The 144,179-nt window shown below is 41.8% G+C and overlaps 1 protein-coding gene across 1 annotated transcript; it reads right to left on the bottom strand.

Annotated features, from left to right (window-relative positions):
- Nucleotides 1-40,881: 40,881 nt before the first annotated feature.
- On the bottom strand, nt 40,882-132,029 carry LOC122792388 (ADP-ribosylation factor-like protein 6-interacting protein 4). The gene is made up of 4 exons (XM_044060175.1): nt 131,916-132,029; nt 108,529-108,603; nt 87,042-87,188; nt 40,882-40,949 (listed from the first exon to the last, which is right to left on the bottom strand). The coding sequence occupies exons 1-4, from the start codon at nt 131,971-131,973 to the stop codon at nt 40,882-40,884; spliced, it is 348 nt and encodes a 115-aa protein (XP_043916110.1). The 5' UTR covers nt 131,974-132,029.
- Between the last annotated feature and the right edge of the window lie 12,150 nt (nt 132,030-144,179).

Raw genomic sequence — 144,179 nt, 5'->3', positions numbered from 1 at the left:
AGTGTGTTCTCCTAGTTCCCAAAAGGGACATTTCTCTCACACAGAGTTGCACACACACTAACCCCCCTCATCCAAACACACACACTGAGCATTTGCAGGATTCAAACCCCTACCTAACTATGTTATGACACTTGAGACAGACGCATTAGCAGAGCGCGCTATTCGCATTACTGGGAGGTTTTCCTTCTCCTGCTGTACTTATAGGGTGCTGACATCATCAGTGTTTAGAAAGGAGAATGGGCATCCTGTAGTGTGTTTTCCCAGTTGCCAAAAGGGACATTTCCCTCACACAGAATTGCACACATACCAACCCCGCTCACCCACACACACACACACTGAGCATTTGCAGGATTCAAACCCCTACCTAACTATATTATGACACTTGAGGGAGACGCATTAGCAGAGCGCACTATCCGAATTACTGGGCATCTGTTCTGCACCTGCAGTATTTATAGGGTGCTGACATCATTATTTCTACAGAGGTATGACATCTAGTCCTACCTGTCAAGTGGGGAATAGCATATATATGCATTTGCAGCCACCTACTTCAGGGTCAGATATGCACATCAGCACTGGCAGGTTATGTTCTATACCATGCTTCGTGACCACAGGACCTGTAACACACAACACAACCAGTTCGGACCACCCCTCCCACATCCAGGACACACACTTTGCTTCCCTGGGAACAGTGCCAAGATATGCAGGTGATCACATACACCATTCCAGTTGTTAACGTCAGGTACAGGTATATTGTGTGTGGGAACTACTCAGGCCTCTACAACATTACCCTACAGCCACTACAATCTGTGACTCCATGTGCTACGGCAGAACCACTCACCACAGCCACAAGGGGGAATACATATGCACCTGACTATCTGCAACATGGGTACTCACTGTTCCACACCAGAGGTAGACCACCATTGTTGATATCTGACCATACCCACCTTTCCCTGGACATCCATATCCCATCCCCACCCCCAGGCAAGGTTGTCACTGCAATCAAAGTGTATTTATCAAAAGCAGACTTTACACTTGTGAAGACTAGGGTGGAAGACTTCAAAGGACCCATGCTGGGGGAGTATACAGGCCACTCTGCATAATCCTTGACAATTGCATTCTACGAGCATGTGGAAGGTTTGCATTGATCATGCTATCCCAAATATACCCATGACTCCTCCACAACAGGACACCTGTCAGGTGTACACCAGCCATATATGAGCTGTCCAAAAGACAGAGTGAGCTAATACATTGCAGAGCAGTAGCCCACACAGGGAGGACATTTCTGAACAGTACTGGCACGACACTTCAATCCCTCATAATCATCACGACAAAGTGTTGACAGTGAAATTGTCCAGACAATGCAGATAAGGCTCCCCTCAGTCTGTTATTGACGCCCACTTACTGTTAGAGGTCCTCACCAACCCTCTTCCAGCACACACCAACAACATGGATGTGGCTTAGCAAATTCAACCCCTGGGATCTCCACTGTGTCCCTGCTTGACGGAGGCACAGCACACTAGCCTCACACTGTGCCTTATGTGACCTACTTTACAGTGGCACAGTAGCCTACTGTACTGGGGAGGCAGACGCCAAGCACACTCTGGCTAATCTGTCATTCCCTAGGGCAAACAGCCTAGTGTTGACCTCTACACCCATATGTTTAATTGTCAGATGCACAATATTTGTTGCTGATAGACTGTTTGCAGGTCTTTATTGCCATAGCATTCCCTGTTTCTATGAACAACTTGTGTATCTGTGGAAGATGTTTGAATATGAGAGGGATCCACTATATCACTTATGTCTCTGTAGTCATTTAACTGTGTGCACTGGGCAGATTGCTGTAATGTGGTTGGTTCCTGGAATAACACGTACAAATACCATATATGTGTGGCCAACTGCTAAACTAAGATTTGGCCTAAGTGTGCGAGCATGCCCAGTGTGAGCTTTCCATATGTTGAACTCTGCAGCCCACCACATTTGTGGATGAGTATGAACTTCAACAATATCTCATGTTTATGGTTGTGTGTTGTGTGTCATGTTGTGTACTTACTGTCCAACTGCTTTGTGTCTGAACACAACAGGGATTATACTGTGCCTGCAGGGTTTGCATGGGATACTTTGCATACAGTTGTCAACATCCTTTCATACTTACCTAACACTGTAGTACCGTATAGTGTACTGGTTCAGTACTTTCACTGTGGTGGACAGTATCCTGGGCTTTAGTCCTATCACTGCTTTACATTTTCATAGTGAGCACGACAGACTGGTTAGGGGCCAGTTGTGCACATCTGACCATGTTGCATTATGTTCAGATATGAACTACTTAAACCAGGCTTGTCCAACATTGGTAGTGTATTCCACACATAGGTGGACATTGGCAAACACTAGCGATGTGCCCTAGGCCATTACTAATGCTAGTCGGAGAGTGTGTTTGCCCTTCGACACACATTGTAAGTGGAGTTTGCCATGACATATGTCATGGTTAGTATACTGTGCCTCCGTCTACCTGTGACATAACAGTGATACTCAGGGTAAACCTACCATCTCCCATCCACTCATCAAGATTCCTCTTGAGGAGAGTCGATGAGTGACACTCTGGCTAACCTGTACTGGGAGTTTACTCAAGAGTGGGGGTGGCTTCTGTGTTATGGATCATTCAGTAAAGCTTGTCCTATGTATGTCAGTGCTGAGGTTCAGGTCTCTCATGTGCATAGCTCACTGCCATTCAGATTGTACAAGGTGCAGCATGTTCATTGATTCCAGCTTGGACATGGCTTTATACATCAGGCACAGCTTGCCTCTGGGTGGGCAGTATGGCAGTGTGTGGAGTTGCAGTTTGTTTAATCAGGCAACACATGGCATCTGTTCAAGCTCTATGATACTCCTGGTGAGGTACTTTTGGGGACTTTACAGTTGATGGAGGTGTCTGCTGAGGTACATCCCACAGGGGCTATTGTAGTCAATTGTAACGCTGATGAAGGATGACTGCAGAGCCACAATGACCTCCCCTTATTTAGATCTGACAACCTTCATGATTAGGTGGGTATATGGTGTGTTTCTGTAACCACTACAGCCACATGCTTGTCCAATGCAGGATATCTATCAACTTGTGTCCCCAGGTCTCTCATTACATGTTAAGTACTTAATGGGTTAACACCTATGTGGTAATTGGTGGGCACTTACTGTATATCCACAGGGGTTGACTATACACTTTTCTGCAATTAGCTTGCTAACATGGCTATGGCACCAGTTGTCTGTTTCTATGTGGCCCTTTTGTGGGATGCTTGTGTCAGCTGGAGGGTCAGATATGGTGGCCAGTTTGTAGTCCTCTGCAAACTTGTTCAGACACAGTCCTTCCATGTTGGCCTGTACCTATGGGACATATATACCAAACGAGGGAGGTCCCAGGACCAAGCCTTGTGGGATGCCAGTTATATCTGGTTTGTAGTCTGACATGGCTGCAGCATGTCTGACCATGTCAGTTCTGTCCTTGGTCTGGTTTGCAACCCTCTACTGACATAGGGGTTTATATTTAAGCTGGTGAGCTTATCTATAATGAACACGTGGGGTATTGTATGGAAGCCTTTGCAAGGTCCAGCTACGCTGTGTGGACCACATTGCCCTCATCAATGACCTTAATGACTGTTTCAAATGAGTCAAACATGTTTAGGGGCAGGATCTGCACTTAAGAAAGCCACACTGGGTAGGGTCCGGTGTCAGTAGGTCCCCAATATCTTTATGTCTGCGGTACATGCTGATCCTTTCCATAGCTGTGCAGACCAAGCTTGCCAGGATTCTGGGGTGGTAGTTTGCAGTATCCATTCAGGCAACACCTTTGTTGAGAAGGACCACTGTTGTTGTACAATGCTCTTTGGGTACATATCCTGTGGTAAGGCTGACATTGAGCAGTAGTGTTATTTGGCATTCCATTCTTCTTGGAGTCCATGTTGGACTCAGTCCAGGACACCATCTCATACCATTGATGCTGTGTGTTTTGCTTTGTAGATGCTGGCTGTTACCTCAGCATCTGCAATGTCAGGGGGCCAGCAGTCTGCTGGGATAGATATTTTGCATTTTGGGGGGGGGTTTGCACTGCACCTGTCAGGTTGGATGTTGGCAATGTGTGTGTGTGTTTGGTATGTTGTTTGTAATATTTGAGTGATTCAGAGCATATCTGTGAATTCCCAACAAGTTTCCTACCATCAGTTAAGAAAGCCTTGTGATTATCCTTAGTGTCATGTACAATTTGTATCTTCATAGGTTCATACTAGGCTATCCGCCCTAGGGCATTTATAAGCCTAGCCAGAGTGTGTGTGGCTTTCGCCACCCCTTGTTATGTGAATATTATGGCCATTTATGATTTACTTTACTGTGCCTCTGTCTGGACGTGACACAGTGAAGACCCCCAGTGTACATCTACGATCATCCATCCACTTGGCAAGATTCCTGTTGAAGAGTGTCAGTGAGGGGCTCTGCCTAACATGGTGTGGGATTCTGTTCCAGGGTGTAGGGAGCCTCTGGGTTATGTATCTGTCCCTCCAGCACATCCTAATTCATTATGTGTTGAGGTTGACATCTCTCACTCTCACAGCTCCGATGGCTTTGGGTTTTCTGGGGTGGAGCATGTCCATTACTCCTGTGTTGGACATGGCCTTGTACAACAGGCATACAACACCTCTGTGTAGGCAGTATGTGACTGCATTCAGCTGGGGTGTCTACAGCCAGGCAGCATATGACATATATTTGAGACCCTTTATCCTCTTGGTGAGGTACCTTTGAGGTCTTTCTAACTGCTGCAGGTGTCGGGTACAGTACATCCCAAATGAGGCATTGTACTAGATTATGGGTCTGATAAGAGAACAGTATAGGGGCACAATGACCTCTGTTGACGTAGATGTGAATCCTTTCATGATACAGTGTCCAATATAGACAGTCTTTCTAGCCACGTTGGCAATGTGAGCGTCACATAACAGGTTACTGTCCACTTGTGTCCCTAGGTCCCTGATTACTTCTTCCATAAATAATGGATTACCACCTATGTGGTAATTTGTGAGTACCTTGTTTGGTATTTGGTGAGACATTCATACTGTCCAGTATCTTCAGGACGGCTGGGTGGGGTTCCTGTGTGTGAGAGTGTGGTCTGTAGCATGCTACAGACTGTACAGCAGTTTTGCCTACGGTTAGTTGCACATGGGTGGTCTCCGATGCTTCGTGCATTGTCAGTTACCTGGACGTGTGGGTGTCTGTGCTGAATATGGATACTCCCCCTCCTTTTATGTTTTGGTCCAGGTTTTGGGGCCATAAAGCATGATATGAGGTATAACCTGGTAGTGCTGGTGTGCTGTCAGGAGCCTTGCTGCAGGTTTCTGTCACTGCACGGACATCAATGTTCTCTATACTGGGGAGGGCCTCGGGAGCATGCATACTGAGGTTTACACGTCTGGCATTGGTCAGCATTACCCTTATGTTTCTTTCCACTTATGTATTCTAGGGTGGTGGGTTAGTCTTTTCAGCCTTGCCTACAAAAGGCTCTATGGAGGTGGCAAAAGCCTTATCCAATATCCAGATGCCCAGGGGTAACAGGTGCAAGCCATCCCTGGAACAGCAGCGTGGCTTGTCAAGCATGACATCCCAAGCAGACAGACATTGGATCCCCTTAGAATGACACCAGTAATTGTGCCACTTGTTAAAGCTGATCATTCTGTGTTTGTACTGTGGCATCATTCTTGGTGAGGGTAGGATGCTGCAAACGGTCAGTGTCATACCGGCCTGGACTACATAATCAGAGAGCTCATCTATGTCTCTTTTCATGTAGTCCGGGGAGGTACATCTCAGGTCATTCACGCCAGCATGGACAATGACTGCATCATATTTCTACTTGCTTTGGGGTGACCTGCGTACTTGTGTTATGTGGCGTATTGTAGCAGCCTACAGGCAGCTTACTGTACCCTTTCCCTTGTTCAGTCTGGTGAGCAGGACAGCGGTGTGTCTGACTATGGAGTCACCTATTACAACTGTATCAGGCATGTTGTTTCTCCTTCTGGCCTGTGACTGTTTGGCACACCAGCTTTGTGTACTATGTGTTGCATGTGCTATGTTTGGAGGTTGTGGTTGCTTGGGTGTCTGCTTTGGAGGCCTCTGTTGATGTGGTGTGTTTGTAATTAGGGCCTCCGGGAATGTTTTTCTGTGTTTATGTCTTTGGTTTGCAGTTGTGATAGGTCTATGTGGGACTGGGTTTGTGGTGTGTGTGGTTACCTTCTCCTCCTGACTAGTTTTGACAGTACTGAGTTGAGGGAGCTCAGCCTCCGGTTTGGATAAATGGTTGCATCTCTCACATATATTTGTATTTCTTGGGGGGAGTTGAGGGCTGTCCGTGTACTTGGGGCAGGTGTAACATTCCCTCAAGATTCACAGATTCAACTTGTTGTAGCTGTCCTTAGTGGATTGTATGTGTGGACATATTTTATTGCCATACTACTGATCAGTGATTACTTCCCTTTTTATGTTTGCTCTATCATGTAGTAGCTTCCTCATTCTCTTGCATGGTTTGGTAATGGCTGGAGTCCACCATGCCAGATGCCTGCGTGTATGGCATTGTGTCTTGGTTTTATTTGGGATTGCATAATCCAAGCATTCCTGGCAATGTTCATGGAATGCCTGTATAACAGGTTCTGAGGTGTGGCCCATATTTTGCACCTGCACAGGGCCTTTAATGGATTCCACATCACAATCCAGATAAGCACTTTCGTCTATCCACATACAGACTTTATCAAATCTAACCAAAATTCATAGGTTGGTACTAGGCCCCTAAGGCCTATGCAAGCCCAGCCATAAAAATTCCCTGGAAATTTTTTCCCACAATATTTACTTCTCTGGGCCCCTTGTCTAGCAGGACGACTGACATGATCCCCGGGGTGAATTTCCTATCTCCCACTCAATCATCAAGGTTCCTTTTGAAGAGGGCCAATGAGGCGCTCTGCTTGACATGTATGGGCAGTCTATTCCAGAGTATGGGGAGTCTCTGGGTCAGGAACCTATCCCTCCAGCATGTTTTGTTCATTGTGATGATAAGGTTTAGATCCCTGGAACGTGTGGCTCTGAGGTATTGGGATTTCTTTAAGTGGAGCATGTCCAACAGCTCAGGGTTTGACATGGCCTTGTATGTTAAGCAGAGATCGCCTCTGAGTAGACGATATGCCACAATGTATAGCTGGAGTTTTTTTTAGACGGTCAGCATATGGCATCTGCTTTAGGCCTGTAATTCTTTTAGTGAGGTATTTCTGTGGCCTTTCCAGCTGTTGCAGATGTCTTGTGAGGTACATACCAAATGGGGCCATTAACCTCTATAATGGGTCTAATGAGGGATGAGTACAGTGGGACAATGACCTCCTTTTTTCTGGATGAAAAGCCCTTAGTGATGAGGTGTGCCACATAGAAGGACTGCTGTGGCGATGTGGTTATCGAAAGTGAGACCACTGTCCACTTGTGTCCCTAAGTCTCTCATCACAATTTTGATGTTTAGTGTCCTGCCACCTATGTGGTAGTTCATGGGTACATGTTTTTTTCCAAAGGGGATAACTATACATTTCTTGGCATTAAGCTTGAGCACATGGCTCTGGCAGCAGGCATCTGTTTCTGTAAGGCCCTTTTGTAGAATATCCACATAATTTGGGGTATCAATAATGGCTCCCAGTTTGCAGCCATCTGCAAACTTTGTTAGCCAGAGTCCCTTAGTGTTGGCCTGTACTTCAGAGAAGTAGATGCCAAATAAAAGTGGTCCCAGGACTGAACCCTGAGGTACTCCACTTGTCACTTGTCTGGAGCTGGATTTGGAGTCGGCTACTTTTACAGTCTGGGTTCTGTCAGTAAGTCAGTTGGCAACCCATCGAGTGATGTAGGGATTTATGCCCAGCTTAGTAAGTTTATCTATGATTCCAGAGTGGGGGATGGCGTTGAAGGCCTTGGCGAGGTCCAGATAGGCTGTGTGGACCGCCTTACCCTCACCCACAGCTCTGGAGACCGATTCAAAGAAGTCAATCAGATTCAGGAGACAAGATCGTCCCTTCACAAACCCAAACTGGGTGGGGTCCAGTGTTTGAAGGTTGCCAATGTCTTTGTTTATAAGTTCCATGATAATGCGTTCCATGCCCTTGCAGATCAGGCTTGTCAGACTGATGGGACGGTAGTTCCCGGGATCCAAGGCGGATCCTCCCTTGTGGAGCGGGATAACTGTAGCTGTGCGCCATTCAGTGGGCACGAAGCCTGAGGTGAGGCTATGATTAAACATGACACTTAGGTGGGGTGCCAGTTCATTTTGACTTAATAGCAGCAGCCTGCATTTAAAGTGGAACCTGTGTGTTGAGAGACAGCCTTACAAGACTATTTGCAAATATATAGAGCTGAGTACATTTTTTTGTATTATTCTGTATTATAGAGTTAAATTGTTGCTTAGATATCTGTTGTCTTACTGTTCTGCAAATATACAGAGATCAGTATATATTTTTTTGGTTTTATAATTTGCACTCTGATTCCTCACATCTCTGTTGAAACTGTCTTCCCCACCCCCACCCCCCTAATTTTGGTTTCTATAGCTTGTGTGTTGTTAACTCAAGGTTCCCTTAATTTGACTTAATAGCAGCAGCCTGCATTTAAAGTGGAACCTGTGTGTTGAGAGACAGCCTTATAAGACTATCTGCAAATATATAGAGCTGAGTATATTTTTCTGTATTATAGAGCTAAACTGTTGCTTAGATATCTGTTGTCTTACTGTTCTGCAAATATACAGAGATCAGTATATATTTTTTGGTTTTATAATTTGCACTCTGATTCCTCACATCTCTGTTGAAACCCCCCCCCCCCGTTATTGGTTGTAGTTTATATTTGGTGGCTTTTGCAGTGCCCGCCCCACTGTAGATTTGATCTAGGACACTCCCCCAGTCCCATCTCTTTACCGCATCCTACCTAATAAACCCTTTCTGCACTTGCTTTTAGTCCTTTTTTAATTTAATTACATTTTTTCAAACTGTGTGTGGACTAATATTGCTACATACTCAAGTATGACAGCTTGCACTGCATGTGAATTGTTTTTACTACTGTTTTTGCTACTTTTCTGAAAAAAAAAAATTGTAAGCCTGTTTCCTACCTTTCCTGTAATTAGTGTTCCAGATACAGATTTGCTGTATCCAGGACTATTTGTAAGCTTCTGAGCCCCCCAAGCCTTTCTGTGTTGGAGGGAAGCCTTCTAGTTTATCAGTGGGAGTGGTAAGCACTAGGTAACCTGTCTACCACATAAGGAGTGGTTCTGGCCCAGAATTTGTAGTTATTGGCCATTTGGGCGGTCTTCCATCTCTCTCAACTTTCTGATTTGAAGGCCTGCATTTGCACTTGTTTCTGTCCTGTAACTCCTGGGCCCATCTCATTTGCTCACTCAAAAAATTATCTGCTTTTACTGTATTTGCGTTTCTTCCTACTTTATTTTGCTTTTGCGTCATCTAACAAGTACTCAATTGTATTTATTACTGCTTGGTGTAACTCATTCTAAGCCTTTTAGTTTAAGCACTTGGGCTTCAGACCAGTTGTTCTACATTAAGAAGGTTTGTGGTCTGCACTGTAGTGGCAGAACAGGTAGCTTACATCCTTCTAAGTTGGGAACTGCTGATTGAGGGCTCAGTGTCTGTTATTCTAAAAGTGTATTAATTCTGGTTTAAGCACTTGGGCTTCAGGCCAGTTATTTTACATTAAAAGGGTTTGTGGTCTGCACTCTTGTGGGAGGAGAGGCTGGACTCTGCCCTTCTGAGCTGGGAATTTCTGGTTAAAGGCTTATAGTGCCTGCATATTTGAACTGTTTCTTACTGAAATTGGTACACCTTGTCTGCTGTAGCATAGACTAGATCCAGGCCTGCTGAATCTAGCTTTGTTTGTATGCTTGTTGTTTGTTTGCTTATTTCCCTGAAATGCTAATTCCACCTAAAACGCGGCTTTTCAGCGCTTCTGTGGATCTCTAGTGATATCTGCATTGCTTACTGTACTTATTTCCTTGTTTTACTTGAAAAGAAAGTTACTGTTTGTCATTTTTGCATTTAAGTTACCTGTAACACATTGCATTTAAGTTACCTGGCACTTGCTCACTAAAGCAATTATATAAGTCAGCACTAAAAAATTAAAAGCACTACACCCTCACAAACTCCCCTTGAGTACCTTGTCCCCCATTGGCCCTTTTTTTCAATTATAAAGGAATTCCCAATACTATTCTAGCATGTCCAAAGGTCAGTTGTCAATCTCCTCTCCGGTCCAGCTGGTGAATCTGGGAATCTTGAGGCAATGTTACAACTGCCTCATGTACACAGACAACCCTCTCCTCCTCCAAACAAATTCCAACACATGTGAGAGATGCAACCATATAGCCATACTGGAGGCTAAGCTCTCTCAACTCAGTACTGGCGAAACCAGTCAGGAGGAGAAGGAAACCACACTCACTACAATTCCAGTCTCACACAGACCTACCATGACAGCAAACCAAACACATTAACACACAAAAACATACTCGGAGGCTTTAAATAAAAATCTGCCTAAGCAGCAGAGACCTCCAAAGCAGACACTCAATCAACCGCTACCCCAAAACAAAACACGTGCAACACATAGCTCACAAAGCCAGTGTGCCGAACAGTCACAGCCCTTAAGGCTAAACAACACACCTGATACACTTGTAATTGGTGACTCTATCGTCAGGCACTCTGACGTCCCGCTCACCAGGATGAACAAGGAGAAGGTCACGGTGAGCTGCCTGTCAGGCACTAGGATCCGCCACATAACACAAGCACTCAGGTCACTCCAAGGTAAGTACAAATATGACTCAGTCATTGTCCATGCTGGTGTGAATGACCTGAGACGTACCTCCCTGGACTACATGAAGAGAGACAGAGGCGCTCTCTGAGCATGTAGCCCAGGCCGGTATGACCCTGACCTTGAGTAGCATCTTACCCTCACCAAGAATGATGCCACAATATGAAGACAAGATGATCAATTTCAACAATTGGCTTAAGTAATGGTGTCATTCAAAGGGGATCCAATGCCTGTCAGCCTGGGATGACATGCTCGACGAGTCACGATGCTTCGCTAGGGACGCCTTGCACCTGTCAACCCTGGGCTTTTGGATATTGGCAAAGGCTTTTGCTACCCCCATAGTGCCTTTTTTAGGCAAGGCTCAAAAGACAAACCCACCTCCATAGGTATCACAAGGGATAAGAAACTAAGAGTAATGCTACTCCGCTAGAAGTCTAAACCTCAAGATGCACGCACTCGAAACTCTCCTTAGCATGGAGAGCATCGATATCTGTGCAGTAACAGAAACCTGGTTCAAGGCTACCGAGAGCACCCCAGCACTACCAGGTTATACCTCATACCATGCTTTTCGGCCTCAAAACTTGGACCGAACCACAAAAGGAGGGGGAGTATCAATATTCGTCAAAGATACCCTCACTTCCAGGTTGGTGGCACAGCACGAAGCATCAGAGACTATCCATGTGCAACTAACAGTGGGTAAAACAGCCTTCCAGTTTATAGCCTGCTACAGACCACCCTCCCAAACCCAAGAACCCCACTCGGCCTTCCTGAGAACACTGGAAAATATGAAGGTCTCTCCAAACGCCATTATATTGGGCGACTTCAACTACCCAAACATAGACTGGGAGCATTACTCTAGCTCCAACACCCTAGCCCAAAGGTTCCTAGAATTTATAAACTCAAATGCTATGGAACAACTTGTTACCACTCCCACAAGAGGGGAAAACATACTGGACCTGATCATCACCAATATGGGGACTCTATGCTCCAGACCAGAAGTGTATCCCTCACTGGTAAGATCAGACCATAAACTAATCTCAATGGATATTCACATCCCGACTCCACCCACTGCCCTGAAAACCACAGTGAAAAACTTCTCTAAAGCAAATTTCACACTCCTCAAAACCGAGGTGGAATCCTTCAAAACCCCCGGGCCTGTGGAAAATACGGCCCAGACCGCAGAATCCTTTATAAACGCATTCTATGAACACCTTCAGGAATGCATGGATCATGCAATCCCAAATAAAACCAAGACCCAATCCTCCAAAGGCAGACGTCCTGTCTGGTGGACCCCAGCCATAAACAAACTATACAATAGAAGGAGGAAGCTACTACATGATAGAGCAAAATCCCAAAAGGAAGGCATCTCTGATCAGTATTAGCAAAAAACTACGGGCACTCATAAAATCGTCGAAGGCCAGCTTCGACAGAAAAATTGCACAGGACACTAAGGATAATCACAAGGCTTTCTTTAGTTATGTTAGGAACCTGGGTGGGAATTCCCAGATATGCTCAGAATTAGTCCAAAATGACAAAAAAATACACCGAACCCACAGACATTGCCAACATCCTAGCTGACAGGTTCAGCGCAAACTTCTCCCCACCAAAAGGGCAAATATCTATTCCAGCAGAGTGCTGCCCCACTGACATCTCAGATGCTCAGGTAAGAGCTGCCCTCTCCAAAGCAAAAAACACAGCATCAATGGGACCAGACGGTGTCCCGGGCTGCGTCCTACATGAACTCCAAGAAGAGCTAAACCCAAACATAAAACTACTGTTCAATCTCAGCCTTACGACAGGATATGTACCCAAAGAGTGGCGTATAGCAACAGTGGTCCCTCTCCACAAAGGTGGTGCCTCAACGGATCCTGGAAACTATCGCCCCATAAGCCTGACTAGCTTGGTCTGCAAAGCTATGGAAAGGATCATCATGGACCTCATAAATAAAGATATTGGGGACCTGCAGACACTGGATCCTACCCAGTTCGGCTTTTTTAAGGGCAGATCCTGCCTCTTAAACCTGGTTGATTTATTTGAAACAGTCACCAAGGCCATTGACGAGGGGAAGGTGGTCCACACAGCCTACCTGGACCTCGCAAAAGCCTTTGATACAATACCCCACTCGGGCATTATAGATAAGCTCACCAGCTTAAATATAAACCCCTATGTCACTAAATGGGTTGCAAACTGGCTCAAGGACAGAACCCACATAGTTAGAATTGCTGGAGCCATGTCAGACTCCAAACCAGTTACAAGTGGCGTCCCACAAGGCTCAGTCCTGGGACCTCTCTTGCTCTGTATATATATTTCTCGGAGGTACAGGCCAACACGGAAGGACTGTGGCTGACCAAGTTCGCAGATGACTGCAAACTGGGCGCCATAATCGACTCTCCAGCCGACACAAGCATCCTCCAAAAGGGCCTCATAGAAACAGACAACTGGTGCCAGAGCCATGACCTCAAGCTAAACGCCAAAAAGTGTATAGTCATCCCCTTTGGCAAAAACAAAGTGCCCACAAATTACCACATAGGTGGTAATCCATTAAGTACAGAAGAAGTAATTAGGGACCTGGGGACCCAAGTTGATAGCAATCTCTCATTTGACAACCATGTGGCCAAAGTGGTTAGAAAAACATTTTATATAGCCCACCTAATCATGAAGGGATTCACATCTAGATCAGGGGAGGTCATTGTGCCTCTTTACTCATCCCTCATCAGGCCCATAATTGAGTACAATGCCCCTTTCGGATGTACCTTACCAGAGACCTGCAGCAACTGAAAAGACCCCAAAAGTACCTCACCAAGAGGATCAAAGGGCTCAAACAGATGCCACATGCTGCCCGGTTAAAGAAACTCCAGCTCTACTCAGTGGCATACCGCCTGCTCAGAGGTGATCTGTGCCTGACGTATAAAGCCATGTCCAACCCAGAATTAATGGACATGCTGCACCTCAGAAAATCCAAATCCCATCGAGCTACACGCTCGAGAGACTTAAACCTCAGCACTGAAATAAACAGGACATGCTGGAGGGACAGATTCATAACCCAGAGGCTCCCTTCACTCTGGAATAAAATCCCAGTCCAGGTTAGGCAGAGTCCCTCATTGACTCTCTTCAAGAGGAATCTTGATGAGTGGATGGGAGATCGTAGGTTTACCCCGGGTATCACTTCTGTGTCACTGTTAGACAGAGGCACAGTATACTAACCTCGAAAAAGGGCATAGCAAAATTAATTTAAAATGGGTGGCGAAAGCCAAACACACTCTGGCTAGGCTTATAAATGCCCTAGGGCAGATAGCCTAGTATGAACCTATGAACCTATGTAGTACACAGCCTGGGATGTCATCTGGTCCCATGGATGCTGTATTCTTAGTTAGCTTTGGAGAGTGATCTTTCTACCTGTGTGGCTGTGATTATCGGAATTTGGCAATCGTTTGGTACTGAGATGGGCCCTTTAGGGGGTGAGAGGGGGGTGAAGTTGGCACTAAATTGATCTGCCAGGATATTGGCAATATCCTTGGGATCAGTATATTTAATGCCATTCTGTTGTAGCTCAGAGCAGATCTGAGCATTGCCATTTAGATTCTTGACATAACTATAGAATGCCTTGTGGTTGTCTTTGGAATCTTTGGCAATTTTATTTTCGTAACTAGCTTTTGAGGATTTTATGAGGGATCTCAGCTTCTTACTGAGGCTGGTGAGGGATTTTTTTGCATCCTGGGATTTTCCTCTTTTCTGCAACAGTTTCTTCCTTCTGTTGTATAGTTTGTTTATAGCAGGGGACCACCAGATTAGCTTCCTTTTTTTGGAGAAGAGCATCTTGGTTCTATTTGGGATGACACGATTCATGCACAAGTGGATGTGCTTGTACAGTGCCTTAGTGTAGGATTCTGTAGTCGAACTTCCAGATCCTGCCTGCGTGGGTGTTGTGAAGTTTGTCACTTCTGACTTCAGTAGCATGAAGTTGGCTTTGGAGAAGTTTTTTAAGGAGGTTTCCTTACTGGGGGGGGGGGTGGGATGTGGATGTCAAGGGTGATTTCCTTATGGTCAGACCTGACCAATGAGGGGGTGACCACTGGTGTGGAGCATCTATCTTCCATGTTGGTAATGACCAGGTCTAGGATATTGGAGCCCCTGGTGGGACAATGGATTAGTTGATCCAGGGCGTTGGAATTTATGAATTCCAAGAACAGTTGGGAAAAGGAGTTGGTACCCGAGTAGTTTTCCCAATTAATGGCAGGGTAGTTGAAATCACCCAGTATTAGGGTGTTTGGTTGTATCTTAATATTTTCCAGTATGTTTAGGAAGATGTAGTGAGAATCTTGGGGTATGGTGGGGGATCTGTAACAAGCTACAATTTGGATTGCAGTCTTACCTAGTGTTAGTTGCACCTGGAGAATTTCAGATGCATTGTGTTGGGCAACTAGCCTGGAGGTGTGAATATCCTTGGTGAATATGGACACTCCATCACCTTTAGTGTTTTGGTCTTGGTTTTGTGGCCAAAAAGTGTGGTAAGAGTTGTAGCCTGGTATTGCAGGGGTGCTCTCTGGAGCCTTGAACCAGGTCTCAGTCACCGCACAGATATCAATATTCTCCATTTTTAGGAGTGCCTCGAGAGCGTGCATTTTGAGGTTTAGACTTCTAGCATTGAGTAGCATTACTTTCAGATTTTGCATGCTTGTATCTGTTACGGTGGTGGTTTTATCCTTTGAACCTTGCCTAAAAAAGGCACTATAGGGATGGCAAGAGCTTTAGTCAGTAACCTGAATCCCAGGGGTGACAGGTGCAGACCATTTCTGGCAAAGCATCGTGGTTTGTCAATCATGTCTTCCCAGGCAGACAAATACTGGATCCCCTTTGAATGACACCAGAAGCTTAGCCAATTGTTGAAGTCAATCATTTTGTCCTTATACTGTGGTATAATTCTGGGCAAAGGCAGGATGCTACTCAGGGCTAGGGTCATACCTGCCTGGGTCACATGATCCAAGAGCTCTTCCATGTCTCTTTTCATGTAGTCCAGAGAGGTACGTCTCAAGTCATTCACTCCAGCATGGACAATGACAGTCATATTTGTACTTGTTGTGGAGTGACTTGACTGCATGCGTTATGTGGCAGATCCTGGCACCCGACAGGCAGCTGACTGTAATTTTCTCCTTGTTCAGCCTGGTGAGTGGGACATCAGTGTGCCTGACTATAGAGACACCTATGACTAAAGTGTTGGGTGGCACACTGGTGTTGTGAGCTGTGTGTCACTTTGGTTGTGACTGGTGTTTGTTTGTGTTTCGGCTTCGGAGGTCCTTGTTGCTTGGGCAGGTTAATGTTAAGGGCCTCTGCATATGTGGGTTTAGTGTTGCTATGTGTGGGTATTGATGGTGTGGGTTTTGAAGGGCTATGTGTTGCTAGAGGTGTAATGCAGGTGTTAGCCTTCTCCTCTTGACTGTCTAACACAGTCTTGACCGGAGAGAGCTTTGCTTCCAGTTTGGCTATGTAAGTGCATCTCTCGTAGATTGTAGTGTTGGGTGGTAGGAGGAGAGGATTGTCTGTGTACATGAGGCAGTTGCCGCATTGTCCCAGTATGCCCAGATTCACCAGGTGGACAGGAGAAATCACCGGAAGCTGACCCTTGGACATGCCTGTTTAGGTGCTTTTTTGTAAGGTTTAAGAGCCGTTTTCCCTTACCTTTGCAAGGTACTTTGCAATTGTAGGCTGTTTAGTGCCTATGATTAATTTCTCCTTATTGACAAGGAGAGCTGAGTGCTTGTATCAGTTTCAGGATTCCTAGAGCTTTCCAGCAGGTTCTAGAGCAAGTGCTAGTCACAGGGGTTCAGATTTTAGTGCTACTACTGAGAAACCTGCCAGTTTTAAGGGAAAATTTGAAGAGCACACTTTCTGGCACCTGGAAAAGTTTAACTGTAGCCTCGTAGTGCTGCACGATGTGAAAAATGTGCAAACACACGCGTTTTTAAGCCAGAAAGTTGAAAGGGATAGAAATCAGCCCAAAAAGGCTAATAAAATTACAATTTCAGAGCTGGAAACCACTCATCTAGCTTTAGCTAGGCAGTACAATGCTCACCAGTCCCACTGGTAGGCAGTAGGACTTCCCTCTACTACAGCAAGGTCTGGATAGCTCTGAACACAGAAAGTAAAAGCCTGGGATATGGACTGGCTAGAAAAGGTGGGAAACGAGCAAACAAGATAGTATATATATATATATATATATATATATATATATATATATATATATATATATATATATATATATATTTGTTGCTGAAACAGGCTAAACAATGCAATAATACAGTAAATAAACACAGAAAAGGCTAACACACTTGAGTGTGTAGTCCTAAAGAGTAAATGCAATTAAAATTCTACAAAATTAGCAACTTAAAACTTTTTAAATGAAGCAAGGCAAGTGCACAACTGAAAAACGATTTAAGTGGCAGTAATACAGCAGAATAAGTAGCTAGTCTACATATACAGAGAAGTCTATATATACAGAAAAGCAGCTAAAACACACAAACACTTCAGATGCAGTGCAACCTAGAGAACTTGAGTTGTAGCAATATTAAGGCAATTACAGTTATAATAAAAGCTCTAAAATATACTCTATATTTCCAAAATGTTTGAGAAGCACAGTCAGAACATAAGGAAATTCAGTCAAAAAAAAAAGTTTGTTTTTTTTTTTTGAAAGGGAAAAAGGAGTAACAGAAGGCCTTATCAAATGTTCTCTCTGTATTTCTGTATTAGGCAGAATGAGCTAATGACACAAGTCTGGGAGGAGTTATCCCAGATCAGATTTACAGTAGGGGCGGGCAACTGCAAAGCCAGCAAGTATAACACCAAGACACCAACAGGGAGGGTGAGTGGGGACACTAAAGCTATTAGCCTACAAAGCACTACAGAAAGCCACAAAATGAAAGTTTTTAAACAGATAAAGATTTGTAAAGATACAGAATGCTTTTAACTGCAAACAAATCAGTTACCCATGCAGATTACAATAAAAGTACTATATATAAATTGCTAGAAACAATAAACTGTATAAATAATTGAAAAAAAAAAACAGGATACTTATATATCTCAGCTAAGAGTTGGTGTCAACACCTCTCATCCACTCTGCTCAGTGTGTATAGACAGAAACTATTCTGTTACATTTTAAATAGTGCTATCAATTAAGCCAAGTGGTTCTTAAAAATACAGTACCCTATTAAAAAAACACAAAAGACACATATGCAAATACATTTAAAATGTTGTAAAAAGTTTTTTTGTGTGTGCGGTTACAAGTTGGCAGCTCTCGCAACCAAAATGGGTTTCAGAGACAAATGCTCTTTCAACCCAGGTGCTTGACATGAGTTTAAACGGAGCTGCCATTTCAACTCACTTTTGTCTACTAGATTCCCCCAGTTACCCCCTCTGAAATACTTGTTTGATGGTTTATCTACTCAAGATACTGGGTATTTAAGAAAGAAAAGGAATGTTAATCCCCCATTAGTTAACACTTTGAGAACTTTTCCTACTATTAGTGAGAATGATATGTACAGTTTACAGGTTAGTAAAAAAGTTGGGTATAGAGAACATTTGACTAAGGAAGAAACTATGGCTTTGAAACAGCTGGTTTCTTATGGAAACATAAATACTTGAGCTTTGGCCGGCTAAGATCTGCCTGAAATCAACTGAACGTATAAGCGAATTTAAGTACACTTTTATCTGCACTTTTTTCATATAGTACTGCTTTTATGTATTTTTGTTTCTTACTGAATATTAACTGAATTGAAAATTGTGGCTCTCTGTCTCTACAGAGATATTGTTAGAAGTGCAGCCATTGATAGCAGTGGGGGTAGTTTCACTTTGATATTCTGTGTTTCAACTGAGGGGCTGTCCTGTCTTATACAAGGGGTGCATTTTTTTTTTTTTTCTGTTAAATACTTGATCTTTGGCCGGCTAAGATCTGCCTGCAACCAACTGGACGTATAAGCAAATTTAAGTGCACTTTTATCTGCACTTTTTTCATATTAGTACTGCATTTTATGTATTTTTGTTTCTTACTGAATATTAATTGAACTGAAATTGTGGCTCTCTGTCTCTACAGTTAGTTCCCACCCCCCTTCCCTGTTCTTGTTTTGGTGTTAATCTTGGTGGCTTTGAAATTGCACTCCCCCTCTTGTAAATTTGTATTTGGATACTCCTTTTGAGCCCATCTCATTTGCTCACTCAACTTGAGTGCAGGGAGGTCATATTCTGATTTCAGGCACTCCTACTGTGTACAAAGAGCATTTCGGAAGAAAAAAAAATTGCTAAGTTTGTTTCCTGCCTTTCCTGTAAGTACTCTAGTCAACATACAGTTTGCTGTATCCAGGACTATTTTTGTAAGCTTATGAGCCCCCAAACCTTTCTGTGTTGGAGAGAAGCCTTCTAGCTCAATTTAGTTTCTTAGAACTAGCCAGTTTTTTTAGTTTCAGCACTCAAATTTGTTTCTTTGAGCTCAGCACTTGTTCAAAACTCGTAAGCACTAAATACGCTACAAATTACTACAGCACTCAACTATCCTCACTTGTCTAGAAGAAAGCAGTTTTAAGTACTTAATAAATAAGCACCTATCCAGGCATGTCTAAGGGTCAGCACCCGGTGTTTTCTCCTGTCTACTTAATGAATGTGGGCATCTTGGGGCAATGCAGCAATTGCCTCATGTACACAGACAACCCTCTCCTCCTACCACCCAACAAAAGAACCTGTGAGAGATCCACTTCTATAGCCAAACTGGAAGCAAAGCTCTCTTCACACAAGACTGGACTAGACAGTCAAGAGGAGAAGGTAAACACTTGCACCACATCACACTCAACACATAGTCCCTCAAAACCTACATCACCAACACACACACATAGAAACACAAAACACACACCTACATGCGCGGAGGTTCTCAATAAAAACCTGCCCAAGCAACAGGGACCTCCAAAGCAGAAACGCAAGCAAACTGCACCTCCCAACACAACCCAAATGACACATAGCCCACAATCTCAGTGTGCCACTCAACCACAGCCGATAAGGCATAACAATGTACCCAACACTCTAGTCATAGGTGACTATAGTCAGGCACACTGATGTTCCACTCACCATGCTAAACAAGGAGAAAGTTACTGTCAGCTGCCTGTCGGGTGCCAGGATCCGCCACAACGCACGCACTCAGGTCACTCCACAACAAGTACAAATATGACTATCATTATCCATGTTGGTGCGAATGACCTGAGACATACCTCCCTGGAATACATGAATAGAGAGGCATGGAGGAGCTCTCCGATCTTGTAGCCCAGGCAGGTATGACCCGAGCCCTGCGTAGCATCCTGCCATCACCCAGAATGATACCACAGTACAAGGACAAAATGATTGACTTCAACAATTGGCTAAGCTTCTGGTGTCATTCTAAGGGAATCCAGTATTTGTCTACCTGGGATGTCATGATCGACAGACCACGATGCTTTGCCAGAGATGGCCTGCACCTGTCGCCCTTGGGATTCCGGATACTGGCTAAGGCTCTTGCCACCCCTACAGTGCCTTTTTAGGCAAGGTTCAAATGACAAATTCACCACCATAACAGGTACAAGCAAGCAAAATCTGAGGATAATGCTACTTAATGCTAGAAGTCTAAACCTCAAAATGCACTCACTCGAGGCACTCCTTAAAATGGAGAACATCGACATCTGTGCAGTGACAGAGACCTGGTTCAAAGCTCCGGAGAGCACTCCTGCATTACCTGGCTATAATTCATACCACACCTTTCGGCCAGCTAACCCGGACAGAAGCACTAAAGGCGGAGGACTGTCCATATTCATCAAGGATATCCACACCTCCAGGCTAGTTGCACAGCATAATGCATCTGAGATTATCCAAGTACAACTAACTATGGGCAAGACCGCAATCCAAATTGTAGCTTGCTACAGACCCCCCACCATGCCCCAGGATTCCCTCTCCTCATTCCTTGATACACTGGAAAATATTAGGGTACAACCCAACACCCTAATAATGGGCGATTTCAACTACCCCACCATTAACTGAGAAAAACTACTCATATACCAACTATTTTGCTCAACGTTTTCTGGAATTCATAAATTCCAACGCCTTGGATCAACTTATTCACACCCCCACCATGGGCAGCAATATCTTAGACCTGGTCATTACCAACATGGGTGACTAGTGTTCCACACCAGAGGTCAATTCCTCATTGGTCAGATCAGACCACAAGCTAATCACCCTAGACATCCACATCCCGCCCCCACCCGCCATTAGGGAAACCACCATAAAAAACTTCTCCAAAGCCAACTTCACACTTAAGACAGAAGTGGCAAACTTCATGACACCCATACAGACTGACAAGAGGTACGACTGCTGAATCCTACACAAATGCACTTTATAAGATCTTCCATGAGTGCATGGATCGGCTCTCCCTAACAGAACCAAGATGCTATCCTCCAAAAAAGGAAGCCAATCTGGTGGTCCTCTGCCATACAAACTCTACAACAGAAGAAAGAAACTGTTGCAAAAAAAGAGTAAAATCCCATGACTGGAGGAGCTCCCTGGTCAGCCACAGTAAGAAGCAGAGATCCCTCATAAAATCCTTCAAAGCTAATTACGAAAACAAAATTGCCACTGACTCTAAAGACAACCACAAAGCATTCTACAGCTATGTCACGAATCTCAATGGCAACACTCAGATCTGCTCTAAGTTACAGCACAATGGCACTAAATATACAGAACCAACTGATATTGCCAGCATCCTGGCAGATAGGTTCAGTGCTAACTTTACCCCCCTCTCACTCCCCAGAGGGCCCATCTCTATACCAGAAGAATGCAAAGTTCCTGTAATCACGGCTGCACAGGTAAAAAACACACTCTCCAAAGCCAAGAACACAGCATCCATGGGACCTGACAATATCCCAGGCTGCATTCTACATGAACTACAAAATGAACTGGCACCCCACCCTACGTACCATATTCAATCATAGCCTCACCTCAGGCTCTGTGCCCACTGAATGGCGCACCCCGATTGTTATCCCACTCTACAAAGGGGGAGCCACGATGGACCCTGGGAACTACCGCCCCATTAGCTTGACGAGCCTGGTCTGCAAGGCCATGGAACGTATCATCATGGAACTCATAAACAAAGACATTGGTGATCTCCAAACTCTGGACTCCACCCAGTTCGGGTTTGTAAAAGGAAGATCATGTCTCCTAAACCTGATACACGTCTTTGAAGCAGTCACCAATGCCATAGATGAGGGTAAGGTGGTTCACACAACCTATCTAGATCTCGCCAAGGCTTTCAACACCATCCCCCACTCTGGAATTATAGATAAACTCACCAAACTAGGTATAAATCCCTATGTCACAAGATGGGTTGCCAATTGGCTCACGGACAGAACCCACACTGTGAAAGTAGCAGACTCCAAATCAGACTTCAGACCAGTGACAAGTGGAGTACTACAGGGTTCAGTCCTGGGTCCTCTCCTGTTCGGTATCTACTTCTCTGAAGTACAGGCTAACACAGAAGGTCTTTGGCTAACAAAGTTTGCAGATGACTGCAAACTGGGAGCCATAATCGAAACTCCTAACGATGTGGACAGCCTACAAAAGGGCCTCACTGAGACAGATGCCTGGTGTCAAAGCCATGACCTGAAGCTCAATGCCAAAATGTGCATTGTCATCCCCTTTGGTAAAAACTCTGCACCCATGAACTACCACATAGGTGGTAGTCTACTAAACACCGAAAGTGTGATAAGAGACCTTGGGACACAGGTGGACAGTAGTCTCTCCTTTGATAATCACATCACCACAGTGATCAGGAAATCTTTCTACATGGCACACCTCATCACAAAAGGTTTCTCATCCAGAAAAAATAGGTCATTGTTCCCCTCTACTCATCACTCATTAGGCCCATTATAGAGTACAGCGCCCCTTTTGGTATGTACCTCACAAGACATCTACAACAACTGGAAAGGCCACAGAAATACCTCACAACGAGGATTACTGGCCTCAAACAGATGCCCTACGCAGACCGTCTCAAAAAACTCCAGCTTTACTCCGTCGCATATCGCCTACTCAGAGGCGATCTCTGCCTAACATACAAAGCTATGTCAAACCCAGAGCTGTTGGACATGCTCCACTTAAAGAAATCCCAATCCTTCCAAGCTACAAGCTGTAGGGACCTAAACCTTGTCACCACAATAAACAGAACATGCTGGAGGACTAGATTCCTGTCCCAGAGACTTCCCATACTATGGAACAGACTACCTATCTATGTCAAAACAAAGCTCCTCATTAGCACTCTTCAAGAAAAATCTTAATGATCGGATGGGAAATAGGAAATTCACCCTGGGGATCACTTCTGTGGCTCTGCACTTCTGTAGCTCTGCTCGACAGAGGCACAGGAAAATAATTTTCTTGGATGGAGAAAGCCAGTGTACCTTTTTGGCTAGGCTTATATAGGCCCTAGGGCCAACAGCCTAGTACCTACCTATGAAAGCAGACAAGGTACAAGGACTTGTTATTATGAATAACAAGGATTATTATGGAAGTATTAAGGAGATATTGGCAGAAGGAGACAAATACCTTAAAGTGTCCAAGGATTTTGTTAGGAAAAAGTTCCAAGAATTAGATATTATTTTGCTGGATTTATTATACCAGCAATATATTTCGATAGACTTATTTGAGTTTTTGTGTGTTGAACAGCCTCAATTATGGATGCTATTTGGCATCCCTAAAATACACAAAAATGAAAAGCATCCTCCTTTCAGGTCTATCGTTTCTGCCCCTTCAGTAAAACTTCAAAAATGTCCATGTATTTAGATGGAATACTTAATCCTATTGTACAAATTAGTAAATGGTTCCTAAAAGATTCATGGATGTTTCTGGATGAGCTTCGACTTTTTAAGTTCCAAGGAGATTAAACATTTCTGTGTATATTGGATGTATGTTCATTGTATACTGTAATAGATCAAAATGAAGGAATACAGTTCATGAGACTTTATTTAGATAAAGAGAAGTTTAAACAGGGCATTTATGTCACTTGTCAGTTAACGGAAATAGTATTACATAACTTTTTTATGTTTGGTAAAGAAGTTTACCAACAAACAAGTGGCATAGCAATGGGGGCACACGTAGTGCCTGTTTTTGCCAATTTAGTTATGTGTCGGTGGGAAGTCACATTTTTTGAGAAGATGGATTTATTTAAGTATGTTAGATATTACAGGCGTTATACTGATGACCTGTTTTTTGTCTGGGCTGGTAGTGGTAAACAGCTAGATGAGTTTTTCCAGCAAATTAATCAGTTAGTATCTTGGCTCAAGTTTACTATAGGTAATAAAGGTACAGAAGTCCAATTTTTGCACATTGAAGGTAAAATGGATGTTGGTAACAAAGTATTTGGAAGCAATATTTATAGAAAGAAAACTTTTACTAACAATTACCTGCACTTTGACAGTTACTATGCCAAATATATGAAAACTAATGTATGCAAAGGGCAAGTGATTAGACTTAGTAGAATGGTCAGTGATGACCATCAATTTTCAATAGAACTGAACACACTTATACAGTTGTTTACTGACAGAGGATATCCCAGTGAAACCCTTGATGAAGTTATACAGTATGTTAAAAATAACAGGGAACATAGATTTTCACCCATTCTGAGAGCAGGATTTCAGAAGAAGAATTCTGATCAAAGTGTGGGTGAGAATGAGGGGTTAAAATATGCATTTCCGGTACCTATGAGGACTGATGGGCAAAATATTAAAAAGTTGATTCAGGAAAATTGGAAGATTATTTTGGGCAATGAGGAACTGACTAGAATTATTGGAACTAAACCAAATTTTATTAATAAAAAGACAAGAAATTTAAAAGAAATTTTGGAAGGGGGGCACAAGAATGAAGGTCATTACCCATCTAGGAACATTTCCTTGTACAAACTGTAGTGAGTGTAGATTTATGATGGGGGTGCAGAGCCATCATTTTAAACATCTGAAGCAGACTCCAAACCAGTTACAAGTGGCGTCCCACAAGGCTCAGTCCTGGGACCTCTCTTGTTCGGTATATATTTCTCGGAGGTACAGGCCAACACAGAAGGACTGTGGCTGACCAAGTTCGCAGATGACTGCAAACTGGGCGCCATAATCGACTCTCCAGCCGACACAAGCATCCTCCAAAAGGGCCTCATAGAAACAGACAACTGGTGCCAGAGCCATGGCCTCAAGCTAAATGCCAAAAAGTGTATAGTCATCCCTTTGGCAAAACAAAGTGCCACAAATTACCACATAGGTGGTAATCCATTAAGTACAGAAGAAGTAATTAGGGACCTGGGGACCCAAGTTGATAGCAATCGCTCATTTGACAACCACGTGGCCAAAGTGGTTAGAAAAACATTTTATATAGCCCACCTAATCATGAAGGGATTCACATCTAGATTAGGGGAGGTCATCGTGCCTCTTTACTCATCCCTCATCAGGCCCATAATTGAGTACAATGCCCCTTTTGGGATGTACCTTACCAAACACCTGCAGCAACTGGAAAGACCCCAAAAGTACCTCACCAAGAGGATCAAAGGGCTCAAACAGATGCCATATGCTGCCTGGTTAAAGAAACTCCATCTCTACTCAGTGGCATACCGCCTGCTCAGAGGCGACCTGTGCCTGACATATAAAGCCATGTCCAACCCAGAATTAAGGGACATGCTGCACCTCAAAAAATCCAAATCCCATCGAGCTACATGCTCGAGAGACTTGAACCTCAGCACTGAAATAAATAGGACATGCTGGAGGGACAGATTCATAACCCAGAGGCTCCCTTCACTCTGGAATAAAATCCCAGTCCAGGTTAGGCAGAGTCCCTCACTGACTCTCTTCAAGAGGAATCTTGATGAGTGGATGGGAGATCGTAGGTTTACCCCGGGTATCACTTCTGTGTCCTGTTAGACAGAGGCACAGTATACTAACCTCGAAAAAGGGCATAGCAAAATTAATTTAAAATGGATGGCGAAAGCCAAACATACTCTGGCTAGGCTTATAAATGCCCTAGGGCAGATAGCCTAGTATGAACCTATGAACCTATAATAGCTAAAGATAGGTATGACTGTCAAAGTGAAGGATTGGTATACCTTGCAGTGTGCTCAAATTGTGAAAATTTCTATATAGGTAAGACCATTAGAAAGTTAGAGAGCACAATGTTGGCTATAAAGAAAAAGGATATGAGTAACGCGTTAGCCAAACATTCTTTAAACTGAAAATTTCAGAAAGTTCACCTTTTTTGTAGTTGTAAAAGTGAATACAGATATTTGTGGGATCCTTTAATAGTTTTTTTTTTTAGAAAAAATATAACTTAAATGGCAATTTTTTTTAAGAGCTGATATAGCACTGGGTATTAATGACAAGATTTCTGTCAAAAGTTATTTAAACTATGTTAACTTTTGTCTAAGAAATAATACTGGCTAGTATTGTTCAAGTTTTTTTATAATATATTAATGGTTACATAACAGAAGATTCCTGTATAAGCTTTAGGGACTGTTTTATAGTTTATTATTATTGAAAAGTGTGATAAAGTGATGTTTTGAGTAATTGTATGTTAATTGTGTATGTCCATTTAAAGATTAGTAATGTAGGAAATGATGTCAGGGGAATAATGGTATAAAAGGCAATGATGTATGCAATGTATTTTATTGCTCTGAAGAAGTTCTGTAATAAACGGAACAAAAGCGCTCAATGTATTCTGGCTCCGGTGTGTGTTTTTTGTTTTAAAAATTGAAGTGAAGAATTTTGTGAGTTTTTAATTACAATTATGTATTAGCCAATCCTCTTCATCAGTACACTGTCCAAACAGGGGTCGGTACCAGAACCCATCCTATCTTTCACCTTTCTAAATGTCTACAGTCTCTCTCTCAAACTCTAATCTAATCAAATGCACCAATCAGATTTTGCTAAAATACTCCAGCAAATCTCTTACCATATTTGGAAAATAAACTTCCAGGATGACTTCACAGCTCTCTGCTACTACATAACACATAATAAAACTTACAACTAATTCCAGGAAAACAGCCCTAATACTTTTTGCAACCCCACAAAAACTGAAGGTCGCAAAACCTATCATACTAAAAGACTAAATGGATAAAGGAATTGACCAAGTGAAAGAACATAAGTACCTTGGACTAAACATAAAAAAAAAGATCAGTCAAGATAATTAGTACTTCACCAACTTCAGCTGACCTATTGAATTTATTTTCTTACTCTGAAAGTAAGACAATTATTGGCTAAAAATGCATTCCTACCTAAAGAGAAGTATGCCATGCCCATCACCACACAAAGCTCAACAGTTGATTTCAACATGCTTCAGATTGCAGTAAATCTGCATTTTTTACATAACTGACCCAATAATTCACCATGCCTCACTATTCCAGAGAGCAAAATGGTTACAGTAGCAGGGAAACAATTACTAAAAACATCTCCGTTTAATCAAATAAGCAATGCGTTTGCCCTTCCCTGGGGACAAAAGTGACTATGAATGACATCAAATGAACAAAGACACCAAAACAAATGTGCCATACCTTACCAACCTTTGGTACTTCTACAGAAGAAGAGACATTCCCATAACAAGTCCCAGCATGCTGCAACAGACTTCCAAGTAATTATTACGTTGAAAGACCATGTTAACAAGGAACACAAATGCAAATATGGTAGAGAAGCAAGCCAGATCCTTATAGTCTCTGAAGCACCAAATGTAGCCAACTGCATTTTTGCTTTTACATTAAAATAAAAAAAAAAAGCACAAAACATTATTTTTTCTACAATAAGTCAACATGCGACTTAATGCTACTGAATGTATAAACTAAATTATCTGTTACTCTGTTTTTTTGTTTGGCATTGCTCAGTGTAGTATTTCTAAGTATTGTGGTATGTACCATCTCTCTGTATTGTGTTTCTGACAATTAGTATTCACTGTATTGTTGCTTGCCTGCCCTGCGAGAATGAATTGTGGATAAAAAGGGCCTGTGGACCAAATTGACCACAAAGTTAACTAAAAAGTAAGCAAGCAAGTAAACAAAATAAATAAATAGTGCTGCCACTGCTAAAACTGCATTCAAAAGATCCAAGTAAATGAAGTCAACTAGTCAGGCACTAGAAGTTTTGAATTCTAATTAAATGTATCTACAGATAACACTGCAAAGAGTAGTAGTAGTAGTATGAAAAGTATGCCTCTCTGCAAATGGCAAAGACCTGCAAAATATGGGGTAAACACAAGAGACAAAAGGGCTGAAGAAATAGTTAAAAAAAAAAAAAAAAAAAAAAAAAAAACCCAGAGCGAAGTACAAAATAATACACTTGAAAAACAATAATACAAGTGCAGAGTATACAGTATAGGTGATATGATAACATTAATGGCTCTGGAAAAAAGGTTTAAACAGATCAAATTGACATCAATAAGAAATATGAGAAGTCTGCAAAAATGTCAGAAAATGTACTGGTGTACAGAAGGAAGAATTACAAGCAAAATGAAGGGAATAAATGTTTCCTTTATGCACTCAGTTGATGAAAGGTCAAAGGAGAATCCACGTCAAGATGTAGAGAGAAAGGACAGATGTAGCTGGCAACAAAAATGACATAAGGCCTACATCAAAAGAAATGCAAAGAAAAAATACTGATGCTTACTTAAGTTAAAGACAGTAAAGAACAGGACATGAAAAAGGAAAGAAAATGCTACAAAAAAAATTCATGTTTCAAAAGAATTTCACGTTACAGCATTTTCTGATTCCAAAAGTAAATCAGCCTTTATTTTAAGCCAGCAGAGAAAACAGCAACACACAGACGAAAGGTGCAGGGTTTGACTCTTACATGAGAAACTGGCTAGGCTTGACCCACAAAGAGCAATTAGCCTAGTATGAACCTATATGTCAGTCAGGCTCACCTACATGTGTCTTTTATCAAGATTTCATCCAATTTGACTAACCCATGCACTGCCTACTAAACACTTTTGTAACAAAATCATTAAGTATGTGCAGGCATAATACAAAAGACTGAAAGTAGGAAATGCTGGTCTATCAATTGGAAGAAGGTCAACAGTAAATGGTAAAGACTGGTCTAATCAAGCATCAGCTCTCCCCTGCCAATGTAGCAATGAGAAGAGGAGCCAGTGGCTGTAAGCTTGTGCAAACTGAAACTTATGGCATTGTCTGAGCTAACATAAATGAGCTAAGAGCAGTGACCAAATAATATGTGGGGTCCTGGATGACAGTAGCCTATCAAAATTTGATTACATGGGCTGACAGGACGGCTTAGCTGAACATATTCTGATGTAAATGAGCTGGGAGCTATGGTCCAATAGTAAGTCTTATCTCAAAGTGCTGATGTGGAATCTCCTCTGAGCTTGCAGCAATGCCAGAAAAAAAAAGAACTGAACTGAAAACTTCACACATTCCAAGATGGCAGCATCTTTCACAAATGTGTACAAATAAGACAGCAAATACAGAAGGTCCCATGTGGAAGAAGGGGAGGGGGGCTTTGGAGAAATAAATACTATTACCACACACCAGAATGGTCACATGGCAGTTTGTCCTGCTCAGGAAAAATGGTACTGAATTTCAAGTATGAAAGAGGAAAAGCATAAGGCAGACCTGCTGATGACAGGGGAAGGAATACATCCTGCTGCCCATACAGGAGTATCCCAGACCCCCTATCACTAATCCCTAGCAGCATCTACTCTCTCTTAATTTCTCCTTGAACTACTAAGATTTTCACTTTTACTTTCTACATTTCTTTTTCTCCTAGCTACAGCCACAACTACAAGCTGCCTCACTTACTCTGTTTGCATATCTGTACATTTCAATTACACTTTTGAAAACTGTAACTGCTGTTTTGCTTGTTTTATTATGTGTGTATACAGTAATGTGACTTAAAATACTTCTATGTTGCTATGCTCTGATACATGAAATTTATGTGTTATGTATTTGTGTACCTTGTATTCGTCTGCTTGGCCCAGGTTGTTGCTGAAAAGGGTCCTCAGGCCAATCTACTTACCTGGTTAACAAACATTAAAAAATAAAATAAACAAAAAAACAATTGCTATAAATATCACTGTATAAAAAACATAGGAAAACAGCCATCTTCATTCATCGAACATAGCTTCATAGTTGCATACTAGGCTAATGATTACCAGGGCCTTTACAAGCCTAGCCATGCAATCCAACCCAATTATATCCCTATGTACCATGGGCATTTACTGGGAGGGGGTATGTTAGGAAGTTTCTAGAAGCTATGTGGGGGGTATGTTAGTTTGGTCATTACCGTCTGGCTCTGTCTACACAGACATGGGGGCCAGCTCCGGGGTGAATTTTTGATTTCCCATCCACTGGTCAAAGTTATGCTTAAATAGGGTTAGGGATGGACTCCGCTTCACAAGGATGGGGAACCTGTTCCAGAGCATGGGGATCCTTAGACACATCTGTCTCACCAACGTCTCATTTATGTCACAAGCAAAATTTAAATCCTCAGATCTAGTGGTTGATGTGGTTTGTTTTGCAGATGTGCAAAAGGTCCATCAGAGCTGGGTCCAAGGATACCTTGTACACCAGACACAGGTTGCTTCTCAGTAACCTATAGAAAGAGTATAGATACAGGGCTTTAAGGTGCTCTGTATACAACAATGTGCTTATGTCCTGTATTCTCCTGGTAAGGAACCTTTGTTGGCATTCCAACTGCTGTATATATCTGGTCAGGTACATGCTGAAGTGGGCATTATACTCAATGATGGGTCTGATAAGGGCCGAATAAAGTGGCACTTTGACTTCCTTGGACCTGGATTCCATGCCCTTACTTATAAGTTAGGCGACACAGAATGATTTTCTTACTACTCTGGCCACATCTTGGTCAAAGGCCAGATTACAGTTTACATACGTTTCCAGATCCCTGACTACTGGGACAACTCTTAGGGGTATGTTATTGATGCAGTAATTAGCATGGGTGGCAGTTTTCTCAAAAGGCTCTACAATACATTTCTTGGCATTGAGTTTCAATCCATGACTTTGGCCCCAGTCATTTAACTGCATTAGACCCTCTTGTAAGTTTGTCTCATCGGAAGAATTTATGATGGCTTCCAGTTTGCAGTCATCTATGAATGTAGTCAGCCAAAGGCCCTAGACATTAATCTTTAACTCTGAGCCAATTACGAGTGGTCCCAGGATGGAGCCCTAATGTAATTCACCGGTGAATATTCTCTTAGTGGAGGTGGTATCACCAATTCTAACTTCCTGGGTCTTGTCTGTGAGCCAGCAGCAATCCAGTGAATTATGTAGTGGTTTATGCCCAGTTCAGTGAGTTTGTCAACTACTCTTGAATGGGATAGTTTAATGAACACCTTAGCCAGGCCCAGGTACATGGTATGCACTGTTTTCCCTTCATACATTGCCTTGGTGACCTTCTCAAAGAAGTCCACCATGTTTAGTAGGCATGACCTTCCCTTGACAAAGCTAAACAGGTTTGGGTCCCATGTCTGAGGGCTGTCTGTTTTTGTTGATTTCCATGACAATTCACTCCATGGATTTGCACATTAGAATAGTCAGACTAACAAGTCTGCAGTTTCAGGGGTCGGTTCATGGTCCACCCTTGTGAAATGGGATAACCACTCCCAGTCCTCCATTCTCTTGGGACAAAGCTTGTTTTGAAGCTATACATAAAAAGTGACTCAAGTGATCCTGACAGGTCATGTTTCAAGTTATTTAGGAGGCATCCTGAAATATTGTGGGGTCCCACTGAAGTTGTGTGTTTGGCCTTGGCATGTGCTGCCAGGACCTGCTCCTGTAAATAGTTGGGGGGGGGGGGGGTTGGTAAGTATTTCATGGGGTGATGACGTTTGAGATGAATTTGTCAACCAGCAAATTCACTATGTTGCTCTACTCAGTGAAGGTGGCACTACTAACCACCAGTTCGGCACACTGATGTATGCTGCCTTTGAGGTATCGGACTTAGCTGAAGGCCTTGTGTTTTTAGCCTCCGAAGCTATCTGGACTATAACTGGCCTTGTTAAACTTAGTCCTTTTAGTTTTCTGCTTAGTTTAATTAGAGAGCTCCTATCATTTTGGGAGTTGCTCTTCTTGACTTTTGCCATCACTTTTCCCTTTTGTTATATACCTTATTAAGGTTAGTATTCCACCAGTGTGGTTTGTTTTTAAAGTTTGCTTTGGGCTTTCTTCTAGTAGGTGTAGCAGTCTCTAGACAGCCATGTAAATGGTTGTACGGGGTCTCTGTGAACAAATCCGCATAGGCTGGAGTGAACTTGGGGTTGGGAGGTGCACCGAATTTTGACAACTATTGCGTAATAGAAATTATTCCAAAACAGAGTACATCCTAACTGTTACAGGGTTTACTGGAGTTACTGAGATAGAGACAGCTTTGTGGTCCGACATCACCAGTGAGGTTGTGACACAAAATGAGAGAGTGGGTGGGATGCAGTGCTCTCCCATACTGGTGAGCACCAGGACCAGTATGTTTGAACCTCTGGTGGATGAGCACACAATATGGTTAAGGGTACTTGTGTCAATAAAGTCCAGCACTCGAAATAGTTAAAAGAAGTGTAAAACAATAAAATAAATATCTTATCTGCCAAGGATGGAGCAGGATTAACTCAGGACCCCCTCAGAGAGTGTAGCGAGGGCACCATGTAGATGGGAGCTCTGGAAAAATGAGCAGGAGACAATTCGCTGTAAGGGAGGTTTATATAAGTGCAAAACTGGCTTGCAGGGCAGGACTTAGTATAATGAATGTATGGAAAACAATGGGTAGGAAAGTGTTTCAACAGGTTACATAACAGACAATAGTAGTGAAAGAAGAGGGAGGGACTTTGGAAGTCTGATCATCATACGGGGTGGAAGCCAGGGATGCAGCCCTTAAAAACCACAACAGAAGTGTGACATGAGAAGAGTGGGAGAGTGCAGAAAAAAGTTCAAACTGGAGCTCAAGTCCTATGCTTATAACCTCAGAAACTTTTAGCCTAATGTCTCAGTGGCGTGTGGAGCAGACTCAAAGAACAGTGGAAAAAAACAGTAGCACAATAAACAGAAAGGCACTGGAATGCAACTTTAAGCAGGTATACACAGCTATAAAAAGTAGTGAAGCATAAATCCTGCAGCATTCATAGTACTGCCACTAGTGCAATTTCACCACAGACTAAGGCACCAGACTACTGGAACACAACTTTAAGCATTTTAATTCCTATGCATAAGATAACTTAAATCAAACATGAATGTTAGGATATGAAGGATATTGGCCACGTTTAAATGCCATACAATTTTAATTCAAGCTAGCTATGCTCTTATACCAGAAAAGAAAGGCACACTCCTTTTGGAAATGAGCAATTGTACAGGAAGGAACAGAAAGATCAATTACAATAATTATATGACACCAGAATAAAAATGTATGCGGGGAGAGGATTCATAAAAATTACCTTGAGGTAACCTTTTTTGAATTCACAGCCCTATCACTGTGTTTCTGCAAGAAGATGGGCAACAACATGGTGAGCTATCTTTGCGGCCATGCGTGCTATATGCTAATGAGACAGACCGGTGGAGAGGCATATGCTTATTAGCCATGTGGTCCACTCACCCCCAGAACTACCTCCTGGAAGGCCATCCATGCACAAGGCGATTCAAAAAATCATTTAACCATGTAGATTAGCACTGTTGCTCCCTCCATGCAACAATAGCAAACATGACCAAAAGCCATGTTCATCCATCACAGTAGGGGTAATTGCTGGGGAGCTTAGTAGTAAGTAGTGTTAGCAGGCATGTCTGTGAATGTATGCGAGGGGCTTGCATATGTCTGAGTGCAAGTGTGAGCTTGCCTGGAAGACAGTGGCAGGGAACTTGGGCAAGTGAGTGCGCAAGTATAAATATACATATGCACACATACATATATCTATCTATATCGATATCTATATCGACATATATATATATATATATATATATATATATATATGTATATGTACTTATTTATTTATTTATATAGCCGTCTCTCTCTCCATATATATATATATATATATATATATATATATATATATATATATATGTGTGTGTGTGTGTGTGTTTATGTATGTATATACACATACACAGATGAATGGATGAGTGTTCGAGAGTAAGATCAGGTGGGCAGGAGCCTGTTTTGTGTGTGGGTTGGGGTGGCTGTCAAACCTCCACACATCCTTATAGGTTCATAGGTAGGTACTAGGCTATCGGCCCAAGGGCCTACGTAAGCCTAACCAACAAGGTTCCCTGGCTTACGCCACCCAAGAAAGTTATTTTCCTGTGCCACTGTTGAGTAGAGACACAGAAGTGATCTCTGGGGTGTATTTCCTATTTCCCATCCACTCATCAAGATTTTTCTTGAAGAGTGCTAATGAAGAACTTTGCCTGACATAGATGGGTAGCCTGTTCCAGTGTATGGGAATGTCCTGTTTATTGTGGTGACAAGGTTTAGGTCCCTAGAGCGTGTAGCTCAGAGGGATTGGGATTTCTTTAGGTGTAGCATGTCCAACAGCTCTGGGTTTGACATAGCTTTATATGTTAAGCAGAGATCACCTCGGAGTAGGTGATATGCAATGGAATAAAGCTGGAGTTTTTTGAGGCAGTCAGTGTAGGGCATTTGTTTGAGGCCAGTAATCCTCTTTTTGAGGTACTTCTGTGGCCTTTCCAGCTGCTGCAGATGTCTTGTGAGGTACATTCCAAAATGGGCGTTGTACTCTATAATGGGTCTAATGAGTGTCGCGTAGAGGGGAACAATGACCTCTTTTTTCCTGCTAAGTAGACACTACAACACTGGTTTGAGTAACCGCTAGAAACAGGATAATTTTGTACAGCACCTAAACACAACGGGGGTGGAGGGAACTTTAGCCACCAGGGATAGATAACTCTATACTCATGTCTGAGTGAACTTCACCACAGGGATTGGGGGAACACCAGACACAAGGAATAAAAATTCCACTTGTGCCTGAGTGACATTTAAACACTGCAGGGATCTGGGTGGGGCAAAACCAGAATCAGAGGTACATGCTAAAAAAAGATGCAGGGAACCGGGAACTTCTAGACACCAGGGATACGTAGCACTGAGCAATAAACACGAACCAAACAAACAAAATAAATAAAATAATGGCTCCGATGCACGAATGAATAAATCACAAAGCTTTAATCCAAGTCAAAGTGAAGCGCTTTTCGTCTACCTTGACAATTTGGTAGACTTCATCAGACAAATCAGCTGTGCATGACAAGAAAGTTAAATACTGTTTTTAAAAACAGATTGACATGACAGCCAGCCTATAACAGTTACAATAAACAAAAGTCTAACTAACAAAGAAGCTTACTGGCCAAAGTAGATTCAGGATGCTCCTCACTCTTAATACCCTACCAATTAATTAAACTACACATATTAAATAAAAGATGTATAAAACTAATTATAAAATTCATCTATAACAATATACAAATGCTTAAATATTATTAAACATATTTTTTAACGCAAAAGACTTTTCAATTTTAAAATACATGACAGTGAAGTAATTTCATTCAAACCTGGATCTAAGAATTTAATCTTAACTGCTATATTAATTCACACTTCTCTAATAAAAGTTGAGAAGGGCCTCCTTTTAAAACTGGGATGACTTGATCTATTACCCTAATCGAAAAACTGTGGGTAGGATTTTCATTACAATGCCTAGCCAGTGCATTTAGGCTGTTTTTCTTCCTAATATTGTATACATGTTTGTATATCCTATCTCTCAGCTTCCTGTCAGTCTTCCCTACGTAAAACGGAGGGCATAGCTGGCAGGAGGCCAGATACACCACTGCTTTGGAATTACAGTTAAACCGACCCCTCATCTGATATTTGATTTTTCCCACACTGAAATTTGATCCTGTTGAAATGAATTTACAGTAGTTACATGATTCACATTTATAGGTGCCCATTTATTCTGTGAGATACTTGCTTCTGCCTCCACAAAATTCTTTAAATTCCTACCTCTTTTAAAAATTAAAGTCAGGCAATTGCCCAACTTCTCTATAAACCCCTTCTCAAAATACAGTAGGTTCCAATTTCTATCCAGAATCCATCTCAAATCACTCGCTTCTAAATTGTACACTGTAATAAAACTTTTGAATTCTTTACATGCATTAGTAGCCATTGGGCATGGTTCAACTTCTCCAAGTTCTACATTCATAAGAGTCGATGGTTCATTAGCAGGGCTAGAATGTGCAATACTAACTCTCTGTTCACCAGTGAGGATAGGTCGATAAAAACCTGTACTTATTTTAGTTTGTACCTCACTTATTAGTTCAAGAACTAAATATTCAGGATAACCACGACTGATGAACATGTTTTTTTAAATCTCACATTCATCCAAAAAGCTGACCATATCAGTTGTCATCCTTGCAGCTCTAACTAGTTGGCCTTTAGAGCTGCTGGCGAAGCAAAGGGTGCTAGCAGCTTATTAGAGAACGCTGCTAGTGGAGGAGAAGGAGTTTGTGGAGTAGATTCAGGACATAGTATTAGATCCAATGAGGAAAATCGAGTGTTTAATGCGAACAAAAATAATAAAGGAAACCGGAATGGAAATCCTGCTTACCCAGGGCTTAATGATCTTCCTGATGTGAATGTATGGTTAAATGAGAAACCGGCTTTTGTAAACGAAGTGTTACACGGTTTACAGGAGAGACCGGCTGGGGTAAGCATTCCTATTGTAACAAAATTAAAAAGAGCTAGACAACAAGTCCTATAAAGGCTAAAAAATTGCAGTTAGAAATCAGGTATTTTGAAGAGTGTAAAAGAGAAGATGTGGTACCTAAAGGTTTACGGTCATGGCAGTACCCTTCAGGCTTAGAAGACAACACACCATTTCACTCAGATTTAATCAAGCTGTTCAATTGACATGGTTTCGAATTGATGGAAACCATGTGTAAACATTATAAACTAACAGTAGAAAGCCTTACAGTTGACACTGCGGTTTTAAACCAGGCGATAATGTCACATGTAGACTTTGCATGATATCAGTTTGAATACAAAAGAGTATTTTCCTCAATAAAAAAACAACTGGAGAAAAATAGTGAGTTGAAAATGAAGAAACTAAGAAGGGATATTAATGATTACAAAAACGGCGTAGCTTATCCAACGCCTCCTCCTTCACCAGGTAAAAGGTTTTTGAATCACCACAACACTAAAACAGGAGAAGATACTAGTGCTAAAACAGGAGAAGATACTAGTGCTAGCATAGAGAACGGAGGTCCTGAATTATCTCAAATAGGTCCCCCACCTGGTAATCAAATGTTTAATTATTCGGAAGAAGAGCAAGGTTCAAGAAGTGAACAGTTTTCTGAAAGGCATAATATGCCATACCAGGAGGAATATGATGGTCGTGAGTATTGCCCTTTTTCCAACAAGGGCCAGAACCATCAACAGAGATACAATACCAGGGGGAACATGGCCAAGAAGGATGTGAGCAACTACAACAGGTAGTAGTGAAGCCAAGTATTCTTATGAATCCGTGTGGTGATTTCAAAATTTATAAAATTATTCAAGTTTTGAAATTGATGCTGAGCTATGTGATATTTTCAGTAAAGGTTTACATTTTGTTCCATCAAAACATTTAAAACTGGCAGAAACTCTAGTAGACCTTAAACTATATACACGCAAGTTAAACCTTGCCCTACTGTTTGGTGGGAATGGTCAACTAACCGATCAAATGAGAGTAGCAAGTACATTCAACCCACCCATGCATCCATTATTAACTTTATTTGAGCACGTGTGAATTTGACATAAGAAATTTACACAGAAACTGTAAAGGGCAGAAAAGAAATCTAACAGAGAGATGGAAGCCTTGAATGAACTGAAGTCCCTACCTGTCCGAGTTATGAAACCGGACAAAGGAGGAGGCTTGGTGATTATGGACAAAAGTGACTATATTGGTAGAATGGAAACTGTTCTAAATGCTGGAACTTATGAAATATCTAGTATTAATGAAATGAATGTCGCTTACAAACAGATTCATTTTCATTAATGGCCTGTTTATTGAAGGTATGGTTGATATGAATGTTTTTAATTACTTATCGAACTTGAATCACAGTATTCCCTCACTGTTTGGTCAACACAAAATCCACAAAGACCTGCACAACCCCCCTCAATGAGAGCTTTAGTCAATGTAAAATCATCCCTTACATATGCATGTGCTAAATTTGTTGACTCCCTTTTGAAAAAAATATGTAGTGATGGAGGAACAAATATGTAAAGATTCTTGGGCCTTCCTAGCTTCAATAGAGAATTTTGGTTTTCATGAAGATGTTATGTTTTAACAGTCAATGTTGTTGACCTCTATTTCTCTATACCTCATGAAATTGGCATTGACTGGGTTGTTGAAAGGTTGTTATATCATGGCGCTAACCGTAAGGAGATTAGATTATTTTAGGAGTTAATGGACATAATTTTAAAAAATAACTACGTAATGTTCAACAACAATATTTTCAAACAAGTAGTGGGAGTAGCCATGGGTCTCCATGTGTAGGGAGCTATGCTAATCTAGTAATGGCTCAGTGGGAACACCAGACAATTTTTTGTGACAATAGGCTGATGGAGAAGATAAAGCTATATACCAGATTTTTGGATGATGTTTTTATCATGTTCAAAGGTTCTGTGGATGATGCTAAAGAGTTTATACAGCATCTGAATAACAGTACACCATTTTTGAACTTCACATGTTTAGTTCATGAAAAGGCAATCACCTATTTAGATGTGGATTTAAGGAAAGAAGAGGGTGAGTATCGGTATGCAGCTAGAATTCACCGTAAGAGGACTTATTCGAACACTATGTTACATTATGCTAGTTGCCACCCCCCCCCCCACATCAGAAGAGATCTGTGCTCAAAGGCCAACTAGTTAGAGCTGCAAGGATGACAACTGATATGGTCAGCTTTTTGGAGGAATGTGTGATTTTAAAAGACATATTCATCAGTCGTGGTTATCCTGAATATTTAGTTCTTGAACTAATAAGTGAGGTACAAACTAAAAGAAGTACAGGTTTTTATCGACCTATCCTCACTGGTGAACAGAGAGTTAGTATTGCACATTCTAGCCCTGCTAATGAACCATCGACTCTTATGAATGTAGAACTTGGAGAAGTTGAACCATGCCCAATGGCTACTAATGCATGTAAAGAATTCAAAAGTTTTATTACAGTATACAATTTAGAAGAGAGTGATTTGAGATGGATTCTGGATAGAAATTGGAACCTACTGTATTTTGAGAAAGGGTTAATTGAGAAGTTTGGCAACTGCCCGACTTCAATTTTTAAAAGAGGTAGGAATTTAAAGAATTTTGTGGAGGCAGAAGCAAGTATCTCACACAGAATAATGGGCACCTATAAATGTGACTCATGTAATGACTGTAAATTAATTTCAATAGGATCAAATTTCAGTGTGGGAAAAATCAAATATCAGACGAGGGGTAGGTTTAACTGTAATTCCAAAGCAGTGGTGTATCGGTGGCCTCCTGCCAGCTATGCCCTGCGTTTTCCATAGGGAAGACTGACAGGAGGCTGAGAGATAGGATATACGAACACGTATACAATATTAGGAAGAAAAACAGTCTAAATGCACTGGCTAGGCATTGTAATGAAAATCCTACCCACATTTTCGTTTAGGGTAATAGATCAAGTCACCCCAGTTTTAAAAGGAGGCCCTTAACTTTTATTAGAGAAGTGTGAATTAATATGGCAGTTAAGATTAAATTCTTACACAGATCCAGGTTTGAATGAAATTACTTCACTGTCATGTATTTTAAAATTGAAAAGTCTTTTGCGTTAAAAAATATGTTTAATAATATTTAAGCATTTGTATATTGTTATAGATGAATTTTATAATTAGTTTTATACATCTTTTATTTAATATGTGTAGTTTAATTAATTGGTAGGGTATTAAGAGTGAGGAGCATCCTGAATCTACTTTGGCCAGTAGGCTTCTTTGTTAGTTAAGACTTTTGTTTGTGCTGGGTGTCATGTCAATCTGTTTTTAAAAACAGTATTTAACTTTCTTGTCCTGCACAGCTGATTTGTCTGATGAAGTCTACCAAATTGTCAAGGTAGACAAAAAGCGCTTCATTTTGACTTGGATTAAAGCTTTGTGGTTTATTCACTCGTGCATTGGAGGGATACGTAGCATGCTATAAAAAAGCACCGAACCATCTGCAAACACTGTACCCTCCCACCTCACACACAGGAAATTAGTTAGTCCTCTGCATCCACCACTAGACATCAGGGATTAAATTTTAAAATATTTAAATGAAAAAAAAAAACATGGGAGGGGAAGGGATTTGAACCATGCAACCATGACACAAGAAACCCCTGCATTAGCCTGTTGTTCAATTGAGAAGTTAAGGCGGCAAGATTGTTTTTAATATATATGGAGGATCTCCACCCTTATACAATGCTTGCATCATGTTCTGATATACAAGTGAGAGGCTTAAAAAACATTAGATATACCTCTCAACCCTGTAAACATTTTTTGCCATAGCATGCATTTACTGAGGAGTATGAAATGTGAAACTTGAATGTCTGGCATTAAGGAATGACTGTAATCATCCTTGAATTATCTGGGTAGGGGAAGAGGAGACATTTTGGACATTCACACAACAGGGACAGAAATGTGGTATATGGTGCGTGTATGAGTGGATACGCTCTACTGTGTGCTTGTGCATGTGAGGGAGTCAAAAAGAGGGGAGAAATGCCTGTGCTTATATAATGAGGACACCACATTTGAATACTGCAGAAGTGCTGATCTGCACATTGCAGCAGTTCGCTCAGATTCACAGACATGCAGATTCGCTGACAATGAAGTCTTTCCTACTTGCGGCTAATGCAAAGGTAGTGACACAATAAATTTAGCATACAGGAAAAATTATAAATGAGCAAAATTAGGTTGTAGGATTTTAAGGATAATGACCACAATCAGCACCAAAAGGCACAGTGAACATAATAAGAATGTTAAACCTTAGGCAGCATTCAATACATTACCTTTTTGTGATGCTTCTCTTTTTTCCTCCTCTTTGCTTTGGATTTTTTATGTGAATCTACAAGAAAAGAAAATATTTACTATTTATTAAGCAAATGCAAGGCAAATCATCAAAAACACACAGTTTACTTATTTTAAGAGGTTCTTAAACAGTAGGAATTCACACAGAAAAATACCACATACCACCAATAGTTGTTAATCAGTTAGACTGCAGCACACAAAACACAACTTATTTGTTCAGATTTGTTTACTGGGGTTGTGTACTGATCCAAATGGACTATTTTCAATTTTCAGGACTGACTGGGGGATATGAACAGTTAAAAAGGCAGTAAGTGTTTAACATAAAAATAACACAATGTAAATGTAACAGATGAAGATAAAGCAGTCAATCACACAAGATAAGTGGAGTAATATACAAAATATACATTTAACTAACATGCATAATATCTGGAAACACAATGGGTTCAATTCCAAAAGACTTTCTCTCAGTGCAAGTGATTCCAAAACACCTGTTATCACTGTAAGTGACTACTTACACTGGGAGCAGGTGTTTTGGAATCTGCTTCCTATATTAAGCCTGTTTATACACAGGCCTTACACTGAAGTAAGTCAGTAGCACTGACAGCAGGTCTTCTGGAATCAGGGCAGACTTACACTGAGATCAACTCTTTTGGAATCTGGTCCATCTATTTTCACTCTAATAAATACTAGACTTCTTTCTGAGACTATTAATCATTTCTTGATGGGATAGTACACACAAGTTGCTCTACTTCCAAAAGTACTGCTGCAGATGAATTAAGATATGTTAAGATGAGAAGAAGGGACAAACAATAGAAAGCATACTGGGCTGCTGAAGGAGAATGAAATCCAATTTTAATCGTAAGCTTTGAACATTTTCAAAAATATGCTGTCATGATCCTGAATTACCTCCAACAGTAACTTAAAATCAAGTGAAAATCAGCACCTCTCAGTAGTTATAGTGCTTCTTTTGTGATTAGAACCATGGGTCTCAAATTTTCAGGTCCTGGAGAGGTGCTGTGCATGCAAAATCTGAAAGTTTGTACTCAAAGAGGAACACGGAGCAGTCTTTGGTTCAGGGAAATCTGGTTGTGCCATTAATAGAATTCCCTCACTAACACTGACTAACTGCAATCTACAGAATAACAGAACTACAACTTCAGCTGAGGTGAATATACACCAAGTCCTAAGTTTTCTCTGACTCCAAGGTGCAGTGATCATTGAAATAAAATGCAAAGGTAGCAGATGGGGGGGGGGGGGGTGGCAGTGCAAAAGCACACAAAATGAATAACCCACAGGTTTTGGAATTAGCAGTATTTCTTGTGAATTACAGTTTATTGTTTGAACTGATGAAATTGTCAATTCTGATAAGAAACTGCTTTTAAGTCCTTTATGTAAGGATAGCAGTCTTTACTTGAGTGTAGTGTCAAAGTCTCTGAATGTTTTATTAGAACTGTCAAAGAGGGGCTAAGATATTGCATCTTTGTACCAAGTGTGGGCCATCAATTTACTATCCTAGTGCATCAAATTGCATTAGCTCTGGTTCCCATTTCAGAAACACTTTCGTTCAGGGTAGTGAAATACAATACAAATCTAAAATATGGTTTACTATTGACTGCTCAACACTGCCATGGTTGAATCAAGTTGTGAGAAAGTACAGTTGTGTACACTTACCATAAATGTAGATGTTTGAGTGTATTCACTGTTGCAGTCATTACATTTGGGTTATCTGCCTGAATACAGGAGTCTTCGGATTTCTGCGTCGGATGCTGTCACTTCTTCCATGACGTCAGGTCGTCAGGGGTATAAAACATGCAGCCGACACCATTACATCAGTTTTTCTTGCCCCAGATGTCAGGTGCCCCCACAACGGGAAGCAATTATATGGTATGGAACACCCCTAGCAAAAAGCAAATACACATGATATACTATATACCAAACAAAAAGGAAAGGTAGAGCCAAGAGAAGTCTGGGGGTTGGAGGGAGGGTAACAAGGACTGCAACAGTGAATACACTTGAACATCTACATTTATGGTAAGTGTACACAACTGTACTATGTTCTTCATGTTTCATTGTTGCAGTCATCATATTTGGGTTGATTCCCAAAGCTAAGGAAGGGTGGAAAAAGTTAAAAGTACTGAGGCTAGCAATCAGGCCCTGTAAGACTGCTGTGGCAAATCCAGCTCTGGATTTAGAAAAGATAGGCAGGTGGTAATGCTTGGTGAAAGTATGTGCAGAGCTCCAGGTGGCAGCTTCCAGGATGTCCCTGGTAGGGGCTCCTCTGAGAAATGCTGTAGAGGTAGATGCAGCCCTGGTGGAATGTGATCTTATCCCCTGTGGGGTAGGTTTTCCATGGTGCTTGTAGCAGAAATGGATGCAATGGGCTATCCATTTGGAAATGGTTTGCCTTGGAAATGGCCTTCCCCTCTGCCCCTGCAGCAAAACTAACTAGCAGCTGGTCAGACTTTCTGAGAGGCTTAGTTCTGTCCAAGTAGAATCTAAGCTGTTTGTGCACATCCAGAAAATGCAGTATCCCTTTCCCCCTTATTTAGAGGATTAGGGAAAAAAGTGGGCAAATTAATGGACTGGTTTAGAGCCACTCTAGACACCGCCTTGGGCATAAAGGATGGATTAGTCTTGAGGGAAACCCTGCCCGCATGGAAGATAACGAAGGGTTCCACTGCCATGAGGGCCTGCAGTTCAGACACTCTTCTTGCTGAAGTGATGGCTAGAAGTAAGGCTGTTTTCCAGGAAAGCAATTTCAGTTCTGCTGTAGCAGCTGGTTCGAAGGGTGGAAGAGTGAGTTTTTCCAATACAAAGTTAAGGTTCCAGGCTGGAGTGGGAACTCTCCTGGGGAGCCTTAAAATTTTGGCCCCTCTAAGGAATTGTTTTAGCAGGGGATGAGAGAAGAGGGGTGGCTCAGTATTACAATGAGCTGAAATGGCAGAGGCATGAATTTTAATTGAAGAAAAAGATAGGCACTTGTGCAGCATTTTTGTTAAATACTCTAAAATATGGAGTAAGCTGGGCACTGTTGTGCCCCTCCCCTGAGCCTGGCTCCAGGAACACTTTTCTTTTCCACTTTTCTGAATAGGATTTTCTAGTAGTAGGCCTCCTTGCCTCAAGAATGACATCCAGCACCTGCTTGCAGAGGGGTTGCTAGGGGTGAGCTCAGGGAATTAGCCAGGCTGCAAGGTTCAGAGTTTGAAGCTGAGGGTGCAGAATCCGGCCCACCTGCTGGGATAGCAGGGAAGGGGTCCGTGGCAGGTGCCATGGTTGTAGCTCTGTCAGACTGCGCAAAAGGGGATACCAGTGCTGACACGGCCAGTCTGGGGCAATCAGTATTGTCCTCAGCTTGTCCTGTTTGATCTTTAGCAGAACCTTCGAGAGGAGAGGCACAGGGGAAAAAGCATTTTCCCAAGAAAAGGACACGGCATCCACTTTCCAAGCTTGACTGTGGGGAGTTCTAGTGCAGAATTTGTTCAATTGGTAGTTCTGAGGGGTGGCAAACAGGTCTACCTCTGGTGTCTCCCATTCGTTCCTCAAGAGCTTGAATATTTTGGTTTCCAGTTTCCATTCGTCTGGGTCTATGAGATTTCTGCTTAAATTGTCTGTCAGTGAATTTAGTTTGCCTGGCAGGAATTGAGCTTGCAGGTTCACTTGGTAGTTCAAGGCTGTGTTCCACAGAGCTATGGTTAGTCTGCAGAGTGGGTAGGAATGGGTTCCCCCCCTGCTTGTTTATGTACCACATAACTGCTGTGTTGTCTGTCTTTACCAGTAGTTGTCCTGGAAGAATAAGGTCCTTGAAGGCTGTCAGAGAATTCTGGACAACTAACATTTCTTTTTGATTGATATGCAGGTGCATCTGTTTGGGGTCCATTTGCCCTGAATGCACTGCCCTGCCATGTGAGCCCCCATGCAGTCTGATGAGTCTGTTGTTAGGGTTTGGGTGGCAGGGGGTAGAGTGAAAGGGAGTCCCTTGTTGTGGTAGCAGACCTCTGCCCACCAAAGGAACTCTGTCAGACAAGGAATGATAAGAATCATTGTTTCTAGGTCCTGAGAATGTTGACACCATAGACTTTTCAGATACCATTGAAGTTCCCGCATATGCGGTCTTGCATATGGAATTAACAGAAAGCAAGAGGCCATGAACCCCAGGGCTTGCAGGATCTTCCTTGCAGAGAGCTGGGTTTTTGTGGCCAGTAGGTTGAAGTAGGTTGTCAAATAAACTTGTTTCTCCAGAGTGAGGAATGCCATCTGGAAAGTTGTGTTCAAGCTTGCTCCCAGGAATACAATCTGTTGGCAGAGTACTAGGTGTGATTTCTTCTCGTTGATGGTGTACCCCAGTGAGGTTAGAAGTCTCTTTACAAATGCCAGGTGTTGTAAAAGCAAGTCCTGACTTTCTGCGTGCATCAGGCAATCCTCCAAGTATGGGTAAATCTGAATATTTCTCTGTCTGCAAATTGCAATGGCTGGAGCTAGGCACTTTGTGAATACCCTGGGCACAGTAGATAAGCCAAAGAGAAGTGCAGAGAACTGATCATGCCTATGTTTCAGGGCAGGCTCCATGCACTGTCTGCAGGATTCCCTTATTGGGATGTGCAGGTAAGCTTCCTTCAAGTCTAGGGTTGCCAGCCAGGCATCCTTGGCTAGCGTAGGAAGAAGCTGTTGAAAAGTTAGCATTTTGAATTTTGGAACTACCAGAAAGGTGTTGAGAATAGACAGGTCCAGGACAGGATGCCAGGAGTTTTCTTTTCTGGTAACGAGGAACAGTCTTGAATAAAAACCTTGTCCCTTTTGTTCTGTTGGGACAGGCTGAATAGCCCTGATACTGAGGAGAGAGAGACAGCAATTGTTTTTGGGCCTCTGCCCACTGATTTGGGGGGAGGTCTGGCCATCCACTTGGGGTTGGTAATGAGTGGAAATGGAAACTGTATCCTAGGGAAACTATGTTTAAAACCCATTTGCCCTGGGTAATGAGTTCCCAGTTTTTTGCATGCAGGGCGAGCTTTCCTCTTAAGGGAGCCAGTAGTTGAGCAGGGCTTGGAAGAGTTAAGGATAAGTCATTGTGCCATTTTTTCCAAAGGTGGGAGGCTTACTACTCCTTGCTTTGGAAGTGGGAGCCCCCCACTGCTTAGATCTGTGCATAGCCTGAGATTGATGTCTTGGTGGTCTGCTGCTCCTGGGTTTGGACCAAGAAGGCCTGAAAGGGACTGGGAAAGACCAGTTCTTTGAAGGACAATGCCTACTGAATCTAGGAGGCTGTACTTGTAAGAGATATTTAACAGTTTGCATAGACTTAGCTTTTTCCTCCATCCTTTTGAGGACGACTTCTGCTTTGTTGCCAAAAAGGCGGTCTTGGTTTAAGGGTGCATCCAGTAATTTAGCTTTAACATGATCTGGTAAGTTTTGTTCCTTATGCCAAGCATGCCTTCTAAGTACAGACCCAGTGACAGCAGCCCTGCAACCTGCTTCCAAAGCAGCAAAACCACATTGCAAAATACGTTTACCAACTTGTTCAGCAAAATGCATTAACTCTTGCAACTCTTTGTGTTCAGCAAATACAGGAATCAACATCATTTTCCGTTTTAATAGTCCCATAATATGCTGCTGATACTTTAACAGATGAAACTGGCAATTTAAAGCCCTAATGGCCCAAGTAGCAGAAGTGTATACCTTCTTACCCCATCTGTCTAAAGCTCTAGAGTCCCTATCAGAAGGGGTAGGATTTTTGGCAGAAGTAGCCTTAATGCCTTTTGATCCTTGGGAAATGGTCTCTGGATCCGCAGTGGGATTTTTGAAGAGGAATTTGTGAGAGTCAGGTACTCTGTAGTACCTGTTAGATTTCCTGTGAGCTGGAGGCAAACATCATCTACAATCTCCAGAACAGGAGGGATAGCTAGAGGCCTGTGTTAAGGCAGGAGTAAAAATTCCCCAAGTCACTTTTTGGACTCAGAATAGTCCTGGCTTTCCCAGAAGAAATGCTCCCTAAGGGTATGCAAGGTTTCACTAAAAGAAAAATCTTCTGGAGGGGAAGCAGAGGGAATGGAATCCTCTGCATCAGAAACCTCATAAGTAGATAAGGGTAAATCCTGGTAGTCAGAAGGAACAGAGATATCAGATTCCTGATCAGAAGAGTCAGAAGGAAAATCTGTTCTAGGTCTCTTAGAGGGGGGAAAGCTGACTTCCCCTAATTAAGGTAATAATGGCTTCATTTGTTTTTAAGGCATATGGGTCTGTGTATGTGGTTTGGTCGTTGGTTTTCTAGGTGTAGTGCGAGCTTTAGGCCTGAGGAATTCGGTATTTCGAGCTTGAAACAAAGTCGTCGGTTTAATATGAAAGTAGGTAGGCCTGAATATACCCTCAGAAGGCGGTGCCTGCACAGCGGCTTCGGACCCATCCAAGGTAGAGACATTCGCAGGTCCCATAGCTGAAGAAGCATCTTGCGGCATATCAGACTCTGAATGGGTTTCAGTAGAGGCCTGCGAATCTGTAGTACAGGGTATCAGGGGTTGCAAAAGCACCTCACTGAGTACCGGCGGACTGGCGACTAGCTTAACGGAAGCATCGTCGGCAGTTTTGGACCTATGCGGTCCTTCTCTGTCTTTATCTTTATGTTTTTTACGGATGATCAGTAGTCAGATGGCTTAACAAAGCCATTTCGGAGTATGGAGATCGAGAACGAAAGTATTTAGCTACAAAAATAGCCCGACGACGAATAGTTCGGGTGTTGAACAAGGCACAAAACCAACAGCGAGGGACGTCGTGGTCTGGACTTAGACAGGTGACGCAGTAAGAATGAAAGTCTCTATGAGGTATTTGCTTTCCACAGGCAAGACAATTGTTAATTTTTTCTGACATCGGTTAGAACAAGAAAAAAGGATCCCCAACAGGGTACTTATCTTTTGGAAGATTTCAGGTCTGAAACTCGAAAATGAAAATTTCAGAAGTCGGACGTCTGGCACTTGCGAACTGCTTCTGCTTCGGGCACCGCACGGCAAGAAAGACTGATGTAATGGCGTCGGCTGCATGTTTTATACCCCTGACAATCTGACGTCATGGAAGAAGCTACAGCATCAGACGCAGAAATCCGAAGACTCTGGTATTCAGGCCAGCTGAGGACTACCTGCAGGCAGATAACCCAAATGTGATGACTGCAACAGTGAAACACGAAAAACATCCCCACACTGCGAATGTCGAACATTAACATTCCGACTGTTTGAATTTGCCACCATTCCAGACCCAAGGTTGAACTTGATCCTGGGTCCGGAGCAGTAAGGAGTTTTAGTGTTTGCCATAGTTTTTGAACTTGCAGGTATTTGTCATTCCGACATTCGGGGAATAGTTGTCGGTAAATGCTCGAAGTGACACTGGCAGCATTGAGCATTCAACAGTAAAACCTAAAATATACATATATGGACGAAGCAAATAAATATACTCTTTTTTTCAGAACACTGATGTTTTCTGTAACTGGAAAGACGCTACTGCTAAAACTCCTTGTACTGACCCTAGAAATATGGCAAACCAACCTAAATGTTTAACTGCATTTAAGTCTTTAAAAGTGGAGTGAATCATAAGGAAGTTTATACCTACCTGTTTGGGTACAACACTTGGAAAAGGACATTAAGAACTGTCAAAAGGTGTCAATGCAAAGGAGAGCTTTGCAGGTATTTCATAGTGACAAGCTGATATATTGCATTATAATCAGTTTCCAACAGAGGATGGGCATATCACTTCTGTTCAAAGTGCAGAATGCAATGCAAGGCAAAACAATAACAAAGCTCCTATCACTGCATTTGTACTTGGGACACACACACAAAAAAAAAAAAAACCTTCAAAGGTAGTGTAAAATTTGTTCCAGCAGAACAAAAAACGAATTTGTCAGGGGGAAAACTGATATTCCATCATTTTAAATATCATATCAAAAAGAGTTTTAATACAAGCAGAGTAAAAGTCACACATTTAAGGAGTTACTGTCCTCTTGCATTTTGCATTGTTAGCTCTCGTTATAAACTGCACATTGTTGAACAATTAAATGTATTGTCCTTAAAATGTTATAACAAAATCTGAAAGCAATAAAAATACTACTACTACTCAACTTGTAACTATGTGAATAAATGTAAACAGAAGTGTAACTACACCTTGTGTATAAATGTAAATAGAAATGTAACTTACTGTTTGTGTATAAATGTAACTAGAAATGTAACTACTCTGTGTTTAACTGGAACTTAGTATAAATAAAATGCAAGCAAATGGAGCTTTTATCCCTGGGTCCCAGTCGGACTTTCCCGGTAAACAAAGACAAATTAAATAAATAAATAATATTGAAATGAATAGGTATGGTTAAAATGAGGTCCAAATGGCCATCAGAAATGGACAAACTACAACATTTGCAAAGCACTCATTTTAAAGTATAAAAGAGTAGCTATCAGTTCTCTTTAGAGTATCAAATACAAAAGCAAAGTAGTGTTGGAGCTCCATGATTAAAAATACTATGCATTTTTTTTTGTTTGTTTTACAAAAGTGAGATTATTGTTCCTTTTAAATACTGTTGCATAAAATGACTTTTTTCATTGCAATTCATGATGCTGCTGCTCTTTTGCATTTGAAAGTAAAAGCAGAATCTAAGGCTATTTTACAAAAAAAATGCCCCACATTTCACAAGACAATAGAAACCGATTTTGGCTATACACCAAACTGGGACCAATGTAGTCAAAATTCAGCAAATGGTAATAGCACATCATCTTGAAAATGTGAAAAAGTAAGAATTGAAGAATAATGTTAACATGGTTCCATTTAAGGGCAGAAAATATAAGCTAAATCTACATCCAGAGAAAGTACAGTTTTGTACCTACCATAAATGTAGATGTTCGAGGATTCCCTTGCTGCAGTCCTGACTATTGGGTATAGTCCGGTCCCAGTAATACCAGAGGCCCCAGATGTCAGAAGACCCAAAAAGACAAGTCCCAAAACAACCTGCACCAAAAACATGTACAATATATACAGTAAAATATATACAAAAATATAAGCATGTAAAGGCACCTACACCTGAAACACAGAGGGAAGGAGAACATCTACATTTATGGTAGGTACAAAACTGTACTATGTTCTTCGTCTTCCCTTGCTGCAGTCCTGACTATTGGGTAGAATCCCAAAGCAGAGGAAAGGGTGGCTGGCAAATTATAAAGTAGCAGGAGCTGACAACATGCCTTGTAAAACAGCTGTGGCAAAACCAGCTCTAGACTTAGAGTATATAGGCAGGTGATAATGCCTAGAGAAAGTATGCACTGAACTCCAAGTAGCTGCTTCCAGAATATCCTTAGTTGCCACCCCCCTTAGAAATGCTGTTGAAGTGGCAGTAGCCCTAGTGGAATGAGGCCTAATCCCAGCTGGAACCTCTTTGCCATGATGGGAATAACAAAATGCAATGCAAAAGCCAATCCACCTAGAAATAGTTTGTTTTGACACAGGTTTGCCCTGTGAACTTAAAGCAAAAGAAACAAGTAACTGCTGAGACTGCCTAAAATCTTTAGTCCTGCTCAAATAATAAATTGCCTGTGTACATCTAAAGTGTGCAAAATCTTTTCCCTTTATTTTGAGGATCTGCAAAATTACGTAGGCAAATGAATAGTTTGGTTTAAAGCCACACTAGAAACCACCTTAGGCATAAAGGAAGGATTAGTGCGTAATGATACCCTGTCCTTATGGAAAATCAAAAGGGCTCTACTGCCATAAGGGCCTGCAACTCAGACACCCTTCTTGCAGAAGTAATAGCCAACAGAAAAGCCGTCTTCCATGACAAATATTTCAATTCAGCAGTAGCTCAAAAGGTTGTAGAGTAAGTTTTTCCAACACAAAATTGAGATCCCAAGCAGGAGTAGGAGCTCTGGGGTCTTATATTCTTTGCCCTCTAAGAAACTGCTTGAACAAAGGATGCGAAAACAAAGGTGGGTCACAATCATAGTGAGCTGAAATTGCTGCAGCATGAATCTTTATGGAAGAGAAAGACAAACCTTTGTCCAATAATTCAGTAAGATATTGAAGAGCCACACTCAAATTAGGCTCTGAAATCTCCAAATTCTTTGCTGTACACCAAAATAAAAATCTCTTCCATTTTACTCTCCTAGTACTAGGCCTTCTAGCTTCCATAATCACATTTAAAACTTGTTGAGGAAGCTGAGACCTTCCATGTTTCAACACAGAATATGCCAAGCTGTGAGATGGAGAGATTGAAGCTTGACATTGAGCAGATGACCGTCCTTCTGAGATAACAGATGAGGAATCAGAGGTAAAGGCCATGGAGGCTTCTTTACAAGACTCCTTAGAAGTGGGTACCAGTGTTGCGAGGCCAATCTGGAGCTATCAAAATCATCCTTGGCCTGTCCTGTCTGACCTTTAGTAATACCTTTGGAAGAAGAGGTAGAGGTGGAAAAGCATAGACATGAAGGTTTTTCCAACTGAAAGACAGAGCATCCACTTTCCAAGCTGTGTGATGAAACCCCTTTGTGCAATACTTTGGCAGCTGGTGGTTTAGTGGAGAAGCGAACAGATCTATGTCTGGAGTTCCCCATGACACTGTCAATTTCTGAAATACATGAAGATCCAGTTTCCACTCGTGGGGATCCATGATTTGTCTGCTTAATACATCTGCTAGGGAGTTCTGTGCTCCTGGCAGAAACCTTACCCTGAAGAGTCAGTTGCAGGCTTAACGCAGTCTCCCATAAAATCATTGCTTGCCTGCATAGAGGATAAGAATGTGTTCCCCTTGCTTGTTGATGTACCACATGACAGTTGTGTTGTCTGTCAGAATCAACACCTGCCCTGGAAGAAGTAACTCCTTGAACGCCATCAATGCAAACTGGACTGCTAACATCTCCTTCATGTTGATATGTAGATGCTGTAGTCTGGCAGGCCACTTGTCTTGTATCCACTTTCCATTTAGATGAGCTCCCAAGCAGTGTCCGAGGCATCTGTCGTTAAAATCTGACCTGGCCGGGTCACAGAGAGTCCCTTGTTTAGGTGACATTCCTGAGCCCACCACAAGAATTCCTTTTGAAGACAAGGTATTATTTGAATGACAGTGTCCAAATCTTGGCAGTGCTGTGTCCATACATTTTGAGATACCATTGCAGCTTCCTCATATGCAGTTTGGCATTGGGAAGCACCAGAATACAAGATGCCATGAACCCTAATGCTTGAAGGACTGTCCTTGCAGTCAGCACGGACTGATGAGATAGTTGATGGAAGTAAAGTGACAGACTCTTTTGTTTGTCCGGGGTTAAAAAGGCCATCTGGGCTGCTGTATTCAGTCTCACACCCAGAAAGCACATGTCTTGAGAGGGTACTAGACTGGACTTTATTTCGTTCACAGAATACCCTAGGCATCTTAGCACTGCTATGACATATTCCAGATGCTGTAGAAGGTGTTCTTTTTCTTGAGCCAGAATCAGGCAGTCGTCCAAGTAAGGATAAATTTGAATGCCTTGAAGCCTGAAGTAAGCTAAGTAGATAAGCCAAAGGGCAATGCAGAGAACTGATAATGAAAATCTCGATACTTTCTGCAACTTAGCCTTATGGGCACATGAAGGTAAGCTTCCTTGAGATCCAAAGTTACCATCCAGTGATCCTTGCCCAGCAGAGGTAACAGTTGCTGTAACGCCAACATCTTGAACTTGGGAATGTCCAGATAAGTGTTGAGGATAGATAAATCGAAAATTGGTCTCCACGTGTTCCCCTTCTTTGGTACTAGGAACTTTCTGACACAGGGACTGGCTGAATAGCCCCTATCTGGAGCAACTGAGAAACTTGCTTGAGAGCCTCTTTTCTTTGTGGAGGAGGAACATCTGGCATGCCTTTGAAAGGGGCATTGTGTGGAAATAAAATCTGTACCGTGATGAATGATATCCAGCACCCATCTGTCTTGAGTGATTAAATCCCAATTTTCTTTGAAAAGAGACAATCTTCCTCCCAAAGGAGCTGCCAGACGAGAGTCCACTGGCAGCTGAAAAGGCAGGTCATTGGGTCTGCTCACCAGAAGTCTGAGCAGGTGAACTGTCTGATCTAGGCCTAAAGAACCTTGAGCCCTGCAGATCTACCCCTAGACTGGGAACCATAAGCAGGATATGTCCACCCCTTAGCAGGCCAATTTCTACTAAACTTGCACCTGCAAAAATCTTTAACAGTCTGCATAGACTTAGCTTTGTCCTCCATTTTCTTTAAAACTGCTTCCACAGGCGGTCCAAACAACACATCAGACTGTAAAGGAGCATCCAAAATCCTGGTCTTAACATGCTCAGCTAAATTCTGATCCTTCAACCATGCATCTCTGCGAAGAATAGAACTTGTAGCAGCCACAGGCCTGAACAGCATCAAAACCACACTGCAAAGAATGCTTACCCACTTGTTCAGACACATGAACCAAATCCAGCAATTCTTTACACTCAATACCTTCCGCCAAAGCATCCACCTTAGATTTCAATTGTGAAAGGAGATAATTCTGATATTTCAGCATATGAAATTGACAATTCAACGCCTCATGGCTAGAGTGAAAGAAGTATATACTTTCTTACCCCACCTATCCAAAGCCCTTGCCTCTTTATCAGAGGGTACAGGATTTTTAACAACAGAAGCTTTAACACCTTTAGGCCCTGAGAAACAGTTTCTGGGTCTGGGACTCTTAAACAAATACTTATGAGCTTGGGCACCCTATAATACCTATCAGGCTTAACAGGAGCAGGAGGCAAGGAATCAGGGTTCAGAGAAGCCATCCTCCACCACATTCAACACAGGAGGAATAGCTAAGGGCCTATGCTGAGGCAAAAACAAGAATTCCCTAAGCCTTTTTCTGGAGTCAGAGTAATCTTGGCCTTCCCATTTAAAGTGCTCCCTCATGGAGTGAAGAGTCTCTGAAAATGAAAAATCCTCAGGAGGAGAAGCTGAAGGAGTGGAATCATCCACATCAGAATCAGAATAAGCAGGAAACTCTTGCAAGTCTTCCACAGAAGACTCTGAAGCCTGTGAACACTGTTCAAAACTATCAAACTCCTGTTCCACCCTAGGCCTCTTATCAGGTGGGGGCATAGAATCAGAGTAATCAAATCTTCAGCCATTTTAAGCATATGTTTCTTAGGCACAGAGCCCGAAATGCTAGGAGAAGCCCCTACAGAAGCTGAACTTGGCCTTCCTCTAAAAGAAGCTCTGGAAACAGAAGGAGAGGCCCTAACTACCTTGGGAAGAGAGGGAAGAACAGTTACCTGAGAAGCCCCCTCAGCCTGGCCTACTTCCTGAGAGGGCACATCCTGTAACAGTAAAGTATCTGCCTGAGACTCCATAGAGACTCCTGGCAAAACCTCTGGCTCCCGTCCGGGACTGCGGTTCCTCACCCCTAGACTTCACTGTTTTGTCCTTGCGCTTCTTAGATGAAGCAGGCCGGAGCATCCGGCGGCATAGTATAATTACGCTTCCCAAACACTAACCTAGCACAATCAAGCCTCCTCTTAATAGTGCGCTTATTAAATCTAGCACAAGAGCGGCAACCAACAACGCCGTGCTCAGGCCCTAAACAAGGTATACACAATGTATGATAATCCCTATGCGGTATCTGCTTCCCACAAGAAATACAGTTATTCACTTTTTCTGACATCCGTAATATACTGAGGCAAGAAAAAACCAAAATGTTCCAACTCTGTACTCGGTCTGAAACTGAAAATCTCAGAACGCCAACCTGCACTCGCAAAATTGCTTCTGCATCGGACCATGCGGCAAAAGACTGAGATTAGTACCCTGCTCTGGTATTCGGGCCGACTGGGACGCGGACTATACCCAATAGTCAGGACTGCAGCAAGGGAAGACGAAGAACATCATACTATTTACCATTAAAGACAAAACAGAAATCTCTGATCCATGGGGGACACACTGAATTCTGGTCTTAATCCTCTAACTGCATAAGCAAAATATGACGACTGGGACTATCAAAAGGAAATGTGTTAATGGCATTTAAAGAAGTAATTTCCTTTAAAATGGTCAGTCACCAGAGGCAACATACTTAGGGTAATAAAAAAATAACATCAAACCTTTTATATTAGGACTATCATGACTTGGACAAGATAGCAAGCTAGAAAGTGTTAAGAAGTGGAAAACTGAGGTCTGCATTTCCTGAAACAGTACAGCTGGTAAAAAAAAAAAAGACAAAAGAAAATACAGGTTCTATTACTCAATGCAGATACTTGTCTACTCTAGTGCAACCTAAGTGTTTAATAAAGTAATACCTATCAATTGCAGAGATGGAATGGAGATGCAACCAAGGAGAGGAGAGGTTTCATTGCAATTGTAGGGGATGAGCCCCGTGAAAGCATTCATCAATAGTGACAATATTTATGCAATTGCTAGTACATGGTATGCAGATACCATACAACTGGGTCTATTACAATTTAAGGAGGAACAGCCATCAATGACCTTGCAAGTTCCAATGAAAGGTATTTCCTGAGACATAGATAAATCTTAAGAAAAGATCATTTCAGACTGGCATAGCTAAAAGTACTATTCCCACTACAAAACTAGTCAACTTGGGGGGGACATGGTTAACAGACTGCGCTGCATTGCCAGAGATGGCCTGCACCTTTCCCCTCTAGGCCTTCAAATAATGGAAAAACTTCATCCACCCCATAGTGCCTTTTTTAGACAATGCTAAAATAACAAATCTACCAGCATGGCAAAATCATGTTGCTGCTCAACTCCAGGAGCCTAAATAAAAAAAAAATACACTCCAAGCCCTCCTCACACCCGAGGATCTAGACATCTGTGCAGTTACTGAGCTATGGTTTAAAGGGGCAGACAGTACTCCGGAAGTACAAGCTTTCAGTGCCTTCCACACTTTTAGACCAGTAGCTACACAGACAAGGGCTAAAATTGGAGGTCTCTTGATACACAAAATCAATAACAAGCATACCTCTAGGGTGGTCAAACAGGATGATGTGCTGGAGTTTCTCCATGTGCAGATCACCATAGACATAATCCCTACCATATCCAGCTACAGGTCACCCTCCATGTCCCAAGAAGCTCCCAATGCATATTTGGAGCTACTGGAGACATCTACTATCTAACCTAAAATCCTACTCATGGGAGACTTTAATTACCCCTCTACAGACTGGGAATCCTACACAGCCTCAAATCTACAGACACAGAGATTCCTGGACTTTGTAAATACAAACGCCTTTGACCATATAGTGAATACTCCCATTAGAGGCTCCAACATACTGGACTTCACACACACAAATATGGGAGAACGCTGCACCCCTCTCTCCCAATGTCTCAAACCTCCCTGGAAAGGTCTGTTCATAAAGCTGTCTCCTTTGAAATCAAAATCAGCTTCATAATCCCATTAAAACTGGTAACAGAAACTATTCCATGGCAAATTATCTTTTACTAAGTGATGGTGTGTCAAAATTCAATGCCCCTAAACTCAGAGAACACAGCAGCCTATGCCGAACTGCTCTCAGAAACTCTGTACAACCATGTCAATGGCTGCACAGAGGCTCCTGCACCTACTAAAAGCAAACTCAAGACTAGCACCAGACACAAACCGCCCTGGTGGAATCCCAAATTAAAAAGTACATACAACAAAAGGAAAAAAAAATATGGCAAAATTCAGGAAGGGTAATTCCCACAAAGATAAAAATGCCCTCATCAAATTAAATAGGTAACTTACAGGACTAATTAGGTCAAGCAAAGTCAGCCTTGAGGTCAAGACAGCATTCCAGGTGAAGGCTAACCATAAGGCCTTCTTCAACTATGTCAGAAACCTCAAGGGAAGTACATAGCAATGCGCTGTACTGCTGGTTAATGATGCCACATTCACTGGGCCTGGGGATATAACAAACCTGTTAGTGGACAAATTCAGCTCCAGCTTTACCCATTCTCACCTACAACTGTCCCCCCAAAAATACCCTCTAACTATAATTAGGGAGCATGTACTGGCTTGTGCTTGCTAAGGCCAAGAACACAGCCTCAACTGGCCTTGATAACATCTCAAGATGCCTCCTGAACAGTCTAAAATATGACTTATCAGGATCTTTGGAGTCAAATCAGTCTTAAAATAGGCTGTGTGCAATGAGAGTGAAGGATGGCAATGGTCACCCCCTTCATAACAGAGGACAGTCAACAGATCCTTGAAACTACAGAACAATCAGTCTCACTAGTCTTATTTGCAAAGCCATGGAAATTATCATCACTGAATTTATCTGCAAGGACATAGCAGACTTCCAGACAATGGATCCATCCCACTTTGGCTTGGTGAGAGGAAGCTCATGATTACTGAATCTTGCAGACTTCTTTGAAAAGGTCATTAAGGGAATAGATGAGGGGGGATAATGATGTATATTGCCTACCTAGATTTGGTTAAAGCATTTGATACAACACCTCACTTGGGCTTCATCAACAAACTAACAGAACTAGGAATAATGCCCTTTATAACACACTGGACAGCTAGTTGGCTCACTGAAAGGACTCAGAAGGTTAGAACTGGTGAGGTCACCTCCACAAAGAAGCCAATCACCGGTGGACTGCCCCAGGCACTGCTCTATCCCACTCTTCTTTGGTATATACTTCTTGCATGTCAAAGCCAATGTCAAAGATCCCTGGCTAGCCAAGTTCACAGATGACTGCAAACTGGGAGCAGTCACTGAATCCCCCACAAGTCAAGAACACCCAACAGGAAGGTCTAAACAAATGCTTGGTGCCAAAGCCATGGCTTAAAACTCAATCCCAAATAATGCATTATAGTATCTTTTGGAAAGTTGGCCACCCTAGGTAACTGTCATCAATAAACCACCACTAAAATTTGATTCAGTAGTCAGGGATCTGAGTACTCATGTAGACAGCAACCTAGCCTTCAGCCAACATGTGTCCAAGGTAGTAAGAAGATCATTGTGTGCTGCTCAACTTGTATGCAAGGGCTTGGCAAGTAGGTCCAGAGGGGTCATCATACCACGGCACTCGGCCTTCAGACCCATCAGAGAGTATAATCCCCCCTTCGGTATGTACCCAACCAGGCACATGCAGTAACTGGAACATCCACAAAGATTTCTTACAAAAAGGATACAGGGAGTAAAACAAAATGTCCTGTGCTGATCACCACAAAGCCCCGTTTCTTTCCACAGTGTCATACAGACGACGTCTGAGAGGTGATCTTTGCCTGGCATACAAGGCATCCCTGGACCCTGTTTTGCTGAACCTTTTGCACATACACAAAACAGACAACATCAGAATTACTAGATTAAAAGACCTAAATTTGGCTTGCGACAAACAGGACATGTTGCAGAGACAGATGTTTCTCAGAGAATTCCCATTCTCTGGTACAGGCTCTCCATCCATGTAAAGCATAGCTCACAACTGTCCAGATTTTCACAGAATGCCCAGATTTTTGCCTCATATTTTTTGTCTGTTCCTCATAGAATTTGTGGTTTTGAAGCAAATCATAGAGGATTGTAGTCATTATATAATTACCAACATTTGAGTTTCAGACTTTAAATCCTTCAGAAAATGCACACTATCACAAAGCCTTTTATGTTAGCAACTTTCTAAGTTCATAAGAGCAATATTTAAAATGTGTCCCTATTTGGGGTCTTTGTCTCTCCATTATTCTTGGCTATGTCCAGATTTCTTGTGCTAAGAGCTTGAGAGGTATGATGTGAAGCAGAGTTCTTCCCTATCCCTATTTAAGTGCAATTTGGACCAATGGATGGGTAATCGGAAATTCACCCAGCCTGGCATCCATGTCTCTGATGAACAGGTGCAGTCAGTAAATCACCCCACATATAAATCAAATTTCTGGGTCACATTTGGGTTGCATGGCTAGGCTTACAAGGGCCGTAGTGGTTGCAAGTCTAGTATACACCTACAAACCTACAAGATACACATAAACAGTTAAGAAACACAAGTCATTTAGAAGATGGCAGAAAAAAAGGCCTGGATTACACACTCCAAATAACAGAAGAGGATACAGCACCTGTGCTACGATGGCAGCAAATAGCTTGAAAGGAAGATAAAAATTGCTGAAACATGGCTACAAAAAATAAACAGAAAAGGAGTAGTTCCAACAAAGAGAAACAGAACAAGCTATATAGAGGAGGACGTGTGAAGACAAAGGAGAAAAAAAGATACTTATTTCTGAGACCATTCTAATTATAAAACCATAGAGGAAGATGGTACAGAGAACTGGAGAAGAAATGTTAGGAATACAGTTACAACAATCTACACTTTCTAACCAGACGTTATGCTACAGTAAATTTAATGATGTATTAAGCTGGAAGCAAGAAAGTGGTTGAGAGAAATACTAACTACAGAAGAATTAACATCAGAAATGAACAGTGTCTAAAGTGACAAACTACACCAGAAAAGGGAGGGTAAGTTGGAAACTGTGCATAAAGCATTAGCAAACAGGATGCATTAAATTACTGCACTGAGTCCGTACAATCAGAATACTAAAATTACAAGGAAGACCTGAAAAGAAAGGTCAGAAGAGTACAAAATGAAGATGGAGAGTTAAAATTTCAAAGTTAAGGCAGGTTGGCACTCAAGTGGAAGAAAAAGGAGGAAAAAATGAAAATGGAACAGAAACTAATGGCAATATTACCAAAAAGTGTCAGGGAGAGGAAGAAAATGAAGTAGATAGAAAAGTGGATAACAGTGCTAGTTTACAATGACACTATGAACATATAAAAAAAGATGCTGAGTCTGCATGTCCTCCCCGCGGGCGAGTGACGTCTAAAGACATGCAGGTAGGTAGGTGGTGTGTGAATGGGTGGCAACTTGGCACCATAAAAATCCACTGCCAATCATTAGCGGACCGGAGTTCCACTGTGGCGACCCCTAACCGGGAAAGCCGAAAGACTTTATTTTTTATCAGTAAAGTTAAATAAGATGAGGGAAATAAATGGACAGATGTGACATCATTGGCAAATTAAAAGAGTAAAACAAACAGCTATTAACTGAAGCAGAACAGCTCACAAACATCAGAAAATACAAGGTTTAGTCCAGTCCTGTCACACAGAGGGATGAAGTTCTGACTACAACCCAAATGACCCATGTTCAGTTAAAAGATACAGATGCTAGAGAAGCCAGGCAAGGGTGGAGGGGGTACAACAGCCAATGCCAGCTCAGCCCTCCGTGGGTGGTGGGGCAGCATGATCTGCCATAATGACAATACCTACTGAACAGTAAGTGATCATCCATGGAATTGTTAGGTGTGATGCGGCAAAGCTCTCTACAGGACCAGTACACTGGGCCATTCCCTAATGCCTCTAGATGAATGAATGGGCTGATCAGGTCCCCAGATGGGAATAAATGGGTTAGAGGGCTCTTGCCCAGTTCAGAGCTGCCTGACCCTTGCCTGTGGAGGAAAGAATGAGTTGTATGGCACAAGCAGAAACCACTGGGCAAGATACGAAGGAGAAATACAAAATTAATTAAAAAAGAGCACACAGCGCAGTCTTGGCTTGCCACCACAGCCATCAATATGTCAATAAGAGAGATATCATCTGATGCAAGTGGGTGATCCTCTTCATAGGGACTTCCAACTTAATAGTATTTTTTGAAATCCCATCCTCTGATGAATTAGTCTTAGTTTGAGGAACTCAACACTAGCAAATCCATTATCAAAAGAGATAAAATAACTGTAAAAATATAAAATTTTAATATTTTGGAAACACCTTCATTCCCAAACAACAGAATTTCATCAGACAAAGCATTAAACAAACAAAGCACTTTTATGATTGTCATTGGTGATGTGATACCATGATCCCATGTGCAAAAATGGAAAAAATAGGCTATGGATGGATATGACCTATCACATGAGCTAACAAATCTAGTTCAATGTGTCAAAGGTTCTTCCTTCTTAAGAAAAAGAAAAAGAAAAAGGAAAAAAAAAAAAAAAAAGGAAAATTTTCGTTGTCATTCAAACTTATTTCGCTAGTGCATTTTTGACATCTCATTTCTACTTCGTGGTGCTGCGGTAGCATTGTCGCCTCACAGTAAGACGCTGTCCGGTTAGATTCTCAGCTAGAGCATCTTCTGCGTGGAGACATGCGTGAATGGGCGTACCTTCGTTGAAGGTTGTGTGTCAGGGCTGGTAACTCGGCACGTAAAAATCAACTACCAATCATTAGCGGACCAGAGTTCCGCTGTGGCGACCCTAATAAATTCTGTGAATTAGTTCTCAATTTCTACTACTATAAAAAAAAATTACATTCCAAACAAACAGCAGTATAACAACACATTTGGATTTACAGTTGAATCAAGCAGGTACCACAATTTTTTCTTCCAGTATAATAACCTCATTTTGATTAATATATTCCGAATAATTACAGGCCTGACATTTATACATCTGAATATGACAGATTACCCAAAATATTGTTCAACACAGCTTGAAAAATATCTTTGAGATTGGTCCCTCTTCTACTAACACTGGTGCCTCACTTATCATGGTTTAAACCTAGTAGAACTATGTTTTTTCACATCCAGATAAGCATTAGCAATTAACTCACTCAGGCAACATCTCCGCCAAAAGTTCTTTCGCAGAGCTTGACATTCATCGACTGACTGTCCTTCCCAGAATATGTACTGATACTGCCTGCACTGATTTTAGTATCAAATTACGGACTTTTTTTATTGTAATTTGTTTACTGGTTCTTGCTGGTGGCAGAAGGTGTTTTTTGTTGTTCTGTAGTGAAATTTAAATACTCCATAGCAAGTCAACCCAAACATTTTTGTAAAACCAAACTTCAAGCAGTTATATACTTACCCCTCCCCCTTGTCAGTACAATGGACCAACACTTCCTCACAACTTTTATAACCAGCCTGACTGAGATGGGTATCTTGAGACAGTGTATGAATTGTCTCATGCTGTCTGATGATCATTTCTCGAACAGCACAAGAGATGTACATATACAATACCCTTGGAGGAAAAGCACACACAAACTCAGATACCAAAATCGTCGGCAGTACACCCCTCATCACACCTCGCTAAGGCCATTAGAATAGACATAATCCATCATAGGCTGAAATTGTAAAGATAAAACTTGCCTAAACCTCAATTATCTCTGAAACATAACACAGGCACACAGAACACTAAGCATATTAAGCTTACTTCCTCATATAGTGCAAGGAGTAGCAAGAGTGCCGAGTATTTGCTTGTCTGGTGCCAGGTCAATCAGATCACGCATGCACTCAAGTCCTTTAACAAGTACCAGTATTAGCATATCATAGTTCATGTTGGTGTCAATAACTTGAAGTGTTCCTCCCTGGACTATGTGATGAGAGACATGATACAGCTCTCAGACTGTGTGCAAAGCAGGTATGAACTTACCACTGAACAGCATTATACCTTCTCCAAGAAAGCTGCAATATATGAGCAAAAAATAACTGATTTCAATAATTGGTTTAGTTTTTGATGTCATTCAAAGGGGGTCCAATATTTGTAAACCTGGGAGGATATAATTCAACAGACCACACTGATTAGCTACAAATGGCCTGCATCTGTCCCTTCTGGTGTTTTTATTACTGGCAAAGAAAATGCCCCCCCCCCACCCTAAGTGCTTTTTTAGGCAAAGCCGGACTGATAAACCTACCAACATAATGAAACAAGCAAATGAAAATATGAAGATGCTACTGATCAATGCTAAGAACCTCCACTCCGTATATGCCCTTCTCACCCTGGAGAACATGGACTTCCGTGCAGTGACTGACATATGGTTTAAAATAGGGGAGAGCACTCCAGCTGTGCAAAACATATTTAGACCAACTAATGTACAAGAGGGAAAAAATGGTGAACATGTCTCAACCTACATCCAGAAGGCACTCACATAAAGGCTGGTAAAGCAGCATGATGCATTATAGCTTTTTCATAACCCAGTAACCATCAGAAGGGTCCCGTACCATATCTAAGATAGCTACAGAACTCCCTCTATGACAAAGAGAGCCACAACACCCATCTACAGGAACTGTAATCACTCAGTATTAAATCCAATACCATTGTCCTTGGTGATCTAAACTAGCCAACTATCGACTGAAAGTCTACACCACCACTAGTGCACAAACACAGAGTGTTTAGTGGGGGGATACAAACCCACACCTACAGAGAGACTGCAGCCTAAATCCAGTAGCTTAGACCACTCAGTCACACTACCTCTTAAATAACCAGCCCTTGCAAGTCTTGAACTCAGGACCCTGCACGCCATACCCACAGCAGTTTACCACCAAGCCATCTTTCTGGACTTTGACAACACAAACTCCCTGGGACAATTAGTTAAGAGTACCCACTAGGATGAATAACATCTTGAATCTTGTCCTTTGGAATATGGGAACATTTTGAATCTTGTCCTTTGTAATACGAGATCACCTTGGACCATATTTTGTGTACCTTAAACTGAAAACATAGACCCTTTCCACCCAAGGTACCTTTAGAAATTGCTTTAAGACAAACTACCTACCTACCTAAGTGATACACTGGCAAATTTCAAATCCCCACCAAACCTAGTTAACTCCAATGAATACACAAAAATGTATACCACCAAACTATCACAGCATGTATGTGTAGCTCACAGTAACAAATGCAGGGCAAACCCCAGAAACAAACTCACATGGTGGAACCATAACATCAATAAGCTTATAATAAAAAGAAAATAATTTTGACCAAAACAAAGAAAAGTTATTCACAGAATGTTAGAGTCCTTATCACTGAAATAAACATTAATAAAATCCACCAAAGTCAAGTTTGAGGCTAAAATAGCTAATCAAGCCAAAGACGCTCACAAGGACTTTTTTTTTAGTTATGTTTGTAATCTCAAAACACAATGCAGCAATACACTGAGTGGACTATGAAGGGTATTACATACTGAGGCTGAAGATACAGCAAACTTAATGGCCGACAAATTTAGCTGTAACATTACCTCCCTCTCCCCTCCATCTGTCCCTCAAGATGCATCTGAAACTGGCTCGCCTCCAGCTACAGCTATCCCATAACACCAAGTCCTAAAGCTAAAAATAGTGAACTGATGGTTCCTGATAATATTCCTGGATACATCTGAAATAGCAAAAAACATAAGTCACACCCCTAACACTGTTCAATCTAAGCCTCCACATGGGTTTTGTACCAAGTGACTGGAGAACAGTCACTCACCTGATTAAGGGAGGACCTTCCACAGACCCAGGCAACTACCTGACCAGCCTCATATGCAAAGCCATGAAAAGACTTTTCATGGAATTAATCAGGAAAGAGCAAACCTCCAAACACACGAGCCATCTCTGTCCAGATTCATCAAAGGCAGGTCATGCTTACTCAACTTGATGAAATTTTTGAAAAGGTCACCAAAGCAATGGATGAAGGCAAAACAATATATACAGCATACTTCAACCTGGCCAAAGCTTTTGACACAATTCCCCAATCAGGCATAGTATAGCAGCTTAATAAACTGGGAATAAACCCCTGTCACCCGATGGATTGCCAAGTGGCTCACAGATAGGACACACAATCAAAATAGGAGAAGCAACCTCCACAGAGACCAATCACCAGTGGAGTCTCCCAGGATTTTCTGCTGGGACCTATCCTGTTTGGAATCTACTTTTCTGAAGGAAAAGCCAGTACCAAAGGTCTCTTGGCTGACTAAGTATGCAGGTGACTGCACACTAGCAGCAGTCATTGAATCCCCAAATGTCTCAGGCCTCCTGCATGAAGGTTTGTACCAAATAAAGAACTAGTGCCAAAACCATGGACTGAAACCAAATGCCAGAAAATATATTACTGTACCCTTTGAGAAGTCTTCTACTCAGGGGAAAGTATAGTTATGTAAAATATTACCATAACAGTGCATGTATCTCTTCACTGTTGCAGTATTCCTAACAGAAGGGATCTCCTGCCTAGGATAGTTCAATGTCCGGCCATTATACTGGTATTTACAGGCACCATTCATCACACATATGCTCCCCACGCAAAGCGTAGGGCATAAAGGTGATGTATGGACATGCATTCAGAGCTGAGAAAGCCCCAGGAGGAACAGAATGTACCTAAGGATAAAGAAAGGCAACTGCATCCACAAGGAGAATCGAGAGAACAACTCTTCAGCCAGGATAGCAAGAAGAGCATTCTAGAGCAGTGGGGCAAAGAGGGAGGGAATGAATACTGCAACAGTGAAGAGAAAGACATCTACTGTTATGGTAATGACTGTACTATGTCATTCCATATCACTGTTGCAGTATTCCTAACAGAAGGGAGAGTACAAATGCTCAAGAGGAAATCTGAGAGAAGGAAGGCACTGAAGAGTTGTCTGGAAACCCATGCAGGATAGCCGTGGCAAAACCAACTCTAGTCCTGGAAATGATATTCAATGTGCAATGCTTAGTGAAGGTATGGACAGAAAGTGGCAGTCTCAAGGATGGAACTGGTATACAGGCCCCTGAAATAAAGTACCACATAAGCAACAGCTCTGGTAGAATGAGCCTTTACTGAAGAGGAAAGGCGTTTACCATGAAAAGAATAACAAAAAGAAATGGATTTAGAAATCCAGGATGAGATGGTTTGCTTAGAAACAGATAAACCCAAAGACCTAAGAAGAAAGGAAACAAAAATCTGCTTTAATTTATGAATATCCTTAGTTTTATTCAAATAATATCTGAGCTGTCTATGCAAATCGAAGGTGTGAAGAACCTTCTCATAGGCAGACTGTGGTGAAGGAAAAAAGGAAGGGACGTGAAAAGACTGATTAAGAGACAACTCACTGACCACCTTGGGCATAAAAGAAGAAGGATTAGTACAAAGAGACACCCTGTCTCTATGAAAAACTAAAAAGGGAGGAATAGTCATGACAGCCCTGAAGCTCAGACACATTCTTAGCTGAAATGAGGGCTAAAAGAACAGTCTTCCAAGTACAATGTTGTAAACTGAAGCTGCAGGCTCAAAAGAAGCGCAAGTCAATTTTCCAAGAACAAAACGGAGGTCCCAGGAGGGTGGAGTAGGCTTCCCAGGAGACCTGATATAAAGGACATCTTTAATGCATGTCCTCAAATCTAAAGGCTAAAGGAAGAGTCAAGGGCAGACAAGCAAAAACTGCCAACAGGTGAGCTTTAACTGAAGAATATGCTAACCCAGCAAGCAGATCACAAAAATAAGAGAGAACCATAGGAACCTGCACAGATAAGGGATCTTGGTTTTGAGAGAGGCACCAGAAAGAACATGTCTTCCATTTAGACAAGTATGATTTCCTGTAGTGGGTTTCCTGACATCCTGCAGGAACCGAAGCATGTCCTCAGAACAGAGGTGCTTAAAAGGGATCAAAACCCTATCAGCCAGGTAACTTGTGGTGATTGCCCAGACAAAGTGAGAAAGAAGGGGGAATCAGTGCTGTGTGGGCCAAAAGAGTGTCACTAGCAAGATTTTGGGAGAATCGCATCTGATCTTGTGCAAGAATCTCAGAATAAGAGGAAGTGCAGAGAAGGCATACAGGAACATCTCCTTCCAAGGAAAAGACAGGGTATCCACTTTCTAGGCCAGAGGATGTAGAACTCTGGAACAGAATAAAGAAAATTGTCTGTTCAGAGGGGAGGCAAAAAGATCTACTAGAGGAATACCCCACTGGTGGATAATGTCCAAAAACACATCTCTGTGAAATATCCATTTGTGAGCTTGTGTGCTGGACCGGTTTTAAAATAGCCTGCCACCAGGTTGTGCTCTGAGGGAATGTAAACTGCCAAAAAAGTTGCCCGATAATGGACGTCTAGTTCCCAGACCTGAAGTGCTAGTCTGCAAAGAAGACAGGCATCGTACCTACTTGCTTGTTAACATACCACATCACTGTGGTGTTCTCTGTGTAAAAAAAAGAGGGGACCGGGTTGAAACAGGGAATGAAAAGCATGAAGGGCTAGAAGCAGGGCCCTCATCTCTTTTATACTGATACGGCCTGACCTCAGACCATGAACCTTGAAACAGCCATAGGAGGCCCTTTATCCTCTGTCTGAAGAGTCTGTAAAGAGCTCTCGAGTTGGGCCTGGTGCTTGGAACTAAAGCCCTGGACTGACAGAGATAATGAATCCACCACTGAAGCTCAAGCTTGAGACAAGTGAGGAAAGATACTGGGAGGCGCAGGGGGTAGAAATGTTGAAGCCACACTGACTTGAGGCACCAGTGTAGCTTCCTCATATGGAGACTGGCCAGAGGAAGCATGGAAATGGAGAAACCCTGAGAAAGTCCCTGGCCATTATGGACTCCAGACGAAGAGGAAACTGGAAAAATGTAATAAGAGACAGGGCCTTAGGGGCAGGCAGAGTTGCCAGCATGGGAATGGTCTGAATCCTGCAACCACGGAAAACATGATCCTGAGGAGTCAGAGCTGATTTTTGAAAGTTTATGGTGAACACCAGAGTCTGCAATAGAGAAAAAATAAACTGGAGATCCTGAAGCACAGCCTTGGGGAAGGAAGCTTGAATGAACAGATCAGTCAGATAAGTAAAGATCTGAACTCCTCTCATCCTGCAAAAAGCAATGACAGGAGCAAGGCAAGGCATTTTGTACATACTCCTGGGGCAGCAGAGAGGTCAAGGAGCAAAGCACAGAACTGAAAATGCAAGGAAGATACAGAGAAATGTAAAAAAAATTCCTGAAAGGGGGTTGGATGGGGATATGAAGGTAGGCATCCTTGAGATCCAGAGATATCAAAAAAAGCCAGGGGGGGGAGAACAGGAGGAAACAAGACTTAAAACAACATTCAAAAAAGAAGGAATCTTGAGAACGGTGTTGAGCTGGGAAAAATCCAGAATTGGCCTCCAGGTGCCCTGCTCTTCTTCCTGGGAACCAGAAACATTCTGGAATAAAATCCTTTCCCCACCTGGGTCAAGGGTACAGTTTGAATGGTGCCCTGGGCCAAAAGAGAATGAAGTACCTCTGGGAAGAAAAAAGCTATTCCAGAGGAGGTTGAGGGATGCCCAAAAAGGGAGGAGAAGATTTCCAAACCATGAAATATCCATGGAAGATAAAAGACAGAACCAAAGAATCTGTTGTGATTCTCAACTAATTTGGAAAGGACAGGGAAAGACAAAGGGATAAAGGGACATGGCCAAGGAAAAGCAAATGTCAAACAGAACCTGGCTTGTCCTAAAAGGAAGGTTTCTGTGAAGTAGTAGTTTGAGTAGACTTAGCAGGAGGCACACATCTAGCACCCTTTTTATCTTTAGGTGGAGGGCAAGACTGCCTGAGGACAAAAGCAGATTTGGAAGAGCAGGTCTTCTGAAACTTAGGACTAGGAAACACAGAAATATATGTTTCAACTTCTCTAAGGCAATGCCCTTATCCTGAACATACTTGAAAAGTTCAACAGCAGTACCAAAAAGATTTTACTACCCAAAGCAGCACCCAACAATTAAGCATTAATGGTTTCAGGGAGAGCCTGAAGATGAAGCCATGAGTAACACCTCATAAAAGAACCAAATGCAGCAGCCATGGAGGAAGCATCAGTTGCATCATAACTGCACTTAAAAGAATGGCAGGCAAAACACAGTTGAGTACACTTACCATAAATGTAGATGTTAGAGTGTATTCACTGTTGCAGTCATTAGATTTGGGTTATCTGCTTGCAGTAGCCCTCAGTTGGCCTGATTAACAAAGTCTTGGGTCCTACGTCAGTTGCTGTCTCTTCTTCCATGACGTCAGGTCGTCAGGGGTATAAAACATGCAGCCGACGTCATTACATCAGTTTTTCTTGCCCCAGATGTCAGGTGCCCCCCTAATGGGAAGCAATTAAATCTATAAATATACAAGATTATACCTCAAACAAAAAAGCACATACACCAAAAAGCTTAAGCATTGAAAAGGAGAGAAGAGGTATAGCCAGAAGAAGTCAGGGGCTGGAGGGAGGGTAACCAGGACTGCAACAGTGAATACACTCGAACATCTACATTTATGGTAAGTGTACACAACTGTACTATGTTCTTCGTTTTCACTGTTGCACTCATTACATTTGGGTAGATTCCCAAAGCTAAAGATGGAAGGAGGAATTTAGGTAGCCTTAGGACCAGCTAGAAGGCCCTGCAAAACTGCAGAGGCAAAGCTCTGGATTTAGAGAAAATTGTCAAATGGTAATGCTTGGTGAAAGTATGTACAGAACTCCAGGTAGCAGCTTCTATGATGTCCCTGGTAGGTACACCTCTGAGAAAGGCTGTAGAGGTAGATGCAGCCCTAGTTGAGTGGGGTCTGATCCCATGGGAAAGGTTTTCCGTGGTGCTTATAGCAGGAATGAATGCAATGGCCTATCCATTTGGAGATGGTTTGCTTTGAAATACCCTTCCCCTCTGTCCCTGCAGAAAATGCCACCAGCAGTTGTTCAGATTTCCTTTGAGGTTTAGACCTGTAGAATTTAAGTTGTCTGTGCACATCTAAGGAGTGCAGTATCCATTCCCCTTTGTTCTGTGGGTTAGGAAAGAAGGCTGGCAAATGAATGGTCTGATTAAAGTCCACACTGGATACCACCTTTGGCATGAAAGAGGGACTGGTCCTGAGGGACACCCTGTCCGCATGAAAGATGATGAAAGGCTCCACTGCCATAAGGGCCTGTAATTCAGATACCCTTCTTGCTGAAGTGATGGCTAAAAGGGAAGCTGTTTTCCAAGAAAGGAATTTTAAATCTGCAGTAGCAGCTGGCTCGAAAGGAGGAAGGGTGAGTTTCTCAAATACAAAGTTAAGGTCCCAGGCTGGAGTTGGAGCTCTCCTGGGTGGTCTTAAATTTTTGGCCCCTCTGAGGAACTGCTTGAGCAGTGGATGAGAGAAAGTACAGTTGTGTACACTTACCATAAATGTAGATGTTCGAGTGTATTCACTGTTGCAGTCATTACATTTGGGTTATCTGCTTGCAGGTAGACCTCAGTCGGCCTGATTAACAAAGTCTTGGGTCCTGCGTCGGTTGCTGTCCCTTCTTCCATGACGTCAGGTCGTCAGGGGTATAAAACATGCAGCCGACGGCATTACATCAGTTTTTTTTGCCCCAGATGTCAGGTGCCCCCCTAATGGGAAGCAATTAAATATAAAAGTACAATGATATACCTCCAACAAAAAAGCAAATACACCAAAAAGGCTTTTAAGCATAGTAAAAGAAAGTAGAGGTACAGCCAAAAAGAAGTTAGGGGGCTGGAGGGAGGGTAACCAGGACTGCAACAGTGAATACACTCGAACATCTACATTTATGGTAAGTGTACACAACTGTACTATGTTCTTCGTGTTTCACTGCTGCAGTCATTACATTTGGGTAGATTCCCAAAGCTATGGTTGGGGAGGAGGAATTTTGATAGCATTAGGACCAGCTATAAGGCCCTGCAAGACCCCAGTGGCAAAGCCAGCTCTGGATTTAGAGAAAATTGACAAATGATAATGCTTACTGAAAGTATGTACAGAACTCCAGGTAGCAGCTTCTAGGATGTCCCTGGTAGGGACTCCTCTGAGAAAGGCTACAGAGGTAGATGTAGCCCTGGTGGAGTGAGGTCTGATCCCCTGGGGGATAGGTTTTTCCATGGTGCTTATAGGAGAAATGAATGTAATGGCCTATCCATTCGAAAATGGTTTGTTTTGAAAAAGCCTTCCCCTCTGCCCCTGCAGCAAATGCTACCAGCAGTTGTTCGGATTTCCTTTGAGGTTTAGTCCTGTCCAAGTAAAATCTAAGTAGTCTGTGCACATCTAAGGAATGCAGTATCCGTTCCCCTTTGTTCTGTGGATTGGAAAAGAAGGTTGGCAAATGAATGGACTGATTAAGAACCATGCTGGATACCACCTTGGGCATGAAGGATGTATTGGTTCTGAGGGGCACCCTGTCTGCATAAAAGATGATGAAAGGCTCCACTGCCATAAGGGCCTGTATTTCAGATACCGTTCTAGCTGAAGTGATTGCTAAAAGGAAAGCTGTTTTCCAAGAAAGAAATTTTAAATCTGCAGTAGCAGCTGGCTCGAAAGGAGGTAGAGTGAGTTTCTCCAAAACAAATTTAAGGTCCCAGGCTGGGGTTGGAACTCTCCTGGGTGGTCTCAAATATTTGGGCCTTCTGAGGAACTGCTTGAGCAGTGGATGAGAGACGAGGGGAGGTTCTGTGTTATAATGAGCTGAAATGGCTGAGGCGTGGATTTTAATGGAGGAAAAAGACAGGCCCTTGTGAAGCATATCAGTTAAGTACTGTAACATCTGAGGTAAACTGGGCGCTGCTCTGCTCATTCCTTTAGATTGGTTCCAAGTACAGAATATTTTCCATTTTTCAGCATAAGACTTTCTAGTACTAGGCCTCCTTGCCTCTAAAATGATATCCATGACAGGTTTACTGAGGGATGGTAAAGGAGACATTATGTAATTAGCCAGGCTGCAAGGTTCAGTGTTAGAAGCTGAGGGGGTAGAATCTGGTTCTCCTGCTGAGACAACAGGGAAGGAGTCTGAGACAGGTGCCATGGGTATAACCGTGACACTGCTCAGAAGGGGGTACCAGTGTTGGAGCGGCCAGTCTTGAGCAATCAAAATCATCCTTGGTTTGTCCTGTTTGATTTTTAGTAGTACTTTGGAGAGCAGAGGCGGGGGGGGGGGGCACAGATGGATAGGTTTTTCCAGCTGAAGGACAGAGCATCCACTTTCCAGGCTTGTTTGTGGGGAGTCCTTGTGCAAAATTTGTCCAATTGGTAGTTTTGGGGAGGCAAACAGGTGTATATCTGGGCTCCCCCCATTTGCTTGTCAACATGTTGAAAATCCTTGGTTCCAGTTTCCACTCGTGTGGGTCCATGAGGTTTCTGTTTAGTCTGTCTGCAATGTATTTAGTTTTCCTGGCAGAAATTGAGCTTGTAGGTGCACTTGGTAGCTCTAGGCTGTGTTCCACAATGCCGTGGCTAGTCTGCAGAGGGGGTAGGAATGTGTACCCCCCTGCTTGTTTATGTCCCACATAACAGTGGTGGTGTCTGTCTTTACCACCGATTGTCCTGGAAGAATGTGGTCCTTGAAGGATGTCAACAGCATTCTGTACAGCTAACATTTCTTTATGATTGATGTGAAGGTGCATTTGAATTGGGTTCCAATTGCCATGAATGCACTTCCCTGTCAGGTATGCCCCGCATGCATAGTCTGATGCATCTGTTGTTAGGGTTTGGGTGGCAGGGGGTAGTGTGAATGGTAGTCCCTTGTTTTGGTGGCAGGCCTCTGCCCACCAAAGGAACCCTTGGCGTAGACAAGGGATGAAAGGAATCATTGCTTCTATATCCTGAGAATGTTGACACCATAGGCTTTTTAGATACCACTGTAGTTTCCTCATATGCAGTCTTGCATATGGAATTAGAAGAATGCAGGAGGCCATGAACCCCAAGGCTTGTAGTATTTGTCTTGCAGATAGCAGGGTTTTTGTGGCCACTTGCTTGAAGTAGGTTGTCAAGTGAATTTGTTTCCCTGGCGTGAGGAAAGCCATCTGGGAAGTTGTATTCAAATTTGCTCCCAGGAATATAATTTGTTGACAGGGTATCAGGTGTGATTTCTTTTCATTTATGGTGTACCCCAGACAAGCTACCACCCTTTGTACAAAAGCCATATGATTCAAAAGTATGTCCTGGTTTTCTGCCTGAATTAGACAATCGTCCAGGTATGGGTATATTTGAATATTTCCTTGCCTGCAAAATGCAATGACTGGAGCTAGGCACTTTGTGAATATCCTGGGTGCAGTAGATGAGCCAAAGGGCAGTGCAGAGAACTGATAGTGCGTGTAGCCTGCTTTGAAGAGTAGGTATCTTCTGCAAGATTCCCTGATTGGGATGTGCAGGTATGCTTCCTTTAAATTTAGTGTTGCCAACCAGGTATCTTTGCTTAACATAGGAAGCAACTGGTGAAGAGTCAGCATCTTGAATTTTGAAATCACCAAAAAGGTGTTAAAAGTAGGCAGGTCCAGGATAGGACGCCATGAATTGTCTTTTCTGGGTACCAGGAAAGATCTCGAGTAGAAACCTTGTCCCTTTTCCTCTTCTAGTACCAACTGAATAGCCCCTATGCTTAAAAGAGAGTACTTGCTTTTGGGCCTCTGCCCACTGATTTGGAGGTAGATCCGGCCAACCGCTTGGAGTTGGTAACGTCTGGAAGTGAAATCTGTATCCTTGGGGCACTATATTTAAAACCCATTTGTCCTGGGTAATGGAGTCCCCAGTTCTTTGCATAGGTTCATAGGTTCATACTAGGCTATCTGCCCTAGGGCATTTATAAGCCTAGCCAGAATGTGTTTGGCTTTCGCCACCCATTTTAAATTTATTTTGCTATGCCCTTTTTCGAGGTTAGTATACTGTGCCTCTGTCTAACAGTGACACAGAAGTGATACCAGGGGTAAACCTACGATCTCCCATCCACTCATCAAGATTCCTCTTGAAGAGAGTCAATGAAGGACTCTGCCTAACCTGGACTGGGATTTTATTCCAGAGTGAAGGGAGCCTCTGGGTTATGAATCTGTCCCTCCAGCATGTCCTATTTATTTCAGTGCTGAGGTTCAAGTCTCTCGAGCGCGTAGCTCGATGGGATTTGGATTTTCTGAGGTGCAGCATGTCCATTAATTCCGAGTTGGACATGGCTTTATACGTCAGGCACAGATCGCCTCTGAACAGGCGGTATGCCACTGAGTAGAGCTGGAGTTTCTTTAACCGGGCAGCATATGGCATCTGTTTGAGCCCTTTGATCCTCTTGGTGAGGTACTTTTGGGGTCTTTCCAGTTGCTACAGGTGTCTGGTAAGGTACATCCCAAAAGGGGCATTGTACTCAATTATGGGCCTGATGAGGGATGAGTAAAGAGGCACAATGACCTCCCCTGATCTAGATGTGAATCCCTTCATGATTAGGTGGGCTATATAAAATGTTTTTCTAACCACTTTGGCCACGTGGTTGTCAAATGAGAGATTGCTATCAACTTGGATCCCCAGGTCCCTAATTACTTCTTCTGTACTTAATGGATTACCACCTATGTGGTAATTTGTGGGCACTTTGTTTTTGCCAAAGGGGATGACTATACACTTTTTGGCATTTAGCTTGAGGCCATGGCTCAGGCACCAGTTGTCTGGTTCTAGGAGGCCCTTTTGGAGGATGCTTGTGTCGGCTGGAGAGTCGATTATGGCGCCCAGTTTGCAGTCATCTGCGAACTTGGTCAGCCACAGTCCTTCCGTGTTGGCCTGTACCTCCGAGAAATATATACCGAACAAGAGAGGTCCCAGGACTGAGCCTTGTGGGACACCACTTGTAACTGGTTTGGAGTCTGACATGGCTCCAGCAATTCTAACCATGTGGGTTCTGTCCTTGAGCCAGTTTGCAATCCATCTAGTGACATAGGGGTTTAAATTTAAGCTGGTGAGCTTACCTATAATGCCTGAATGGGGTATTGTATCGAAGGCTTTTGCGAGGTCCAGGTAGGCTGTGTGGACCACCTTCCCCTCGTCAATGGCCTTGGTGACGGTTTCAAAGAAATCAACCAGGTTTAAGAGGCAGGATCTGCCCTTAACAAAGTCGAACTGGGTAGGATCCAGTGTCTGTAGGTCCCCAATATCTTTATTTATGAGGTCCATGATGATCCTTTCCATAGCTTTGCAGACCAAGTTAGTCAGGCTCATGGGGCGATAGTTTCCAGGATCCGTTGAGGCACCACCTTTATGGAGAGGGACCACTGTTGCTGTACGCCACTCTATGGGCACATATCCTGTAGTAAGGCTGAGATTGAACAGTAGTTTTATGTTTGGGTTTAGCTCTTCTTGGAGTTCATGTAGGACGCAGCCCGGGACACCGTCTGGTCCCATTGATGCTGTGTTTTTTGCTTTGGAGAGGGTGGCTCTTACCTGAGCATCTGAGATGTCAGGGGGGAAGCACTCTGCTGGGATAGATATTTGCCCTTTTGGTGGGGAGGGGGAGTTTGCGCTGAACCTGTCAGCTAGGATGTTGGCAATGTCTGTGGGTTCAGTGTATTTTTTGTCATTTTGGACTAATTCTGAGCATATCTGGGAATTACCACCCAGGTTCCTAACATAACTAAAGAAAGCCTTGTGATTATCCTTAGTGTCCTGTGCAATTTTTCTCGAAGCTGGCCTTAGACAATTTTATGAGTGCCCGTAGTTTTTTGCTAATACTGATCAGTGATGCCTTCCCTTTTTGGGATTTTGCTCTATCATTTAGTAGCTTCCTCCTTCTATTGTATAGTTTGTTTATGGCTGGGGTCCACCAGACATGACGTCTGCCTTTGGAGGATTGGGTCTTGGTTTTATTTGGGATAGCATGATCCATGCATTCCTGAAGGTGTTCATAGAATGCGTTTATAAAGGATTCTGCAGTCTGGGCTGTATTTTCCACAGGCCCGGGGGCTTTGAAGGATTCCACCTTGGTTTTGAGGAGTGTGAAATTTGCTTTAGAGAAGTTTTTCACTGTGGTTTTCTGGGAAAGGGGTGGGGTCGGGATGTGAATATCCAGTGAGATTAGTTTATGGTCTGATCTTACCAGTGAGGGATACACTTCTGGTCTGGAGCATAGAGTCCCCATGTTGGTGATGATCAGGTCCAGTATGTTTTCCCCTCTTGTGGGAGTGGTAACAAGTTGTTCCATAGCATTTGAGTTTATAAATTCTAGGAACCTTTGGGCTAGGGTGTTGGAGCTAGAGTAATGCTCCCAGTCTATGTTTGGGTAGTTGAAGTCGCCCAATATAATGGTGTTTGGAGAGACCTTCATATTTTCCAGTGTTCTCAGAAAGGCCGAGTTGGGTTCCTGGGTTTGGGAGGGTGGTCTGTAGCAGGCTATAAACTGGAAGGCAGTTTTACCCACTGTTAGTTGCACATGGATAGTCTCTGGTGCTTCGTGCTTTGCCACCAACCTGGAGGTGTGGGTATCTTTGATGAATATCGATACTCCCCCTCCTTTTGTGGTTCGGTCCAAGTTTTGGGGCCGAAAAGCATGGTATGAGGTATAACCTGGTAGTGCTGGGGTGCTCTCGGGAGCCCTGAACCAGGTTTCTGTTACTGCACAGATATCGATGTTCTCCATGCGAAGGAGAGTTTCGAGTGCGTGCATCTTGAGGTTTAGACTTCTGGCATTGAGTAGCATTACTCTTAGTTTCTTATCCCTTGTGATACCTATGGAGGTGGGTTTGTCTTTTGAGCCTTGCCTAAAAAAAGCACTATGGGGGTAGCAAGAGCCTTTGCCAATATCCGAAAGCCCAGGGGTGACAGGTGCAAGCCGTCCCTAGCGAAGCATCGTGGCTTGTCGAGCATATCATCCCAAGCTGACAGGCATTGGATCCCCTTTCAATGACACCAGTACTTAAGCCAAATGTTGAAAATGATCATCTTGTCTTCATATTGTGGCATCATTCTTGGTGAGGATAAGATGCTACTCAAGGTCAGGGTCATACTGGCCTGGGCTACATGCTCAGAGAGCTCCTTTATGTCTCTTTTCATGTAGTCCAGGGAGGTACGTCTCAGGTCATTCACACCAGCATGGACAATGACTGAGTCATATTTGTACTTGCCTTGGAGAGACCTGAGTGCTTGTGTTATGTGGCGGATCCTAGCGCCCGACAGGCTGCTCACCGTGACCCTCTCCTTGTTCAGCCTGGTGAGCGGGACGTCAGTGTGCCTGACGATAGAGTCACCTATTACAAGTGTATCAGGTGTGTTGTTTAGTCTTAAGGGCTGTGACTGTTCGGCACACTGGCTTTGTGAGATATGTGTTGCACGTGTTTTGTTTTGGGGTAGCGGTTGCTTGGGTGTCTGCTTTGGACGTCTCTGCTGCTTAGGCAGATCTTTATTTAGAGCCTCCGAGTATGATTTGTGTGATTATGTGTTTGGTTTGCTGTTGTGGTAGGTCTATGTGAGACTGGAATTGTAGTGAGTGTGGTTTCCTTCTCCTCCTGACTGGTTATGCCAGTACTGAGTTGAGAGAGCTTAGCCTCCAGTTTGGCTATATGGTTGCATCTCTCACATGTGTTGGAATTTGTTGGGAGGAGGAGAGGGTTGTCTGTGTACATGAGGCAGTTGTAACATTGCCTCAAGATTCCCAGATTCACCAGCTGGACCGGAGAGGAGATTGACAACTGACCTTTGGACATGCTAGAATAATATTGGGAATTCCTTAATAATTGAAAACAAGGGCCAGTGGAGAGTGAGGGTGTAGTGCTTTTAATTTTAGTGCTGACTTATATAATTGCTTTAGCGAGCAAGTGCCAGGTAACTTAAGTGCAATGTGTTACAGGTAACTTAAATGCAAAACGACAAACAGTAACTTTCTTTCAAGTGAAACAAGGAAATAAGTACAGTAAGCAATGCAGATATCACTAGTGATCCACAGAAGCTGAGAAGCCGTATTAGGTGGAATTAGCGTTCCAGGGAAATAACAAGCAAACAAACAACAAGCATATAAACAAAGCTAGATTCAGCAGGCCTGGATCTAGTCTATGCTACAGCAAACAAGGTGTACCAATTTCAGTAAGATACAGTTCAAATATTCAGGCACTATAAACATTTAACCAGAAATTCCCAGCTCAGAAGGGCAGAGTCCAGCCTCTTCTCCCACAAGAGTGCAGACCACGAACCTTCTTAATGTAAAATAACTGGCCTGAAGCCCAAGTGCTTAAACCAGAACTAATACACTTTAAGAATAACAGACACTGGGCTCTCAATCAGCAGTTCCCAACTTAGAAGGATGAAAGCTACCTGTCCTGCCACCACAGTGCATGCCACAAACCTTCCTAATGTAAAACAACTGGTCTGAAGCCCAAGTGCTTAATCCAAAAGACTTAGAATGATAGCTACACTTTAATTAAGTTACTACCAAGCAGTAATAAATACAATTGAATACTTTAGAGAATGCCTGGATTAGTGTTCAAGTTACACAAACAAAGCTAGATCCAGCAGGCCCAAATCCAGTCTATGCCACAGCAAACAAGGCGCACCAACTTCAGTAAGAAGCAGTTCAGATATGCATGCACTATAAGCCTTTAACCAGAAATTCCCAGCTCAGAAGGGCAGAGTCCAGCCTCTCCTCCCACAAGAGTGCAGACCACGAATCCTCTTAATGTAAAATAACTGGCCTGAAAGCCCAAGTGCTTAAACCAGAATTAATACACTTTTAGAATAACAGACACTGAGCCCTCAATCAGCAGTTCCCAACCTAGAAGGATGTCAGCTACCTGTTCTGCCACTACAGTGCAGACCACAAACCCTCTCAGTGCAAAACAACTGGTCCGAAGCCCAAGTGTTTAAACCAAAAGGCTTAGAATGAGTTACACCAAGCAGTAATAAATATAACTGAGTACTTTTAAGATGATGCAAAAGTAAAATAAAGTAGGTAGAAACACAAGTACAGTAAAAGCAGATGACATTTTTTTTTTTCTGAACAAGTGCTGAGATCAAAGAAACAGATTTGAGTGCTGAAACTAGAAAACTGGCTAGTTATAAGAAAAAAAACTAAGCTAGAAGGCTTCCCTCCAACACAGAAGGGCTTGGGGGCTCAGAAGCCTACAAATAGTCTATACCACTTAACAGGAAAGGAAGGAAACAAGCTTAATTTTTTTTTCTGTTTCCCAGATGCTCTCTTTATACACAGTAGGAGTGCCTGAAATCAGAATATGATCTCACTGCACTCAGTTGAGTGAACAAATGAGATGGGCCCAGAATGAGTATCCAAACACAAATTTACAAAAGGGGCGGACAGTTTCAAGGCCACTAAGATTAACACCAAAACCAAAACAAAAACAGGGAGGGTGGGTGGGACTAACTGAAGAGCAGAGTCAAAACTTCCAGTTCAGTTAATATTCCTGCAACACAGTTAAAATCAATTTAAATACTGTAGTTTTTGAAAAAAAAGTGCAGATAAAGGTACTTAAATTCTCTTATACGTCCAGTTAAATGCAGCTAGTTCTTAGCCGGCCAAAGCTGAGGTTTTTAAGCAGAAAATATTTCACACTGTACCAACTAAATTGGCAAGTACAGGAAATCAAAGAATGTGGCTACCCCCACACCTGTAATTACTAGCAAATAACAAAATTCAGCAAACACTGACTAACTTCCAGTTCAGTTAATATTCCCGCAACACAGTTAAAATCAATTTAAATACTGTATTTTTTTTTAAAAACTGCAGATAAAGGTACTTAAATTCTCTTATACGTCCAGTTGAATACAGCAAGTTCTTAGCCGGCCAAAGTTGAGGTTTTTAAGCAGAAAATATTTCACACTGTACCAGTTAAATAGGCAAGGACAGGAAATCAAAGAATGTGGCTACCCCCACACCTGTAATTACTAGCAAATAACAAAATTCAGCAAACACTGACTAACTTCCAGTTCAGTTAATATTCCTGCAACACACAGTTAAAATCAATTTAAATACTGTATTTTTTGAAAAAAAGTGCAGATAAAGGTACTTAAATTCTCTTATACGTCCAGTTGAATACAGCAAGTTCTTAGCCGGCCAAAGCTGAGGTTTTTAAGCAGAAAATATTTCACACTGTACCACTTAAATAGGCAAGGACAGGAAATCAAAGAATGTGGCTAACCCCACACCAGTAATTACTAGCAAACAACAAAATTCAGCAAACCCTGACTAACTTCCAGTTCAGTTAATATTCCTGCAACACACAGTTAAAATCAATTTAAATACTGTATATTTTTGAAAAAAAAGTGCAGATAAAGGTACTTAAATTCTCTTACACGTCCAGTTGAATACAGCAAGTTCTTAGCCGGCCAAAGCTGAGGTTTTTAAGCAGAAAATATTTCACACTGTACCACTTAAATAGGCAAGGACAGGAAATGAAAGAATGTGGCTACCCCCACACCTGCAATTACTAGCAAATAACAAAATTCAGCAAACACTGACTAACTTCCAGTTCAGTTAATATTCCTGCAACACACTGTTAAAATCAATTTAAATACTGTATTTTTTTGAAAAAAGTGCAGATAAAGGTACTTAAATTATCTTATACGTCCAGTTGAATACAGCAAGTTCTTAGCCGGCCAAAGCTGAGGTTTTTAAGCAGAAAATATTTCACACTGTACCAACTAAATAGGCAAGGACAGGAAATGAAAGAATGTGGCTACCCCCACACCTGTAATTACTAGCAAATAACAAAATTCAGCAAACACTGACTAACTTCCAGTTCAGTTAATATTCCTGCAACACACGGTTAAAATCAATTTAAATACTGTATTTTTTTGAAAAAAAAGTGCAGATAAAGGTACTTAAATTCTCTTATACGTCCAGTTGAATACAGCAAATTCTTAGTCGGCCAAAGCTGAGGTTTTTAAGCAGAAAATATTTCACACTGTACCACTTAAATAGGCAAGGACAGGAAATCAAAGAATGTGGCTACCCCCACACCTGTAATTACTAGCAAATAACAAAATTCAGCAAACACTGACTAACTTCCAGTTCAGTTAATATTCCTGCAACACACAGTTAAAATCAATTTAAATACTGTATTATTTTGAAAAAAAAGTGCAGATAAAGGTACTTAAATTCACTTATACGTCCAGTTGAATACAGCAAGTTCTTAGCCGGCCAAAGCTGATGTTTTTAAGCAGAAAATATTTCACACTGTACCACTTAAATAGGCAAGGACAGGAAATCAAAGAATGTGGCTACCCCACACCTGTAATTACTAGCAAATAACAAAATTCAGCAAACACTGACTAACTTCCAGTTCAGTTAATATTCCTGCAACACACAGTTAAAATCAATTTAAATACTGTATTTTTTGAAAAAAAGTGCAGATAAAGGTACTTAAATTCTCTTATACGTCCAGTTGAATACAGCAAGTTCTTAGCCGGCCAAAGCTGAGGTTTTTAAGCAGAAAATATTTCACACTGTACCACTTAAATAGGCAAGGACAGGAAATCAAAGAATGTGGCTACCCCCACACCTGTAATTACTAGCAAATAACAAAATTCAGCAAACCCTGACTAACTTCCAGTTCAGTTAATATTCCTGCAACACACAGTTAAAATCAATTTAAATACTGTATATTTTTGAAAAAAAAAGTGCAGATAAAGGTACCTAAATTCTTATATATCCAGTTGAATACAGCAGGTTCTTAGCTGGCCAAAGTTGAGGTTTTTAAGCAGAAAATATTTCACACTGTACCACTTAAATAGGCAAGGACAGGAAATGAAAGAATGTGGCTACCCCCACACCTGCAATTACTAGCAAATAACAAAATTCAGCAAACACTGACTAACTTCCAGTTCAGTTAATATTCCTGCAACACAGTTAAAATCAATTTAAATACTGTATTTTTTGAAAAAAAGTGCAGATAAAGGTACTTAAATTATCTTATACGTCCAGTTGAATACAGCAAGTTCTTAGCCGGCCAAAGCTGAGGTTTTTAAGCAGAAAATATTTCACACTGTACCAACTAAATAGGCAAGGACAGGAAATGAAAGAATGTGGCTACCCCCACACCTGTAATTACTAGCAAATAACAAAATTCAGCAAACACTGACTAACTTCCAGTTCAGTTAATATTCCTGCAACACACAGTTAAAATCAATTTAAATACTGTATTTTTTTGAAAAAAAAGGGCAGATAAAGGTACTTAAATTCTCTTATACGTCCAGTTGAATACAGCAAGTTCTTAGCCGGCCAAAGCTGAGGTTTTAAGCAGAGAATATTTCACACTGTACCACTTAAATAGGCAAGGACAGGAAATCAAAGAATGTGGCTACCCCACACCTGTAATTACTAGCAAATAACAAAATTCAGCAAACACTGACTAACTTCCAGTTCAGTTAATATTCCTGCAACACACAGTTAAAATCAATTTAAATACTGTATTTTTTTGAAAAAAAAAGTGCAGATAAAGGTACTTAAATTCACTTATACGTCCAGTTGAATACAGCAAGTTCTTAGCCGGCCAAAGCTGATGTTTTTAAGCAGAAAATATTTCACACTGTACCACTTAAATAGGCAAGGACAGGAAATCAAAGAATGTGGCTACCCCCACACCTGTAATTACTAGCAAATAACAAAATTCAGCAAACACTGACTAACTTCCAGTTCAGTTAATATTCCTGCAACACACAGTTAAAATCAATTTAAATACTGTATTTTTTTGAAAAAAAAGTGCAGATAAAGGTACTTAAATTCTCTTATACGTCCAGTTGAATACAGCAAGTTCTTAGCCGGCCAAAGATAAAGTGCAATCTTTCCCCCCAAAGGGACAGTCAGTTGAAAAGTGCTTGGAAGTTTTTTTAAAAAGAAGTCATTGAGACAGTTTCCCATAGGGGGGAGTTTTATTACTCCCAGATTTGGAAGTGGAGCCTCCCCCACTGCTTAGTCCTGTGCGTCCCCTGGGACTGAAGCCTGGGTACTCTGCTGGATCTGGGTTTGGACTGAGAAGGTCTGGAAGAGGCAGGAAAGGACCAATTCTTAGAAGGCCAATGCCTACTAAATATTGGAGGTTGCACTTGTAAAAAATCTTTAACAATTTGCATAGATTTAGCTTTTTCTTCCATCTTTTTAAGAACTTCTTCTGCCTTGTTGCCAAACAGGCAGTCCTGATTTAAGGGACCATCCAGTAATTTCACTTTAACATGACCTGGCAAGGATTGCCCCTTAAGCCAATTATGCCTTCCAAGTACAGACCCAGTTACCGTAGCTCTGCAAGATGCCTCTAGTGAATCAAAACCACATTGCAATGTAGGTTTACCAACTTGTTCAGCAGAATGCATTAAATCCTGTAAAATCCTTATTTTCAGCACAATCAGGAATCAACATCATTTTCTGTTTAAGCAATCTAATAATAAGCAGCTAATACTTCAACATATAAAACTGGCAATTAAAGGCCCTAATAGCCAAAGTTGCAGAAGTGTATACCTTCTTTCCCCATCTATCCAGCGCCCTGGAGTCTCTATCAGAGGGGGTAGGATTTTTGGCAGTAGTAGCTTTAATGCCCTTGGGTCCCTGTGAAACGATTTCAGGATCCGCAGTAGGATTTTTGAAAAGGAACTTATGAGAGTCAGGAACCCTGTAATATCTAATCAGGTTTTCTGGAAGCAGGAGGTAAAGAGTCAGGGGCCATGCTAGATTCCGAAAAGGCATCATCAACAATGTCCAGTACAGGAGGTATGGCTAAAGGCCTGTGCTGAGGCAGGAGTAAGAAATCCCTAAGCCTCTTTTTAGAATCACAGAAATCCTGACTTTCCCAACGAAAATGCTCCCTGAGAGTATGCAAGGTTTCACCAAAAGAGAAATCCTCTGGGGGGGGGGGGGCAGAGGGAATAGAGTCCTCAGCATCAGAATCCTCATAGGTAGATAAGGGTAAATCCTGGTCATCAGAGGAAACAGAAATTTCAGAATCCTGGTCAAACGTATCATAAGCAAACTCAGTCCTAGGTCTCTTAGAGGGGGAAGGTTGGCTTCCCCTGATTAAAGTAATAAGGTCTTCAGTCATTCTTATTTGTTTTTTAGGCATAGAGTCCTGACCATGCGGTCTGGACATTAGTTTTCTAGGCATGGTTCGAGTTTTAGGCTTTGAAGAAGAAGATGGCGTCGGTTTAATATGCAAGTCAGTAGGCCTGAATACACCCTCAGAAGCCGGTGCCTGCACAGTGGCTCCGGACCCATCCAAGGTAGATACATCTGCAGGTTCCACTGTTGAAGCATCTCGCGGCATACCGGACTCCGAATGGGTCTCAGTAGAGGCCTGCGAATCTGAAGTAGCGGGTGTATCAGGGGCTGCGAAAGCACCTCAATGACTACCGGCAAACTGGGCGGCCTGTCTCTGTCTTTATCTTTGCGTTTTTTTCGGAAAGTCAGTAGTCGGATGGCTTACCGAAGACATATCAGGATAATTGAACTGAGCACCAAAATATTTAGAAGCACAAATATACCGATGGACAGTTCGTGGTATAAAAAAGGCACAAAACAGACAGCGAGGTACGGTGTGGTCAGGGCCTAGGCAAGGAATACAGTATGAATGAAAATCTTTATGAGGTATTTGCTTTCCACAAGAAATGCAATTATTTACTTTTACTGACATCGGTTTAGAGCAAGAAAAGGTTTCCCCAACAGGGTACTTAGCTTTTAGTTGAAGACTTCGGTTCTGAAACTCGAAAACGAAATTTTCAGGAGTCGGCCGATCGGTACTTGCTAACTGCTTCTGCTTCAGGCACCACATGGCAAGAAAGACTGATGTAATGATGTCGGCTGCATGTTTTATACCCCTGACGACCTGACATCACGGAAGAAGAGACAGCAACTGACGTAGGACCCAAGACTTTTGTTAATCAGGCCAACTGAGGGCTACAGCAAGCAGATAACCCAAATGTAATGACTGCAACAGTGAAACACTAAGAATATCTTGAGAAGCAGAACCCAACAGGGAAAGGGCAGAGACCTCCCCCTAAGAGTCAAGGAGATCAGAAATAACCTGAGAAAGGAGGTCCAGAACATACAAAGTCATACGAGTCTAGTAGTTAATGGGCCTAAAGGATAAGGTGGCAGCAGCAAAAACCTTTCCTAGCCTCTTTGTGGGTCCACTATCCTTATCAGAAGGAAGCAACTTGGTAGAGTGGAGAGCTTGGAGGGCTTGTCTAAAGAGATAGATACTACAGTAGGATCAGCGGTAGGGCATTTATATAAAAAAAATTACATTCATCAGACACCTTGTAAAATCAGTCAGGTTTCTTGGCGGTTGGAGGCGGAGAATCAGGGACCAAAGAATCTGCTGGAAAGGTATCCAGGAGCCAGAAGTGGGGGAAGTGCAGAAGGCTTGGGAAACTCCATCTGGGGGAGCTCGTAGTATCTCTTCTGGATATCAGAAACTTGACCGCAATCTGACTTAAATTATTCCATCATATAGGAAACATGGTCTCCAAACAAGAGTTCCTCTAAAGGGGAATTTGGACTAACAGAACCCTCTGCCTCTGAACCAGAATCAAAGGGAGAAAGGATCTGAGAAGAGTAGGCTAAAGACTCTTCTCCCCAAATCCTGATCCTCGGAGGAATCCAACTCCCTAGGTCTTAAGAGGAGTGGAAGACCAGGGAGGGGCAGGCACAGACACACCTTGAAGAGCCTTTAAAGCCATTAAAGCATTAAATAACCAGAGTAAAATCCTGCCATCCACATTTGAGATTCTTAACTGCAGGGGAAATAAACTTGGTTTTCTGTTTCTTTTTCTGTGGGACATCCGCATGAAACACCCTGGAAGGTTCAGACCCCTGGCAGCACTCAAAAAGCATAGTAGGGATGTCCTCTCTCACAAAGATCTGTGGAATCCCCCTTAGTCCCTCAGGTCTAATCAGCCAAGGTTCCTCCTCAACATCTGAAGTAGACGTTTGCAAAGCCTCTGAGAACTTGTGAGAAGCTAGATCCATGCCGGCCTCCAACTGGGTTGCTGCACTGGAATCTGAACCAACAACTGGGTGATCCTCCAGGCCTTCACTAGTCTCAAGAGAGATGTCTGAGGAGACTGGATAGCAGCCATATTGGGCCTAAGTCTTTTTGCCTTTTTCTTGGATGGCTGATTCTAGGGACAGGAAGACTCCTCCATAACACTTTGTGCCAACAACTTAAGATGTTGGTTTTCAAGGTTAATAGACAGGGAGGACAGATAACTACATAAGGACTTGCGGCCAAAAGCTTGTCAGACAGCATATGGAATATGACCTTGAGAAGCACCCAAACAAAAGAGGCACTGGTCTTGATGATCATTATGGGTAATATGCCTCCGACACTGACATTTTCCCTTTCTGGATGACATGAAACCAAATCAATACTAAATAAGAAGAAAATGAAGAGAAACCCCAATGGGGCACTTGTGTGAAAAATGGTTTAGTAAACAGCACAGAGTAAAGGCATTCAAACAGACAATGCAATGATGGCATTCAGACTGACAGCAAAGAAATGCTGAATGTGTGCACCCGTACGTCACCTTTATGTCCTCCGCCTTGTGCGGGGAGTGTTCATGTGACATACGGTGCCTGTAAATACTAAAGAATTTGGTATACTTGCCGGATGTTGGGCTAGCCTTGGCAGGAGGTCCATTCTGTTAGGCATACTGCAACAGTGATATGGAAGGACATCTACCACAATGACAATATGCCCCTTGGAGTTGACCCAGTTGCTCAGGATTTGGGAACTTAAGTGGAGAGTGACCTAACTTTTGACCAACATGTGTCTATTGTTGTAAGAAAGCCCTTCTGTACTGCACAGTTTATAACCAAAGGAATTGTGTCTTGATGTAGTGATGCCCCCCTTTACTCAGTCTCCATTACGCCAGTCACTGAATATAATACCCCCCGTTTCATGCATCTGTCCAGACACATGTAACAAATGGAATGCCCATAGAGATACCTTACAAAAAGGATACAAGGCCTAAACAACATGTGCCATGTGGACCAACTCAAAGCCCTGTCACTATATTTGGCATCCTACATACTGTTAAGACGTGACCTGTGACTGGCAAAGAAGGCATTCTCCGATCCATTACTGATGGATTTACTGCACATCAGCTAGTCAAATCGCATCAGAAATACTCATTCTAGGAATCTAAACCTGCAACATCAACAGAACAGTTTGGAGGGGCAGATGCATCATGCAGAGGATACCGCTGCTGTGGAACAGTCTCCCCAGCCATATAAAACAAAGTTTATAACTGTCTATATTCAAAAGCAACTTGGATCTATGGATGGAAAACACAAAATTTGCTCCCGGAATGCCCCCTGCATTACTAATGGACTGAGGTAGCTACTAAATGCTTTATCCCATGCACAGATGCTCTCAAATTATTTATGTTATGATCCCAGCTATTCTTATTAGTGGTAATTGCAAGATTAGTCGACCATGGGAAGGGTAAGGCCAATCTATAATCAATAGAATAGGTCATTTTGAACAAAAAATGAAAACTGGCTAGGTTCAGAATGGCCCGCAAGGGCAGCTAACCTAGTACTTGCTTATGAACATGACTGCTAGTACACAAACTAAAATGAGGATAAAAAAATGGCTTCAGACTCCACAGCCATTAAAAACAGGTAGCGTTCTGGAAAACTTGCAAGCTTAAATATTGAAGGGGAAAAATAAATAAAAACAGATGCAAATTGCTCTATTACAATTAACATTAAAGGTCACAAAAGAGTTATTATTCACTTACCTTTACTACTGGATCTGCTCCTTGACCTACATGATGAGCTGGAATGTGAAGAGGAAGAGGTAGAAGAAGAAGAGCATACACTGGAAGATGTAGATGAAACTGAAGATGACCTACTTCTGCTGCGTCTCCGCTTCATTTTTTCTTTTCCTTAAAAACACAAGCATTTGGTCTACTTTACATAAAATCACATGTAGATGTGCTGTAAAAAAATGCACCAAGTCTATTTTCAGTAATTAACAATTTCTAAGGACAACAGCTTAAAACACCTGCAGCTAAAACATATGGGTACATGTTCAAAAACATTTCTGTATCTCACTTAAGAAAAGTAGGTTTCTCACTAGCAAAATATTCTTACACATTAACAGAAGCACAACATCCTGTACAATCCCAAAACTAAACCCAGTAACATTTCTTTATTTATACCACATTACAAAGAATTTACATCCAACAACAGCACTTTACTGCAATGGTTCATAAGGACGTGGCCCAACAATGCCAATGGTTTTAGTAAGCAACACATTTTAAGGATAATTCTTAAAAATTACTTTGAGCAGCAGTACTGGCGGTAATCTCAACAATAAGGATAGGCAGCAGAAAAAGTAGTACGGAAATCTTTATACCATTTAAGACAATCTTCAGAGACAAATGGGAAGTTTGATTAGAGTCCTCAATGATCTTCTGGACCGCATGCCTTGTAACTACTTATGAACCTATGTGTAAATGGATCTACTTTGGAAGCTAGAACTTTCAAAACTTTGAACTTCATATGATCAGGACCATAACATCAAAGTTTTGAAAGTTCGAAACGCCAATAAAAATAAATAAATAAATATTCTTTTTATGTTTATGCAGGAGGGCGTGCCCCCCCTGCACCCCCTGCTAATTAAGTATACCAACTCGGAGATTGCACTACAGTGAAGAGAATGGTAAATTTCCTATTATGCACTGTACAGTGATCTCCATTTAAGCCGTTCGAACTTTCAAAACCAGACCTTATGTTCTCGACCATATGAAGTTCAAAATTCTGAAGCTGTGAGGTTCCAAAGTAGACACGGGCTGACATACATTTACTTACATGGCAGGACTTAATAATAAAAGGACATTCTAAGGGACACCGTCATCCTACTGTGTCACTCCACAGCTAACAAAGAAGTGCAGCACAGTGAATGCATTCACCAAACTGTGCTGTCATCAAACTGAGTACTGATGATGAACCAGTGCTCAACTCGCATCTCTGCAGAACACTGACAATACAAAAAGGGCCATAATGGCTCTGCTGGTCAGAGGTACAGGGAACTAATCTAAGGAGGGTGGCGAAAGCTAACACACTCTGACTAGGCTTATAAATGCCCTTGGGCAGATAGCCTAGTACTTACCTAGGAACTGGAAAGTGCTTCCAACACTAATCACCTTAGGAACTGGAAAGTGCTTCCAACACTAATCACCTTATTCCCTAGTGTTTTCAAATTCCAACAGCTAAAGCAAATTTCAATTTCCATAATATCTACACCTCTGAAATTAAAATAAATGTAGGGTGAAGTTTTCTAAGTCCTAATTTGTACATACTATTACAAAAAAAATTGCAACAACACTGAACAAAGACCAAACTCAGAAGTGCCATCTACCCCGAACATCGAAGACGGCCACCAACTGAGAAGCATATTAAAATGATGCTATGCCAGCAGGAAAATCAAAGACATTTATGGAGGCTGACCAGGCAAAGGAAGTATCAAGCAGTTTAAACCAGCACAAGTGCATAAGCAAAAAGAGGGCATACAGCTGCAAAGCCATCTGCAAACAATGACATTCCAAGATGGAGAAGTGCACAAGCAGAGGACAGTGTAACAGCTGACAAGGAAAATCAGCAGAGAAATGTAATCAAACCAGGGGGTGGTAGTGATCGAAGTCAAAAAGACCAAGGAGAAATGATACAGAAGTTGACTTGTAAGTTAAGTGGAAGAACTGTAACGCATCAACCCCAGTTTGTGCATGGTGGGACTAAGCTATGGCGTTTGTGCAAAGTACTGTGTTCAGTAGTCGGTGTACATAGGTAGGGGTTCTATTCTCACTGCAGTCAAATGTGAGTGTGTGTGCGTGAGTGAGAGAGAGGGAGAGCTGTTGATTGACATTAGAGAGAGCATTTCTGGCCTACAGAGCAATCTCGCATCCAAACCTAATGGAAATGCTGCACATCCACAAGTCAAATGTGACAAGGGTCACCCGCTCCAGGGGCCTTAACCTGGCCTGCGGCATAAATAGGACCTGCTGAACAGAAATACGTCTCTCAGAAGTTACCGCTCCTCTGGAATAGGCTACCAATTCACATTAAACAAAGCCCCTCTATGACCCTATTTAAGAGTAACCTGGATGACTGGATGGGAAACTGTAAATTCCTGCCAGAGATTTCGCCTATGACCCTCCTAGATGCAGGCAGTCATTGCTAACCAAGATCTCGAGTTTAGGCAAGATCATTTATATTTGGTTTCTCTAGTATTATATTGGGTAAACACGGCTAGGCTTATAAAGACCTTCGGGTCAATAATCCAGTAACTACATATGAACCTAAAAAATAAAATAGATTATTTTGAAAAATACTGAAAGCACATAACAGTATGGAAATATAACTGCATTTTTATTGCCTTAGATTACTATAGCATAGAAAAAGTAAAGATAAATCAGCTTTTAATTAAATTATACATGAATAATGAAAGCCTTATTCCTCAGCACTTGGGGTACATGAAGCAATATTTATGCAAGGAAGGGTGTGGATACAGGTTAGGGGTTTTGGTTGTGAATGTTAAGGGGAGCCACATAAAATAACTTTTGCAACTTAAGCATTATAAATGTACAAAAAACAGTTATCTTCATTATTAGCAAATTTAGTTGATATACTGTATCTACTTGCAGGTACTGGGTGGGAAAATTTGAAAATATGTGCTGAACAGGATATAATAGATAAGGAGGAGGCCTACATGCTGGGATCTTAAAATTAACTGAATAGACTGTTTACAGTCTGTAATACAGAATGCAAGGACTTGCTCCAGTGTTAAAAGTTCAAGTGAAATTGAAAATAAGGTAGTCAGGGTGCTTGTAAGCTTATAAAGTTAATTTTAGCTGCCAGTATTTCCAGACAAGATACACCAGTCACCAGATGCAAGAAAGAAAGCTATTCATTAAAGGTTCTCTAGACTTCCCTTTTGCAGACATTACTGCAGGGAACATAGCAAAAAGATTAAGCCTTAGAGGTACAATATTCTGAATTTCAGGGTAGGAGGTAATGTTAACCGTTTGATAATATGCTACACAGAGCTGTGTAAAGCACAAATAAGAACAGAAAACTGAACAGTGTAAAAGATGATTAGTGGACACACGCACACCACCACCACCACCGCCACCCCACTTGTCAGTGAGATTAAGGGAGGAACCTGAAATTCTAGACCAACTTTGGAGTTGTGTTTGTTGCAGTTTGTGTAGTCTTTTCTAGATGAAATGTGTGAACATGAAAATTAAATTAAAGGGATGAACAAAGCAGTAAGTAAATGAAAAATCTGTGGGTTGTCTTCTCTGCTGAGGGGGAACAGAGACTAAACTGGTTTAGACATTTTTATATGGAAAGCGGGCAACATTATGCAAACTAAAAGAACAAACCCAGGATTTAGGTCTGTTTTAGTAGCCATCTTTCCTGTGAGTAAAACTGCAGTTTTTTCCCCCAAATGTGGTTATTTTTGTGTACGTTAGGAAAGGTATTACAACATGCGACACTTATCCAATAAAACATGTTGCAGTACTTTAATATGGTGTACTGAAATGCCAGTCACTGAATGGATGAGAATGCAAATGTGGGGAGGGATATGCATCAAAAAAGACCATGCATTGTGAAAGTTAAAGTGGAATATATTAGTTACATTTTCTAACTTAACCTGGAATGTGAACGGCCTTGCAGATAGAGAGAAAAAGACACAGTATATTATCGTGTATATAAAGCAGAAACAGCAATGCAGTTACAAACACATTTTTGAACATATCAGACTGATAGAGGGAAATCAAGGAGTGGTTACTCAGCTGAACATTAAAGGTACAGGAAGGAGGGGTGATGATATAACTAGGGACAGGGGTTCATTTAGTAAAAGAGGAGGAAAAAAGGATGGACATTTAAGTTTTTTGGTAAAAAGAGGTTTCTGGCTTGGTAACAGAATTACTTTGGAGGGTATATGTACTGCCCATGACTGCAGTTTTAGAAATGAGCACCATGACAAAGGAAATAACTTGTTTTTATTTCAGCTGTGAAGGGGGACTGGAATATTTTCTTCAAAGAGATGGATGAACTGCACGTGAGAAAACCTGCGACTATCAGGCATGACTGTCAAAGAAGATAGGAGTGTGGCGACAGCTGACATGACACTAACTCCATGCAGACAATGGGAGAAGGAGGATTGATAACAATGATAACTTTGACTGAACTATGGTCTGCAATAATGACAACTTGTCAGGGGAGCCCCAAGAAGGGAGACCATTACTAAACAGGGTAGATTCTTAAGAAAACACACAAAAGTGTTCAGGATGAAGGTTATATTAGTAGTCTTAGGAGCTCAAGTGGAATTTACATATCATTCCCACAGGTATAAGAACTGAGCCAGACAGGATAAGTACTATAAAAGCTAAGAACATACATACCCACTTGAGGGAACAGAGGTACACCCAATTACAGTGACACACACAAAAAGGTTAAGGTAAGAACTCAAGGCAGTGGGAAAAGAGGCAATCATTGGCACTTCCCTACATATTTAGTGAAAAGGCAGTTTACAGAATGCATAACAGGTCAGATTCAGGAACTACTAGGAAAAATGGAAAATTGGTCAGAAGAGATTGCTGGCGCTTGGGAAAGGAGACTTCAGAGCTGTGGTTGAAACAGAGTAGAGAGAAATATGGGGAAATGGTAATAGAAAATACTGTGAAGTGTTAGTGAGAATTAAAGCATTGCAGAATAACTTAGAGAACCCCACTGATGAGGAAAAGGAGAAAGTGAGAGATGCCATAGAGGATATCAAAGAGTATTTAGACAATACACATCAGCATGCAACACTTAAGAGCAAGACTACTTTCTGCTTCATTAACCTCTATACTAAAAGTTACGAAAGTAGTGGTGAAGTTGAGAGATCCTAAGTCCAAGAAAATGATAAACGACCATGCAAGAATTAGGGAAATAGTCTTGATATTTTATGAAAAACTACAAAATAGATAAATGGGCTGATCAGGATAGGATTTTACTGGAGAATGTCATGCTAAACCTGGGCTTGCCAATGCTGGGAGAGTTAGAGGCTCAACAGCAGAATGTAAATGGACATGGAAGAAATAAAAACTGTGATGGGCAGTCATGTTGCAGGTATGTCACATAAGCTCATAGGTGTGTACTAGGCTAATGGCCCTGGAGCCTTTACAAGCCTAGCCCATAGGATTACCCTGGCATGGTGCCACCCAACCTTAGTTTCCAGTGCCTCTGTCGAGTAGAGCCACTGGAGTGATCCTCAGGGTGAATTTTCTATTTCCCATCCACTCATCAAGATTTCTCTTGAAGAAGGCCAATGAGGTGCTCTATTTGACATGTATGGGAAGTCTATTCCAAAGCACAGGCAGTCTCCGGGTTATGAACTTGTCCCTCCAGCATGTTCTGTTGATTGTGGTAATGAGGTTGAGGTCTCTGGAGCATGTGGTGCTGAGGGATAAGGATTTCTTTAGATGTAGCATTTCTAAGAGAGCTGGGTCAGACATGGCTTTCTAAGTCAAGATTGCCTCTAAGTAGGCGATATGAGACAGAGAATAGTTGGAGATTTTTGAGTCTGTTCATATAGGACAAGTGTTTAAGGCCTAGGATCCTCTTTGTGAGGTACTTTTGCGGCCTCCCCACTTGATGCAGGTGTCTGGTGAGGTGCATACCAAATGGGGCATTGTACTCGATGACTGGCCTAATTGAGGGAAGAGTAAAGGGAGACAATGACCTCTTTCTTCCTGGATGCAAAATCCTTAGTAATGAGATGTGCCACATAGAAAGGACTTTCTGACCACAGTGGCAGTGTGGTGGTCAAAAGAGAGGTTGCTATCAACCTGTGTTCCCAGATCTCTTATAACGCCTTCTGTGTTCAGTGGACTACCATCGATGTGGCAGTTCACAGGAACTGGGTTTTTCCAAAAGGGAATGACAAAATTTTTTGCAACTGAACTTAAGGCCATGGTTCTAACACCAGTCGTTGGTCTCAGTGAGGCCTTTCTGTAGGACGTCAACAACACTTGGGGAGTTAATAATGGCTCCCAACTTGCAATACTCTGCAAACTTTGTCAGCCAGAGTCCCTTTGTGTTGGGCTGGACTTTTAAGTAGATACCAAACAGGAGAGGACTCAGGACCGCTCCCTGTGGGAATCGTGACCGGTCGGCAGTCTGACTTGGAGTTAGCTACTTTCACACTGTGGGTTCTGTGAGCCAGTTTGCAACCCACCTACTGATACAGGGGTTGACGCCTAGCTTAGTGAGTTTTTCTATGATTCCTGAGTGGAGAATGGTATCAAAAACCTTGGCCAGATCAAGGTAAGCTGTATGAACCACCTTGCCCTCATCCATAGCTCTGGTGACTGACTCAAAGAAGTCAACCAAGTTGAGTAGGCATGACCTACCCTTCACAAAACCAAACTGTGTGGGATCCAGAGTTTGGAGATTCCCTATATCCTTGTTTGTTAGGTCCATGATGATGTGTTCCATAGCTTTGCATATCAGATTTGTCAGGCTAATGGGGCGATAGTTCCGAGGGTCTGTAGTCACTCCTCCTTTGTGGAGAAGGATGACTATAGCAATGCACCATTCGGTAGGGACAAAGCCTGAGGTGACGCTGTGATTGAACAGGGTACACAGGTGAGGTGCCAGTTCACTCTGTAGTTCATGTAGAACACAGCCAGGGATATTGTCAGGTCCCATAGAAGCTGTATTCTTGACCTTAGTCAGTGCTGTTTTAACCTGTGCAGCAGTAATACTAGGTGCCTGGCAATCTACTGGTACTGTGATTGGTCCGGGGGGGGGGGACAGGGGTAAAGGTAGCACTGAATCTGTCGGCTAGTAAACTGGTAATATCTGTTGGCTCGGTATAGGAGGTACCACTGTGCAGTAGCTCAGAGCAAATCTGGGTATTGCCGTGGAGGTTCTTTACATAACTACAGAAGGCCTTGTGGTTGTCTTTACTATCTGCTGCAATTCTGTTTTCATAGCTAGCTTTAGAGGATTTGATGAGGGATCTCAAGTTTTTGTTGAGGCTGATAAGGGAGTTTTTCCAGTCCTGGGACTTCACCTTATTCTGCATCAGTTTTCTCCTTCTGTTGTAGAGTTTGTTTATGGCAAGGGACCACCAGATTGGCTTCCCTTGTTTTTTTGGAGGAGAGCATCTTGGTTCTATTGGGTATGGCAAGATCCATGCATTTGTGTACGTGCTCGTACAGTGCATCGGTGTATGATTCGGTGGTCATGCAACTATTCTCCATTTGCATGGGTGCCGTGAAGTTAATCACCTCTGCTCTTAGGAGCCCAAAGTTAGCTTTGGAGAAGTTTTTCATGCTGGTTACCTTTGCGGAGGGGTGGGGGTGGGAGGGATGTGGATTTCCAAGGTGATTAGTTTGCGGTCGGCTCTAACCAGGGAGGAGATGACTACTGGTGTAGAGCAATGGTCGCCCATGTTAGTAATGACCAGGTCAAGGATGCTGCTACCTCTAGTGGGGGTAAGAACGAGCTGGTCCAGGACATTGGAATTAATGAATTCCAGAAAACGCTGGGCAAGTGTATTGGTACATGAGTAGTTTTCCCAGGTAAAAGAGGAGTAGTTGAAGTCACCCAGTATGAGTGCGTTAGGTTGGACCCCAATATTCTCCAGGGTGCTTAGGAACATGGAGTGAGTGTCTTGGGACATGGTTGGGGACCTACAACAGGCTAAGACCTGAATCATTGTCTTACCCAATGTTAGCTGCACCTGAAGTACCTCTGATGCATTATGATGGGCTACCAGTCTTGAGGTGTGCACATCCTTTATGAATATGGAACCACCACCACCTTTGGAGCTTCGGTCCAAGTTCTGGGGCCGAAAGGTGTGGAATGAGTTATAGCCTGGTAGTGCAGGGGTGCTTTCTGCTGCCTTGAACCAGGTCTCTGTTACAGCACAAATGTCGATGTTCTCCATTTTAAGGAGTACTTCGAGTGAGTGCATTTTGAGATTTAGACTTCTAGCGTTGAGCAGCATGACCCTCAGACTGCATTTGTTTGTAGCTGTTACGGTGGTAATTTGGTCTTTGAAACACCGCCTAAAAAAGGCACTATAGGGGTGGCAAAAGCCTTGGCCAGTGTCCGAAAGACCAGGGGTGACAGGTGCAGGCCATCTCTGGCAAAGCATTGAGGTCTGTCAATCATGTTATCCCAGGCAGACAGATACTGGATCCCCTTAGAATGACACCAGAAACTTAAGCCAATTGTTGAAATCAATTTTCTGCTTGTACTGTGGTATCATTCTGGGTGATGGTAGGATGCTGCTCTAGTGCTAGGGTCACAGCTGCCTGGGCTACATAATCCGAGAGCTCCTCCATGTCTCTTTTCATGTAGTTCAGGGAGGTACGTCTCAGGTCATTCACACCCACATGGGATGGATGGCAAACCCAAAGAAATCTGGAAGCTGGATGGAATACCCTAATAAAGAGAGGAAGAAAACCATTTAAGAGCAGTCTTGAAAGGGGAAATATCTGATCCCTGGAATAAAGTGATATGACTGCAGAGTACTTATGTCTAGATTAGCAATATGGTTAATAAGTGTTGCCAAAACTGATAGACCCAGATCAGTTGGATTTGTAGAAGGGAAACAGACATCTAACATTACTACTAACAGAGCTTTTCACCCGGGGCCTCCACTGAAAATGGGCTTCTACCCTGTCAGACTTTCCCAGTAATCAAATGTCAAATCAAGAACCAGCCAGCCCTGTATGCACAGAAAGTTTTAGATGGACTAAGTTGAGAATATATATGTAGCTTAATGATGGGATCTGAATTTTCTACTGATATAACTGAATTAATAAGGAGGATATACAAAGGGTCTGAAGCAAGGGTAAAAAAGTGTGGGGGATCCTGCTTTGTAACTTGAACTTCTACAAAGAAAAGGCAGCTATGTCTTCCTATTGCTCTTAAGAATATATTTATGTACGCACACAAACATAGCAATGAAAATCAGCCACCCAAAGAGCAGCACTGTGGGTGAAATAATAATGTAAATGAAACAAAAACTATATATGTAGTGTCCACACATCAATTAGTGTAGCAATTCCTATAGCTATGAGGGAATGAAACAAAATGAAGTGCTTAAGAATATGGCTTAGAACAGACTCAGATGGAAACGAAGCAAAAAATAATCCAACAGGAAGGGGAGTGGGGTTCCTGTTTATGGACATGATAGGAAGACACTGGTACTGAAAATGTTTTGGTCCTCTTAATTCTGTATGCCAGGCAGACAAATGTCTTTCAGGTGGATGAAGAACTTAATTTGGTAAGGAAAGAGGACTAGGGTTGAATGGGATAAACCAATCCTTGTGACAGAGCAAGCGGGCATGGGGTTGCCTGGCTTAAAAGGGTTCCTTAAAGTTTACACAGTTAAAACAATTTCATTTACAAATACAGGGATATACACCGGAATAGAAAGATATGATGATGAGGCAAGGAGGGACTACCAGAGACAGTGACAGATTGTCTTATTGGAAACAAGTGCCAGGGAAGAACAAAAAGAAGTAGGTACAGCATCATGTATATAAAGAAGCAGATAGCATACTAAAAATTAAGTCAGTGAGGGAATGGAAAAAAGATATTTTATTGATAAGGTATCCAACTAAAGGGAGAGAGTAAGCAAAAAAAGGACAGAAGTTAACTATAGGATGTTAGCCAAGGAAACAAGGTATGGGGGCCAAATTACCCAGGGAACTAAAAGAATGTGAACACCCAAAATAACTGTTTGGATTACACAACAGGGATAGGTTCCCATACCAGGGAGTAAAGGGAGAATATACACAAAGTGACATAGAAAGTACAGTTATGCAAGTAAACTTACATTAACAGTACATGTTGAATGATCTCTGCTGCAGTACCCTTCACTTATATAGGTTATACCCTGCTAAGGATATAATAGCCAGCAAGCTTCCAAAGCTTCAGGGTATCTTTCACATGACCAAACAATTAGTCATCTCATAAAATGTCCTCATACAGGTAGAGGAAGTAAAACTGGAAGCTGGTTATAAAAGCAAGAAAGAACAGCTGGTGTTACGAATTTACCACATTTGCAGATATTCAAGTATATTCACTATTGCAGTACTGACACTTATGGACTCATACCTGCAGAAGCCAGGCGTCTGGTCCAAATTTGAGAGGTCAGTATGTTCTCTTTCCAGGCTCAGTGGACTCCCTCCTCAGAGACATCAGTGGTATAAAGGGACACTGGCCAACACCATCTTCAGATCATTCTTCCCTCAGCAGGAGCAGATTTACTTCTTGGTACAACAGGCTGACCCACCCACGGTTAGCCAACCCCGGGTGGGACACTCCAACTACAGAAACCTTAAAACTGCTGAACTCCAGAGTCGGAGGGTGACTCAACAAGAAGCAGAGGGGGAACATGACAAAGGGCTAGTCTAGGTACCTCCCGCAACCCAGAGGTGTCTTGAGGACAGATGGTAATAAGGGAAGTTACTGTTATTTAAGCAGTGAATATACATAATAATCTAGGAGTATAATAAGTTCCTAACACAAATGTGCTATGTTCTTTGTTATTCACTGTTGCAGTACTTAATCATGGGATGACTCCCAGAGCTTACATACCAGATGATGGTTAGCCTGCAGGTGATATATAGTCGTGCAGGATGCCTACTAAAAAACCTGCCCTGGCCCAGTTTCAAAGGATTACAGGCAATAGAAGACAGTTAAGTATTGTGATCATTTATTTCTTGCCAGTACCCACCCTCAGACTGATCCTCCTCTCTCGAGGAAGGCAAGGCCAGTAAAGCCATAGGTGAATTTGTGAATACCCTTCTGATAAGTCAGTTGCTATATGAAGGAAGATAATGTATCACACCATGTAATTTGTGGTGGAAGTCTATTCCAGAATTGGGGGTAGGCACTGTGCTCATTTCTCCCCTTTGCTTTATGTATCTGCTGGTGAAGATTTTAATCCCTTGTTCTGGTATTTGAGGAACTATTTGATTTGTGGAGATGCAATAGATCCTAGAGCATTGGGTCCTTAATGGCTCAGAAGGCAAGGCACAGATCTTCCTTCAGCAGTCTGTAAGACCCTGAGTAAAGAGACAGTGCTTCTAGTCTTAGGGCTTTTAATCATGTGATCTTATTTAGGAACTTCTGGTGTCTTTCCAATTGTCTGACAATATCTAGTGTGGTGCATCCCAAAAGGGGCATTGTATTCAATAACTGGCCTAATCAATGCTGAATACAATGGGACAATGACCTGTATGGACCTAGAAGATATCCCCTTGGCAATCATCTGGTTTGAGTAGAAAGACTTCATGACTACTGTTACCAGACAAAATCAAATTGGGTTAGCCAATGGGCTTGGTTAGTGGTCTAAAGGTCAGAACCAGTCCCAGCACAGATCCCTGTGGAACACCACTGGTTGCCTTCACACTTTGTTGAGGCATTTGTTACCAACATGATACGGGTTCAGTCACTTAACTAATTTATTACCACACAGGGATCTACTTGTGATGCATTTAACTTACTACCTATGCTAGCAAGGGGTATGGGTGTCAAAGGAATGGCCAAGTAAAAATATGCTGTGTGTTATGGTATACTATACTGTTAAGCACCACACCCTTTAATAGCTGCCATTTGATCGTTATGCCTCCCCCATTACACTCAAAGGGAAAGTTTAATATCCTTAACTCAAAAGAAACACACTAGTAAGAATATTGCACTACACTGTTAAGTACTACACCCTTTAAATCTGATGTGCTTTGGACTATTATATCCTTATAGATGGGGTGAAGTAGTGATCAGAGTATAATCCATAGATGATTTCTTTTGGGATCTCCAAACATTCTCAGCAGGTGCATCCCATTCCATTCACCCTGTTTTGCTTGGGCTCACTCTGCTCCTCTACCCTACCCCAAATTCCCACCCACCACTCCTTTCCTCTACATTTATTCTGTGCCATATCCCCACCCCAACATATCTGGTCATCCATCAAGATAGTATAAAACTCCTCCCCACAAATATAATTACCTAATCTCTTAATCATCTCAGTCTCTCTCTCATCCATCCCAACCAAACCCTACCAGGTTTGACTACTCAAGGGCAAGATAGTCAAAAGCTCCTCCCCTCAATATATTACTCAATTTCTCAATCTCAACCTCTTTCTGTATATCCCAGACAACCACTATCCTTTTACCCCACCTCAGTCCTTCACTTTTCTATCTAAAAGACGTTTACCTAAACGCTAACCCTCTACCACCTCTCCCCGATCAATAAATCTTGTAAACAAAATGCTGCTCCTTATGTTACTCTTTCATATTCTAGTACTGACTTTTCACTTAACATTCTATCACTTTGGCTTAAACTAGACTACCACAACCCTAACCTCCTACTTAACCTAGACAATTATAATAAATATTCTAATACATCTCCTAGTCTTTTCAATCTCTCTCCACGTGCCTCTGTCTTAAATAAAGAATACTTCACTATGATCAACTCTCTCAACAGAGACATCCACTTATACCCACCCTTAAGCATTATTCCAATTTTTTTGCTCCAGAACTCAGTTGTGAGGGGACATTCACCCAAACCCTGGTCCTACTAATGCAAAACCAAACCTCAACACCACCAGTTCCGACAAGCAGAATAACAGCCCAGATAACTCTCCTCCATTTATAAGCCATCCTCCTCCTCTAATGCATCCTTTACTTGTACAAAGGCATCCACCCAATGCAATTCCCATTTGCAGACATATTCTTCAACTCTGTCAAGCCCAAGATCAGCCAAAAAAATAAATCTGGTAACATTAAATCTTTATAGTACTTGTAATTAAAATTACAGATCTACACGCCTGGATTATCACTCTATTCCCCGAATATCCTTACCTATCGCTGAATCATGGCTTAAATCCAATATGAAAGTTACAGAAACACTACCGCTAGGGTATAACATTTTGAGGACTGACTGACCCCACAAGAAAGGAGGTGGAGTCCTACTGTACCTCACTTCCTACAACCTCTCCTCCTATTCAAACTTCTTCCCTAAATTTCAGCTGCAATACTTAACACTTTTAAAGCTAAACTCTTAAAAACATTTTGCATTACTGTTCTTTACATCCACACTGGAATTAATAGTACTATTACTTAACAAAAAATAAAATTCTTGGTGATGTCAACACTAACTGGTAAAATGTAACATCTGACATTCCCTCATCCTTCATAAATCTATTTGGTCTGACTCAACTAATCACAACACCTATTAGATAAAACAAAACAATAAGGACACAATTCTTAATTGGATTTTAGTCTCGGACCCCAGTAAACATCCTATTAGTGGAACCTATCCTAGCTCCCTAAGTAACTATCTTCCTGCATACACACACAGACTAACCACTCTACCCACCAAGGTAAACCAACTAGGAATCTTGCAAAATTTAACAAAGACTTATTAACAGTATCCCAAGGTCCTTCAACTGGCCTATACTAAAATCTCTCCCATTAGATAACACCCTACATAACAGTCACCCTATACATCTAGAAAGAATAAAAGTAAAACACACCCCCTAGCTAAAAACATTATGCGTACCAGAGACAAGGCTTGGAAGGAGTGGCTAAATAAAAAACAAAACTTTCTGAGATACAGGGTACTTCGTAATGAAGGTAAAAAACAAATATACAAAGATAAGCAACAATAATAGGAGTAACTACAACTTACTCATAAAAATGATAAAAAAAATTCTGTTCCTCTATTCGCACACTTCTCAATCCTGGATCAAAGATCCATATCCCTGTCAAACTTGCTTCTCCCTTGAAATAGCACCTACATTTGAGAAAGCATCGTTGCCCTCACCAACAGCACATCACCCTCTGCAACACAAACCAATAACGCATTACCAACTGCCCCTCCACTCAGACATTAATCTCTGAAAAATATGAATCCAAATAATCCTTAGCCACAAATAATTTTACCCTTAAAACTTAATAACAATATCTATTACATAGAAACCATACTACTAAAACTTAAACCTTGCTCCACAGCTGCCCACAACCTCCTACCTGAATACATCAAGATGGCAGCAGAATATCTTACCCAGTAGCTATCTTAATTAATAGACCCATACAGGAATCTTATGTCCCAGCTTTTTGCAAAAGATACGTCATCCCATTGCACATGGAAAGAAATCCTTCATAAGTCTGTAACTTTTATCCCATTACAGTTCTCTCTCCTCTCTCACAAATCCAAGAAAAATACATCCACAACTTCTTCACCATCTCTTCTCAGAACAGCTGGTAATGAGTACTCAACATGGATTCCACCCTGGCCATAGTACAGCTACTAAACTATTATCTTTTTTAGATAATATAAACAAGAAAAGGGACTCTGGCAAACTTATCTCCTCCATATTTGTGGATCTGTACAAAACCTTTGATACCATCTCACAAAGCAAACAACTGCTTCACCTTGACCTATCCCCCTATCACTTCAGTGATTTAAAAGCCATCTATCTGATGGACAGAAAACGGTTAGATGTCAACATACTTTCTCTCTCCTTACCTCCCCATTACCACTTGTGTCCTGCTCCACTGCTCTTTAACATTTTCATTAATGACCACTATATCTTTTCTACGCAAGCATCACTTATACAGTATGCTTATGGATTTGACACTAGTATGCTCACCTGATACTCTGGTGCATCTTCTTGAAATCACACAAGATGTCTGCCTTCACCTCTGTTGAAAACTGGTTTCACAATACCCAATTATTACTCAATCCCCTCAAAAAAAACTACTACTATTCCTCCCCAAAGCACATCTTAAGGACAAATCCAGTTTCAAAATCTTCTCACTTAACAATATAGAGGAAGAAACTGTATCTCATACAAAACTGCTCTGTGTGAAAATTGATGACCACCTCAGATGAGAACTCCACATTTCAAAATATTAAAAAAAAATCACCAGAAATTTGACATGCTTTATAAACATAAAAACTTTCTTAGTAACTCTGCTAAAGCTATCCTAGCAACCAGTTGCCCCTATCCTTACTAACTTACAGATATCTTAAAAACTAAGTTTGAAATATGCTACAACAAAGCTGCTAAATTTGCTGCCAATAAACAATACTATACACATCACTGCAAGGCCCTTAAAAGTTTGAATTACCCCACTACCCGGACTCCATAAAACTAGTTACTGACCACATCATCATTTATAGACCCCATGCTTGTCCTGTGCTAAGCTCTATTATTCTTTCCTATCGTGCAAACAGACCTCTTCATTCTAATGATAAACTTCTCACCATCTATAAACCTCAAAAAGACATTGGAAATAGCCTCACTGCTACTTAAATTATATTCCACTTACTGTTAGAACTGTAACTTAACATTCTTACTTCAAGCATCTTTTGAAAGACCACTTATCTGAAAGACCACTTATCAAACACATGTCTCTGCTCATACTATACCCCTGGATGAACAGACTTGTTTAGTTTTCTCCACCCCTGGCTGTACAGATTCTCTACCCATCAACACTTCCTCATCGTCACCTCGCTAACCTACCCACTCTACCACTTTACATAACCCATAACCTCCTCTTATAACCTCCTCCCCATTTATGCTGTTGTTGTTGGTTGTCTTTCGGCTTTTCCCGGTTAGGGGTCGCCACAGCGAACTCCGGTCCGCTAACGATTGGCAGTTGGTTTTTATGGTGTCGAGTTGCCAGCCCAACTCCCAACCTTCAACGAAGGCATGCCCATTCAACGCATGTCTTTCGAACGCCCACTTGACCGCGGGGAGGACATGCAGACTCCACACAGAAGGCACTCCCAACCCAAACTGAGAATCGAACGGGAGAACCTCTTGCTGTGAGGCAACAACGCTACCGCTGCACCACCGCAGAAGAACTCCTCCCCCAGCTAATCTACTTTAATCCCTCTCCCCTTTTATAGTTGCAATTTATTTTATTTATTGCATTTGTTTATTGGGAAAGTCCACTGGGCCTAAAAGAGCTCATTTTCAGTGGAGGCCCAGGGAGAAAAGCTCCAACAAGAATATAGATACAGAAAATATCATTAATTGATACAAAAGTAGATAGTGTTACAGACAGTGATTAAACTATCTAAAAACTATTAAACTAAAACACATGACTTTTACTTATTACTATTGTGAACTGCCAAAAGGATGCTCTCCAAAACTGTACCTACTGTTTTACTTCACTTTTTCTTACTGTTGTCTTTGTAGCAATTTTTGATATAGCTCTACGCCTTAGAATATTGTTTTTTTTAACTGTGTACTTTTTAACTGTTTTTTATGTAATATCTTTGATTTTTTTTCCCTGTTAACTGCCACTTTTCTCCCCAGGCCTCCACTGAAAATGGGCTCACGATCCAGTCGGACTTTCCTGATAAACAAATGGCAATAAATAAATATGTCCTGTCTATGGATCATGTTACTCTTTCAGAGAGGTTATTGTACAGTATTTACTTACTCTTAAAGTCTAAATGCTTTGGGTCTAGCCTGCTGAGATGTTTAATGTCATAGTAAATAATTCAGTTATAATATGCTCAGTGGCTTTACATACGAGACTCACCAGGTTGATGGACCTGTATTTCACAGGGTCAGTGGTGCAGCCATCTTCCTAGAGATGCACCACACTTCAGAGATGAATTCAGTGCCTAAACTCAAATTAAAACAGTTTAAGGAGTGGAGCTGCCTGGGTTTGTGTGTTACTGTTTACAGCCAAATATGTTATCAGGTCTCATGGTGGAAGTATTTTTAGTCTGTGAGAGCACCTTTAGTTCATGATCTTTGGTGATAGTGATGGGCCTAAGGGCTTCAGGGCTAAATGGACTGAGTAGTTATTTCCAGGGTGGAGATGGCACTACATTTGTTAGCTAGTATGTTGGCAATGTCTACTGGATCAGAACAGGTGGTGCCATTTTGAATACGTTCTGGCCAATGCTGTGTGCTATTTCCAAACTATGAGCTGTTCTTAGCTTCAGCAGCTAACCTCAGTTCATGGATTGCCTTAGCAATCCTAATGGTTCTTTTTACATTTTTAGCCAATTTTCTAATGTTATCCTTGATTTGAGGGTCTTTAGAGGGACCTTAAAATCTGCAGTACAAAAAAAATTCTTATTTATGATGGTAGACCTCCAGGATGGCTTCTTTTAAACCTCTCATTAGATTTACATCTGGTAGGTACCATCAGTTTTATACATTTATCTACGCTGGTGTAAAACTCTTGGGTAACTTCCTGATCAGGCAATGTTGGAACAACTGAATCTTGAAAATTCATCACAGAATTCAACAAGGTTTATACATCTGAAATCCTTGAATTCTGAGAGGCTGGTATCTTCAGGTGTGGAGGTTCTAATAGTGAAAGGTCACTAGTTTATGATCAGACTTAACCGTTGAAGGAGGTACCAGGGGAATAGTACACAAAGGATCTATATTAATAAAGACCAGATCAATAATATTTTGCCTTCTAGGTTTGCTAACAATCTACTACAAGGAGCTTTTGTTTATGAAATCTAAGAACTTTCGAGTGTTATCCTACATTAGACAAATAGATGTGCCAGTTTACTGATGGGTAGTTAAAGTCTCTCAAAATAATGGAATTTTTATTAACAGGAGTTCAATTGATTACATGTGGGAACATTACATGAATTTCAGGAGAAACAAGAGTGTCCTGTAAGTAAGATATGGAGCTTAATGAGCTCTGTTTGTCGAGATCTGCCTACAGGTGACATGATTCCTAAGAAATATTATGGAGATCTTGCCAAGGCTTTTGACACCATCCCTCACTCTGGAATTATAGAAAACTCATTAAACTAGGTATAAATCCCTATGTCACAAGATGGGTTGCCAACTGGCTCACTGACAGGACCCACACTGTGAAAGTAGCAGACTAAATCCAATTTAAGACCAGTGACAAGTGGAGTACCACAGAGTTCAGTCCAAGGTCCTCTCCTGTTTGGTATCTACTTCTCTGAAGTACAGGCTAACACAGAAGGTCTTTGGCTAACAAAGTTCGCAGATGACTGCAAACTAGGAGCCATAATCAAAACTCCTAATGATGTGAACATCGTACAAAAGGGCCTCACGGAGACAGATGCCTGGTGTCAAAGCCATGGCCCCAAGCTCAATGCCAAAAAGTACATTGTCATCCATTTTGTAAAAACTCTATACCCATGAACTACCACATAGGCGGTAGTCTACTTAACACTGAAAGTGTGATAAGAGACCTTGGGACACAGGTGGACAGTAGCCTCTCCTTTGATAATCACATCGCCACAGTAGTCAGGAAATCCTTCTACGTGGCACACCTCATCACAAAAGGTTTCTCATCCAGGAAAAAAAAGAGGTCATTGTTCCCCTCTACTCATCACTCATTAGACCCATTTGAGAGTACAACGCCCCTTTTGGTATGTACGTCACAAGACATCTACAACAACTGGAAAGGCCACAGAAATACCTCACAAAGAGGATTACCGGCCTCAAACAGATGCCCTACGCAGACCGTCTCAAAAAACTCCAGCTTTACTTTGCTGCATATCGCCTACTCAGAGGTTATCTCTGCCTAACATACAAAGCTATGTCAAACCCAAAGCTGTTGGACATGCTCCACTTAAAGAAATCCCAATCCCTCCGAGCTACACACACTAGGGACCTAAACCTTGTCACCACAATAAACAGGACATGCTGGAGGGATAGAGTCCTGTCCCAGAGGCTTCCCATACTCTGGAACAAACTACCTATCTATATCAAACAAAGCTCCTCATTAGCACTCCAAGAAAAATCTCGATGATTGGATTAGAGATAGGAATTTCACCCCGGGGATCACTTCAGTGGCTCTGCTTGACAGGGGCACAGGAAAATAATTTTCTTGGGTGGCAAAAGCCAGGGTGCCATTTGGCTAGGCTCATATAGGCCCTAGGGCTAATAGCCTAGTACCTACCTATGAACCTATAAGTGATATCATCCGACACAAACATGCACTATTGTTCTATTAACAGTGATGACAGTGCACAAGGTGAAGCAGACAGTGTGGAACCATACTGAAAATACTATACTAAGGATCTTTTCCAGAAATTTCTTGACCCACCAAGAATGACAGGAACTATGGAAATAGAAAACGTGACAAAAAACAGCCCAAGTCCTAAAGTTGTAAAGAACAGCCTCTTGACAAAAAAGGCCACGGCTTTACCCTCCTTGTCTAGTAGAAATAAGGCAAGTGGCTTGCGCCTCTGGGCCCTGTGTTGGGTTGACTAGGGGACAAACAATGTCATCCTGAGGTGCTTGCAGAGAACTGCATGCCACTCAGAAAGAAGCTTGTATGGACCACTTGCCTTTTGGGAACTGAAGAACTAGTATCAGAGTACTTTCTGGTCTCAAAAACAGCATCATCTAGGACAGGTTTCACGAGTGGCATGACCCCACGTATTTCATTCTTCTTTCTGAGAGACCAATTCTCTTCAAGAGACAGGAAGGAAGGACCAGAGGACAGTCTAATAGGACTCCACTAGTCTGAAGGTCTCTACAAACGGAAAGTCATCCAGATGAGTACTAGCAGCAGAAGACTAATCATTATCAAAGACCATTTCAGAGACAGGGACCTCAGTCTCCCTCCCTCTCTGGTTCCCTTTTTCAGGATGGCTCACAGAAAATGAGCAACCATCCCATGAGGGACATGCCAATGCCCTTCTCACAGTCACTGCACAACAGGTCCAAAGCCAGGTGACAGATCACTACTATGATGGGAAAATATTCACTGACAAAGATATCCTAGAATATGACAGACCTATAGTTATACCGGCTATAGTCCCTAATGGTGCGCAGCCCCCCACATTTAATCATATCCCATTGTGCAATAAGTGGTAAACACGTCAGTGTGACAGCCATGACTATAGACACAGTAAGCAAAGGAAGGCCTGAAGAAGCCTGCCTGACTGTTTTAGGCAAGTTTCTGACCTAGTGGAAAGAGAAAGCAATAGAAATCCCCAGCCCAAGATCAACCTCAAAACTTATGCTAGGGAATATGAGGGTCCAAGCTGAGAGAGGTGACCTGTAGGTCATGTGCACAAGTGCAGGAGATTTGTTACTCGATCCTAGAGATTCAATTCCAAAAGCAGCAGTAGAGAAGTTAATTTGATCCCTTGATAATCAAAGCAGTGGTTGTAATCTGCAAACAGGTAAAGTTTACCAAAATGTCTGACTTAGAATCAGGATGAAACTGGGATTACGGCCTAGCCCCCAGATTTCTTACCTATTCCTTCCTCTCCAAGTCCTACTTGTGATCACGTATGGGATCCTCCTGACAATTTCTCTGTTAAGATTTACTCCACAACAGTCACCTTGCTGCCATCATAAAAGACTATAGCTTCTCCTTACACTTGTTATAAGTGAGTCAGCCAGCTCTCACAATCTGGCTAGCAGCACATTTCAAGCTTCACTGGGAAAAAACAAAATGAAAACTCCAGCAAAGCTAGAACTTCCACTGAGTGGCCTCCCAACCCTCTTGTATCAGAGGCACATGGGATATATGCAAATGATCCTTATGAACATCAGAATTGCCAGTGAGCTGAAACCCCTGAATGCCCATGACTTGTTTTGTCATTTTACTGGACAATTTCAGGCCAATAAAGCCAAACCCCACTAGCTGTGGATATGCATATTTCGGCCATGTTATGACCTCGTCAGTACTGCACAAGCAGAGTGTTTGACTAAGCATTAGAAACACAGGGGTGTTATACCCAACTGATGTCCATTATCATTAGGGTCACTGCAAAAATATCCCAAACAACAAAGCTTCATTGGGAAGAAAAAGCACCTCTAATCTTGGCTGGTGATCTGGTGGTAGTCAGAAATCCATTAACGGCTTACAATGCTTTTCCAGTACCAAACAAAAAGGACTTTCTTACGTATCAAATTAGGATCAAATCCACTCTGGGTTAATTACATAACATGGGAGATGAGCATGCTCTCCCAGTATGATGCAATAACAATGAAGATTAAAGAGCTTGTGAATTCTTAGGAAGGGGGTTCCCATTTGTTACAAACTACAAGACACACTCTAATTAAGATCTATGTTTACTTATTTTCGCTTTCCCAATCTCCTGAAAATATGTAATAAAGTTCTTAATTAACAATAAATGCATCCCAAACACCACAATTGTCTAGATTGTCCACAAGTTTTATAGACTCTGCTATAATAAATTAGAAATAAGTCCCACCTTTGACTCTGGGTCCTTCCACTTCTTCTGCTGTAACACCTGGGGTGTGACTCTTGCCACTCATACCTTCCATACCTATGAAAAAGCAATAACAAGTTCAGAAGTAGTACATGACTACTGAATGCATATTATAGTTGCTTTTATCTGCTTTTATAGGGTTGGAAGGGTGGCCTAATGGTTAAGGTGTTTGTCTTACAAACACAAGGTGCAGGATTTGAGTCTCACAAGGGATAATTGGCTAGGCTTAAAATGGCTCGCAAGGGCAGTTAGCTTAGTACTAACCTATGAAACTAAGTTTACCTGCTTAAAAGAATTATATGGCTAGCATCTGATGGTGCCCGTCATCACTTGCCTAGTAGATACATATTCAAAATACAATCATTTAAATAAGTATATTAAACCACAAGTTATGAAAAACTAAAAATGCAGCAGAAATGCATCATGAAGTCTGCAAATCAAGCAAGCATAAGAAATAAATCAAGGGTTTTGCAACATCTGAAAGATGAAATTTGTTGAAATTACTGACTGCAGCCTATTAACCATTATGATCGCCACTAGGAGATTTAAATTTATTTTAATTATGTATCTATCCATCTGATATTTATTTACCAGGAAAGTCTGACTTGTGTCCACGGAACCCATGTTCAACACAGGGGAGAAAAGCTCCAAGCGTAGATTCAAATACTGTATAAGGAAATACAAGTTCATAAAGTATGTCAAAAATTGACAAAAGTATCAGTAACGATTGCACATCTAATTAGAAAAATTCTGACAGGCAGAGGGAGAACATATCCATTTGATGTTAAACAGGCTGCATTCTTAAAACAATATGGTATATTAGCAAAATGAATGATGTGTAGTTTACAGTTAAGAACATAAGATCATACAACTGCAGTTCAATAGTATAGCAAACATAAAGGCTATGGGAGGCAATGTGAAAGCAAATATATACAGAAAAAGTTACACTACATAATACAAGGCAGGTAACATGGTAAGTGAGAGAGCTACAGTGAAAATAAAGGAAGAGGTTAGAAGTCAATAAAGAGGGCTGTGGACATTTACATACTCATATAAATGAAGGAATGGAAAGTAGGAGGAAGAAGCCAAAGTTCTGGGTGTAGTGCACTGACAGTTAAAAATGGAAGTGAAAAAGGGTAAACAGAAAGAAAATACTATAATATTAAGTGGGATTTGAGCAGCAGCAAATCCAGGCTTTGCTTAAGAATTATTTTTAAGTATTTTAAATGAGAGAAAGTCACTTGGCAGAAATAGAGTAATTCTTCCGTCCACATCAATCAACACTGTATTTTCTAGCCCCATTCCCTCCCACCCCAATTGCAATTACACTTATAACCACTCCCACCCCAGCTCACACACCTACTCAATCAAATGACACCCTCACTCCTCACTCACACATACCACACCCTTGTCATTTACTCCATTAACTGCTCCTCTACCACCCACTCAATAACTCCTACTCTCACTCACCACTCCTCCCCCACTACAAAAGGTATCATAAAAGGAAAAGAAACAAAATAATAAAATTACTTTCCTACACTTAAAGGTAGCATTCTACACATTAACTAGTTTGGTTCTTCTCTTGTTATCCATCCTACCACACACAACTTCATCTCACCTATCCAACTCAGTGGCAAACAGAAACCACAGCCAATACACTAAAGCTAAAACAGTTCCCTATATCTTCATGTGACCTTACCCCAACTCAACGCTTCTCCTATGTTAATATTAAACCAACAAACAAAATTAACCCCTACTTATCCCAGAAACAAAATAAAATACTACAAAAACTACTTAAGCTCTACCTATACCTAACTCTAAAACTCTCTTGCTGTGGAGACATATACCCCAACCCAGGGCCCATTAGTTCACTCCACTCAAACCTAAACCAACCAAACTCTCTTTATAGCAGGCCAACCTCCTCTCTTCTGCTCTTAAACATTAACGTAAGAAGTATACTAAACAAAGTTCAGGACCTCCATGCACTATTGGCTTTATACAAACCAGATTTAGCCATACTAATAGAAACTTGGCTTAGGCCAGAACACCATGATAATGAGATCACACCCCCTGGCTATAATATAATACGGAAAGATAGGCAAGGGAAAAAAGGTGGAGGTGTAGCCATTCTGTTTCAAAATCACCTCACATTAGAACAGTTTAACTACAACTCCCAAGATATCAATGATATAGAACTCATTCTTGCTAAATTAAAACTAAACTCTTGCAAACACACATAGCAGGTGCCTATACCCCACCAGGAAACAATATTGACATTATGGAGAACCTGCTACACTGGATGTCTATCTCCCATCCTCAAGAGACCATACTCTTAGGGGATTTTAATATTGACTGGTCTGATTGCACCAAATACAATCCCTCTACCCACATTAACCTACATGGGTTTACCCAAGTCACAGATACCCCCACAAGGGTAGATAAGAAAACCAAATAACAATCCATCTTAGGTTGGATACTTCTGTCGGACCACACCTTAGCACACCAGTCAGGCTGCCTGCCGGACAATTTAAGCAATCACCAACCAACCCACCGTATTAGGAATAAATCCCAACATTGCAACCAACCCATCCTTAGAATAGTTCACATAAAAAAAACTTCAAAGCGAAGGACCTAAACAACGAACTACAACACTGTGACTGGTCTCCCCTAAAACACCTACCCCTAGATGAGGCAGTAGACTACTTTAACTCAACCTTTCTCTAAATCCTAAACTGTCATGCACCAGCCCGTACCATCAGAGTTAAAACTAACTATTCCCCTTGGTTAACAAAAGAAATCAAAACCATAATAAAGGACAGAGAGAGAGCCTGGGCTCAATTTCTTAAACTTAAAACCACTACCACAAAACAAATCTTCTTAGCACTTCGGAACAAGACCAAAAAACGTATAAAACTTGATAAAACCAATTACTATAAAACCTTACAAGACAAACACGCACACAATCCTTGGAAATTCTGGGCCTCAATAAATAGATTACTGCACCCAGGTAAAACTGGCACTCCCACACCCATAGTACCAATCGACAAGGGGGACATCCCCACCTAATTCAACAAATTCTTTACCAAAACAGACCTAGCCCAATCCAACACCCTAAACAGCACCACCATTCCCACTCCTTCCCCAACCCCTACTACCCCTATTACAAAACAAACTCTGAGCAGCTTCTCCTTCTCTCCAGCACCCACACAACTCATTACTAAACTCCTCAAAAAATTGAAACCTACCACATTGTCTGCTGACAAACTTCCCGCTGATTTCCTCAAACTATCAGCTGATACCATATCTTACTCCGTGTCTGTCCTCATAAGCAGATCCATATCTGAATGCAAAGTACCTAACCTCTGGAAAATATCTCATATTATTCAACTCCACAAAGGCGGAAACTCCCTTGAGCTCACCAACTACCGCCCAATTGCAATTTCATCAACCCTATCAAAAACACTAGAAAGAGTAGTACATACGCAACTAATGCAATACCTTCTAAAAAATAACCTTGTATCATCATCGCAGCGTGGGTTTCGACCCTCCCATAGTACCACAACAGCCTTATTATCCTATACCAACATAATCAACACCCACAGAAGCAAGGGGTCTATATTAGAACATCGAAGTGTCAGAACTTCGAATGTTCAAATATCGAACCCAATTCAGTGAACGTTGACAACATCGAACATTCAGAACAGCAAATTTTTCCCTAGGGAAAAAAATTGCTGCTCCGAAACACATACACACAACACAAGCACACCAAACAGCAATCCACACACACACACACCTAAAATTTTACATCTAATCCTACACTAAACTGTACATATACCACTAACTATCCACTTACCTTACCCCAAAACCCTAACCCTAAAGTCCGCCACTATCGCACACTCACCTCACCCGCACCCTAACCCTCACATCCACACAATCACACACTTACCTGACCCGTGCCCTAACCCTAACTCACCTAACCCGCCCTAACCCTCACGTCCACACAATCGCACACTTACCTGAACCCGACCTGTAACGTTCTACCACAGCACTGAAAATAGCGAAGCGACAGAAACGGACAACCAAATTCTTTCCCTGGAAAAAAATTCAGTTTTCTGCAGCTTCGCTATTTTCATCGTTCGCTGAACAGGGTTCGATATTAGAACATTTGATGTTCCGAAACATCGAATGTTCTAATATAGACCCGAAACAAGGGGCTTTTTGTATTCTTTGTATTCTTAGACCTATCCAAGTCCTTTGATATGCTCAACCACAACATGCTTCTCAAAACTCTATCTACCCTAAACCTAAACTCCCTCAATATATCATGGTTCAGCAGCTATTTATCAGGCCGACAACAAGCAGTTCTTTGGCAGGACCAACTATCCTCCCTTCTACCTGTATCCATAGGAGTCCCCTCAAGGTTCCATTCATGGTCCCCTACTATTCTCCATATTTACAAATCAGATAGCTGCTTCCTCTCCATCTGCCTCTATAGTGCAATATGCTGACGATACTATCATTTGCGCTGCCCCTACCTTAAGCAAGCTACAAACAATAACAAAACACAACTTTACTCTGGCTGAAGCATGGTTTTCTAGCATAAAGCTTATACCCACCCAATCCCAAAAAAACAAAACTAATACTCTTCAATCCAGGTAGATCTCCTGCACTCAACAATGATTTCACCATTACCTCCAAGGACAATACCTCAATCACCCCAACAGCACACACTAAACTCATAGGAGTAGTAAATCGATAATCTCAAATTTGACGTAGCCCAAACAATCAAAAAAGTTCACAAAAAGCGTGTTCTCTTGTATAGGAATAAGCAACTCATGACCAATTATACCAAAGCTACTACTGTAAGAACCCACCTATTATCCACCCTACTGTGTGCCTCCCCAATCTTGACTAATCTTCGCCACAGCAAACAAAACAAAATGGCGTCTTGCTATAACAAGACAGCCAAATTTGCTACAGGTGCCTCTAATAAAGCCCATCACTCTCTTTCCCTCAAACAGCTCAACTGGCTTGAGTTGCCCCAACTACTTCTTACTACTCAACTCTCCACAGCCCACAAACTATACTACCTCCCTAACAAAACTCCCATTCTACAGGATCTAATACAACCCTACACCACCACCCGAGCCTTAAGATCAACAGACTGAAATCTCATAAATGTCATCAAACATAAGAATGAAGCTGGCAAATCTCTTATTGCTTGTACAACAGCAAAAGTCTGGAACACACTTCCATTAGTTCTACTCCACAATTTAAGAAACTACTCAAAACTCACTATTTAAACAACTGGCTGTGCCCATGTGACTCCCCAGGCTAATCCACTACATTGCAGTAATGCAATGATTCTACCATGAATCTCCTAATAATGCCTACTTCTGAATACTAATTCTCAACTAACAATTTTCTATTCTGAGGGTATCTACTTATATGTCTGTGAAGAAGGTTACATATATTCCTAAATATTATTGGTATGCCTTAAGAATACAGTAATGTATCTATACATATGTCTGTGAAGAAATGTAAAATATGTTCTTATATAATATTTGCATGCATTTTGAAGAAAGTCCTGGAATTCATAAAATGTTATTTGTTAGATTGTTCTAAGTGGAGCTTTTCTCCCCGGGCCTCCACTGAAAATGGACCTGTGTCCAGTCGGAATTTCCCAGTCATCAAATGTAAAATAAAATAGATAAATAAACTGACCAAAGTTGCAGCAGGCAGCACAGTTCCTCAAAGGCTAAAATCACTGCCTCACAGCTCCAGGATCCACGGTTCATTCCTGACTTTTGGTCATGTTGGGGGGTTTGCATGTTCTCTCCAAGAACTTTACCTCCCACCTTCCAAAAAACAAGCTGGCCTATTGATATTGCATCTATCCCCCACAGTTGTGCCTTGGGTTGTCCACAAAACTGGTGACAGAAAAGTTCACTAAACCCGTTAATGACAGAATAAATTATTAAAACTGGCAACCCCAAATTAATACTCTCTCTCTCTGATCCAAAACCTAATGTACCGATCCTCAGAATTTTAACTATGCCTAAAACCTAAGGAAGGATGTCCCATCACCCCATATTTTGTAGATCACTGCACAAGGCGAGTACAAGCATCAAGTACAGTACATTTAATGTGAGATACTCACATTAGTGATGATTTTCAAGATGGAGCTCTGGCTACAGGAACATTTATGGCGGTTACATTCAGCAACATGATGTGCTGGTTCCATACTACAGAGCAGGTATAATTAAATGAACAGATTCTAGTCAAGATTTCTCTGATCCTCACTGAAAATGTAACTTTTGCCATCTTGCTGTGAGCATTTGTTAGTTATTTGGACTCTGTATTCTTTGTCTAGACAGATTATATTATTGTGGAAGTACAGGATGGTGGCTTTTTAGCCCTCAGTCAAATCAGCCTACCACAGCCCACACTGCTGAATGATAAGATGGATAAATTGGTCAACTTGAGCTCTGAAGTCTTTGTAGACATCAGGAAGAGCAAAGCAACAACCATCCACAATAAAAATGACACGGAGGTCCAAGCGCAAAAACAGCATTCCTGAAGAATGCCACCATACTTCATGCAACCCACATTCAAATAATCATGCTGTGGTATGGATTCATCAAGCTACAACTACTGGATACCTTCAAGCAAAGCCTGATAACCTGGAGAACAAGCAATGTAGTAAACAGACATACATGTGCATCAGTGAGAAGGGACAGAACCACAGAATTTGAAACAGTTTCTGGAAGACCACCTAGTGGAATACCTACACCTCTCACCTGCAATGTTACAAACCAAGAGGCAGCACGGCTATACAAAATCACCTCCTTTGGGAATCTAACTGCCCAGACAAATCAGTTTTAAGCCTCCTGTTGTGATTCTGAGAACAATAATTTTGAGTCCTGGAATGATGGGAACACATAATGAAATTAAAGGAAAGCAGACAATGTTTGCAAACAAGGTTCTCCTTTACAGTTTTTTTATAGCAAGGCTACTTACATATACTCTACAGAAAAGGAGAGACCCGGACAGTGTCTCCAAATTAGTATACACAAGTTTCCATTTTCGCTCAGACTCACTAGTCCCTGACTTGCAATTACAAGTTTCAGAATTTAAAACTGTTAACCTGTTTTAAGCAAATTAATTTCAAACTGATGTTAATGCAGTCTGCTAAAGAAGGCAAACCTTTTCAGATGGTGGGAAATTCAGTTCACCTTTAACAGAATTACTCTCAAGATGTAACAGAAAGAAGAAAAGCCTAAGTGAGTGCACTGAAGAAGTCCTATTACAGAAATGAGACCCTCAGTACACTAAAATGCTGGCAACTCTCACCGTGAGAAGAAAATCTCAATTAAAGCAGTTACATTTCATCGAAGCTGCTTCAACCTTTCAAAAAAAAAAAAAAAAAAAAAAACACTAGCCTGCCAATCTCTCAGTCATACCTACCAACGATCAGGGTTTCCTCATCACCTACTAAAGGGCCACTCCAAAATTTCTTCTATACCTGTGAATGCTGCAGCTGTTTCCGGACAACAAAACAAGCTTATCCCATCTAGTCCCTGTTGCAGTGACAATATGAGAGACAATATAAGGAGTCCAGAGAAACTCCCAAAGAAGGAGGCTCACACAATTATTCTGACTTTCAACTACCACCAAGTCAGACATGTTGGCAACTCTTCTGCGGAGACTGACACTAACTCAATCTGATGAGTCTGTGGAGAAATCTACATCAAGGGAATACAGTGATAGGCTTCAAAAGCTTCTCATGGATCACTAGAATAGTAAGTACCTACAGACCTTTCAGCCTGGACTAGGATTCCCTGAAGATGTGCTGAGGCACTGTGCTTCCGACAAGTTTTTTAAGCTAATGTTTTGCTATGCTGGTAATATCAATTTATATAATCCTGCACTGTAAGGTGTGTTTGGCTGTATAGGTCATCACTCTACTTGTGTAGTTCTGGATTGTAAGCAAACTTTGAATTTTTCATTTTAAATATGCATATATGTTGAAATTATTATGGCCATGTTCCATTTTCTGTCGGAGTATTTTGTGGTCAGAAATTAAAACCGAACAACATGAGATGGTTTTACTATTTGTATTTCTGTTTATGTTGAATCTATGTAATGCACTTTCCTCATAGATAAATTATAATCTTAAAATGGTTACTTAGGGCTGCTTTTTAGGACATCCTCCACAGCTGTAGTTTGTATATGGAGCAAGCATCATCGTCTTGTTACTCGGGTTCATAACTAATGGCATTCCCTGCATATAAGGACCCATTTCCTGCTGCTGTTTACAGTGACTTGCTTGACCTCTACTTGGATGACTCCATTCACCTTTATATAGGTTCATACTAGGCTATCTGCCCTAGGGCATTTATAAGCCTAGCCAGAATGTGTTTGGCTTTCGCCACCCATTTTAAATTTATTTTGCTATGCCCTTTTTCGAGGTTAGTATACTGTGCCTCTGTCTAACAGTGACACAGAAGTGATACCCGGGGTAAACCTACGATCTCTCATCCACTCATCAAGATTCCTCTTGAAGAGAGTCAATGAGGGACTCTGCCTAACCTGGACTGGGATTTTATTCCAGAGTGAAGGGATGGCTGATTCTGTCGTGTACAACAGCTAAATCAACCAATTCACAGTGCTACCAGCTTTTTACTATTTAGGGAACAATAACACTAAATAAAAACAACCTCATCAAAACAATCACACCCCTTGACACAACTAGTACGTATATTACATCTGTCACTAGCATGTTCCACACAAGTAGTTAACATTTTCTCTGTCAGATATGAGATTGGGCAAGATGTCTCTTACATGATTCATGCGGGGAACCACTTAGAAGAGGCACATTTATCAGTTTGAAGAACTTGCAGCATACCACAGAAAAAGTCAAAGTGTTTTCCTGGCTTATAGCTAATTTGTGAAGTTTCTGTCAGGCAAAAATTACTATTTCTGTCATTTGTTTTCCCAATCACAGTACAGTCATTGTCATGATAACTAGCTAAAAGTAACCAGTGATAAAAATTATTTCAGTCAGTGCCTTATTTTTAGTTGATTTTTACTTGTAAAAAAAGTCGGTTTTAGGTTTGTCAGTTTACTGAGTAATACAAGAGTATTAATTTGACTGCTACAAGGCATGTCCTTCCAGAATATGTCCGCCAATACAGAGCTCATATTATTGTGCTTCAAATGGTCAATACAGCAAGGAAGCATTTTATGGGTTCGGTGGTGCAGCGGTAGCGTTGTTGCCTCATAGCAAGAGGTTCTCCCATTCGATTCTCGGCTGGAGTGCGGGGAGTGCCTTCTGTGTGGAGTGTGCATGTCCTCCCTGCGGTTGGGTGGACGTTCGAAAGACATGCGTAAATGGGCATGTCTTCGTTGAAGGTTGAACGTCGAGCTGGCAACTTGGCGTTCGTCAAAATCTACTGCCAATCATTAGCGGACCGGAGTTCCGCTGTGGCGACCCCTAACCGGGAAAAGCCAGAAGACAACAACATTTAGTACCTGGCCTCACATTATATTCAGTAGCTTAGTCAGATTATTGAAAAGCTCAGTTAAACTGATTAAACAAAAACTGGGGCAAAAGATGCCTGATCATCAGCAGGATCTAAGAGCAGGTAGGTTACTGTTCTGCCACCCCTACTAGTCCGATTGCTGTATTCAGTCCCAATGCTGATTCCCAAGGACTAGTCCCTCTTTTTTCACTGTCTTAAATTTCAATATGAAGAGAGATTATTTTCAAGACAGTAAAAATATGCAGATTATGGACCGTTGTGTCTGTTTTATGGCCCAGTGCTGATTTCCCAGGATATGTTCCTCATTTTTTCAAAGGAGGATTCAGTTATTTTGAGGAATAATTCTAATGTCGCTTTTTGTTTAAAATATTATAATTTATGAATAAATTTTAACAGGCCAAAGAGCTAAACACTTAAACATGAAAAAAAAACCCAAATATCTGAACTAGTAACACACAGCAGTATTTCTATATTTTTGTGCATCAGTCCACCTTGCAGAAATAATGTCCAAACAGAAAAAAAGATGACTAGAGAGGTAAATGACCTCTGATCTCCAGCAGAGGGGTGAAAGGAGACTGCGTGTGTGGAAAAAATAAGCTAGTATCCAGGTACTGCTATGCACAAAAGTAAAGGAAAAGGTTCATAAAAAGCTTATTTAATCACAGTAATATGCTCAGTATATATTCAAATTCATTTGTTACCTGTAGAAAATGCAGTGAACATTTCCAAGAGAAAAAGAGAAACTTTTATAAAATAAACAAATGTAATTTCTTCAGTGAACTGTTTTAATCCAGTGTTTGGCAATACCAAATTTAACTCAAATAAAGATAAGCAAGCAATAATGCCCAACAGGTTGGGCATTACAGGGAAACAAACTGCCCATAGGTGTAGCGTCCATCCTCCCCACATTTGGAAGTCAGTAACTTCCCTAGAACACCCACCCTGTAGGGCATCACTATGCTTATATAATGGGCTGTCTGATAAAATACTAAAACAAATATAAAAACAGTTTATCACATCATTGTTTTATCATTTTTTTACAGATTTTATAGTGTTGATGTAAAATAGCTCTTCTAAGGTTTCAAAATTGCTGCAGGATATACAATAGTTGTTTAATGAAGTACTTTAAACCCAAAATATAAATTATGCAAGAATTTAATAATGTCTGCATACACACACAAACAGTCACATATGTATATTCCTGGATCCTGTATCTTGGATTCACTCCCGTACACTCAGCACATCGGGCAATGAGCACCCTTCACCACTCGTTTCCGCAGCAAGTACAATGTTTATGGGATTGGGTTGCTTGGTAAGGCCCAATCCTCCTCAGAGGGTGCACCACACACTTGCGCATGCACACATAGGGCCAATTTAGAATGTCCAATCCACCTACTGCAGGTCTTTGGAAAGTGGGAGGAAACTGGAGCACCCAGAGGAAACATACAAATGCAAGGAAGACATGCAGACTCCACACAGAAGGCACCCCAGCCAAGAATCGAACCAGAGAACCTCCTGCTGTGAGGCAACAACGCTAACCTCTACACCACTGCACTCTCCACATATGTATATACACATACAAAATAATGCAGAGGTAGAAAGAAATGCAGTGTCTCTAATGTATAAAGAAAATCACATACACATACAAGTGTATATACACACACGCACAGTCTCAGAGATGCAGACTAAAATATATCTAGCATTTTACTGACTGTGCACACCTCAGATGTCTTTTTAATCAAATAAATATATAAATAACAAAACCAGTAATATATATATATATATATATATATATATATATATATATATTGTCCAGTGATGTCAGACACATGCAGTGCAAAGTATAATAACCCTCCCCAATTCACACAGACACACACAGACCAATGCACTTACACACACATGCATTAAACATTCACTTTATTGATTGCGTACAGCTCTGAAATCTGGTCATAATCTAATGACTAAATGTAGTCATAAGTAATAGCAACTGTAATGAATTTTAGTTATTTGCTAACAGATGCAGTGCAAACCAGTCATTTACCACCTCATCTTACAAACATATATTGGTGAATTGATTTTACTCAACTGCTACCAATTTATAAGGAGTCCATCAATATGTATCAGCACAAATGACTAAACAATACATTTAGACAAAGGTAAACTGGTAGCACTAAACCAAATAAACTCCCATCAGAGTAAATGTTAACCTGTTTTGACAACAGCCAACAGTTCAAGACATGTCTCAGCAAAAACTGTATACCTTCAAGTCTGAACAGTACAGGGAAGAAAGATGATGCATCTTTTGATTATCTCAGTGAAGAAGAGATCACGATCAACTTATCAATGCCAGTTAGTGTAAAGAAATTTCCCATCACAATTCAAATTAATCCATGCAGTAGAACTGGATTTTAAATTCCAAAGGCAAAACATATTTGATATTCAAGCTAGACTGTCAATTTGTAGGTCATGGAAAAAGGTTGTAGTTTAAGATAGGAAATTATGTAACTTCAAAGGCTCACCATTAATGACAGCACTAGGTTTGTTCCAAATGAAACGCCTACCTTTTTAGTATATTTTGAGCATCTAGTATCAGAAGTTTGACGGACGTTTATTGAAAATGTTTGCAGTTTTGACAACAAGGGATAATATCAATGAAATACCCAGACCACTTGATTACGGATCCAAAGGGGGATGTTTTCAGGTGAACGTTTAACATGTCCAGAAACGCACAGAAAATCTTGATCATTCTTGAACTTGAAGAGGAAACTTAAATGTTTGGGAAACTGTAAACTACTTTTCAAATCTGGGTGAGAAAAAACTACTTTCTCTTGCCTCCCCTCCTATGAAAATAGAGATTAGTTTATCAACAACTTTAAAGTGCTCCTCTGGAATTTCAGAAAATTAGTTACTGCAAAAGTGAAAAATCCATGGAAAGATGTCCATCTTGATAACAGAAGCACTCATTAATAAGCAGAGTTTGAACTTTTCCAAATGTTAGGATCAAGCCATATCTTATCAAAGAATCCATTAATGTTACCTTAAATGACAGTTTTATCTTTATATTTAACGTCAATGTATTTCAATTAATTTAATAAGATGTTTTTTGCTGTTGGTGTTTGAGGAGTAATACTTCATTACTATTATTAATGGTAAGAGAAACAATTTGTCAAGTTTCCAAATTGCGAAACACCTATTGCAAAATAGTACTATAATCCAGTTTATGAAAAGGGTGGTAATGACTCGAATAGGCTATGCCAGACAGTTAGAAATAGTGATAGCATGCTTAAAAACGTTTAACCTGCTACTGGAATTAATATTTCAGCTGTCAGGGTTATACCTAAACAAACTGGAAGGGCTTTGAGCCCATGGCTATTAGACATTGTAATGCATAGTTTTGAAACTAGACTTTGGTATTAAAGAATGTTAGCCTCTTTTCAATGTCTGACTGATACACACGACAGAATCAGCCATATAGAGGTGAATGGAGTCATCAAAGTAGAGGTCAAGCAAGTCACTGTAAACAGCAGCAGGAAATGCGTCCTTATATGCAGGGAATGCCATTAGTTATGAACTCGAGTAACAAGACGATGATGCTTGCTCCATATACAAACTACAGCTGTGGAGGATGTCCTAAAAAGCAGCCCTAAGTAACCATTTTAAGATTATAATTTATCTATGAGGAAAGTGCATTACATAGATTCAACATAAACAGAATTACAAATAGTAAAACCATCTCATGTTGTTCAGTTTTAATTTCTGACCACAAAATACTCTGACAGAAAATGGAACATGGCCATAATAATTTCAACATATATGCATATTTAAAATGAAAAATTCAAAGTTTGCTTACAATCCAGAACTACAGAAGTAGAGTGATGACCTATACAGCCAAACGCACCTTACAATGCAGGATTATATAAATTGATATTACCAGCATAGCAAAACATTAGCTTAAAAAACGTGTCGGAAGCACAGCGCCTCAGCACATCTTCAGGGAATCCCAGTCCAGGATAAAAGGTCTACAGGTACTTACTAGGCTACTGATCCATAAGAATCTTTTGAAGCCTATCACTGTATTCTCTTGAGTTTTTAGTCCTTGTAATTTAAGTACAAATAACCCAGAGTCAAGGCAGAACATTTACATGTTACCCCCATCCATACAAGATAAGAGTGATGAACCAGGACTGAATTTGCAGTTTCCCCTTCCATGCTTTGAAACCATAAGGGAAGTGTTTTGCTTTGTGTGGACAGGAAGATTATTTCAAAAAAGTGCCATTTTCTGTGATAATTATCTACCCCCCCCCCCACACACACACACACACACACATTCTACTTATGTTACAGAAGAAATTAAGATCTTATGATTGGGTGTTTATGCCAACACTGGAATTGCATTGAATAGCAGATTAGAAAGGATCTGTATACAAAACAGAGACATCTCTTCAGTGGTCTGTATGACACTGAGAGGAGGAACAAAGCTTTGAAACTGTCAGTGTAGTTTTTTATGAATTAAGCACTTGATTTTCTTTGTGAGAAAGAATTGTAGTCATTTAACTTATATTAAGTGTTTGAACAGGTACATAGTGAAAGGGGCATTATACTTAAAGATCAGCCTAATAAGTTCTGAATACAGGAGATTGATCACAATAATGGACCCAAAAGCTATACCCTTAGTAATAAGCTATGCAAAGAAAATTGACTTTCTTATAACTACAGACATAGTGTAAAAGACCAGTCTGTTGTCCACATAGATTACCAGGTCCCTAACTACAGAATCAATATTGAGGGGTGTGAGACATTATTATACATGTTTTGGCATTTAGTTTTAGTCCATTGTTATGTCACAAACTATCTGCTTGGGAAAGGCCCTTTTGAACATTTTGCTGTTCTTTGGAGAGTTTATGATGGCATCAAGTTTACAGTCATCTGCAAACGTAATCAGCCACAAACCCTTTAGATTAGCTCTGACCTCCAAGGAGTAAATACCAAAGTGGAGTGGCCCAAGAACTGAACCCTGAGGTACACCACTAGTGACAGGTCGTTCGGAGGAGGTACAGCTGCCAACCCTAATTTCCCCTGTTCTATTTAAGGATTACCATTTAGCTGGGAAAGTTTATCAACAATAAAAGAGTGTGGGATGATGACGAATACCTTAGCAAGGTCTAGATATGTGATATGTACCGATTTCCCCTCATACATTTCTTCAGTAATCTTCTCAAAGTCAACCTGAAATGACTTGTGTAGAGAGTCTGAAAGGTTGCCTATGTCGTTATTTATTAATTCCATAATGATCCTCTCCAAAGCTTTACTGAAGAGGCTGGTCAAATTTATTTGTCAATAGTTGCCAAAACTTTGTCAATAGTTGACAAACCTTTGTGCATGAGGATGACTGCTGCTGTCTTCCATTCATTTGGACACAAAGTCTGGAGACTAATATTGAACAGTCTGTGTAGAGGTGGTTGACGGGTCCTGTTTCAGGCTGGTTGGTCATTAAATAGCCTGGTATGCTATCCAGCCCCACAGAAACTGTATTCATGGCCTTGAAAACTGTTGCCGAGGACTTGCTCTTAGGATTTTTGTTTTTTTTTTTTGGGGGGGGGGCTTTGATGCTGGTATGTGATCTTTGAATGTAGGGTGGGAGACAGGGAGTGAATTCAGAGCTATAGTTATCCATTAGCAGACTAGTTATGTCCACATGGTCTGTGTATGTGACATCATTTACTATTACCTGGGAGATTATTTTACCTAACATCTACCTTTGGTTGATTTAATTAGGGACCAGAGCTCCTATTTATATTTAGCAAGACCTTTTTTGACTTTTGATAGCTACATTTATTAATGCAGAGCCATGTTTTTTTTTTTCTTTTACTGTAAAGCCCATTTTTATTTGGGTTCTACCATACGGTTTATTTTTAAATAAGATATTATATGTGTTTGCAGGGAGACAGATGCAGCTAATCACACATGCATAGAATTTGGATTCCATGTGAGCAGTGGGGGGTCAATCAAGTTGAAAGGGGATGCTGAATTTAGCTAGGTCATCACTTCACATGATCTCAGAATACTGATGTGTTTGGTGATGCTTCCAGCTTCAGTCTTATGGTGAATGTGACTGTTTTATGGTCCAATTTGAAAAGGGAGGAAGTTACAACTGGTATGGGCTGAGACCAAAATTTTATCGCCCCTAGTTTGGGTAGAGATTAACTGGTCCACAGAGTTTATATTTATGAAATCAAGAAATCTCTGGTCATACATGTTACAGGATGTACAAGTCCCCAACTCTCGCAGGTATTTGGCCTAATGCATAGGGACTTCATATTAGTCAGGTAGGATGTATGGGCCAAGGGGGATATAGATGGGATCCTGTAGTTAACTATGCTGTATAAAGGGGTTTTGTTTGTGGTATAAACCTACCAACATAATGAAACAAGCAAAGGAAAATATGAAGATTTTAATAATCAATGCTAGGAGCCTAAACCAGAAACTCCACTCTCTGCAAGAACTTCTCATCCTGAAGGGCACTGACATTTGGGTAGTGACCGACACATTGTTTAAAAAAGCAGAGAGCACTTCAGCTGTGCAGGGCTCTAATACCTAACAATGTTTAGACCAGCTACTGTGCAGTAAGAAAAAGGGTGGGTGTGTCTCTTCCAGAAGAAAGTGACATCAAAGCTGGTAAAGCAGCAAGATGCTCTAGAGCTTCTTCATGTCCAAATAACCAATAGAAAGGGCACACACGGTATATTAGCTAGCTACAGTATTCCCCCTATGACCCAGGAAAGCCACGATGCCTCTCTACAGTCACCAAGTTTGTTTGTGTCTTTCGGCTTTTCCCGGTTAGGGGTCACCACAGCGAACTCCGGTCCGCTAATGATCGGCAGTTGATTTTTACGTACGGCTTGCCAGGCCTGACTAACAACCTTCAACGAAGGTACGCCCATTCACACATGTCTCCATGCAGAAGACGCTCTAGCTGAGAATCGAACCGGACAGCGTCTTACTGTTTGGCGACAATGCTGCCGCAGCACCACCACCGCGGGTCTCTACAGTCACAAAGTATTAAACGCAATACCATTTTCCTAGCCGCTCTAAAATACCCAACTACAGACTGGGAATAATTCAGCACCAGTAGTGCACAAACACACAGATTGGTGGACTTTGTCAATACAAACACTCTGGATCAAGTAGGCAGAATACCCACATGGGGGAAAACCCGAATCCTGTCCTTACTAATATGGAAGCATCTTGCACAATCTCTTGTGTATCTTCGTCACTAACACAGTCTCCTTTGAAATGCAACTGAACCCAAGAGACCCCTTCCATCCAGGGTGTCTTTAGAAATTTCTGAAGAAAAAATACCTACTCCTAAGTGATATACTGGTAAGTTTCAAATCCCCACCACACCCAATTAACTCCACTGAATATGCAGAAATAACCACCACCACAATACACCAGCACATAAACAGCTGCATAGATGCAGCTGTGCCCTGTAGGAACAAGTTCAAGGCAACTCCAAAGAAACAAACTCACTTGATGGAATCGTAATATCAACAAGGTTTACAATAAAAGGAAGAACATTTTGACCAAAAAAAGAATTCCCAGAATGACACAGCCCTCATCTTTGAAATAAACAAACACCTCAGGAACTTAATGAAATCCACCAAAGCCAAGTTTTTGGCTAAAATAACTACCCAAGCCAAAGACCGAAGGCCTTTTTTAGTTATTTTCTAATCTCAAAAGTACAATACAGCAATGCATTGAGCTGACTGTGAACAATGTTACCTATACTGAAGCTGAAGATACTGCAAATCCATGTGCTAACAAATTTAGCTCTGACTTTACTCCTTCTCTCCCCTCCATCTGACCCTCAAGATATACCCGAAATTGGCTTGCATCCAACTATCACACAAGACCAGGTCCTAAAGGCACCAGCAAAAGCTAAAAGTACTGCATCGCTGGGTCCTGACAATATTCCTTAATGCATCTTAAATAGTATGAAGATTTAGCCACACCCCCAACAACACTGTTCTGCCTCAAACTCCATACAAGTTTTGTACATAACAGAGAACAGCCATTCCCCTGCATAAGGGAGGACGTTCTACAGACCTAAGTCTGACCAGCCACATATAGAAAGCTATGGAAAGTTTTATGGAATTAGTCAATACAGACATACGGAACCTCATTGGACCCATCTCAGTTTAGATTCAAGGGCAGATCATGCTTACTCAACCTAGTGGACTTTTTTGAAAGATCACCAAAGCAATGGATGATGACAATGGAACACATCGCATAACACGACTGGGCCAAAGCTTTTGACACAATCTCCCACTCAGGCATAGTGGAAAAGCTGAATAAACCCCTATATCATCCAATGGACTGCCAACTGCCTCACAGATAGGATGCAGAAAATCAAAATATGGGAAGATACATCCAAAAAGAGACCAGTCACCAGTGTGCGTTGGGACTTCCCCTGTTTCACACTTAAATCTATGAAGAAAAAGCCAATACCAAAGGGCTCTGGCTAAGTTTGCAGATGTCGGCAAACTAGGGGCAGTAACTGAATCCCCAAATGACTTAGCCATCCTGCAGGAAGACTTAACACAAATAAATAACTGGTGCCAAAACCATGGACTGAAACTAAATGCCAAGAAAATACATCACTGTATCCTTTGGGAAGTTATCTACCTCGGGGATTTCCCACAATGACAACACATCCCTAAGAGATTATTTGGTTGTTCAGAATTTGGGAACTTACGTGGACAGTGACCTAACTTTCAACTGTGTCTACTGTCATAAGAAAGTCTTGCATAGCTTATAAACAAAGGGATTTTGTCTGGATCTAGGGATGTCATTTTTTTCCTTTTACTTGGCCCTCATTAGGCCAATCACTGAATATAATGCCCCTTTTGGCATGTACCTTTCCAGACACATGCAGCAACTTGAACACTCACAGGGATACCTTACTAAAAAGATATAAAGCCTAAAAAATATATCCTACGTGGACTGACTCAAAGACCTGCCACTATACTTGGTATCCTACAGACTGCTGAGAAGTAACCTGCATCTAGCATACAAGGCATCCTCTGAGCCGATACTCATGTATTTACTGTAAATTGGCGAGTCTAATGGCATCAGAAATACTCAGTCTAGGGATCTACATCTTTTCTGCAACAGAACAGTTTGGAAGGACAGGTATATCTTGCACAGGATATCATTGCCCTGGAACAGACTCCTCATCCATGTAAAACATAGTTCATCCCTGTCTATACCGAAATGCAACTAGGATCAACAGATGCGAAAAAGAACATTTATGCCACGACTGCCCCTGTACTACTAATGGACAGAGGTAGCTACTAAATACTTTTTCCCATTCAGAAGATCAAGGGCCTCCAGCATGTGCCTTACATGGACTGACTAAAACACTTGTCACTATACTCCGTATCGTACAGACTTCTTATGGGAAACTTATGCCTGGCCTACACAGCAACCCAAGACCCAAACCTAATGAACTTGCTGCATATCTGTAAATCAAATGGGTTTATGGCTACCCATTCCAAGGACTTAAATAGGACATACTGGAGGAACAGATTTATCTCTCAACAACTGCCCCGTCTTTGGTACACGCTACCAATTCATGTGAAACAGAGCACCTCTATGACACTGTTCAAGAGGAACCTGGATGAGTGGATGGGGCACCATTAATTCTTACCAAGGATAGCACCCACAGCCTTCCAGGACATAGGCAGTCATCACTAAATGCATCCTTGGGTACTGACTAGTACCTCTATGGTATTACATTGGGTTGAAACGGCTAGCCTTAAAATGACCTCCAGGTCTATAACCTAGTAATCTCCTATGATTCATGGGTCCATCATCTAAAATTATCTATGGTACTAGGTCTATATCATATAGTCGAAGTTTTATAACTTTGAACACGGAATGTTCAAACCATTCCATTTGAAGTTACAAAACTTCAACTAAAAGGGGAGCAAGCCCCCCTGCGCCCCCCATGTGGAGGGCTGTGCCCCCCCACACACACATACGCTACTTAAATATACCAACTCCCAGATCACACCACACTGAAATTAACAGAAACTTCCCCTTACAGAGGTTTCCGTTTAAATGCTCGAACTTGTACAAGTTCGAACTTATGGTCTTGAGCATATGGGATTCGAACTTGTACAAGTTCGACTATGTGATAAGAACCCATGGTACTATCTCAGTTATTCTCAATAGTATAACTATTTACCATGTAATGTTTAAGGTCAATCCAACACCAAATGGGATAGGTTAATTCAAACATCAAAGGCTAACCGTCTAGGCTGAAAATGGTCCAAAAGAGCAGCTAGCCTTGTACTTACCAGGTTGTTATACCGACAATCCTGGAGACATATGTATATATATTTATACATTTTTTTTTTAAATACTAACAAAGCCAACTTTAGTGCCTTCATCTAGTGGGGTGGCCCAGAATGAAAGCATGGTAGTTGCTGAAACACTGCACTTATGAGGTGCTCTCAATGGACTTGAACTAGGTCTCCATGTCGATGCATATGATAATGTATGCTAGGGTAAGCAGTGCCTGTAGAAAGTGAAATTTTTTGTTGGGGGTCCTACCATTGTTCAGTAATATGTTTACATTACTTGGATTTTGTTTTATTAAGTTGGGAACATTCTGAAGACTGATGCAGCCTAAAAAAAAGCATGATGGGGGGTGAACAAGGTTTCAGGCAACACACAAAACTCTAGTGGAGATAGGCGCAGACCAGCCCTGGCAAAGCAGTTAGGACTGTCTACCATCTCCACCTAGGCTGATATATATTGGAACCTCTTGAAATACACCAGAAACTAAGCCACTTGTTGATGTCAGCAGTACTTTGTACTGCAGCATCATTCTTGGTGATGGTAAAATGCTGCTCAATACTAGGTTCATACCTGCCTCAGCCATATATTCTAAAGCTCCATCATGTCTTAGGTTCATAGGTGTGTACTAGGCTAATGGCCCTGGAGCCTTTACAAGCCTAGCCTATAGGACTACCCTGCCTTCGTGCCACCCGACCTTAGTTTCCAGTGCCTCTGTCGAGTAAAGCCACTGGAGTGATCCCTGTGGTGAATTTTCTACTTCCCATCCACTCATTAAGATTTCTCTTGAAGAGGACCAGTGAGGTGCTCTGCTTGACATGTATGGGAAGTCTATTCCATAGCATGGGCAGTCTCTGGGTTATGAACCTGTTCCTCCAGCATGTTCTGTTGATTGTGGTAATGAAGTTGAGGTCTCTGGAGCATGTGGGATTTCTTTAGCTGAAGCATTTCTAACGGAGCTGGGTCAGACATGGCTTTATAAGTCAAGCAGAGATCACCTGTAAGTAGGCAATATGAGACAGAATAGTTGGGAGTTTTTTTTGTCTGTCCATACAGGACAAATGTTTAATGCCTGGGATCCACTTTGTGAGGTACTTTTGCAGCCTCTCCAGTTGTTGCAGGTGTTTAGTGAGGTACATGCCAAATGGGGTATTGTACTCAATGATTGGCCTAATGACCGAAGAAGTAGAGGGAGACAATGACCTCTTTCTTCCTGGATGCAAAACCCTTAGTAATGAGATGTGCCACACAGAAAGACTTTCTGACCACAGTGTCAATGTGGTGGTCAAAAGAGAGGTTGTTGTAAAGCTATGTTCCCAGATCTCTTATAACGCCTTCTGTGTTCAGTATACTACCATCGATGTGGTAATTCACGAGAACCAGGTTTTTCCCAAAGGGGATGATGACACTTTTTTTTGCATAAAGCTTAAGGCCATGGTTCTGACACCAGTCGTTGGTCTCAGTGAGGCCTTTCTATAGGATGTCAACATCACTTGGGGAGTTAATAGCTCCCAACTTGCAATTGTCTGTGAACCTTGGCAGCCAGAGTCCCTTCATGTTAGCCTGGACTTCCGAGAAGTAGATACCAAACAGGAGAGGACCCAGGACCAAACCCTGTGCGACTCCACTTGTGACTGATCAGCAGTCTGACTTGAAGTCAGCTACTTTCACACTGTGGGTTCTACCTGTGAGCCAGTTTGCAACCCACCTAGAGATATACGGGTTGATGCCTAGCTTAGGGAGTTTTTCTATGATTCCTGAGTGAGGAATGGTGTCAAAGGCCTTGGCCAGATCAATGTAGGCTGTATGAACCACCTTGCCTTCATCCATAGCTCTGGTGACTGACTCAAAGAAGTTGACCAAGCTGAGCAGGCATGATCTACCCTTCACAAAACCAAACTGTATGGGATCCAGAGTTTAGAGATTCCCTATATCCTTGTGTATTAGGTCCATGATGACGCATTCCATAGCTGTACATATCAGAATAGTCAGGCTAATGGGGCGATAGTTCCCAGGGTCTGTAGTCGCTCCTCCTTTGTGGAGAGGGATGACTATAGCAGTGCGCCACTTGGTAGGGACAAAGTCTGAGGTGAGGCTGTGATTGAACTGGGGACAAAGGTGAGGTGCCAGTTCAGTCTGTAGTTCATGTAGAACACAGCCAGGGATACTGTCTCTCTTAATACGGCCCAGGAAGGTATATTTAAAGTCACCTACCCCTATGTGCACTATGGCTATGTTACCAAGCGTATATTCAAGTAGAGTAGACCACTGAAGAGACTAGCCCAGTTTTCCCAAATGTCCCATGGCACTCTCTGGTCAACGAACTTACTCAGAGTGAAATAAGAGGCGGATAGGGGGCAACGAAATAATCCTGGACTACAGAAAGCAGATCATAGCCTTAATCCTCAGACTCTGCATTCTAACAGATCACCAATCTCATCCAGTACAACATTAAAACTGAGATAGTCCAGCATGTGCTCTTGTAACACTGCTATGCAAAGGAGACAATTTACTATAAACATCTAAAAATGTTAGACAAAAAAGTTTCTGAAGGAAAAATCTACAACAGAAAAATAATAGCTATGAATGCATATAAAAATAAACCCGGATTAGATCACTAATAAAAACTGTATATACAAAGAACTCACAGAATAGTTAATACTTAAAACTCTTAAAAAATACAAAAAAAAATTCTTAGACTTCATCCACGTAAACATTACTTTTCCCAGTACACTCATAGAAAGTAGTAGCTAGCTACACGGTGCTTCATGTGGAAAATGCTAAAAAAAAACCCCACTCACTCTAATGTGTAACCTGTGTATAGAAACATGAAAAGGGCATATGATGCTAGTTTCTGAGCTTCCCTTATCCACAAAAAAGTCAATAGTCAAATCTTCAATACAGCTATTGCTACTGACACGGTATTATTAATACGATTTCGCACCCCAAACTTCCTTCTGTACACATCTCTCAACTCTTCCGATTTTTCACCATTTTTCAAATGCAGAAGTGCAATACTGCCTATAGCTCATAATCACAACATGTTTACAAAGGTAAAGTTAAATGCAAGTTAATAACGCATTCCTATGCCACGCTTGTAGGAATACTAGTTTATGATATTCTCAACTCTGATCTTTAGTCCCTCCTTATTTTTAGGCTCCCATCTCATTCTATTGGTGAGCGGTTCGAGGCAGTACCTACCAACTTGCCATTATCTAAACCATACAGAAAGGCGGTTGGGGTAGCAGTTTCGTATAAACCGCCATCGCGTCTTATACACCAAATGTACGTCGCTATTACACCACCCTAAAAACAGTCCCATAAAACTGTTCCCATTGAGTCCAACTCCTGAGATGATGACAGAGTACATAAAAGTAGGAAGCTGGCACAGCTATAAGCGTCTGTGAATGAAACATTACAAAAAAAGTTAGGGAATTACTACTATGACAACAGTGAGATCACCTAAGCATACTTCTTCCACTGGACCGATACTTCTAACAGATACTCCTGTTCCAGCCATCAAGTTAAAAAGCAGCCATTTTTACTTCCCATAATGCTTTGCAGAACAAAAGTGGGTTGGCAAAGCCGATTGTAAATTGACATACAGCCCAAAAGTATTGTAACGTGTAAACGCTCACTCAAAATATCAAAGTTAGCTAGTTCTGGCGAAATAATGTTTCATTATTTGTATGCTTGGTCTTCGCATTTAAGAATAAACACGCATGGCTGTGCCTGTGTTCTTTAGTAGGTGATATATATATATATATATATATATATATATATATATATATATATATATATATCTAGTGTGGTACTGGTAGTAGTTTTCTCTATTATTGCAGTGTTGTTTTATTTTTAATCCAGATACATCATTACACTGTCTGTAGCAGCATTTTTCATTCTAGTGATATGGTGCTGCTTTTTTGTTTTATTATAGCTAAAATTGATAGCAAGGTTAGGCCGGATTGTGGTTCGGAAAATTGGACAAACGGGGAAATTGTGGAGGAGTAGAAAATATCATTTTAACCGGAAACTCACAATGAGGTTAGACTGCATTGCTTTATTATTAGAAAGCGTTTGTGCGATAAAGATAGTATCCATTATTCACTACTGTGAATTTTTGCTTAAAATAAAGATTCAAAATTATGTTAGTCGCCGCTTCCGATGTGACAGGCTTGAGGTAAATTATTTAAAATGTAAACGCGTAATGTTTCATATACGAAATGTATTTCTTTGTCGCAAAATAAAGTTATATATAATAAGTGTGAAAATGTGGTGATCCTCCCGAGTACTCGGTAACAGAAATGAGTAACTGCGTTTCATCTAAATCCACTGCTTGATCGTAGGGTTGCCACCTTTTTAAATGCCCAAAGTGGGACATTTTTGTAGAAATGTGAGATTTTATAGGACAAAACATACCCACGGCCAGTGCACCAAAAAGGAAAAAAACTAAGGGTAATGCTGCTCAATGCCAGAAGTCTCAATCTCAAGATGCAAGCACTCGAGGCCCTTCTCAATATGGAGAACATCGATGTCTGTGCTGTGACAGAAACACCATCAGGTGCAATTAACCATGGCAAGACTGCTCTGCAATTTTTGTGCATGTTACAGGCCACCCTCTCAAACTCAGTGGCCTTCCTGAAAACATTGGAGGATAAAATGTATCCAAAAACACACCATCAGGTGACTTTTTTACTACCCTAATATAGACTGGGAACACTACAAATGCCATGGAACAACTAGTCACCATCCCCACAAGAGGAGAAAAACATGGGATCAAAATTCACCCGGAGTATACCCCTCACTGGTGAGATCAGATCATATAAACTACTGGCTGAGGTCCCATCCCGCCCCCTACTCCGAAACAAAAAGACCACAGTGAAAAACTCTCAAAAGCCGCATTTCACTGGTAAACATTACCAAACCGCTGAATCATTTACAAATGCCTTTCTACCAGCACCTACAGGACTGCATGGATCAGGGCAATCCCAAACAAAACTAAATCATAAGGCCTCTTCTTATATGTTAGAAACTAGGAGAGAAACTCCCAGATATGCTCAGAATTAGTCCATGGAGGATCATAATGGAACTCATAAATAATGCTTTGGATCAACTCAGTTTGGCTTTGTCAAAGGCAGATCCTGCACCCCACCAGGTATCATCGAAAAACTCATCAGCTTGAATGTAAACCCATGACACAGATATCCTCAGAAGGCCTCACAAGAAATGGATATGAGCACAGAAAAAGTCACAGAGATCTGGGGGACCCAGGTTGACAGTAGCCTTTAGTTTGACACTCATGTTGCATATCACCCCACTGATCATGAAGATTCACATCTAGATCAAGGGAGGTCATCAGAATGTATCTGACCAGACACCTGCTGCAGCTTGAAAGGCCCAAAAAGTTCCTCACCAAAAGGATACATGTGAGCAGAGCACCTCTCTGGTCTTGTTCAAGAGGAATCTTGACCAATGGATGGATGAACTACATTTTTTGCCAAAATAAAAGCTTATTTTTGTAGCATGTGTATTGCTTATGCTATTTCTTATAATATGTTAGTGTTTCAGGTGCAAAATAACTGTTTTATGCAACCATGAAAGAAAACTTAAAAATATGTTTTGTCTTAAAATCTCAGGGCATTTGCCATTTTGTAGTTTTTCTCGCAGCACACAACTGCCCAAAGAGGGACAGGTGGTAACCCTACTGATCGTGTTATTGTTCAGATTTATTTTAAATTAACATTTTTGATGAAACAAATACTGGCAATACTAACACGAGTATGCTATTATGGCGTACTGTTGCCTAAGTCCTGCTTACGTGTAACAGTATGTTTTCTTAGAAGTTACTGCATTACTGACACAAGTGTAGTGGTGCTGTGCTACTCTCTCTCACTAGCAGTTTACCAAAACTCAGAGCTGCTCCCCCTACTTGACTGTGTGTGTTGGAACAATCTCCAGAGAGTACAGGGACGGCCTCTCAGATGCACAGACAGGACCCTTTCATAGGGTTGCCACCTTTTAAGTGGGACATGGGGGGTGTGACCAATATGACACTGGCCACACCCCCTACCATGACATCACCACCAGAGTGGTGAAGGAGATGCTTTTATGGGTACGACGGATGGCTGCTGGAGTGGCTAGCTGGTTGGTGGGAATAGCAGCTGACTGGATGGGTGGCTTGATGGATGGATGGCTGGCTGCATGAATGGCTGGGGGCTGGATGGATGGCTGGCTGGAGTGGCTAGCTGGTTGGTGGGAATAGCTGCTGGATGAATGGCTTGATGGATGGATGGATGGATGACTGGCTGCATGAATGGCTGAATGGAGGATGGCTGGCTGGATGGCTTGTTGTATATAAAAAAAAAAATCTCTTCTTTTTTAGCGGCTGTAGAAGCGCTTAAAACAAAGCGCTCCTACAGCCGTGATCTTTGCAGGGCTCTTCCTGCCCCAATCCCCACACCTTTCGTGAATTGCAGCTAATTGCTGCACGATTTAAAGCACCCGGACCTAACAGGCAGCAGTAACTGTGATTTTTCCACAGCAATTCAGTGCAATCGCAAAAGCGGGACTTTTCAGGTCCCACTACTTGATACAGCGGGCAACGGGATAAGGTGGCTTAACCTGTGAGTGTCCCGCTGACAACGGGATGGGTGGCAACCTTACCCTTTCAAGTTTTCTAGGGTTTAAAGGAAGAGAAGATGGAGCATCTACTGTTTCAACCCCCAAACCAAAAGCCATAAACACAGCAAACAAAAAATTACAGTAAGTAGAACTCATTGGCAACTCCAGCACCAAACTACATCTAAAAAGGGGGATGGTGGATACTGCCAGTAAAGCAGTGTGTTCTACAGACATTTACTGTTACAGAGAAAGTAGGGCTTGTGGAAATGTGCTATGTTCAACAAATAAACTGCCCTACTGGCATATGAGTAGGTTCCCAAAGCTTACCCTACCTGTGAGGAGGAAGGATAAGGGTGCAGGAGCCCTAGAGAATAGTCCTAGTGAAGCCTGCTCTGGATTTAGAAAAGGCAACCAGCTTATGGTGCTTCATAAACGTATACCTAGAGAGCCAAGTTGCTCATCGGTAAGTACTAGGGTAGCTGCTTTGTAATTTAAGCCTAGCCAGTTTCCCTTTCAAAGGTGAGAATCAAATCCTGTACTTTGTGTCTGTAAGGTAAACACTGTAACCATTATGCCAAATCCTAGCCACTCTAGAATACTTTGAGTCCACTCCTTTCCAATAAGCTATTGAAGAGGAAAAGGCCCTGGTGGAACGTGCCTTTACCTTGACTGGATTTGCCTTGCCATGGTGGGTGTAACAAAAAATAAATACCAAAGGACAACCAACATGCAATGGTTTGCTTAGAGACAGATTGGCCCTTCTTTGCCCCTTTGTAGGAAATAAAAAAAAAATGCCTTTCAGCCTTCCTGAAGGGTTTAGTTTTCTCATGGTAGTGCCTGAGCTGTCAGTCCACATCCAAGGTATAAAGTATCCTCTCTCCATTATTCTTAGGCTCTATGAAGAATACAGGGAGGTTAATAGTCTGATTGAGGGTGAATTCTGAGACCAGTTTCATCATGAAAGAGGGGTTAATGCATAACACAACCCCATATATGTGGGAAATAGGTAAAGGTGTCCCCTTATTAGCACTTGCAGCTCAGAGACGCACTTTGCAGATGTCAGAGCAATAAACAAAACAGTTTTCCACGTTAAGAGCATCAGGTTTGAAAGGTGATAAGGTTAAAATTTCCAGAATGTAGATGAAAGCCCATGAAGAAGGAATTTGTTTGCAAGGGAGTCTTGTAAGCAATGCACCTTTCTTGAACTCTTTTACCAAATGAGAAGAAGAAAAAGGAGGATCCATTAAAATAACATAAGCAGAGGCAGCTGTTAAATGCACCTTAATGGATACATATGATAAGCCACCCTGAAGTAGCTCACACAAATATTTCAAGACCAGAAGGATATTAACCTCAAGGGACCCTCTGTTCCCATTTAGGCAGCACTTAGAAAACCTGATCCATTTGCAAACATAAAATTTTCTAGTAGCAGGTTTTTCTGGCCTCCTTTATCACCTGCTGCACATTTTCATGAAACAAACACCTAAATGGAGTTGCGACTGAATCATCCAGGCTGTCCATTGTAGTTGCTCCAAATTGGGGTGTGCCTGTCATCCTTAAGACTGTGTGAGCAAATCCAGAGTGTGAGGAAGTCTGTAGTACCTGCCCTTGGCCAGTGCCATTAAAAGGAATAACCATGATTGCCCGGGACAGTAGTGGGTCACTGCAATGATCTTTTGATGTTTCTGAATTTTCAGAGGTAAGTTATGAATTAGTGGAAAGGGTGAAAATGCATTATCTGTCCAAGGGAATGAGAATGCATCTGCCCTCCAAGCATGGTTGCAAAGATGTCTGGAACAGAATTTTTCCAGCTGTCTGTTTTTGAAAGGAGGGAATCAGATCTGAGACATTCCACATATCTGGACATGACCTTTGAATGCCACTGCCATAAACTGCCATTGTCTGCCCAAGATCTGCTCAGACTGTCTGCCAAAATGTTTTGCTTTGATAGGATGTATAATGCTTGAAGAGTCAGAAAATACTATAGAGCCAGCTCAAATGCCATCACTGCCCACCAACACTGAGGGTATTACCTTGTACCACCCTGTTGAGCTACCACATTACTGTGGTGTTTGTCTGTAACCACCAGAAGGAGTTCATAGGTGGTGAAGGACTTTCAAGGCATGGGTTACAGCCAACATTTCCTTGATATTGATGGGCTTCCATATGTCAAGATTGCATTGGAATAGAAGGGAAGTCCAGGATTGATACTTATCTGAGCTTTCCACCATTGTAACTCTCGTCTGATGAAGGGCAGCACCGACTACTGAGATTCCAGGGAATGTAGGTGCCGCGTCAGACAATTCTGGACATACCACTGAAATATTCTCATGTGGAAGTGGGCCAGTGGTATCATGAGAATCATGAATGCCATCAGGCCTAGAATTGTTAAGAATTCTCTTGCCACTGAGACATTCCTCCTGGAGAATTCCTGAAACACAGACTGGTAACACAAGACTTTGGCTTTGGAAGACTGGCCATTCTTTTGTCAATTAAACTCCCCAGGATGACAAACCTTTGGAAGGATATCAGACATGGCTTTCGAGGGTTCATCTTGAACCGTAGCTGAGAGAGTAAGGTCAAAACCTTCTCTTACCATTCCAAACACCTGGATACTAATTCTGCATAGACCAGCAAGTGTTCAAGTAAGGAAAAATGCAAATGCCAAGAGTTTGCCACTAGTAAAGCAATGCATTTGGTAAACAGTTAAGGTGGAGTGGATAGTCCAAAGGACAGTGCTGAGAACTGATAGCGAGAACCCGACACAACAAATCTCAGATATTCCTGAAGTGATGAGCAGTTGGGATATGGTGATACACATCCTTCAAGTCCAGTGTAACTATGAAACAGTGGTCTGGCGAAAGAGAAAGCACTGTCTGTAGGATCAGCATTTTGAACTTGGGGACCTTTTTCAAGGGTATTCAGAAAGGATAGGTCCAACACTTTTTTGGGGAACCAGAAAAATTCCTGGAGTAGAAACCTTTCATTCTCTACAAAGAAAGGATTGGTTCTATGACCTCTGAATCCAGGATTTTCCTGAATATAAGTTGAAATAACAAGGTCTGGTCTGGTGGGTGGGACACTGAAAATTGTCTTGCTTAAACTCGTTCACACCAGAAGAGCTCAAGAAGTTTTACTTCCAATGGGTGGAGCTTAAGCCTTGTGACAGGATCAAATGATGTGTTCACATTTCAAACAAATGTTCATATCCCTGGAACCACAGGGGATATGAAAGAAGTATAAATGGCAAACCCTTCAGCACAAACTCTTTTTATACTGGTAGTATTCTTTTGGTTCCAGGTCTTAAACTGAATTTTATAAGTCACAGTAAACACAGTCCCCCGGATTCTCAAAAGCTTGCACAGAGTGCAAGATGAGTGCAGGAGCTCACGCAGCCAATATGTCTGCCATGCGATCCAGGAACAGCCGGCAGGGGCGTGCACGAGAGCTCCAGCACTAATCCTGCATGGACTACGTCCTGGTATGCAAATCACCTCATTTGCAGGAGAAATCCATGCAAATGAGGTGATTTTGCAATCCAGGAAGCTTGCAATAATCCATGCAAGACTAGTGCAATCTGCAGAAATGTACTCGGTTAGTAACCGAGTACATTTCTGCAAATTCCAAAATGGAGCTATGACAGCTCCAAATAAAAGCTGCATATCATTGAGGAAACATGCCAATGGCCAAGTATAAGGCCATTGGCATTGCAAATTGTGAAAAAAATAGAAAAATCAACTTTTAATTTTTTTTCGCCGATCTGGGCTGTTTAAGCATAGGGCAGCTGCGCGCAAATGGGATCAGGGGGAAAACAAGAAGATAAACCAAAAATGAGCATTCTAACTAAAATTAGTATTCTGCCATGCAAGTCAATGGCAGACGACAACCTGGCCAGTGAGTAGTCGTTGCTAAGGGGGGAGGCTCAGTGTGGGACATGTAACTATGCATTAGCAGACAGTACTATGCAAATGAGGGAAAGGTTAGTGAATCCCAGATTTTCCCAGGGTGTGAGGCAGGTCCCAAGAGTGTAAAAGTATAAATAGCTGGGTGCAGGACTAGGACATAGGTGACATCATGGGGTGTGTGTCAGGCATACTGTAAATGGATTGGAAACCTGTGGCTCGGGATTGCTCCTAGCTTGGGTGTGTCTAAACCTGCCTAGCACTCTTTACAAAGTGTAAGCGGGTGTGCGTGCCACGCACCAGGTTTTACAGGAAGAAAAAGGAAGTTAAACCAGGAAAAAGCAGCTCTGTGCACATTTGAGCAGTCCGTTTGCGTGAGGCGCACACGGGCCTAAACGGGGAGGCAATGGGAAGGGAAAACAGCAGTAGGAAGGTAATCAAGGAGAACTAGCTTAGCTGATAGGTGAAATGCATCAGAATCAGCCAATTACACAGGCAGCAGACCAGCCCAGCACACCACTATAAACTATGTAAACACCTTTCCCCCTTGTTTTTCCCAAAAACTCTGCACCACTGTTGTATACAAACGGGGAAATTTTACAAAACGAAAGCAAGAGAAAAAATGTTAGGGGCTGCTTTTGCTATCATAAACCAGCATGTGCAAGAGGCTGAGGGTGTTGAGGATGTGTGTGAATGCTGCTGAGCAACCCACAGTGAGGAGACGGAGAAGAGTGTACAGACCCAGGGTAACCTGCCAAGGGCTACATGAGCTGGAGATAGTGGAGCGCTATAGGGTGGACAGGGACCTCCTACAGCAAATTGTTGAGCTGTGCCGGCCACACCTGACACACAGAACTAACAGGGGAATCCATCCCAGTTGATACCAAGATATGTGTAGGCCTAAGAATACTAGCTACAGGTACCTTCCAAAGGCCAACTGGGGATATGATGGGGATTTCACAGGCATCAGCATCCAGGGTACTCCACCAGTTCATGGATGCCATGTCAGTACATGTCGATGAGCACATATATTTTCCCATCACCTGTGAGGCGTTGGCCAGCAATATGCATCTCTTCCACCAAATGGCAGAATACCCTGAGGTAGTGGGTGCAATAGACTGCATGCACATACTCATTAAAGCACCACCAGGTGAGCGGGGTAGGATCTACATCAACCACAAGGGTTTCCCCTCCATCAACTGCCAGGTCATGTGTGATGCCCAGGGCATAATAATAAATGTGTGTGCTGGCTGCCCTGGAAGCTACCACGATTCCCACATCTGGCATCTGATGCAGCTGTACCAGACAATTGCTAATAGGGACATCCCACACGGTCACCTAGTGGGGGATGCTTGATATGCACTGGAGCCATGGCCATGACCCATCAGAAATGCACACACACCCAAACAAGAACTCCATAATGACGCACACACACAAACACAAATCATAGTAGAGTGTGTATTTGGGATGCACAAGTCACGGTTCTGGTGCCTGGACACATCCGGTGGAGCCTTGCAGTACACACCAACTACATGTACCCAAATTGTCCTTGTATGTGCCATGCTACACAATATGATCATGCGGAAACAGCTGCAGTAGGAACAGCATGGGGCAGGGCCACACAGCTCCTTACCAGTGCCAAGGCCTGCACAGGCACAGAGTGACTCGGAGGAGGAACAACCTGAGCCTGCCCCAGTAGGCAGAAGGAGGCATGCCCAGTATGCCTTGGCCTTGGCAAAGAGGCAATGCATAGCACATGCACTGACACAGTAGGGACCCAGGGAATGACACCTCTCTCTGGCTCGCACATACAGTAAAAGGGATGCCAAACATCAGCAGCCTTGCCAACGTTGGGTATATGAATTCTAAGGAGTGTGTGACCTAAAATGCATTGTCTGTTACTCAGTCATGAACAGACAGAGACAAACAGATTCACACACACACACTTGCCAAGACTGGGGTTAAAACACCTACCTAACTAGCTTATCACACAATAGCAGTGCACAGTTACAGGATGTGCTACGGAGATTACTGGGCTATAATTTCCCCAGAGGTGAATTTCTAGGTGAGTGACATCAGCAGCCTTGCCAAAGTACTTTCAAGGCATGGGTTACAGCCAACATTTCCTTAATATGTCACTCACCTAGAAATTCACCTCTGGGGAAATTATAGCCCAGTAATCTTCGTAGCACATCCTGTAACTGTACACTGCTATAGTGTGATAAGCTAGTTAGGTAGGTGTTTTAACCCCAGTCTTGGCAAGTGTGTGTGTGAATCTCTGTGTCTCTGTCTGTTTCCAATCCATTACCTGTGCTCAGCTATGTATAGGGAGTGTACTATGTGCATCCGACATAGGCAGCCCTGCAGCACCACCCTCGATACTGGGACACCCACAAGGTAAGTGACTCACACATGCCAGTCGGGGGGGGGGGCACATACACAACAACAGTCACAGCCAGCAGGATAGATGTAGACAAACACAAACAAATGCTGTACTATGGCCTCTGAATGAACCTCATGGGTAACCCCTACCCCAGCCCTACACAGACTACAGCAGGCCAGCCAGTTAGATGTAAGTTGTGAAGGCTAGGAATACAGAAACTAATATGTAGGTAGTGAAAGCTATGATCTGTAGTACACTGGTATGCCTCTAGCCAGCACAATAGGTAAAACTACAGACTGAAATGGTGTACCTGACATACCAGTACAGTCCTAGCAACTGTGTCAAAGTGTAAGGTGTGCCCCACCATCCTATGTACTCTTATAGTAACAGTCAGGTGTGCCCCCCACCCCTGTGTAGAAATGCAGAAACAGTCAGGTGTCCCCCCCTCGCTATGCAAAAATGTAGCAACAGTCAATGCCAAAAGACTGATGTATACTCTGCAGACACAGCATGCTACCTGTTGGTACACAAAGGTCAGCACTGCAGTACAAACCACCTGGACTTGATCCACACATGCAGTATAGATGGCCATACTGGGCATGCTCACACACTTAGAGGAATGAAGGCAATGTCAGTCAACAACAACAACATACTGAAAGCCCATACTGGGCATGCTCACACAAACATAAGAAGGCCATGTCAGCAAACAACAGTGGACCAGACATATCTGGCAGTTGCAGTTCTCAGTGCAGACACATGTAAGTATGCACCACTCCTGCCTTGCACACACAGTGGATAGGAATACAGACATATATGTAAGGACAACACACTATAATAAGCCAAAGGTAGACGGACATAGATATGTTGAAGAGGGTGACCGTGACAAGAAGCCATCTGGGCCTGTCCCACCCAGCACACAGCCAAAGGGCCCCAAACACATGAGGCGCAGGTGTCACTCACTGCAGATACTAGCCACCAATATCTGTCAGCATGACGGCGTGTTGCACGTGCCAGCTGTGCAACATGACTGTACAAAGAAGTTGTCACCTAGTAGCTGTATACACGTACCTGTGGCATATGCCCCCGTGTGTGCCTGCATGTGGCATGTCAACCCCTACATGAATGGGTTACGGCCCATGCACACACCGCCCTCCCCATAACAGTATCATGACAAGCCTGCTGAGGTCATCCAATGTGAAATACACCTTTGTGGGAGCTGTAGCTCAGTAATCCCCATGGCGTGTCCCATAACTGTGTACTGCTGTACTGATAAACTAGTTAGGTAGTAGTCCTAATCCCAGACTTGGCAACTGTGTGAGTGTGCGTATTTGTGCATGTCTCGGTCTCTGCCTGTGTAGAGAGAAATGCTTTCTAGGCTACTCACACTCAGTACAGTTCATATACACAACACTGGCAAGGTTGCTGATGTCACACACCTAGAAATACACCTCTGGGGAAATCATAGCCCAGTAATCTCTGTAGCATGTCTTGTAACTGCATACTGCTGGAGTGTGATAAAGTAGTTAGGGAGGTGTTCTAACCCCAGACCTGGCAAGTGTGTGTGTCTGACTGTGTAGAGAGCAATGCTTTTTAGGTCACTCACACCACATACAATACACATACTCAACTTTGGCAAGGCTGCTGATGTTACTCACCTAGAAATACACCTCAGGGGAAATCATAGCCCAGTAATCTTCATAGCGTGTCTTGTAACTGCGTACTGCCGTAGTGTGATAAAGTAGTTAGGTAGGTGTTCTAACCCCAGACCTGGCAACTGTGTGAGTGTGTGTGTGTCTGACTGCATAGAGAGCAATGCTTTTTAGGCCACTCACACCCCATACAATACACATCCTCGACTTTGCAAGGCTGCTGATGTCACTCACCTAGAAATTCACCTCTGGGGAAATTATAGCCCGGTAATCTCCGTAGCACATCCTGTAACTGTGCACTGCTATAGTGTGATAAGCTAGTTAGGTAGGTGTTTTAACCCCAGTCTTGGCAAGTGTGTGTGTGTGAATCTGTGTGTTTCTGTCTGTTCATGACTGAGTAACCGAGAATGCATTTTATGTCACGCACTCCTTAGAATTCATATACCCAACGTTGGCAAGGCTGCTGATGTCACTCACCTAGAAATACACTTCTGGGAAAGGCACAGCCCAGTAATGTCTGTAGCCCGGCCTGTAACTGTGTACTGCTGTATTGTGATTTAGAACTGTGGTAGGGTTCCATCACCACCCATGGCAGTTCTGGATGTTTTGCGTGGTTTCAATGTCTGTGTATGGAGCAATGCATCATAGGCTACTCACGTGCAGTACAATTCAAATGCCCTACGTTGTCAATCTTGCTGATGTCATTCATTGTGAAATACTGCTTTGGGGAGAAAGTTCCCTGTAATCTCTGTGGTGCAACCTATAACTGCTCCATGCTGTAGCCTAATATAGGCCTTGGCAGGGGTTCTGTACCCACACGACAGTTGTGGATGTTTTGTGTGTGTCTCACTGTTTGTGTAGGGAGCAATGCATTTTAGGCTAGTCACTCGCAGTACAGGTGAAATTGCCTACACTGGTAATCCTGCTGATGTCAGTCACTGTGAAATACACCTTTGGGGAAGAAGTACTCCAGTAAAGTCCATGGTGAGTACTATAAATGCATAGTGCTGTAGTGTAATAAACTAGTTAGGTAGGGGTTCACCTCCCAGACAGGACAGGTATGTGTGTGTGTGTGTGTGTGTGTGTGTGTGTGTGTGTGTGTGTGTGTGTGTGTGTGTGTGTGTGTAACTTGGATCCTGAGTAGAGGTGAGTGTGTGGCCAATGTGGAGGG

The sequence above is a fragment of the Protopterus annectens genome, chromosome 1.part2 (genome assembly GCF_019279795.1).
Source record: "Protopterus annectens isolate FY-2018-M chromosome 1.part2, PAN1.0, whole genome shotgun sequence".
In the NCBI taxonomy this organism is placed as follows: Eukaryota; Metazoa; Chordata; order Ceratodontiformes; family Protopteridae; genus Protopterus; species Protopterus annectens.
Note: the sequence above shows the minus strand (reverse complement) of the source record. Positions and strands in the feature narration are given on the sequence as shown.

Coding starts and splice junctions, on each gene's coding strand:
- LOC122792388 (XM_044060175.1), bottom strand. CDS start 131,973: ATGGCTGGAACAGGAGTATCTGTTAGAAGTATCGGTCCAGTGGAAGAA. Junction 87,189..108,528: donor GGAAGGACCCAGAGTCAAAG/GTGGGACTTATT, acceptor TGTGTTTTTAAG/GAAAAGAAAAAATGAAGCGG. Junction 40,950..87,041: donor GAGCAGATCCAGTAGTAAAG/GTAAGTGAATAA, acceptor CTTTTCTTGTAG/ATTCACATAAAAAATCCAAA.